The sequence below is a fragment of the Ammospiza nelsoni genome, unplaced genomic scaffold (assembly GCF_027579445.1).
Source record: "Ammospiza nelsoni isolate bAmmNel1 unplaced genomic scaffold, bAmmNel1.pri scaffold_51, whole genome shotgun sequence".
Classification (NCBI taxonomy): Eukaryota; Metazoa; Chordata; class Aves; order Passeriformes; family Passerellidae; genus Ammospiza; species Ammospiza nelsoni.
This window is the reverse complement of record NW_026683190.1, coordinates 2,117,880-2,259,717: the sequence shown is the minus strand read 5'-3', so window position 1 is coordinate 2,259,717 and position 141,838 is coordinate 2,117,880.

Below are 141,838 nucleotides of genomic sequence, written 5' to 3'. Positions count from 1 at the left end.
CTGTTTCACGGCTTTTTCCTTGGCAAGAAGCCTAACACCAGGCTGATTTACTTTCCCAGGGTTACTGTTAGGCTTAGGCCTAGGGCTAGGATTTTTGAAACTAGGAAGCCCTTAGCTCCAGGCACACTGCAGCTGTTCAAGGCATCCCAAGGGGAGTACAAAAGTGCAACAACATGGCAGCTTTCACAGCTTTTTCCTTGGCAAGAAGCCTAACACCAGGCTGATTTACTTTCCCAGGGTTACTGTTAGGCTTAGGCCTAGGGCTAGGATTTTTGAAACAAGGAAGCCCTTAGCTCCAGGCACACTGCAGCTGTTCAAGGCATCCGAAGGGGAGTACAAAAGTGCAACAACATGGCAGCTTTCACAGCTTTTTCCTTGGCACCATCCCTATACCTAGGCTGATTTATCTGCCTAGGGTTAGGGTTAGGGTTCAGCCTAGGGCTTGGATTTCTTTAACCAGGAAGCCCTGAGTTCCAGGCTTACTTCATCTGCCAAAGGCATCCCAAAGGGAGTGCAGAAGTGCCACAACATGGCTGCTTTCACGGCTTTTTCCTTGGCAAGAAGCCTAACATCAGGCTGATTTACCTTCCCAGGGTTACTGTTAGGCTTAGGCCTAGGGCTAGGATTTTTGAAACTAGGAAGCCCTTGGCTCCAGGCACACTGCAGCTGTTCAAGGCATCCCAAGGTGAGTACAAAAGTGCAACAACATGGCAGCTTTCACAGCTTTTTCCTTGGCACCATCCCTATACCTAGGCTGATTTATCTGCCTAGGGTTAGGGTTAGGGTTCAGCCTAGGGCTTGAATTTTTTTAACCAGGAAGCCCTGAGTTCCAGGCTTACTTCATCTGCCAAAGGCATCCCAAAGGGAGTGCAGAAGTGCCACAACATGGCTGCTTTCACGGCTTTTCCCTTAGGAAGAACCCTAATACCTGGCTGATTTACCTTCCTAGGGTTACTGTTAGGCTTAGGCCTAGGACTTTTAAAACCAGGAAGCCCTGGGCTCCAGGCACACTGCAGCTGCAAAAGGCATCCCAAGGGGAGCGCAAAAGTGACGCAACTTGGCTGCCACCACTGATATTTCCATGAGACCATCCCGAACCATAGGTTGATTTTCCTTCCTAGGGTTAAGGTTTGAGTTACGCCTAGGGTAAGGGTTCTATTAACCAGAAAGCCCTGAGTTCCAAGAACACAGCAGCTGCGAAGGACTAGCCAAGAAGAGCGCAAAAGTACCACAACATGCCTGCCTCCACAGCTTTTTCCTTGGGGACATGCCTAATTCCTGGCTGATTTGCCTTTCTCGTCATAGGGTTGGGGTTCGGCCTAGGGCTAGGATTTTTAAAATCAGGAAGCCCTGAGTTCCAGGCACACTGGAGCTGTGAAAGGCATCCAAAAGGGAGTGCAAAAGTGCCACAACATGGCTGCTTTCACGGCTTTTTCCTTGGCAAGACGCCTAACACCAGGCTGATTTACCTTCCCAGGGTTACTGTTAGGCTTAGGCCTAGGGCTAGGATTTTTAAAACTAGGAAGCCCTTAGCTCCAGGCACACTGCAGCTGTTCAAGGCATCCCTAGGGGAGTACAAAAGTGCAACAACATGGCAGCTTTCACAGCTTTTTCCTTGGCACCATCCCTATACCTAGGCTGATTTATCTGCCTAGGGTTAGGGTTAGGGTTCAGCCTAGGGCTTGAATTTCTTTAACCAGGAAGCCCTGAGTTCCAGGCTTACTTCATCTGCCAAAGGCATCCCAAAGGGAGTGCAGAAGTGCCACAACATGGCTGCTTTCACGGCTTTTCCCTTAGGAAGAACCCTAATACCCGGCTGATTTACCTTCCTAGGGTTACTGTTAGGCTTAGGCCTAGGGCTAGGATTTTTGAAACTAGGAAGCCCTTAGCTCCAGGCACACTGCAGCTGTTCAAGGCATCCAAGGGGAGTACAAAAGTGCAACAACATGGCAGCTTTCACAGCTTTTTCCTTGGCACCATCCCTATACCTAGGCTGATTTATCTGCCTAGGGTTAGGGTTAGGGTTCAGCCTAGGGCTTGGATTTCTTTAACCAGGAAGCCCTGAGTTCCAGGCTTACTTCATCTGCCAAAGGCATCCCAAAGGGAGTGCAAAAGTGCCACAACATGGCTGCTTTCACGGCTTTTTCCTTGGCAAGAAGCCTAACATCAGGCTGATTTACTTTCCCAGGGTTACTGTTAGGCTTAGGCCTAGGGCTAGGATTTTTGAAACTAGGAAGCCCTTAGCTCCAGGCACACTGCAGCTGTTCAAGGCATCCCAAGGGGAGTACAAAAGTGCAACAACATGGCAGCTTTCACAGCTTTTTCCTTGGCACCATCCCTATACCTAGGCTGATTTATCTGCCTAGGGTTAGGGTTAGGGTTCAGCCTAGGGCTTGGATTTCTTTAACCAGGAAGCCCTGAGTTCCAGGCTTACTTCATCTGCCAAAGGCATCCCAAAGGGAGTGCAGAAGTGCCACAACATGGCTGCTTTCACGGCTTTTCCCTTAGGAAGAACCCTAATACCCGGCTGATTTACCTTCCTAGGGTTACTGTTAGGCTTAGGCCTAGGACTTTTAAAACCAGGAAGCCCTGGGCTCCAGGCACACTGCAGCTGCAAAAGGCATCCCAAGGGGAGCGCAAAAGTGACGCAACTTGGCTGCCACCACTGATATTTCCATGAGACCATCCCGAACCATAGGTTGATTTTCCTTCCTAGGGTTAAGGTTTGAGTTACGCCTAGGGTAAGGGTTCTATTAACCAGAAAGCCCTGAGTTCCAAGAACACAGCAGCTGCGAAGGACTAGCCAAGAAGAGCGCAAAAGTACCACAACATGCCTGCCTCCACAGCTTTTTCCTTGGGGACATGCCTAATACCTGGCTGATTTGCCTTTCTCGTCATAGGGTTGCGGTTCGGCCTAGGGCTAGGATTTTTAAAAGCAGGAAGCCCTGAGTTCCAGGCACACTGGAGCTGTGAAAGGCATCCAAAAGGGAGTGCAAAAGTGCCACAACATGGCTGCTTTCACGGCTTTTTCCTTGGCAAGAAGCCTAACACCAGGCTGATTTACTTTCCCAGGGTTACTGTTAGGCTTAGGCCTAGGGCTAGGATTTTTGAAACTAGGAAGCCCTTAGCTCCAGGCACACTGCAGCTGTTCAAGGCATCCCAAGGGGAGTACAAAAGTGCAACAACATGGCAGCTTTCACGGCTTTTTCCTTGGCAAGAAGCCTAACACCAGGCTGATTTACTTTCCCAGGGTTACTGTTAGGCTTAGGCCTAGGGCTAGTATTTTTGAAACTAGGAAGCCCTTAGCTCCAGGCACACTGCAGCTGTTCAAGGCATCCGAAGGGGAGTACAAAAGTGCAACAACATGGCAGCTTTCACAGCTTTTTCCTTGGCACCATCCCTATAGCTAGGCTGATTTATCTGCCTAGGGTTAGGGTTAGGGTTCAGCCTAGGGCTTGGATTTCTTTAACCAGGAAGCCCTGAGTTCCAGGCTTACTTCATCTGCCAAAGGCATCCCAAAGGGAGTGCAGAAGTGCCACAACATGGCTGCTTTCACGGCTTTTTCCTTGGCAAGAAGCCTAACATCAGGCTGATTTACCTTCCCAGGGTTACTGTTAGGCTTAGGCCTAGGGCTAGGATTTTTGAAACTAGGAAGCCCTTGGCTCCAGGCACACTGCAGCTGTTCAAGGCATCCCAAGGGGAGTACAAAAGTGCAACAACATGGCAGCTTTCACAGCTTTTTCCTTGGCACCATCCCTATACCTAGGCTGATTTATCTGCCTAGGGTTAGGGTTAGGGTTCAGCCTAGGGCTTGAATTTTTTTAACCAGGAAGCCCTGAGTTCCAGGCTTACTTCATCTGCCAAAGGCATCCCAAAGGGAGTGCAGAAGTGCCACAACATGGCTGCTTTCACGGCTTTTCCCTTAGGAAGAACCCTAATACCTGGCTGATTTACCTTCCTAGGGTTACTGTTAGGCTTAGGCCTAGGACTTTTAAAACCAGGAAGCCCTGGGCTCCAGGCACACTGCAGCTGCGAAAGGCATCCCAAGGGGAGCGCAAAAGTGACGCAACTTGGCTGCCACCACTGATATTTCCATGAGACCATCCCGAACCATAGGTTGATTTTCCTTCCTAGGGTTAAGGTTTGAGTTACGCCTAGGGTAAGGGTTCTATTAACCAGAAAGCCCTGAGTTCCAAGAACACAGCAGCTGCGAAGGACTAGCCAAGAAGAGCGCAAAAGTACCACAACATGCCTGCCTCCACAGCTTTTTCCTTGGGGACATGCCTAATTCCTGGCTGATTTGCCTTTCTCGTCTTAGGGTTGGGGTTCGGCCTAGGGCTAGGATTTTTAAAAGCAGGAAGCCCTGAGTTCCAGGCACACTGGAGCTGTGAAAGGCATCCAAAAGGGAGTGCAAAAGTGCCACAACATGGCTGCTTTCACGGCTTTTTCCTTGGCAAGACGCCTAACACCAGGCTGATTTACCTTCCCAGGGTTACTGTTAGGCTTAGGCCTAGGGCTAGGATTTTTAAAACTAGGAAGCCCTTAGCTCCAGGCACACTGCAGCTGTTCAAGGCATCCCAAGGGGAGTACAAAAGTGCAACAACATGGCAGCTTTCACAGCTTTTTCCTTGGCACCATCCCTATACCTAGGCTGATTTATCTGCCTAGGGTTAGGGTTAGGGTTCAGCCTAGGGCTTGAATTTCTTTAACCAGGAAGCCCTGAGTTCCAGGCTTACTTCATCTGCCAAAGGCATCCCAAAGGGAGTGCAGAAGTGCCACAACATGGCTGCTTTCACGGCTTTTCCCTTAGGAAGAACCCTAATACCCGGCTGATTTACCTTCCTAGGGTTACTGTTAGGCTTAGGCCTAGGACTTTTAAAACCAGGAAGCCCTGGGCTCCAGGCACACTGCAGCTGCAAAAGGCATCCCAAGGGGAGCGCAAAAGTGACGCAACTTGGCTGCCACCACTGATATTTCCATGAGACCATCCCGAACCATAGGCTGATTTCCCTTCCTAGGGTTAAGGTTTGAGTTACGCCTAGGGTAAGGGTACTATTAACCAGAAAGCCCTAAGTTCCAAGAACACAGCAGCTGCGAAGGACTAGCCAAGAAGAGCGCAAAAGTAGCACAACATGCCTGCCTCCACAGCTTTTTCCTTGGGGACATGCCTAATTCCTGGCTGATTTGCCTTTCTCGTCTTAGGGTTGGGGTTCGGCCTAGGGCTAGGATTTTTAAAATCAGGAAGCCCTGAGTTCCAGGCACACTGGAGCTGTGAAAGGCATCCAAAAGGGAGTGCAAAAGTGCCACAACATGGCTGTTTCACGGCTTTTTCCTTAGCAAGAAACCTAACATCAGGCTGATTTACTTTCCCAGGGTTACTGTTAGGCTTAGGCCTAGGGCTAGGATTTTTAAAACTAGGAAGCCCTTAGCTCCAGGCACACTGCAGCTGTTCAAGGCATCCCAAGGGGAGTACAAAAGTGCAACAACATGGCAGCTTTCACAGCTTTTTCCTTGGCACCATCCCTATACCTAGGCTGATTTATCTGCCTAGGGTTAGGGTTAGGGTTCAGCCTAGGGCTTGGATTTCTTTAACCAGGAAGCCCTGAGTTCCAGGCTTACTTCATCTGCCAAAGGCATCCCAAAGGGAGTGCAGAAGTGCCACAACATGGCTGCTTTCACGGCTTTTTCCTTGGCAAGAAGCCTAACATCAGGCTGATTTACTTTCCCAGGGTTACTGTTAGGCTTAGGCCTAGGGCTAGGATTTTTGAAACTAGGAAGCCCTTAGCTCCAGGCACACTGCAGCTGTTCAAGGCATCCAAGGGGAGTACAAAAGTGCAACAATATGGCAGCTTTCACAGCTTTTTCCTTGGCACCATCCCTATACCTAGGCTGATTTATCTGCCTAGGGTTAGGGTTAGGGTTCAGCCTAGGGCTTGGATTTCTTTAACCAGGAAGCCCTGAGTTCCAGGCTTACTTCATCTGCCAAAGGCATCCCAAAGGGAGTGCAAAAGTGCCACAACATGGCTGCTTTCACGGCTTTTTCCTTGGCAAGAAGCCTAACATCAGGCTGATTTACTTTCCCAGGGTTACTGTTAGGCTTAGGCCTAGGGCTAGGATTTTTGAAACTAGGAAGCCCTTAGCTCCAGGCACACTGCAGCTCTTCAAGGCATCCCAAGGGGAGTACAAAAGTGCAACAACATGGCAGCTTTCACAGCTTTTTTCTTGGCACCATCCCTATACCTAGGCTGATTTATCTGCCTAGGGTTAGGGTTAGGGTTCAGCCTAGGGCTTGAATTTTTTTAACCAGGAAGCCCTGAGTTCCAGGCTTACTTCATCTGCCAAAGGCATCCCAAAGGGAGTGCAGAAGTGCCACAACATGGCTGCTTTCACGGCTTTTCCCTTAGGAAGAACCCTAATACCCGGCTGATTTACCTTCCTAGGGTTACTGTTAGGCTTAGGCCTAGGACTTTTAAAACCAGGAAGCCCTGGGCTCCAGGCACACTGCAGCTGCAAAAGGCATCCCAAGGGGAGCGCAAAAGTGACGCAACTTGGCTGCCACCACTGATATTTCCATGAGACCATCCCGAACCATAGGTTGATTTTCCTTCCTAGGGTTAAGGTTTGAGTTACGCCTAGGGTAAGGGTTCTATTAACCAGAAAGCCCTGAGTTCCAAGAACACAGCAGCTGCGAAGGACTAGCCAAGAAGAGCGCAAAAGTACCACAACATGCCTGCCTCCACAGCTTTTTCCTTGGGGACATGCCTAATTCCTGGCTGATCTGCCTTTCTCGTCTTAGGGTTGGGGTTCGGCCTAGGGCTAGGATTTTTAAAATCAGGAAGCCCTGAGTTCCAGGCACACTGGAGCTGTGAAAGGCATCCAAAAGGGAGTGCAAAAGTGCCACAACATGGCTGCTTTCACGGCTTTTTCCTTGGCAAGAAACCTAACATCAGGCTGATTTACTTTCCCAGGGTTACTGTTAGGCTTAGGCCTAGGGCTAGGATTTTTGAAACTAGGAAGCCCTGGGCTCCAGGCACACTGCAGCTGTTCAAGGCATCCCAAGGGGAGTACAAAAGTGCAACAACATGGCAGCTTTCACAGCTTTTTCCTTGGCACCATCCCTATACCTAGGCTGATTTATCTGCCTAGGGTTAGGGTTAGGGTTCAGCCTAGGGCTTGGATTTCTTTAACCAGGAAGCCCTGAGTTCCAGGCTTACTTCATCTGCCAAAGGCATCCCAAAGGGAGTGCAGAAGTGCCACAACATGGCTGCTTTCACGGCTTTTCCCTTAGGAAGAACCCTAATACCCGGCTGATTTACCTTCCTAGGGTTACTGTTAGGCTTAGGCCTAGGACTTTTAAAACCAGGAAGCCCTGGGCTCCAGGCACACTGCAGCTGCGAAAGGCATCCCACGGGGAGCGCAAAAGTGACGCAACTTGGCTGCCACCACTGATATTTCCATGAGACCATCCCGAACCATAGGCTGATTTTCCTTCCTAGGGTTAAGGTTTGAGTTACGCCTAGGGTAAGGGTTCTATTAACCAGAAAGCCCTGAGTTCCAAGAACACAGCAGCTGCGAAGGACTAGCCAAGAAGAGCGCAAAAGTACCACAACATGCCTGCCTCCACAGCTTTTTCCTTGGGGACATGCCTAATTCCTGGCTGATTTGCCTTTCTCGTCTTAGGGTTGGGGTTCGGCCTAGGGCTAGGATTTTTAAAAGCAGGAAGCCCTGAGTTCCAGGCACACTGGAGCTGTGAAAGGCATCCAAAAGGGAGTGCAAAAGTGCCACAACATGGCTGCTTTCACGGCTTTTTCCTTGGCAAGAAGCCTAACATCAGGCTGATTTACTTTCCCAGGGTTACTGTTAGGCTTAGGCCTAGGGCTAGGATTTTTGAAACTAGGAAGCCCTTAGCTCCAGGCACACTGCAGCTGTTCAAGGCATCCCAAGGGGAGTACAAAAGTGCAACAACATGGCAGCTTTCACAGCTTTTTCCTTGGCACCATCCCTATACCTAGGCTGATTTATCTGCCTAGGGTTAGGGTTAGGGTTCAGCCTAGGGCTTGGATTTCTTTAACCAGGAAGCCCTGAGTTCCAGGCTTACTTCATCTGCCAAAGGCATCCCAAAGCGAGTGCAGAAGTGCCACAACATGGCTGCTTTCACGCCTTTTTCCTTGGCAAGACGCCTAACACCAGGCTGACTTACCTTCCCAGGGTTACTATTAGGCTTAGGCCTAGGGCTAGGATTTTTAAAACTAGGAAGCCCTTAGCTCCAGGCACACTGCAGCTGTTCAAGGCATCCCAAGGGGAGTACAAAAGTGCAACAACATGGCAGCTTTCACAGCTTTTTCCTTGGCACCATCCCTATACCTAGGCTGATTTATCTGCCTAGGGTTAGGGTTAGGGTTCAGCCTAGGGCTTGAATTTCTTTAACCAGGAAGCCCTGAGTTCCAGGCTTACTTCATCTGCCAAAGGCATCCCAAAGGGAGTGCAGAAGTGCCACAACATGGCTGCTTTCATGTTGTTGTTATCTTATTGTATTTCATATTTCTGGAGTCCCATCTTAAAGTCCATACCTTCTTGCTGGTCCTATTATGCAGCTCCTCTCTGCAGCACAGTTCCTCATGGCTTCCATAGGGGCTCCTCCTGGGCTCTCGACCCAACCCCCTTTTATCCCAGAGGCCTTCATGAGCTACAGCTGCTACCCAACCAAGGATCCCACAGCTGTAGCTCATCCAGAGCAACAGGACCCACCTATCTAATACATAGGACTCTCACTACATATATATATTCACAAGGACTCCTTTATAACAATACATATATTCAGGCCCCTACATTTCCCTCCTTTTCTTTTAACAATTTCTCAATTACACAGTTACAATATCCATATCTGTCCCAGCTCCCAGGCTGCCACAGCTCTCGGCTGTCCTATCTTCCACTGTCCCAGCTCTCCGGCTGCCACAGCTCTCGGCTGTCCGGGGGATTCCATACCTAATACATATATTCAGGCCCCTACATTTCCCCCCTTTTCTTTTAACAATTTCTCCATTACACAGTTACAATATCCATATCTGTCCCAGCTCTCAGGCTGCCACAGCTCTCAGCTGTCCTATCTTCATCTGTCCCAGCTCTCAGGCTGCCACAGCTCTCGGCTGTCCTATATTCCACTGTCCCAGCTCTCCGGCTGCCACAGCTCTCGGCTGTCCGGGGGATTCCATACCTAATACATATATTCAGGCCCCTACATTATTGTTGTTGTTATCTTATTGTATTTCATATTTCTGGAGTCCCATCTTAAAGTCCATACCTTCTTGCTGGTCCTATTATGCAGCTCCTCTCTGCAGCACAGTTCCTCATGGCTTCCATAGGGGCTCCTTCTGGGCTCTCGACCCAACCCCCTTTTATCCCAGAGGCCTTCATGAGCTACAGCTGCTACCCAACCAAGGATCCCACAGCTGTAGCTCATCCACAGCAACAGGACCCACCTATCTAATACATAGGGCTCTCACTACATATATATATATTCACAAGGACTCCTTTATAACAATACATATATTCAGGCCCCTACACTTTCACGGCTTTTCCCTTAGGAAGAACCCTAATACCCGGCTGATTTACCTTCCTAGGGTTACTGTTAGGCTTAGGCCTAGGACTTTTAAAACCAGGAAGCCCTGGGCTCCAGGCACACTGCAGCTGCGAAAGGCATCCCAAGGGGAGCGCAAAAGTGACGCAACTTGGCTGCCACCACTGATATTTCCATAAGACCATCCCGAAACATAGGTTGATTTTCCTTCCTAGGGTTAAGGTTTGAGTTACGCCTAGGGTAAGGGTCTATTAACCAGAAAGCCCTGAGTTCCAAGAACACAGCAGCTGCGAAGGACTAGCCAAGAAGAGCGCAAAAGTACCACAACATGCCTGCCTCCACAGCTTTTTCCTTGGGGACATGCCTAATTCCTGGCTGATTTGCCTTTCTCGTCTTAGGGTTGGGGTTCGGCCTAGGGCTAGGATTTTTAAAATCAGGAAGCCCTGAGTTCCAGGCACACTGCAGCTGTGAAAGGCATCCAAAAGGGAGTGCAAAAGTGCCACAACATGGCTGCTTTCACGGCTTTTTCCTTGGCAAGACGCCTAACACCAGGCTGATTTACCTTCCCAGGGTTACTGTTAGGCTTAGGCCTAGGGCTAGGATTTTTAAAACTAGGAAGCCCTTAGCTCCAGGCACACTGCAGCTGTTCAAGGCATCCCTAGGGGAGTACAAAAGTGCAACAACATGGCAGCTTTCACAGCTTTTTCCTTGGCACCATCCCTATACCTAGGCTGATTTATCTGCCTAGGGTTAGGGTTAGGTTTCAGCCTAGGGCTTGAATTTCTTTAACCAGGAAGCCCTGAGTTCCAGGCTTACTTCATCTGCCAAAGGCATCCCAAAGGGAGTGCAGAAGTGCCACAACATGGCTGCTTTCACGGCTTTTCCCTTAGGAAGAACCCTAATACCCGGCTGATTTACCTTCCTAGGGTTACTGTTAGGCTTAGGCCTAGGGCTAGGATTTTTGAAACTAGGAAGCCCTTAGCTCCAGGCACACTGCAGCTGTTCAAGGCATCCAAGGGGAGTACAAAAGTGCAACAACATGGCAGCTTTCACAGCTTTTTCCTTGGCACCATCCCTATACCTAGGCTGATTTATCTGCCTAGGGTTAGGGTTAGGGTTCAGCCTAGGGCTTGGATTTCTTTAACCAGGAAGCCCTGAGTTCCAGGCTTACTTCATCTGCCAAAGGCATCCCAAAGGGAGTGCAAAAGTGCCACAACATGGCTGCTTTCACGGCTTTTTCCTTGGCAAGAAGCCTAACATCAGGCTGATTTACTTTCCCAGGGTTACTGTTAGGCTTAGGCCTAGGGCTAGGATTTTTGAAACTAGGAAGCCCTTAGCTCCAGGCACACTGCAGCTGTTCAAGGCATCCCAAGGGGAGTACAAAAGTGCAACAACATGGCAGCTTTCACAGCTTTTTTCTTGGCACCATCCCTATACCTAGGCTGATTTATCTGCCTAGGGTTAGGGTTAGGGTTCAGCCTAGGGCTTGAATTTTTTTAACCAGGAAGCCCTGAGTTCCAGGCTTACTTCATCTGCCAAAGGCATCCCAAAGGGAGTGCAGAAGTGCCACAACATGGCTGCTTTCACGGCTTTTCCCTTAGGAAGAACCCTAATACCCGGCTGATTTACCTTCCTAGGGTTACTGTTAGGCTTAGGCCTAGGACTTTTAAAACCAGGAAGCCCTGGGCTCCAGGCACACTGCAGCTGCAAAAGGCATCCCAAGGGGAGCGCAAAAGTGACGCAACTTGGCTGCCACCACTGATATTTCCATGAGACCATCCCGAACCATAGGTTGATTTTCCTTCCTAGGGTTAAGGTTTGAGTTACGCCTAGGGTAAGGGTTCTATTAACCAGAAAGCCCTGAGTTCCAAGAACACAGCAGCTGCGAAGGACTAGCCAAGAAGAGCGCAAAAGTACCACAACATGCCTGCCTCCACAGCTTTTTCCTTGGGGACATGCCTAATTCCTGGCTGATTTGCCTTTCTCGTCTTAGGGTTGGGGTTCGGCCTAGGGCTAGGATTTTTAAAAGCAGGAAGCCCTGAGTTCCAGGCACACTGGAGCTGTGAAAGGCATCCAAAAGGGAGTGCAAAAGTGCCACAACATGGCTGCTTTCACGGCTTTTTCCTTGGCAAGACGCCTAACACCAGGCTGATTTACCTTCCCAGGGTTACTGTTAGGCTTAGGCCTAGGGCTAGGATTTTTAAAACTAGGAAGCCCTTAGCTCCAGGCACACTGCAGCTGTTCAAGGCATCCCAAGGGGAGTACAAAAGTGCAACAACATGGCAGCTTTCACAGCTTTTTCCTTGGCACCATCCCTATACCTAGGCTGATTTATCTGCCTAGGGTTAGGGTTAGGGTTCAGCCTAGGGCTTGAATTTCTTTAACCAGGAAGCCCTGAGTTCCAGGCTTACTTCATCTGCCAAAGGCATCCCAAAGGGAGTGCAGAAGTGCCACAACATGGCTGCTTTCACGGCTTTTCCCTTAGGAAGAACCCTAATACCCGGCTGATTTACCTTCCTAGGGTTACTGTTAGGCTTAGGCCTAGGACTTTTAAAACCAGGAAGCCCTGGGCTCCAGGCACACTGCAGCTGCAAAAGGCATCCCAAGGGGAGCGCAAAAGTGACGCAACTTGGCTGCCACCACTGATATTTCCATGAGAGCATCCCGAACCATAGGCTGATTTCCCTTCCTAGGGTTAAGGTTTGAGTTACGCCTAGGGTAAGGGTACTATTAACCAGAAAGCCCTAAGTTCCAAGAACACAGCAGCTGCGAAGGACTAGCCAAGAAGAGCGCAAAAGTAGCACAACATGCCTGCCTCCACAGCTTTTTCCTTGGGGACATGCCTAATTCCTGGCTGATTTGCCTTTCTCGTCTTAGGGTTGGGGTTCGGCCTAGGGCTAGGATTTTTAAAATCAGGAAGCCCTGAGTTCCAGGCACACTGGAGCTGTGAAAGGCATCCAAAAGGGAGTGCAAAAGTGCCACAACATGGCTGTTTCACGGCTTTTTCCTTGGCAAGAAACCTAACATCAGGCTGATTTACTTTCCCAGGGTTACTGTTAGGCTTAGGCCTAGGGCTAGGATTTTTAAAACTAGGAAGCCCTTAGCTCCAGGCACACTGCAGCTGTTCAAGGCATCCCAAGGGGAGTACAAAAGTGCAACAACATGGCAGCTTTCACAGCTTTTTCCTTGGCACCATCCCTATACCTAGGCTGATTTATCTGCCTAGGGTTAGGGTTAGGGTTCAGCCTAGGGCTTGGATTTCTTTAACCAGGAAGCCCTGAGTTCCAGGCTTACTTCATCTGCCAAAGGCATCCCAAAGGGAGTGCAGAAGTGCCACAACATGGCTGCTTTCACGGCTTTTTCCTTGGCAAGAAGCCTAACATCAGGCTGATTTACTATCCCAGGGTTACTGTTAGGCTTAGGCCTAGGGCTAGGATTTTTGAAACTAGGAAGCCCTTAGCTCCAGGCACACTGCAGCTCTTCAAGGCATCCCAAGGGGAGTACAAAAGTGCAACAACATGGCAGCTTTCACAGCTTTTTTCTTGGCACCATCCCTATACCTAGGCTGATTTATCTGCCTAGGGTTAGGGTTAGGGTTCAGCCTAGGGCTTGAATTTTTTTAACCAGGAAGCCCTGAGTTCCAGGCTTACTTCATCTGCCAAAGGCATCCCAAAGGGAGTGCAGAAGTGCCACAACATGGCTGCTTTCACGGCTTTTCCCTTAGGAAGAACCCTAATACCCGGCTGATTTACCTTCCTAGGGTTACTGTTAGGCTTAGGCCTAGGACTTTTAAAACCAGGAAGCCCTGGGCTCCAGGCACACTGCAGCTGCGAAAGGCATCCCAAGGGGAGCGCAAAAGTGACGCAACTTGGCTGCCACCACTGATATTTCCATGAGACCATCCCGAACCATAGGTTGATTTTCCTTCCTAGGGTTAAGGTTTGAGTTACGCCTAGGGTAAGGGTTCTATTAACCAGAAAGCCCTGAGTTCCAAGAACACAGCAGCTGCGAAGGACTAGCCAAGAAGAGCGCAAAAGTAGCACAACATGCCTGCCTCCACAGCTTTTTCCTTGGGGACATGCCTAATTCCTGGCTGATCTGCCTTTCTCGTCTTAGGGTTGGGGTTCGGCCTAGGGCTAGGATTTTTAAAAGCAGGAAGCCCTGAGTTCCAGGCACACTGGAGCTGTGAAAGGCATCCAAAAGGGAGTGCAAAAGTGCCACAACATGGCTGCTTTCACGGCTTTTTCCTTGGCAAGAAACCTAACATCAGGCTGATTTACTTTCCCAGGGTTACTGTTAGGCTTAGGCCTAGGGCTAGGATTTTTGAAACTAGGAAGCCCTGGGCTCCAGGCACACTGCAGCTGTTCAAGGCATCCCAAGGGGAGTACAAAAGTGCAACAACATGGCAGCTTTCACAGCTTTTTCCTTGGCACCATCCCTATAGCTAGGCTGATTTATCTGCCTAGGGTTAGGGTTAGGGTTCAGCCTAGGGCTTGGATTTCTTTAACCAGGAAGCCCTGAGTTCCAGGCTTACTTCATCTGCCAAAGGCATCCCAAAGGGAGTGCAGAAGTGCCACAACATGGCTGCTTTCACGGCTTTTCCCTTAGGAAGAACCCTAATACCCGGCTGATTTACCTTCCTAGGGTTACTGTTAGGCTTAGGCCTAGGACTTTTAAAACCAGGAAGCCCTGGGCTCCAGGCACACTGCAGCTGCGAAAGGCATCCCACGGGGAGCGCAAAAGTGACGCAACTTGGCTGCCACCACTGATATTTCCATGAGACCATCCCGAACCATAGGCTGATTTTCCTTCCTAGGGTTAAGGTTTGAGTTACGCCTAGGGTAAGGGTTCTATTAACCAGAAAGCCCTGAGTTCCAAGAACACAGCAGCTGCGAAGGACTAGCCAAGAAGAGCGCAAAAGTACCACAACATGCCTGCCTCCACAGCTTTTTCCTTGGGGACATGCCTAATTCCTGGCTGATTTGCCTTTCTCGTCTTAGGGTTGGGGTTCGGCCTAGGGCTAGGATTTTTAAAAGCAGGAAGCCCTGAGTTCCAGGCACACTGGAGCTGTGAAAGGCATCCAAAAGGGAGTGCAAAAGTGCCACAACATGGCTGCTTTCACGGCTTTTTCCTTGGCAAGAAGCCTAACATCAGGCTGATTTACTTTCCCAGGGTTACTGTTAGGCTTAGGCCTAGGGCTAGGATTTTTGAAACTAGGAAGCCCTTAGCTCCAGGCACACTGCAGCTGTTCAAGGCATCCCAAGGGGAGTACAAAAGTGCAACAACATGGCAGCTTTCACAGCTTTTTCCTTGGCACCATCCCTATACCTAGGCTGATTTATCTGCCTAGGGTTAGGGTTAGGGTTCAGCCTAGGGCTTGGATTTCTTTAACCAGGAAGCCCTGAGTTCCAGGCTTACTTCATCTGCCAAAGGCATCCCAAAGGGAGTGCAGAAGTGCCACAACATGGCTGCTTTCACGCCTTTTTCCTTGGCAAGACGCCTAACACCAGGCTGACTTACCTTCCCAGGGTTACTATTAGGCTTAGGCCTAGGGCTAGGATTTTTAAAACTAGGAAGCCCTTAGCTCCAGGCACACTGCAGCTGTTCAAGGCATCCCAAGGGGAGTACAAAAGTGCAACAACATGGCAGCTTTCACAGCTTTTTCCTTGGCACCATCCCTATACCTAGGCTGATTTATCTGCCTAGGGTTAGGGTTAGGGTTCAGCCTAGGGCTTGAATTTTTTTAACCAGGAAGCCCTGAGTTCCAGGCTTACTTCATCTGCCAAAGGCATCCCAAAGGGAGTGCAGAAGTGCCACAACATGGCTGCTTTCACGGCTTTTCCCTTAGGAAGAACCCTAATACCCGGCTGATTTACCTTCCTAGGGTTACTGTTAGGCTTAGGCCTAGGACTTTTAAAACCAGGAAGCCCTGGGCTCCAGGCACACTGCAGCTGCGAAAGGCATCCCAAGGGGAGCGCAAAAGTGACGCAACTTGGCTGCCACCACTGATATTTCCATGAGACCATCCCGAACCATAGGTTGATTTTCCTTCCTAGGGTTAAGGTTTGAGTTACGCCTAGGGTAAGGGTTCTATTAACCAGAAAGCCCTGAGTTCCAAGAACACAGCAGCTGCGAAGGACTAGCCAAGAAGAGCGCAAAAGTACCACAACATGCCTGCCTCCACAGCTTTTTCCTTGGGGACATGCCTAATTCCTGGCTGATTTGCCTTTCTCGTCTTAGGGTTGGGGTTCGGCCTAGGGCTAGGATTTTTAAAATCAGGAAGCCCTGAGTTCCAGGCACACTGGAGCTGTGAAAGGCATCCAAAAGGGAGTGCAAAAGTGCCACAACATGGCTGCTTTCACGGCTTTTTCCTTGGCAAGAAGCCTAACATCAGGCTGATTTACTTTCCCAGGGTTACTGTTAGGCTTAGGCCTAGGGCTAGGATTTTTGAAACTAGGAAGCCCTTAGCTCCAGGCACACTGCAGCTGTTCAAGGCATCCCAAGGGGAGTACAAAAGTGCAACAACATGGCAGCTTTCACAGCTTTTTCCTTGGCACCATCCCTATACCTAGGCTGATTTATCTGCCTAGGGTTAGGGTTAGGGTTCAGCCTAGGGCTTGGATTTCTTTAACCAGGAAGCCCTGAGTTCCAGGCTTACTTCATCTGCCAAAGGCATCCCAAAGCGAGTGCAGAAGTGCCACAACATGGCTGCTTTCACGCCTTTTTCCTTGGCAAGACGCCTAACACCAGGCTGACTTACCTTCCCAGGGTTACTATTAGGCTTAGGCCTAGGGCTAGGATTTTTAAAACTAGGAAGCCCTTAGCTCCAGGCACACTGCAGCTGTTCAAGGCATCCCAAGGGGAGTACAAAAGTGCAACAACATGGCAGCTTTCACAGCTTTTTCCTTGGCACCATCCCTATACCTAGGCTGATTTATCTGCCTAGGGTTAGGGTTAGGGTTCAGCCTAGGGCTTGAATTTCTTTAACCAGGAAGCCCTGAGTTCCAGGCTTACTTCATCTGCCAAAGGCATCCCAAAGGGAGTGCAGAAGTGCCACAACATGGCTGCTTTCATGTTGTTGTTATCTTATTGTATTTCATATTTCTGGAGTCCCATCTTAAAGTCCATACCTTCTTGCTGGTCCTATTATGCAGCTCCTCTCTGCAGCACAGTTCCTCATGGCTTCCATAGGGGCTCCTTCTGGGCTCTCGACCCAACCCCCTTTTATCCCAGAGGCCTTCATGAGCTACAGCTGCTACCCAACCAAGGATCCCACAGCTGTAGCTCATCCACAGCAACAGGACCCACCTATCTAATACATAGGGCTCTCACTACATATATATATATTCACAAGGACTCCTTTATAACAATACATATATTCAGGCCCCTACACTTTCACGGCTTTTCCCTTAGGAAGAACCCTAATACCCGGCTGATTTACCTTCCTAGGGTTACTGTTAGGCTTAGGCCTAGGACTTTTAAAACCAGGAAGCCCTGGGCTCCAGGCACACTGCAGCTGCGAAAGGCATCCCAAGGGGAGCGCAAAAGTGACGCAACTTGGCTGCCACCACTGATATTTCCATAAGACCATCCCGAAACATAGGTTGATTTTCCTTCCTAGGGTTAAGGTTTGAGTTACGCCTAGGGTAAGGGTCTATTAACCAGAAAGCCCTGAGTTCCAAGAACACAGCAGCTGCGAAGGACTAGCCAAGAAGAGCGCAAAAGTACCACAACATGCCTGCCTCCACAGCTTTTTCCTTGGGGACATGCCTAATTCCTGGCTGATTTGCCTTTCTCGTCTTAGGGTTGGGGTTCGGCCTAGGGCTAGGATTTTTAAAAGCAGGAAGCCCTGAGTTCCAGGCACACTGCAGCTGTGAAAGGCATCCAAAAGGGAGTGCAAAAGTGCCACAACATGGCTGCTTTCACGGCTTTTTCCTTGGCAAGACGCCTAACACCAGGCTGATTTACCTTCCCAGGGTTACTGTTAGGCTTAGGCCTAGGGCTAGGATTTTTAAAACTAGGAAGCCCTTAGCTCCAGGCACACTGCAGCTGTTCAAGGCATCCCAAGGGGAGTACAAAAGTGCAACAACATGGCAGCTTTCACAGCTTTTTCCTTGGCACCATCCCTATACCTAGGCTGATTTATCTGCCTAGGGTTAGGGTTAGGGTTCAGCCTAGGGCTTGAATTTCTTTAACCAGGAAGCCCTGAGTTCCAGGCTTACTTCATCTGCCAAAGGCATCCCAAAGGGAGTGCAGAAGTGCCACAACATGGCTGCTTTCACGGCTTTTCCCTTAGGAAGAACCCTAATACCCGGCTGATTTACCTTCCTAGGGTTACTGTTAGGCTTAGGCCTAGGACTTTTAAAACCAGGAAGCCCTGGGCTCCAGGCACACTGCAGCTGCAAAAGGCATCCCAAGGGGAGCGCAAAAGTGACGCAACTTGGCTGCCACCACTGATATTTCCATGAGAGCATCCCGAACCATAGGCTGATTTCCCTTCCTAGGGTTAAGGTTTGAGTTACGCCTAGGGTAAGGGTACTATTAACCAGAAAGCCCTAAGTTCCAAGAACACAGCAGCTGCGAAGGACTAGCCAAGAAGAGCGCAAAAGTAGCACAACATGCCTGCCTCCACAGCTTTTTCCTTGGGGACATGCCTAATTCCTGGCTGATTTGCCTTTCTCGTCTTAGGGTTGGGGTTCGGCCTAGGGCTAGGATTTTTAAAATCAGGAAGCCCTGAGTTCCAGGCACACTGGAGCTGTGAAAGGCATCCAAAAGGGAGTGCAAAAGTGCCACAACATGGCTGTTTCACGGCTTTTTCCTTGGCAAGAAACCTAACATCAGGCTGATTTACTTTCCCAGGGTTACTGTTAGGCTTAGGCCTAGGGCTAGGATTTTTAAAACTAGGAAGCCCTTAGCTCCAGGCACACTGCAGCTGTTCAAGGCATCCCAAGGGGAGTACAAAAGTGCAACAACATGGCAGCTTTCACAGCTTTTTCCTTGGCACCATCCCTATACCTAGGCTGATTTATCTGCCTAGGGTTAGGGTTAGGGTTCAGCCTAGGGCTTGGATTTCTTTAACCAGGAAGCCCTGAGTTCCAGGCTTACTTCATCTGCCAAAGGCATCCCAAAGGGAGTGCAGAAGTGCCACAACATGGCTGCTTTCACGGCTTTTTCCTTGGCAAGAAGCCTAACATCAGGCTGATTTACTTTCCCAGGGTTACTGTTAGGCTTAGGCCTAGGGCTAGGATTTTTGAAACTAGGAAGCCCTTAGCTCCAGGCACACTGCAGCTCTTCAAGGCATCCCAAGGGGAGTACAAAAGTGCAACAACATGGCAGCTTTCACAGCTTTTTTCTTGGCACCATCCCTATACCTAGGCTGATTTATCTGCCTAGGGTTAGGGTTAGGGTTCAGCCTAGGGCTTGAATTTTTTTAACCAGGAAGCCCTGAGTTCCAGGCTTACTTCATCTGCCAAAGGCATCCCAAAGGGAGTGCAGAAGTGCCACAACATGGCTGCTTTCACGGCTTTTCCCTTAGGAAGAACCCTAATACCCGGCTGATTTACCTTCCTAGGGTTACTGTTAGGCTTAGGCCTAGGACTTTTAAAACCAGGAAGCCCTGGGCTCCAGGCACACTGCAGCTGCGAAAGGCATCCCAAGGGGAGCGCAAAAGTGACGCAACTTGGCTGCCACCACTGATATTTCCATGAGACCATCCCGAACCATAGGTTGATTTTCCTTCCTAGGGTTAAGGTTTGAGTTACGCCTAGGGTAAGGGTTCTATTAACCAGAAAGCCCTGAGTTCCAAGAACACAGCAGCTGCGAAGGACTAGCCAAGAAGAGCGCAAAAGTAGCACAACATGCCTGCCTCCACAGCTTTTTCCTTGGGGACATGCCTAATTCCTGGCTGATCTGCCTTTCTCGTCTTAGGGTTGGGGTTCGGCCTAGGGCTAGGATTTTTAAAAGCAGGAAGCCCTGAGTTCCAGGCACACTGGAGCTGTGAAAGGCATCCAAAAGGGAGTGCAAAAGTGCCACAACATGGCTGCTTTCACGGCTTTTTCCTTGGCAAGAAACCTAACATCAGGCTGATTTACTTTCCCAGGGTTACTGTTAGGCTTAGGCCTAGGGCTAGGATTTTTGAAACTAGGAAGCCCTGGGCTCCAGGCACACTGCAGCTGTTCAAGGCATCCCAAGGGGAGTACAAAAGTGCAACAACATGGCAGCTTTCACAGCTTTTTCCTTGGCACCATCCCTATAGCTAGGCTGATTTATCTGCCTAGGGTTAGGGTTAGGGTTCAGCCTAGGGCTTGGATTTCTTTAACCAGGAAGCCCTGAGTTCCAGGCTTACTTCATCTGCCAAAGGCATCCCAAAGGGAGTGCAGAAGTGCCACAACATGGCTGCTTTCACGGCTTTTCCCTTAGGAAGAACCCTAATACCCGGCTGATTTACCTTCCTAGGGTTACTGTTAGGCTTAGGCCTAGGACTTTTAAAACCAGGAAGCCCTGGGCTCCAGGCACACTGCAGCTGCGAAAGGCATCCCACGGGGAGCGCAAAAGTGACGCAACTTGGCTGCCACCACTGATATTTCCATGAGACCATCCCGAACCATAGGCTGATTTTCCTTCCTAGGGTTAAGGTTTGAGTTACGCCTAGGGTAAGGGTTCTATTAACCAGAAAGCCCTGAGTTCCAAGAACACAGCAGCTGCGAAGGACTAGCCAAGAAGAGCGCAAAAGTACCACAACATGCCTGCCTCCACAGCTTTTTCCTTGGGGACATGCCTAATTCCTGGCTGATTTGCCTTTCTCGTCTTAGGGTTGGGGTTCGGCCTAGGGCTAGGATTTTTAAAAGCAGGAAGCCCTGAGTTCCAGGCACACTGGAGCTGTGAAAGGCATCCAAAAGGGAGTGCAAAAGTGCCACAACATGGCTGCTTTCACGGCTTTTTCCTTGGCAAGAAGCCTAACATCAGGCTGATTTACTTTCCCAGGGTTACTGTTAGGCTTAGGCCTAGGGCTAGGATTTTTGAAACTAGGAAGCCCTTAGCTCCAGGCACACTGCAGCTGTTCAAGGCATCCCAAGGGGAGTACAAAAGTGCAACAACATGGCAGCTTTCACAGCTTTTTCCTTGGCACCATCCCTATACCTAGGCTGATTTATCTGCCTAGGGTTAGGGTTAGGGTTCAGCCTAGGGCTTGGATTTCTTTAACCAGGAAGCCCTGAGTTCCAGGCTTACTTCATCTGCCAAAGGCATCCCAAAGGGAGTGCAGAAGTGCCACAACATGGCTGCTTTCACGCCTTTTTCCTTGGCAAGACGCCTAACACCAGGCTGACTTACCTTCCCAGGGTTACTATTAGGCTTAGGCCTAGGGCTAGGATTTTTAAAACTAGGAAGCCCTTAGCTCCAGGCACACTGCAGCTGTTCAAGGCATCCCAAGGGGAGTACAAAAGTGCAACAACATGGCAGCTTTCACAGCTTTTTCCTTGGCACCATCCCTATACCTAGGCTGATTTATCTGCCTAGGGTTAGGGTTAGGGTTCAGCCTAGGGCTTGAATTTTTTTAACCAGGAAGCCCTGAGTTCCAGGCTTACTTCATCTGCCAAAGGCATCCCAAAGGGAGTGCAGAAGTGCCACAACATGGCTGCTTTCACGGCTTTTCCCTTAGGAAGAACCCTAATACCCGGCTGATTTACCTTCCTAGGGTTACTGTTAGGCTTAGGCCTAGGACTTTTAAAACCAGGAAGCCCTGGGCTCCAGGCACACTGCAGCTGCGAAAGGCATCCCAAGGGGAGCGCAAAAGTGACGCAACTTGGCTGCCACCACTGATATTTCCATGAGACCATCCCGAACCATAGGTTGATTTTCCTTCCTAGGGTTAAGGTTTGAGTTACGCCTAGGGTAAGGGTTCTATTAACCAGAAAGCCCTGAGTTCCAAGAACACAGCAGCTGCGAAGGACTAGCCAAGAAGAGCGCAAAAGTAGCACAACATGCCTGCCTCCACAGCTTTTTCCTTGGGGACATGCCTAATTCCTGGCTGATCTGCCTTTCTCGTCTTAGGGTTGGGGTTCGGCCTAGGGCTAGGATTTTTAAAAGCAGGAAGCCCTGAGTTCCAGGCACACTGGAGCTGTGAAAGGCATCCAAAAGGGAGTGCAAAAGTGCCACAACATGGCTGCTTTCACGGCTTTTTCCTTGGCAAGAAACCTAACATCAGGCTGATTTACTTTCCCAGGGTTACTGTTAGGCTTAGGCCTAGGGCTAGGATTTTTGAAACTAGGAAGCCCTGGGCTCCAGGCACACTGCAGCTGTTCAAGGCATCCCAAGGGGAGTACAAAAGTGCAACAACATGGCAGCTTTCACAGCTTTTTCCTTGGCACCATCCCTATAGCTAGGCTGATTTATCTGCCTAGGGTTAGGGTTAGGGTTCAGCCTAGGGCTTGGATTTCTTTAACCAGGAAGCCCTGAGTTCCAGGCTTACTTCATCTGCCAAAGGCATCCCAAAGGGAGTGCAGAAGTGCCACAACATGGCTGCTTTCACGGCTTTTCCCTTAGGAAGAACCCTAATACCCGGCTGATTTACCTTCCTAGGGTTACTGTTAGGCTTAGGCCTAGGACTTTTAAAACCAGGAAGCCCTGGGCTCCAGGCACACTGCAGCTGCGAAAGGCATCCCACGGGGAGCGCAAAAGTGACGCAACTTGGCTGCCACCACTGATATTTCCATGAGACCATCCCGAACCATAGGCTGATTTTCCTTCCTAGGGTTAAGGTTTGAGTTACGCCTAGGGTAAGGGTTCTATTAACCAGAAAGCCCTGAGTTCCAAGAACACAGCAGCTGCGAAGGACTAGCCAAGAAGAGCGCAAAAGTACCACAACATGCCTGCCTCCACAGCTTTTTCCTTGGGGACATGCCTAATTCCTGGCTGATTTGCCTTTCTCGTCTTAGGGTTGGGGTTCGGCCTAGGGCTAGGATTTTTAAAAGCAGGAAGCCCTGAGTTCCAGGCACACTGGAGCTGTGAAAGGCATCCAAAAGGGAGTGCAAAAGTGCCACAACATGGCTGCTTTCACGGCTTTTTCCTTGGCAAGAAGCCTAACATCAGGCTGATTTACTTTCCCAGGGTTACTGTTAGGCTTAGGCCTAGGGCTAGGATTTTTGAAACTAGGAAGCCCTTAGCTCCAGGCACACTGCAGCTGTTCAAGGCATCCCAAGGGGAGTACAAAAGTGCAACAACATGGCAGCTTTCACAGCTTTTTCCTTGGCACCATCCCTATACCTAGGCTGATTTATCTGCCTAGGGTTAGGGTTAGGGTTCAGCCTAGGGCTTGAATTTCTTTAACCAGGAAGCCCTGAGTTCCAGGCTTACTTCATCTGCCAAAGGCATCCCAAAGGGAGTGCAGAAGTGCCACAACATGGCTGCTTTCACGCCTTTTTCCTTGGCAAGACGCCTAACACCAGGCTGACTTACCTTCCCAGGGTTACTATTAGGCTTAGGCCTAGGGCTAGGATTTTTAAAACTAGGAAGCCCTTAGCTCCAGGCACACTGCAGCTGTTCAAGGCATCCCAAGGGGAGTACAAAAGTGCAACAACATGGCAGCTTTCACAGCTTTTTCCTTGGCACCATCCCTATACCTAGGCTGATTTATCTGCCTAGGGTTAGGGTTAGGGTTCAGCCTAGGGCTTGAATTTCTTTAACCAGGAAGCCCTGAGTTCCAGGCTTACTTCATCTGCCAAAGGCATCCCAAAGGGAGTGCAGAAGTGCCACAACATGGCTGCTTTCATGTTGTTGTTATCTTATTGTATTTCATATTTCTGGAGTCCCATCTTAAAGTCCATACCTTCTTGCTGGTCCTATTATGCAGCTCCTCTCTGCAGCACAGTTCCTCATGGCTTCCATAGGGGCTCCTCCTGGGCTCTCGACCCAACCCCCTTTTATCCCAGAGGCCTTCATGAGCTACAGCTGCTACCCAACCAAGGATCCCACAGCTGTAGCTCATCCAGAGCAACAGGACCCACCTATCTAATACATAGGACTCTCACTACATATATATATTCACAAGGACTCCTTTATAACAATACATATATTCAGGCCCCTACATTTCCCTCCTTTTCTTTTAACAATTTCTCAATTACACAGTTACAATATCCATATCTGTCCCAGCTCCCAGGCTGCCACAGCTCTCGGCTGTCCTATCTTCCACTGTCCCAGCTCTCCGGCTGCCACAGCTCTCGGCTGTCCGGGGGATTCCATACCTAATACATATATTCAGGCCCCTACATTTCCCCCCTTTTCTTTTAACAATTTCTCCATTACACAGTTACAATATCCATATCTGTCCCAGCTCTCAGGCTGCCACAGCTCTCAGCTGTCCTATCTTCATCTGTCCCAGCTCTCAGGCTGCCACAGCTCTCGGCTGTCCTATATTCCACTGTCCCAGCTCTCCGGCTGCCACAGCTCTCGGCTGTCCGGGGGATTCCATACCTAATACATATATTCAGGCCCCTACATTATTGTTGTTGTTATCTTATTGTATTTCATATTTCTGGAGTCCCATCTTAAAGTCCATACCTTCTTGCTGGTCCTATTATGCAGCTCCTCTCTGCAGCACAGTTCCTCATGGCTTCCATAGGGGCTCCTTCTGGGCTCTCGACCCAACCCCCTTTTATCCCAGAGGCCTTCATGAGCTACAGCTGCTACCCAACCAAGGATCCCACAGCTGTAGCTCATCCACAGCAACAGGACCCACCTATCTAATACATAGGGCTCTCACTACATATATATATATTCACAAGGACTCCTTTATAACAATACATATATTCAGGCCCCTACACTTTCACGGCTTTTCCCTTAGGAAGAACCCTAATACCCGGCTGATTTACCTTCCTAGGGTTACTGTTAGGCTTAGGCCTAGGACTTTTAAAACCAGGAAGCCCTGGGCTCCAGGCACACTGCAGCTGCGAAAGGCATCCCAAGGGGAGCGCAAAAGTGACGCAACTTGGCTGCCACCACTGATATTTCCATAAGACCATCCCGAACCATAGGTTGATTTTCCTTCCTAGGGTTAAGGTTTGAGTTACGCCTAGGGTAAAGGTTCTATTAACCAGAAAGCCCTGAGTTCCAAGAACACAGCAGCTGCGAAGGACTAGCCAAGAAGAGCGCAAAAGTACCACAACATGCCTGCCTCCACAGCTTTTTCCTTGGGGACATGCCTAATTCCTGGCTGATTTGCCTTTCTCGTCTTAGGGTTGGGGTTCGGCCTAGGGCTAGGATTTTTAAAAGCAGGAAGCCCTGAGTTCCAGGCACACTGGAGCTGTGAAAGGCATCCAAAAGGGAGTGCAAAAGTGCCAAAACATGGCTGTTTCACGGCTTTTTCCTTGGCAAGACGCCTAACACCAGGCTGATTTACCTTCCCAGGGTTACTGTTAGGCTTAGGCCTAGGGCTAGGATTTTTAAAACTAGGAAGCCCTTAGCTCCAGGCACACTGCAGCTGTTCAAGGCATCCCAAGGGGAGTACAAAAGTGCAACAACATGGCAGCTTTCACAGCTTTTTCCTTGGCACCATCCCTATACCTAGGCTGATTTATCTGCCTAGGGTTAGGGTTAGGGTTCAGCCTAGGGCTTGAATTTCTTTAACCAGGAAGCCCTGAGTTCCAGGCTTACTTCATCTGCCAAAGGCATCCCAAAGGGAGTGCAGAAGTGCCACAACATGGCTGCTTTCACGGCTTTTCCCTTAGGAAGAACCCTAATACCCGGCTGATTTACCTTCCTAGGGTTACTGTTAGGCTTAGGCCTAGGACTTTTAAAACCAGGAAGCCCTGGGCTCCAGGCACACTGCAGCTGCAAAAGGCATCCCAAGGGGAGCGCAAAAGTGACGCAACTTGGCTGCCACCACTGATATTTCCATGAGACCATCCCGAACCATAGGCTGATTTTCCTTCCTAGGGTTAAGGTTTGAGTTACGCCTAGGGTAAGGGTTCTATTAACCAGAAAGCCCTGAGTTCCAAGAACACAGCAGCTGCGAAGGACTAGCCAAGAAGAGCGCAAAAGTACCACAACATGCCTGCCTCCACAGCTTTTTCCTTGGGGACATGCCTAATTCCTGGCTGATTTGCCTTTCTCGTCTTAGGGTTGGGGTTCGGCCTAGGGCTAGGATTTTTAAAAGCAGGAAGCCCTGAGTTCCAGGCACACTGCAGCTGTGAAAGGCATCCAAAAGGGAGTGCAAAAGTGCCACAACATGGCTGTTTCACGGCTTTTTCCTTGGCAAGAAACCTAACATCAGGCTGATTTACTTTCCCAGGGTTACTGTTAGGCTTAGGCCTAGGGCTAGGATTTTTAAAACTAGGAAGCCCTTAGCTCCAGGCACACTGCAGCTGTTCAAGGCATCCCAAGGGGAGTACAAAAGGGCAACAACATGGCAGCTTTCACAGCTTTTTCCTTGGCACCATCCCTATACCTAGGCTGATTTATCTGCCTAGGGTTAGGGTTAGGGTTAGGGTTCAGCCTAGGGCTTGGATTTCTTTAACCAGGAAGCCCTGAGTTCCAGGCTTACTTCATCTGCCAAAGGCATCCCAAAGGGAGCGCAGAAGTGCCACAACATGGCTGCTTTCACGGCTTTTTCCTTGGCAAGAAGCCTAACATCAGGCTGATTTACTTTCCCAGGGTTACTGTTAGGCTTAGGCCTAGGGCTAGGATTTTTGAAACTAGGAAGCCCTTAGCTCCAGGCACACTGCAGCTGTTCAAGGCATCCCAAGGGGAGTACAAAAGTGCAACAACATGGCAGCTTTCACAGCTTTTTCCTTGGCACCATCCCTATACCTAGGCTGATTTATCTGCCTAGGGTTAGGGTTAGGGTTCAGCCTAGGGCTTGGATTTCTTTAACCAGGAAGCCCTGAGTTCCAGGCACACTGGAGCTGTGAAAGGCATCCAAAAGGGAGTGCAAAAGTGCCACAACATGGCTGCTTTCACGGCTTTTTCCTTGGCAAGACGCCTAACACCAGGCTGATTTACCTTCCCAGGGTTACTGTTAGGCTTAGGCCTAGGGCTAGGATTTTTGAAATTAGGAAGCCCTTAGCTCCAGGCACACTGCAGCTGTTCAAGGCATCCCAAGGGGAGTACAAAAGTGCAACAACATGGCAGCTTTCACAGCTTTTTCCTTGGCACCATCCCTATACCTAGGCTGATTTATCTGCCTAGGGTTAGGGTTAGGGTTCAGCCTAGGGCTTGGATTTCTTTAACCAGGAAGCCCTGAATTCCAGGCTCACTTCATCTGCCAAAGGCATCCCAAAGGGAGTGCAGAAGTGCCACAACATGGCTGCTTTCACGGCTTTTTCCTTGGCAAGAAGCCTAACATCAGGCTGATTTACTTTCCCAGGGTTACTGTTATCCTTAGGCGTAGGGCTAGGATTTTTGAAACTAGGAAGCCCTTAGCTCCAGGCACACTGCAGCTGTTCAAGGCATCCCAAGGGGAGTACAAAAGTGCAACAACATGGCAGCTTTCACAGCTTTTTCCTTGGCACCATCCCTATACCTAGGCTGATTTATCTGCCTAGGGTTAGGGTTAGGGTTCAGCCTAGGGCTTGAATTTTTTTAACCAGGAAGCCCTGAGTTCCAGGCTTACTTCATCTGCCAAAGGCATCCCAAAGGGAGTGCAGAAGTGCCACAACATGGCTGCTTTCACGGCTTTTCCCTTAGGAAGAACCCTAATACCCGGCTGATTTACCTTCCTAGGGTTACTGTTAGGCTTAGGCCTAGGACTTTTAAAACCAGGAAGCCCTGGTCTCCAGGCACACTGCAGCTGCAAAAGGCATCCCAAGGGGAGCGCAAAAGTGACGCAACTTGGCTGCCACCACTGATATTTCCATGAGACCATCCCGAACCATAGGTTGATTTTCCTTCCTAGGGTTAAGGTTTGAGTTACGCCTAGGGTAAGGGTTCTATTAACCAGAAAGCCCTGAGTTCCAAGAACACAGCAGCTGCGAAGGACTAGCCAAGAAGAGCACAAAAGTACCACAACATGCCTGCCTCCACAGCTTTTTCCTTGGGGACATGCCTAATTCCTGGCTGATTTGCCTTTCTCGTCATAGGGTTGGGGTTCGGCCTAGGGCTAGGATTTTTAAAAGCAGGAAGCCCTGAGTTCCAGGCACACTGGAGCTGTGAAAGGCATCCAAAAGGGAGTGCAAAAGTGCCACAACATGGCTGCTTTCACGGCTTTTTCCTTGGCAAGAAGCCTAACACCAGGCTGACATACTTTCCCAGGGTTACTATTAGGCTTAGGCCTAGGGCTAGGATTTTTGAAACTAGGAAGCCCTGGGCTCCAGGCACACTGCAGCTGTTCAAGGCATCCCAAGGGGAGTACAAAAGTGCAACAACATGGCAGCTTTCACAGCTTTTTCCTTGGCACCATCCCTATACCTAGGCTGATTTATATGCCTAGGGTTAGGGTTAGGGTTCAGCCTAGGGCTTGGATTTCTTTAACCAGGAAGCCCTGAGTTCCAGGCTTACTTCATCTGCCAAAGGCATCCCAAAGGGAGTGCAGAAGTGCCACAACATGGCTGCTTTCACGGCTTTTCCCTTAGGAAGAACCCTAATACCCGGCTGATTTACCTTCCTAGGGTTACTGTTAGGCTTAGGCCTAGGACTTTTAAAACCAGGAAGCCCTGGGCTCCAGGCACACTGCAGCTGCAAAAGGCATCCCAAGGGGAGCGCAAAAGTGACGCAACTTGGCTGCCACCACTGATATTTCCATGAGACCATCCCGAACCATAGGTTGATTTTCCTTCCTAGGGTTAAGGTTTGAGTTACGCCTAGGGTAAGGGTTCTATTAACCAGAAAGCCCTGAGTTCCAAGAACACAGCAGCTGCGAAGGACTAGCCAAGAAGAGCGCAAAAGTACCACAACATGCCTGCCTCCACAGCTTTTTCCTTGGGGACATGCCTAATTCCTGGCTGATTTGCCTTTCTCGTCTTAGGGTTGGGGTTCGGCCTAGGGCTAGGATTTTTAAAAGCAGGAAGCCCTGAGTTCCAGGCACACTGGAGCTGTGAAAGGCATCCAAAAGGGAGTGCAAAAGTGCCACAACATGTCTGTTTCACGGCTTTTTCCTTGGCAAGAAGCCTAACATCAGGCTGATTTACTTTCCCAGGGTTACTGTTAGGCTTAGGCCTAGGGCTAGGATTTTTGAAACTAGGAAGCCCTGGGCTCCAGGCACACTGCAGCTGTTCAAGGCATCCCAAGGGGAGTACAAAAGTGCAACAACATGGCAGCTTTCACAGCTTTTTCCTTGGCACCATCCCTATACCTAGGCTGATTTATCTGCCTAGGGTTAGGGTTAGGGTTCAGCCTAGGGCTTGGATTTCGTTAACCAGGAAGCCCTGAGTTCCAGGCTTACTTCATCTGCCAAAGGCATCCCAAAGGGAGTGCAGAAGTGCCACAACATGGCTGCTTTCACGGCTTTTCCCTTAGGAAGAACCCTAATACCCGGCTGATTTACCTTCCTAGGGTTACTGTTAGGCTTAGGCCTAGGACTTTTAAAACCAGGAAGCCCTGGGCTCCAGGCACACTGCAGCTGCAAAAGGCATCCCAAGGGGAGCGCAAAAGTGACGCAACTTGGCTGCCACCACTGATATTTCCATGAGACCATCCCGAACCATAGGCTGATTTTCCTTCCTAGGGTTAAGGTTTGAGTTACGCCTAGGGTAAGGGTCTATTAACCAGAAAGCCCTGAGTTCCAAGAACACAGCAGGTGCGAAGGACTAGCCAAGAAGAGCGCAAAAGTACCACAACATGCCTGCCTCCACAGCTTTTTCCTTGGGGACATGCCTAATTCCTGGCTGATTTGCCTTTCTCGTCTTAGGGTTGGGGTTCGGCCTAGGGCTAGGATTTTTAAAATCAGGAAGCCCTGAGTTCCAGGCACACTGGAGCTGTGAAAGGCATCCAAAAGGGAGTGCAAAAGTGCCACAACATGGCTGTTTCACGGCTTTTTCCTTGGCAAGAAACCTAACATCAGGCTGATTTACTTTCCCAGGGTTACTGTTAGGCTTAGGCCTAGGGCTAGGATTTTTAAAACTAGGAAGCCCTTAGCTCCAGGCACACTGCAGCTGTTCAAGGCATCCCAAGGGGAGTACAAAAGTGCAACAACATGGCAGCTTTCACAGCTTTTTCCTTGGCACCATCCCTATACCTAGGCTGATTTATCTGCCTAGGGTTAGGGTTAGGGTTCAGCCTAGGGCTTGGATTTCTTTAACCAGGAAGCCCTGAGTTCCAGGCTTACTTCATCTGCCAAAGGCATCCCAAAGGGAGTGCAGAAGTGCCACAACATGGCTGCTTTCACGGCTTTTTCCTTGGCAAGAAGCCTAACATCAGGCTGATTTACTTTCCCAGGGTTACTGTTAGGCTTAGGCCTAGGGCTAGGATTTTTGAAACTAGGAAGCCCTTAGCTCCAGGCACACTGCAGCTGTTCAAGGCATCCAAGGGGAGTACAAAAGTGCAACAATATGGCAGCTTTCACAGCTTTTTCCTTGGCACCATCCCTATACCTAGGCTGATTTATCTGCCTAGGGTTAGGGTTAGGGTTCAGCCTAGGGCTTGGATTTCTTTAACCAGGAAGCCCTGAGTTCCAGGCTTACTTCATCTGCCAAAGGCATCCCAAAGGGAGTGCAAAAGTGCCACAACATGGCTGCTTTCACGGCTTTTTCCTTGGCAAGAAGCCTAACATCAGGCTGATTTACTTTCCCAGGGTTACTGTTAGGCTTAGGCCTAGGGCTAGGATTTTTGAAACTAGGAAGCCCTTAGCTCCAGGCACACTGCAGCTCTTCAAGGCATCCCAAGGGGAGTACAAAAGTGCAACAACATGGCAGCTTTCACAGCTTTTTTCTTGGCACCATCCCTATACCTAGGCTGATTTATCTGCCTAGGGTTAGGGTTAGGGTTCAGCCTAGGGCTTGAATTTTTTTAACCAGGAAGCCCTGAGTTCCAGGCTTACTTCATCTGCCAAAGGCATCCCAAAGGGAGTGCAGAAGTGCCACAACATGGCTGCTTTCACGGCTTTTCCCTTAGGAAGAACCCTAATACCCGGCTGATTTACCTTCCTAGGGTTACTGTTAGGCTTAGGCCTAGGACTTTTAAAACCAGGAAGCCCTGGGCTCCAGGCACACTGCAGCTGCAAAAGGCATCCCAAGGGGAGCGCAAAAGTGACGCAACTTGGCTGCCACCACTGATATTTCCATGAGACCATCCCGAACCATAGGCTGATTTTCCTTCCTAGGGTTAAGGTTTGAGTTACGCCTAGGGTAAGGGTTCTATTAACCAGAAAGCCCTGAGTTCCAAGAACACAGCAGCTGCGAAGGACTAGCCAAGAAGAGCGCAAAAGTACCACAACATGCCTGCCTCCACAGCTTTTTCCTTGGGGACATGCCTAATTCCTGGCTGATCTGCCTTTCTCGTCTTAGGGTTGGGGTTCGGCCTAGGGCTAGGATTTTTAAAAGCAGGAAGCCCTGAGTTCCAGGCACACTGGAGCTGTGAAAGGCATCCAAAAGGGAGTGCAAAAGTGCCACAACATGGCTGCTTTCACGGCTTTTTCCTTGGCAAGAAACCTAACATCAGGCTGATTTACTTTCCCAGGGTTACTGTTAGGCTTAGGCCTAGGGCTAGGATTTTTGAAACTAGGAAGCCCTGGGCTCCAGGCACACTGCAGCTGTTCAAGGCATCCCAAGGGGAGTACAAAAGTGCAACAACATGGCAGCTTTCACAGCTTTTTCCTTGGCACCATCCCTATACCTAGGCTGATTTATCTGCCTAGGGTTAGGGTTAGGGTTCAGCCTAGGGCTTGGATTTCTTTAACCAGGAAGCCCTGAGTTCCAGGCTTACTTCATCTGCCAAAGGCATCCCAAAGGGAGTGCAGAAGTGCCACAACATGGCTGCTTTCACGGCTTTTCCCTTAGGAAGAACCCTAATACCCGGCTGATTTACCTTCCTAGGGTTACTGTTAGGCTTAGGCCTAGGACTTTTAAAACCAGGAAGCCCTGGGCTCCAGGCACACTGCAGCTGCGAAAGGCATCCCACGGGGAGCGCAAAAGTGACGCAACTTGGCTGCCACCACTGATATTTCCATGAGACCATCCCGAACCATAGGCTGATTTTCCTTCCTAGGGTTAAGGTTTGAGTTACGCCTAGGGTAAGGGTTCTATTAACCAGAAAGCCCTGAGTTCCAAGAACACAGCAGCTGCGAAGGACTAGCCAAGAAGAGCGCAAAAGTACCACAACATGCCTGCCTCCACAGCTTTTTCCTTGGGGACATGCCTAATTCCTGGCTGATTTGCCTTTCTCGTCTTAGGGTTGGGGTTCGGCCTAGGGCTAGGATTTTTAAAAGCAGGAAGCCCTGAGTTCCAGGCACACTGGAGCTGTGAAAGGCATCCAAAAGGGAGTGCAAAAGTGCCACAACATGGCTGTTTCACGGCTTTTTCCTTGGCAAGAAGCCTAACATCAGGCTGATTTACTTTCCCAGGGTTACTGTTAGGCTTAGGCCTAGGGCTAGGAGTTTTGAAACTAGGAAGCCCTGGGCTCCAGGCACACTGCAGCTGTTCAAGGCATCCCAAGGGGAGTACAAAAGTGCAACAACATGGCAGCTTTCACAGCTTTTTCCTTGGCACCATCCCTATACCTAGGCTGATTTATCTGCCTAGGGTTAGGGTTAGGGTTCAGCCTAGGGCTTGGATTTCTTTAACCAGGAAGCCCTGAGTTCCAGGCTTACTTCATCTGCCAAAGGCATCCCAAAGCGAGTGCAGAAGTGCCACAACATGGCTGCTTTCACGCCTTTTTCCTTGGCAAGACGCCTAACACCAGGCTGACTTACCTTCCCAGGGTTACTATTAGGCTTAGGCCTAGGGCTAGGATTTTTAAAACTAGGAAGCCCTTAGCTCCAGGCACACTGCAGCTGTTCAAGGCATCCCAAGGGGAGTACAAAAGTGCAACAACATGGCAGCTTTCACAGCTTTTTCCTTGGCACCATCCCTATACCTAGGCTGATTTATCTGCCTAGGGTTAGGGTTAGGGTTCAGCCTAGGGCTTGAATTTCTTTAACCAGGAAGCCCTGAGTTCCAGGCTTACTTCATCTGCCAAAGGCATCCCAAAGGGAGTGCAGAAGTGCCACAACATGGCTGCTTTCATGTTGTTGTTATCTTATTGTATTTCATATTTCTGGAGTCCCATCTTAAAGTCCATACCTTCTTGCTGGTCCTATTATGCAGCTCCTCTCTGCAGCACAGTTCCTCATGGCTTCCATAGGGGCTCCTCCTGGGCTCTCGACCCAACCCCCTTTTATCCCAGAGGCCTTCATGAGCTACAGCTGCTACCCAACCAAGGATCCCACAGCTGTAGCTCATCCAGAGCAACAGGACCCACCTATCTAATACATAGGACTCTCACTACATATATATATTCACAAGGACTCCTTTATAACAATACATATATTCAGGCCCCTACATTTCCCTCCTTTTCTTTTAACAATTTCTCAATTACACAGTTACAATATCCATATCTGTCCCAGCTCCCAGGCTGCCACAGCTCTCGGCTGTCCTATCTTCCACTGTCCCAGCTCTCCGGCTGCCACAGCTCTCGGCTGTCCGGGGGATTCCATACCTAATACATATATTCAGGCCCCTACATTTCCCCCCTTTTCTTTTAACAATTTCTCCATTACACAGTTACAATATCCATATCTGTCCCAGCTCTCAGGCTGCCACAGCTCTCAGCTGTCCTATCTTCATCTGTCCCAGCTCTCAGGCTGCCACAGCTCTCGGCTGTCCTATATTCCACTGTCCCAGCTCTCCGGCTGCCACAGCTCTCGGCTGTCCGGGGGATTCCATACCTAATACATATATTCAGGCCCCTACATTATTGTTGTTGTTATCTTATTGTATTTCATATTTCTGGAGTCCCATCTTAAAGTCCATACCTTCTTGCTGGTCCTATTATGCAGCTCCTCTCTGCAGCACAGTTCCTCATGGCTTCCATAGGGGCTCCTTCTGGGCTCTCGACCCAACCCCCTTTTATCCCAGAGGCCTTCATGAGCTACAGCTGCTACCCAACCAAGGATCCCACAGCTGTAGCTCATCCACAGCAACAGGACCCACCTATCTAATACATAGGGCTCTCACTACATATATATATATTCACAAGGACTCCTTTATAACAATACATATATTCAGGCCCCTACACTTTCACGGCTTTTCCCTTAGGAAGAACCCTAATACCCGGCTGATTTACCTTCCTAGGGTTACTGTTAGGCTTAGGCCTAGGACTTTTAAAACCAGGAAGCCCTGGGCTCCAGGCACACTGCAGCTGCGAAAGGCATCCCAAGGGGAGCGCAAAAGTGACGCAACTTGGCTGCCACCACTGATATTTCCATAAGACCATCCCGAAACATAGGTTGATTTTCCTTCCTAGGGTTAAGGTTTGAGTTACGCCTAGGGTAAGGGTTTATTAACCAGAAAGCCCTGAGTTCCAAGAACACAGCAGCTGCGAAGGACTAGCCAAGAAGAGCGCAAAAGTACCACAACATGCCTGCCTCCACAGCTTTTTCCTTGGGGACATGCCTAATTCCTGGCTGATTTGCCTTTCTCGTCTTAGGGTTGGGGTTCGGCCTAGGGCTAGGATTTTTAAAATCAGGAAGCCCTGAGTTCCAGGCACACTGCAGCTGTGAAAGGCATCCAAAAGGGAGTGCAAAAGTGCCACAACATGGCTGCTTTCACGGCTTTTTCCTTGGCAAGACGCCTAACACCAGGCTGATTTACCTTCCCAGGGTTACTGTTAGGCTTAGGCCTAGGGCTAGGATTTTTGAAACTAGGAAGCCCTTAGCTCCAGGCACACTGCAGCTGTTCAAGGCATCCCAAGGGGAGTACAAAAGTGCAACAACATGGCAGCTTTCACAGCTTTTTCCTTGGCACCATCCCTATACCTAGGCTGATTTATCTGCCTAGGGTTAGGGTTAGGGTTCAGCCTAGGGCTTGAATTTCTTTAACCAGGAAGCCCTGAGTTCCAGGCTTACTTCATCTGCCAAAGGCATCCCAAAGGGAGTGCAGAAGTGCCACAACATGGCTGCTTTCACGGCTTTTCCCTTAGGAAGAACCCTAATACCCGGCTGATTTACCTTCCTAGGGTTACTGTTAGGCTTAGGCCTAGGGCTAGGATTTTTGAAACTAGCAAGCCCTTAGCTCCAGGCACACTGCAGCTGTTCAAGGCATCCAAGGGGAGTACAAAAGTGCAACAACATGGCAGCTTTCACAGCTTTTTCCTTGGCACCATCCCTATACCTAGGCTGATTTATCTGCCTAGGGTTAGGGTTAGGGTTCAGCCTAGGGCTTGGATTTCTTTAACCAGGAAGCCCTGAGTTCCAGGCTTACTTCATCTGCCAAAGGCATCCCAAAGGGAGTGCAAAAGTGCCACAACATGGCTGCTTTCACGGCTTTTTCCTTGGCAAGAATCCTAACATCAGGCTGATTTACTTTCCCAGGGTTACTGTTAGGCTTAGGCCTAGGGCTAGGATTTTTGAAACTAGGAAGCCCTTAGCTCCAGGCACACTGCAGCTGTTCAAGGCATCCCAAGGGGAGTACAAAAGTGCAACAACATGGCAGCTTTCACAGCTTTTTTCTTGGCACCATCCCTATACCTAGGCTGATTTATCTGCCTAGGGTTAGGGTTAGGGTTCAGCCTAGGGCTTGAATTTTTTTAACCAGGAAGCCCTGAGTTCCAGGCTTACTTCATCTGCCAAAGGCATCCCAAAGGGAGTGCAGAAGTGCCACAACATGGCTGCTTTCACGGCTTTTCCCTTAGGAAGAACCCTAATACCCGGCTGATTTACCTTCCTAGGGTTACTGTTAGGCTTAGGCCTAGGACTTTTAAAACCAGGAAGCCCTGGGCTCCAGGCACACTGCAGCTGCAAAAGGCATCCCAAGGGGAGCGCAAAAGTGACGCAACTTGGCTGCCACCACTGATATTTCCATGAGACCATCCCGAACCATAGGTTGATTTTCCTTCCTAGGGTTAAGGTTTGAGTTACGCCTAGGGTAAGGGTTCTATTAACCAGAAAGCCCTGAGTTCCAAGAACACAGCAGCTGCGAAGGACTAGCCAAGAAGAGCGCAAAAGTAGCACAACATGCCTGCCTCCACAGCTTTTTCCTTGGGGACATGCCTAATTCCTGGCTGATTTGCCTTTCTCGTCATAGGGTTGGGGTTCGGCCTAGGGCTAGGATTTTTAAAAGCAGGAAGCCCTGAGTTCCAGGCACACTGGAGCTGTGAAAGGCATCCAAAAGGGAGTGCAAAAGTGCCACAACATGGCTGCTTTCACGGCTTTTTCCTTGGCAAGAAGCCTAACACCAGGCTGACATACTTTCCCAGGGTTACTATTAGGCTTAGGCCTAGGGCTAGGATTTTTGAAACTAGGAAGCCCTGGGCTCCAGGCACACTGCAGCTGTTCAAGGCATCCCAAGGGGAGTACAAAAGTGCAACAACATGGCAGCTTTCACAGCTTTTTCCTTGGCACCATCCCTATACCTAGGCTGATTTATCTGCCTAGGGTTAGGGTTAGGGTTCAGCCTAGGGCTTGGATTTCTTTAACCAGGAAGCCCTGAGTTCCAGGCTTACTTCATCTGCCAAAGGCATCCCAAAGGGAGTGCAGAAGTGCCACAACATGGCTGCTTTCACGGCTTTTCCCTTAGGAAGAACCCTAATACCCGGCTGATTTACCTTCCTAGGGTTACTGTTAGGCTTAGGCCTAGGACTTTTAAAACCAGGAAGCCCTGGGCTCCAGGCACACTGCAGCTGCAAAAGGCATCCCAAGGGGAGCGCAAAAGTGACGCAACTTGGCTGCCACCACTGATATTTCCATGAGACCATCCCGAACCATAGGTTGATTTTCCTTCCTAGGGTTAAGGTTTGAGTTACGCCTAGGGTAAGGGTTCTATTAACCAGAAAGCCCTGAGTTCCAAGAACACAGCAGCTGCGAAGGACTAGCCAAGAAGAGCGCAAAAGTAGCACAACATGCCTGCCTCCACAGCTTTTTCCTTGGGGACATGCCTAATTCCTGGCTGATTTGCCTTTCTCGTCATAGGGTTGGGGTTCGGCCTAGGGCTAGGATTTTTAAAAGCAGGAAGCCCTGAGTTCCAGGCACACTGGAGCTGTGAAAGGCATCCAAAAGGGAACGCAAAAGTGCCACAACATGGCTGCTTTCACGGCTTTTTCCTTGGCAAGAAGCCTAACACCAGGCTGACATACTTTCCCAGGGTTACTATTAGGCTTAGGCCTAGGGCTAGGATTTTTGAAACTAGGAAGCCCTGGGCTCCAGGCACACTGCAGCTGTTCAAGGCATCCCAAGGGGAGTACAAAAGTGCAACAACATGGCAGCTTTCACAGCTTTTTCCTTGGCACCATCCCTATACCTAGGCTGATTTATCTGCCTAGGGTTAGGGTTAGGGTTCAGCCTAGGGCTTGGATTTCTTTAACCAGGAAGCCCTGAGTTCCAGGCTTACTTCATCTGCCAAAGGCATCCCAAAGGGAGTGCAGAAGTGCCACAACATGGCTGCTTTCACGGCTTTTCCCTTAGGAAGAACCCTAATACCCGGCTGATTTACCTTCCTAGGGTTACTGTTAGGCTTAGGCCTAGGACTTTTAAAACCAGGAAGCCCTGGGCTCCAGGCACACTGCAGCTGCAAAAGGCATCCCAAGGGGAGCGCAAAAGTGACGCAACTTGGCTGCCACCACTGATATTTCCATGAGACCATCCCGAACCATAGGTTGATTTTCCTTCCTAGGGTTAAGGTTTGAGTTACGCCTAGGGTAAGGGTTCTATTAACCAGAAAGCCCTGAGTTCCAAGAACACAGCAGCTGCGAAGGACTAGCCAAGAAGAGCGCAAAAGTAGCACAACATGCCTGCCTCCACAGCTTTTTCCTTGGGGACATGCCTAATTCCTGGCTGATTTGCCTTTCTCGTCATAGGGTTGGGGTTCGGCCTAGGGCTAGGATTTTTAAAAGCAGGAAGCCCTGAGTTCCAGGCACACTGGAGCTGTGAAAGGCATCCAAAAGGGAACGCAAAAGTGCCACAACATGGCTGCTTTCACGGCTTTTTCCTTGGCAAGAAGCCTAACACCAGGCTGACATACTTTCCCAGGGTTACTATTAGGCTTAGGCCTAGGGCTAGGATTTTTGAAACTAGGAAGCCCTGGGCTCCAGGCACACTGCAGCTGTTCAAGGCATCCCAAGGGGAGTACAAAAGTGCAACAACATGGCAGCTTTCACAGCTTTTTCCTTGGCACCATCCCTATACCTAGGCTGATTTATCTGCCTAGGGTTAGGGTTAGGGTTCAGCCTAGGGCTTGGATTTCTTTAACCAGGAAGCCCTGAGTTCCAGGCTTACTTCATCTGCCAAAGGCATCCCAAAGGGAGTGCAGAAGTGCCACAACATGGCTGCTTTCACGGCTTTTCCCTTAGGAAGAACCCTAATACCCGGCTGATTTACCTTCCTAGGGTTACTGTTAGGCTTAGGCCTAGGACTTTTAAAACCAGGAAGCCCTGGGCTCCAGGCACACTGCAGCTGCAAAAGGCATCCCAAGGGGAGCGCAAAAGTGACGCAACTTGGCTGCCACCACTGATATTTCCATGAGACCATCCCGAACCATAGGCTGATTTTCCTTCCTAGGGTTAAGGTTTGAGTTACGCCTAGGGTAAGGGTTCTATTAACCAGAAAGCCCTGAGTTCCAAGAACACAGCAGCTGCGAAGGACTAGCCAAGAAGAGCGCAAAAGTACCACAACATGCCTGCCTCCACAGCTTTTTCCTTGGGGACATGCCTAATTCCTGGCTGATTTGCCTTTCTCGTCTTAGGGTTGGGGTTCGGCCTAGGGCTAGGATTTTTAAAAGCAGGAAGCCCTGAGTTCCAGGCACACTGGAGCTGTGAAAGGCATCCAAAAGGGAGTGCAAAAGTGCCACAACATGTCTGTTTCACGGCTTTTTCCTTGGCAAGAAGCCTAACATCAGGCTGATTTACTTTCCCAGGGTTACTGTTAGGCTTAGGCCTAGGGCTAGGATTTTTGAAACTAGGAAGCCCTGGGCTCCAGGCACACTGCAGCTGTTCAAGGCATCCCAAGGGGAGTACAAAAGTGCAACAACATGGCAGCTTTCACAGCTTTTTCCTTGGCACCATCCCTATACCTAGGCTGATTTATCTGCCTAGGGTTAGGGTTAGGGTTCAGCCTAGGGCTTGGATTTCGTTAACCAGGAAGCCCTGAGTTCCAGGCTTACTTCATCTGCCAAAGGCATCCCAAAGGGAGTGCAGAAGTGCCACAACATGGCTGCTTTCACGGCTTTTCCCTTAGGAAGAACCCTAATACCCGGCTGATTTACCTTCCTAGGGTTACTGTTAGGCTTAGGCCTAGGACTTTTAAAACCAGGAAGCCCTGGGCTCCAGGCACACTGCAGCTGTGAAAGGCATCCCAAGGGGAGTGCAAAAGTGACGCAACTTGGCTGCCACCACTGATATTTCCATGAGACCATCCCGAACCATAGGCTGATTTTCCTTCCTAGGGTTAAGGTTTGAGTTACGCCTAGGGTAAGGGTCTATTAACCAGAAAGCCCTGAGTTCCAAGAACACAGCAGCTGCGAAGGACTAGCCAAGAAGAGCGCAAAAGTACCACAACATGCCTGCCTCCACAGCTTTTTCCTTGGGGACATGCCTAATTCCTGGCTGATTTGCCTTTCTCGTCTTAGGGTTGGGGTTCGGCCTAGGGCTAGGATTTTTAAAAGCAGGAAGCCCTGAGTTCCAGGCACACTGGAGCTGTGAAAGGCATCCAAAAGGGAGTGCAAAAGTGCCACAACATGGCTGTTTCACGGCTTTTTCCTTGGCAAGAAACCTAACATCAGGCTGATTTACTTTCCCAGGGTTACTGTTAGGCTTAGGCCTAGGGCTAGGATTTTTAAAACTAGGAAGCCCTGGGCTCCAGGCACACTGCAGCTGTTCAAGGCATCCCAAGGGGAGTACAAAAGTGCAACAACATGGCAGCTTTCACAGCTTTTTCCTTGGCACCATCCCTATACCTAGGCTGATTTATCTGCCTAGGGTTAGGGTTAGGGTTCAGCCTAGGGCTTGGATTTCTTTAACCAGGAAGCCCTGAGTTCCAGGCTTACTTCATCTGCCAAAGGCATCCCAAAGGGAGTGCAGAAGTGCCACAACATGGCTGCTTTCACGGCTTTTTCCTTGGCAAGAAGCCTAACATCAGGCTGATTTACTTTCCCAGGGTTACTGTTAGGCTTAGGCCTAGGGCTAGGATTTTTGAAACTAGGAAGCCCTTAGCTCCAGGCACACTGCAGCTGTTCAAGGCATCCAAGGGGAGTACAAAAGTGCAACAATATGGCAGCTTTCACAGCTTTTTCCTTGGCACCATCCCTATACCTAGGCTGATTTATCTGCCTAGGGTTAGGGTTAGGGTTCAGCCTAGGGCTTGGATTTCTTTAACCAGGAAGCCCTGAGTTCCAGGCTTACTTCATCTGCCAAAGGCATCCCAAAGGGAGTGCAAAAGTGCCACAACATGGCTGCTTTCACGGCTTTTTCCTTGGCAAGAAGCCTAACATCAGGCTGATTTACTTTCCCAGGGTTACTGTTAGGCTTAGGCCTAGGGCTAGGATTTTTGAAACTAGGAAGCCCTTAGCTCCAGGCACACTGCAGCTGTTCAAGGCATCCCAAGGGGAGTACAAAAGTGCAACAACATGGCAGCTTTCACAGCTTTTTCCTTGGCACCATCCCTATACCTAGGCTGATTTATCTGCCTAGGGTTAGGGTTAGGGTTCAGCCTAGGGCTTGAATTTCTTTAACCAGGAAGCCCTGAGTTCCAGGCTTACTTCATCTGCCAAAGGCATCCCAAAGGGAGTGCAGAAGTGCCACAACATGGCTGCTTTCATGTTGTTGTTATCTTATTGTATTTCATATTTCTGGAGTCCCATCTTAAAGTCCATACCTTCTTGCTGGTCCTATTATGCAGCTCCTCTCTGCAGCACAGTTCCTCATGGCTTCCATAGGGGCTCCTCCTGGGCTCTCGACCCAACCCCCTTTTATCCCAGAGGCCTTCATGAGCTACAGCTGCTACCCAACCAAGGATCCCACAGCTGTAGCTCATCCAGAGCAACAGGACCCACCTATCTAATACATAGGACTCTCACTACATATATATATTCACAAGGACTCCTTTATAACAATACATATATTCAGGCCCCTACATTTCCCTCCTTTTCTTTTAACAATTTCTCAATTACACAGTTACAATATCCATATCTGTCCCAGCTCCCAGGCTGCCACAGCTCTCGGCTGTCCTATCTTCCACTGTCCCAGCTCTCCGGCTGCCACAGCTCTCGGCTGTCCGGGGGATTCCATACCTAATACATATATTCAGGCCCCTACATTTCCCCCCTTTTCTTTTAACAATTTCTCCATTACACAGTTACAATATCCATATCTGTCCCAGCTCTCAGGCTGCCACAGCTCTCAGCTGTCCTATCTTCATCTGTCCCAGCTCTCAGGCTGCCACAGCTCTCGGCTGTCCTATATTCCACTGTCCCAGCTCTCCGGCTGCCACAGCTCTCGGCTGTCCGGGGGATTCCATACCTAATACATATATTCAGGCCCCTACATTATTGTTGTTGTTATCTTATTGTATTTCATATTTCTGGAGTCCCATCTTAAAGTCCATACCTTCTTGCTGGTCCTATTATGCAGCTCCTCTCTGCAGCACAGTTCCTCATGGCTTCCATAGGGGCTCCTTCTGGGCTCTCGACCCAACCCCCTTTTATCCCAGAGGCCTTCATGAGCTACAGCTGCTACCCAACCAAGGATCCCACAGCTGTAGCTCATCCACAGCAACAGGACCCACCTATCTAATACATAGGGCTCTCACTACATATATATATATTCACAAGGACTCCTTTATAACAATACATATATTCAGGCCCCTACACTTTCACGGCTTTTCCCTTAGGAAGAACCCTAATACCCGGCTGATTTACCTTCCTAGGGTTACTGTTAGGCTTAGGCCTAGGACTTTTAAAACCAGGAAGCCCTGGGCTCCAGGCACACTGCAGCTGCGAAAGGCATCCCAAGGGGAGCGCAAAAGTGACGCAACTTGGCTGCCACCACTGATATTTCCATAAGACCATCCCGAAACATAGGTTGATTTTCCTTCCTAGGGTTAAGGTTTGAGTTACGCCTAGGGTAAGGGTCTATTAACCAGAAAGCCCTGAGTTCCAAGAACACAGCAGCTGCGAAGGACTAGCCAAGAAGAGCGCAAAAGTACCACAACATGCCTGCCTCCACAGCTTTTTCCTTGGGGACATGCCTAATTCCTGGCTGATTTGCCTTTCTCGTCTTAGGGTTGGGGTTCGGCCTAGGGCTAGGATTTTTAAAATCAGGAAGCCCTGAGTTCCAGGCACACTGCAGCTGTGAAAGGCATCCAAAAGGGAGTGCAAAAGTGCCACAACATGGCTGCTTTCACGGCTTTTTCCTTGGCAAGAAGCCTAACACCAGGCTGACATACTTTCCCAGGGTTACTGTTAGGCTTAGGCCTAGGGCTAGGATTTTTGAAACTAGGAAGCCCTGGGCTCCAGGCACACTGCAGCTGTTCAAGGCATCCCAAGGGGAGTACAAAAGTGCAACAACATGGCAGCTTTCACAGCTTTTTCCTTGGCAAGAAGCCTAACACCAGGCTGATTTACTTTCCCAGGGTTACTGTTAGGCTTAGGCCTAGGGCTAGGATTTTTGAAACTAGGAAGCCCTTAGCTCCAGGCACACTGCAGCTGTTCAAGGCATCCCAAGGGGAGTACAAAAGTGCAACAACATGGCAGCTTTCACAGCTTTTTCCTTGGCACCATCCCTATACCTAGGCTGATTTATCTGCCTAGGGTTAGGGTTAGGGTTCAGCCTAGGGCTTGGATTTCTTTAACCAGGAAGCCCTGAGTTCCAGGCTTACTTCATCTGCCAAAGGCATCCCAAAGGGAGTGCAGAAGTGCCACAACATGGCTGCTTTCACGGCTTTTTCCTTGGCAAGAAGCCTAACATCAGGCTGATTTACCTTCCCAGGGTTACTGTTAGGCTTAGGCCTAGGGCTAGGATTTTTGAAACTAGGAAGCCCTGGGCTCCAGGCACACTGCAGCTGTTCAAGGCATCCCAAGGGGAGTACAAAAGTGCAACAACATGGCAGCTTTCACAGCTTTTTCCTTGGCACCATCCCTATACCTAGGCTGATTTATCTGCCTAGGGTTAGGGTTAGGGTTCAGCCTAGGGCTTGAATTTTTTTAACCAGGAAGCCCTGAGTTCCAGGCTTACTTCATCTGCCAAAGGCATCCCAAAGGGAGTGCAGAAGTGCCACAACATGGCTGCTTTCACGGCTTTTCCCTTAGGAAGAACCCTAATACCCGGCTGATTTACCTTCCTAGGGTTACTGTTAGGCTTAGGCCTAGGACTTTTAAAACCAGGAAGCCCTGGGCTCCAGGCACACTGCAGCTGCAAAAGGCATCCCAAGGGGAGCGCAAAAGTGACGCAACTTGGCTGCCACCACTGATATTTCCATGAGACCATCCCGAACCATAGGTTGATTTTCCTTCCTAGGGTTAAGGTTTGAGTTACGCCTAGGGTAAGGGTTCTATTAACCAGAAAGCCCTGAGTTCCAAGAACACAGCAGCTGCGAAGGACTAGCCAAGAAGAGCGCAAAAGTACCACAACATGCCTGCCTCCACAGCTTTTTCCTTGGGGACATGCCTAATTCCTGGCTGATTTGCCTTTCTCGTCTTAGGGTTGGGGTTCGGCCTAGGGCTAGGATTTTTAAAAGCAGGAAGCCCTGAGTTCCAGGCACACTGGAGCTGTGAAAGGCATCCAAAAGGGAGTGCAAAAGTGCCAAAACATGGCTGTTTCACGGCTTTTTCCTTGGCAAGACGCCTAACACCAGGCTGATTTACCTTCCCAGGGTTACTGTTAGGCTTAGGCCTAGGGCTAGGATTTTTAAAACTAGGAAGCCCTTAGCTCCAGGCACACTGCAGCTGTTCAAGGCATCCCAAGGGGAGTACAAAAGTGCAACAACATGGCAGCTTTCACAGCTTTTTCCTTGGCACCATCCCTATACCTAGGCTGATTTATCTGCCTAGGGTTAGGGTTAGGGTTCAGCCTAGGGCTTGAATTTCTTTAACCAGGAAGCCCTGAGTTCCAGGCTTACTTCATCTGCCAAAGGCATCCCAAAGGGAGTGCAGAAGTGCCACAACATGGCTGCTTTCACGGCTTTTCCCTTAGGAAGAACCCTAATACCCGGCTGATTTACCTTCCTAGGGTTACTGTTAGGCTTAGGCCTAGGACTTTTAAAACCAGGAAGCCCTGGGCTCCAGGCACACTGCAGCTGCAAAAGGCATCCCAAGGGGAGCGCAAAAGTGACGCAACTTGGCTGCCACCACTGATATTTCCATGAGACCATCCCGAACCATAGGCTGATTTTCCTTCCTAGGGTTAAGGTTTGAGTTACGCCTAGGGTAAGGGTTCTATTAACCAGAAAGCCCTGAGTTCCAAGAACACAGCAGCTGCGAAGGACTAGCCAAGAAGAGCGCAAAAGTACCACAACATGCCTGCCTCCACAGCTTTTTCCTTGGGGACATGCCTAATTCCTGGCTGATTTGCCTTTCTCGTCTTAGGGTTGGGGTTCGGCCTAGGGCTAGGATTTTTAAAATCAGGAAGCCCTGAGTTCCAGGCACACTGCAGCTGTGAAAGGCATCCAAAAGGGAGTGCAAAAGTGCCACAACATGGCTGTTTCACGGCTTTTTCCTTGGCAAGACGCCTAACACCAGGCTGATTTGCCTTCCCAGGGTTACTGTTAGGCTTAGGCCTAGGGCTAGGATTTTTGAAACTAGGAAGCCCTTAGCTCCAGGCACACTGCAGCTGTTCAAGGCATCCCAAGGGGAGTACAAAAGGGCAACAACATGGCAGCTTTCACAGCTTTTTCCTTGGCACCATCCCTATACCTAGGCTGATTTATCTGCCTAGGGTTAGGGTTAGGGTTAGGGTTCAGCCTAGGGCTTGGATTTCTTTAACCAGGAAGCCCTGAGTTCCAGGCTTACTTCATCTGCCAAAGGCATCCCAAAGGGAGTGCAAAAGTGCCACAACATGGCTGCTTTCACGGCTTTTTCCTTGGCAAGAAGCCTAACATCAGGCTGATTTACTTTCCCAGGGTTACTGTTAGGCTTAGGCCTAGGGCTAGGATTTTTGAAACTAGGAAGCCCTTAGCTCCAGGCACACTGCAGCTGTTCAAGGCATCCCAAGGGGAGTACAAAAGTGCAACAACATGGCAGCTTTCACAGCTTTTTCCTTGGCACCATCCCTATACCTAGGCTGATTTATCTGCCTAGGGTTAGGGTTAGGGTTCAGCCTAGGGCTTGGATTTCTTTAACCAGGAAGCCCTGAGTTCCAGGCACACTGGAGCTGTGAAAGGCATCCAAAAGGGAGTGCAAAAGTGCCACAACATGGCTGCTTTCACGGCTTTTTCCTTGGCAAGACGCCTAACACCAGGCTGATTTACCTTCCCAGGGTTACTGTTAGGCTTAGGCCTAGTGCTAGGATTTTTAAAACTAGGAAGCCCTTAGCTCCAGGCACACTGCAGCTGTTCAAGGCATCCCAAGGGGAGTACAAAAGTGCAACAACATGGCAGCTTTCACAGCTTTTTCCTTGGCACCATCCCTATACCTAGGCTGATTTATCTGCCTAGGGTTAGGGTTAGGGTTCAGCCTAGGGCTTGAATTTCTTTAACCAGGAAGCCCTGAGTTCCAGGCTTACTTCATCTGCCAAAGGCATCCCAAAGGGAGTGCAGAAGTGCCACAACATGGCTGCTTTCACGGCTTTTCCCTTAGGAAGAACCCTAATACCCGGCTGATTTACCTTCCTAGGGTTACTGTTAGGCTTAGGCCTAGGACTTTTAAAACCAGGAAGCCCTGGGCTCCAGGCACACTGCAGCTGCAAAAGGCATCCCAAGGGGAGCGCAAAAGTGACGCAACTTGGCTGCCACCACTGATATTTCCATGAGACCATCCCGAACCATAGGCTGATTTTCCTTCCTAGGCTTAAGGTTTGAGTTACGCCTAGGGTAAGGGTTCTATTAACCAGAAAGCCCTGAGTTCCAAGAACACAGCAGCTGCGAAGGACTAGCCAAGAAGAGCGCAAAAGTACCACAACATGCCTGCCTCCACAGCTTTTTCCTTGGGGACATGCCTAATTCCTGGCTGATTTGCCTTTCTCGTCTTAGGGTTGGGGTTCGGCCTAGGGCTAGGATTTTTAAAATCAGGAAGCCCTGAGTTCCAGGCACACTGCAGCTGTGAAAGGCATCCAAAAGGGAGTGCAAAAGTGCCACAACATGGCTGTTTCACGGTTTTTTCCTTGGCAAGAAACCTAACATCAGGCTGATTTACTTTCCCAGGGTTACTGTTAGGCTTAGGCCTAGGGCTAGGATTTTTAAAACTAGGAAGCCCTTAGCTCCAGGCACACTGCAGCTGTTCAAGGCATCCCAAGGGGAGTACAAAAGTGCAACAACATGGCAGCTTTCACAGCTTTTTCCTTGGCACCATCCCTATACCTAGGCTGATTTATCTGCCTAGGGTTAGGGTTAGGGTTCAGCCTAGGGCTTGGATTTCTTTAACCAGGAAGCCCTGAGTTCCAGGCTTACTTCATCTGCCAAAGGCATCCCAAAGGGAGTGCAGAAGTGCCACAACATGGCTGCTTTCACGGCTTTTTCCTTGGCAAGAAGCCTAACATCAGGCTGATTTACTTTCCCAGGGTTACTGTTAGGCTTAGGCCTAGGGCTAGGATTTTTGAAACTAGGAAGCCCTTAGCTCCAGGCACACTGCAGCTGTTCAAGGCACCCAAGGGGAGTACAAAAGTGACGCAACATGGCAGCTTTCACAGCTTTTTCCTTGGCACCATCCCTATACCTAGGCTGATTTATCTGCCTAGGGTTAGGGTTAGGGTTCAGCCTAGGGCTTGGATTTCTTTAACCAGGAAGCCCTGAGTTCCAGGCTTACTTCATCTGCCAAAGGCATCCCAAAGGGAGTGCAGAAGTGCCACAACATGGCTGCTTTCACGGCTTTTTCCTTGGCAAGAAGCCTAACATCAGGCTGATTTACTTTCCCAGGGTTACTGTTAGGCTTAGGCCTAGGGCTAGGATTTTTGAAACTAGGAAGCCCTTAGCTCCAGGCACACTGCAGCTGTTCAAGGCATCCCAAGGGGAGTACAAAAGTGCAACAACATGGCAGCTTTCACAGCTTTTTTCTTGGCACCATCCCTATACCTAGGCTGATTTATCTGCCTAGGGTTAGGGTTAGGGTTCAGCCTAGGGCTTGAATTTTTTTAACCAGAAAGCCCTGAGTTCCAGGCTTACTTCATCTGCCAAAGGCATCCCAAAGGGAGTGCAGAAGTGCCACAACATGGCTGCTTTCACGGCTTTTCCCTTAGGAAGAACCCTAATACCCGGCTGATTTACCTTCCTAGGGTTACTGTTAGGCTTAGGCCTAGGACTTTTAAAACCAGGAAGCCCTGGTCTCCAGGCACACTGCAGCTGCAAAAGGCATCCCAAGGGGAGCGCAAAAGTGACGCAACTTGGCTGCCACCACTGATATTTCCATGAGACCATCCCGAACCATAGGTTGATTTTCCTTCCTAGGGTTAAGGTTTGAGTTACGCCTAGGGTAAGGGTTCTATTAACCAGAAAGCCCTGAGTTCCAAGAACACAGCAGCTGCGAAGGACTAGCCAAGAAGAGCGCAAAAGTACCACAACATGCCTGCCTCCACAGCTTTTTCCTTGGGGACATGCCTAATTCCTGGCTGATTTGCCTTTCTCGTCTTAGGGTTGGGGTTCGGCCTAGGGCTAGGATTTTTAAAAGCAGGAAGCCCTGAGTTCCAGGCACACTGGAGCTGTGAAAGGCATCCAAAAGGGAGTGCAAAAGTGCCACAACATGGCTGCTTTCACGGCTTTTTCCTTGGCAAGACGCCTAACACCAGGCTGACTTACCTTCCCAGGGTTACTATTAGGCTTAGGCCTAGGGCTAGGATTTTTAAAACTAGGAAGCCCTTAGCTCCAGGCACACTGCAGCTGTTCAAGGCATCCCAAGGGGAGTACAAAAGTGCAACAACATGGCAGCTTTCACAGCTTTTTCCTTGGCACCATCCCTATACCTAGGCTGATTTATATGCCTAGGGTTAGGGTTAGGGTTCAGCCTAGGGCTTGAATTTCTTTAACCAGGAAGCCCTGAGTTCCAGGCTTACTTCATCTGCCAAAGGCATCCCAAAGGGAGTGCAGAAGTGCCACAACATGGCTGCTTTCACGGCTTTTTCCTTAGGAAGAACCCTAATACCCGGCTGATTTACCTTCCTAGGGTTACTGTTAGGCTTAGGCCTAGGACTTTTAAAACCAGGAAGCCCTGGGCTCCAGGCACACTGCAGCTGCAAAAGGCATCCCAAGGGGAGCGCAAAAGTGACGCAACTTGGCTGCCACCACTGATATTTCCATGAGACCATCCCGAACCATAGGCTGATTTTCCTTCCTAGGGTTAAGGTTTGAGTTACGCCTAGGGTAAGGGTTCTATTAACCAGAAAGCCCTGAGTTCCAAGAACACAGCAGCTGCGAAGGACTAGCCAAGAAGAGCGCAAAAGTACCACAACATGCCTGCCTCCACAGCTTTTTCCTTGGGGACATGCCTAATTCCTGGCTGATTTGCCTTTCTCGTCTTAGGGTTGGGGTTCGGCCTAGGGCTAGGATTTTTAAAAGCAGGAAGCCCTGAGTTCCAGGCACACTGGAGCTGTGAAAGGCATCCAAAAGGGAGTGCAAAAGTGCCACAACATGGCTGTTTCACGGCTTTTTCCTTGGCAAGACGCCTAACACCAGGCTGATTTACCTTCCCAGGGTTACTATTAGGCTTAGGCCTAGGGCTAGGATTTTTAAAACTAGGAAGCCCTTAGCTCCAGGCACACTGCAGCTGTTCAAGGCATCCCAAGGGGAGTACAAAAGTGCAACAACATGGCAGCTTTCACAGCTTTTTCCTTGGCACCATCCCTATACCTAGGCTGATTTATCTGCCTAGGGTTAGGGTTAGGGTTCAGCCTAGGGCTTGGATTTCTTTAACCAGGAAGCCCTGAGTTCCAGGCTTACTTCATCTGCCAAAGGCATCCCAAAGGGAGTGCAGAAGTGCCACAACATGGCTGCTTTCACGGCTTTTTCCTTAGGAAGAACCCTAATACCCGGCTGATTTACCTTCCTAGGGTTACTGTTAGGCTTAGGCCTAGGACTTTTAAAACCAGGAAGCCCTGGGCTCCAGGCACACTGCAGCTGCAAAAGGCATCCCAAGGGGAGCGCAAAAGTGACGCAACTTGGCTGCCACCACTGATATTTCCATGAGACCATCCCGAACCATAGGTTGATTTTCCTTCCTAGGGTTAAGGTTTGAGTTACGCCTAGGGTAAGGGTTCTATTAACCAGAAAGCCCTGAGTTCCAAGAACACAGCAGCTGCGAAGGACTAGCCAAGAAGAGCGCAAAAGTAGCACAACATGCCTGCCTCCACAGCTTTTTCCTTGGGGACATGCCTAATTCCTGGCTGATTTGCCTTTCTCGTCATAGGGTTGGGGTTCGGCCGAGGGCTAGGATTTTTAAAATCAGGAAGCCCTGAGTTCCAGGCACACTGGAGCTGTGAAAGGCATCCAAAAGGGAGTGCAAAAGTGCCACAACATGGCTGCTTTCACGGCTTTTTCCTTGGCAAGACGCCTAACACCAGGCTGACTTACCTTCCTAGGGTTACTATTAGGCTTAGGCCTAGGGCTAGGATTTTTAAAACTAGGAAGCCCTTAGCTCCAGGCACACTGCAGCTGTTCAAGGCATCCCAAGGGGAGTACAAAAGTGCAACAACATGGCAGCTTTCACAGCTTTTTCCTTGGCACCATCCCTATACCTAGGCTGATTTATCTGCCTAGGGTTAGGGTTAGGGTTCAGCCTAGGGCTTGGATTTCTTTAACCAGGAAGCCCTGAGTTCCAGGCTTACTTCATCTGCCAAAGGCATCCCAAAGGGAGTGCAGAAGTGCCACAACATGGCTGCTTTCACGGCTTTTCCCTTAGGAAGAACCCTAATACCCGGCTGATTTACCTTCCTAGGGTTACTGTTAGGCTTAGGCCTAGGACTTTTAAAACCAGGAAGCCCTGGGCTCCAGGCACACTGCAGCTGCAAAAGGCATCCCAAGGGGAGCGCAAAAGTGACGCAACTTGGCTGCCACCACTGATATTTCCATGAGACCATCCCGAACCATAGGCTGATTTTCCTTCCTAGGGTTAAGGTTTGAGTTACGCCTAGGGTAAGGGTTCTATTAACCAGAAAGCCCTGAGTTCCAAGAACACAGCAGCTGCGAAGGACTAGCCAAGAAGAGCGCAAAAGTACCACAACATGCCTGCCTCCACAGCTTTTTCCTTGGGGACATGCCTAATTCCTGGCTGATTTGCCTTTCTCGTCTTAGGGTTGGGGTTCGGCCTAGGGCTAGGATTTTTAAAAGCAGGAAGCCCTGAGTTCCAGGCACACTGGAGCTGTGAAAGGCATCCAAAAGGGAGTGCAAAAGTGCCACAACATGGCTGCTTTCACGGCTTTTTCCTTGGCAAGAAGCCTAACATCAGGCTGATTTACTTTCCCAGGGTTACTGTTAGGCTTAGGCCTAGGGCTAGGATTTTTGAAACTAGGAAGCCCTTAGCTCCAGGCACACTGCAGCTGTTCAAGGCATCCCAAGGGGAGTACAAAAGTGCAACAACATGGCAGCTTTCACAGCTTTTTCCTTGGCACCATCCCTATACCTAGGCTGATTTATCTGCCTAGGGTTAGGGTTAGGGTTCAGCCTAGGGCTTGAATTTTTTTAACCAGGAAGCCCTGAGTTCCAGGCTTACTTCATCTGCCAAAGGCATCCCAAAGGGAGTGCAGAAGTGCCACAACATGGCTGCTTTCACGGCTTTTCCCTTAGGAAGAACCCTAATACCCGGCTGATTTACCTTCCTAGGGTTACTGTTAGGCTTAGGCCTAGGACTTTTAAAACCAGGAAGCCCTGGGCTCCAGGCACACTGCAGCTGCAAAAGGCATCCCAAGGGGAGCGCAAAAGTGACGCAACTTGGCTGCCACCACTGATATTTCCATGAGACCATCCCGAACCATAGGCTGATTTTCCTTCCTAGGGTTAAGGTTTGAGTTACGCCTAGGGTAAGGGTTCTATTAACCAGAAAGCCCTGAGTTCCAAGAACACAGCAGCTGCGAAGGACTAGCCAAGAAGAGCGCAAAAGTACCACAACATGCCTGCCTCCACAGCTTTTTCCTTGGGGACATGCCTAATTCCTGGCTGATTTGCCTTTCTCGTCTTAGGGTTGGGGTTCGGCCTAGGGCTAGGATTTTTAAAAGCAGGAAGCCCTGAGTTCCAGGCACACTGGAGCTGTGAAAGGCATCCAAAAGGGAGTGCAAAAGTGCCACAACATGGCTGTTTCACGGCTTTTTCCTTGGCAAGACGCCTAACACCAGGCTGATTTACCTTCCCAGGGTTACTATTAGGCTTAGGCCTAGGGCTAGGATTTTTAAAACTAGGAAGCCCTTAGCTCCAGGCACACTGCAGCTGTTCAAGGCATCCCAAGGGGAGTACAAAAGTGCAACAACATGGCAGCTTTCACAGCTTTTTCCTTGGCACCATCCCTATACCTAGGCTGATTTATCTGCCTAGGGTTAGGGTTAGGGTTCAGCCTAGGGCTTGGATTTCTTTAACCAGGAAGCCCTGAGTTCCAGGCTTACTTCATCTGCCAAAGGCATCCCAAAGGGAGTGCAGAAGTGCCACAACATGGCTGCTTTCACGGCTTTTTCCTTAGGAAGAACCCTAATACCCGGCTGATTTACCTTCCTAGGGTTACTGTTAGGCTTAGGCCTAGGACTTTTAAAACCAGGAAGCCCTGGGCTCCAGGCACACTGCAGCTGCAAAAGGCATCCCAAGGGGAGCGCAAAAGTGACGCAACTTGGCTGCCACCACTGATATTTCCATGAGACCATCCCGAACCATAGGTTGATTTTCCTTCCTAGGGTTAAGGTTTGAGTTACGCCTAGGGTAAGGGTTCTATTAACCAGAAAGCCCTGAGTTCCAAGAACACAGCAGCTGCGAAGGACTAGCCAAGAAGAGCGCAAAAGTACCACAACATGCCTGCCTCCACAGCTTTTTCCTTGGGGACATGCCTAATTCCTGGCTGATTTGCCTTTCTCGTCATAGGGTTGGGGTTCGGCCGAGGGCTAGGATTTTTAAAATCAGGAAGCCCTGAGTTCCAGGCACACTGGAGCTGTGAAAGGCATCCAAAAGGGAGTGCAAAAGTGCCACAACATGGCTGCTTTCACGGCTTTTTCCTTGGCAAGACGCCTAACACCAGGCTGACTTACCTTCCTAGGGTTACTATTAGGCTTAGGCCTAGGGCTAGGATTTTTAAAACTAGGAAGCCCTTAGCTCCAGGCACACTGCAGCTGTTCAAGGCATCCCAAGGGGAGTACAAAAGTGCAACAACATGGCAGCTTTCACAGCTTTTTCCTTGGCACCATCCCTATACCTAGGCTGATTTATCTGCCTAGGGTTAGGGTTAGGGTTCAGCCTAGGGCTTGGATTTCTTTAACCAGGAAGCCCTGAGTTCCAGGCTTACTTCATCTGCCAAAGGCATCCCAAAGGGAGTGCAGAAGTGCCACAACATGGCTGCTTTCACGGCTTTTCCCTTAGGAAGAACCCTAATACCCGGCTGATTTACCTTCCTAGGGTTACTGTTAGGCTTAGGCCTAGGACTTTTAAAACCAGGAAGCCCTGGGCTCCAGGCACACTGCAGCTGCAAAAGGCATCCCAAGGGGAGCGCAAAAGTGACGCAACTTGGCTGCCACCACTGATATTTCCATGAGACCATCCCGAACCATAGGCTGATTTTCCTTCCTAGGGTTAAGGTTTGAGTTACGCCTAGGGTAAGGGTTCTATTAACCAGAAAGCCCTGAGTTCCAAGAACACAGCAGCTGCGAAGGACTAGCCAAGAAGAGCGCAAAAGTACCACAACATGCCTGCCTCCACAGCTTTTTCCTTGGGGACATGCCTAATTCCTGGCTGATTTGCCTTTCTCGTCTTAGGGTTGGGGTTCGGCCTAGGGCTAGGATTTTTAAAAGCAGGAAGCCCTGAGTTCCAGGCACACTGGAGCTGTGAAAGGCATCCAAAAGGGAGTGCAAAAGTGCCACAACATGGCTGCTTTCACGGCTTTTTCCTTGGCAAGAAGCCTAACATCAGGCTGATTTACTTTCCCAGGGTTACTGTTAGGCTTAGGCCTAGGGCTAGGATTTTTGAAACTAGGAAGCCCTTAGCTCCAGGCACACTGCAGCTGTTCAAGGCATCCCAAGGGGAGTACAAAAGTGCAACAACATGGCAGCTTTCACAGCTTTTTCCTTGGCACCATCCCTATACCTAGGCTGATTTATCTGCCTAGGGTTAGGGTTAGGGTTCAGCCTAGGGCTTGAATTTTTTTAACCAGGAAGCCCTGAGTTCCAGGCTTACTTCATCTGCCAAAGGCATCCCAAAGGGAGTGCAGAAGTGCCACAACATGGCTGCTTTCACGGCTTTTCCCTTAGGAAGAACCCTAATACCCGGCTGATTTACCTTCCTAGGGTTACTGTTAGGCTTAGGCCTAGGACTTTTAAAACCAGGAAGCCCTGGGCTCCAGGCACACTGCAGCTGCAAAAGGCATCCCAAGGGGAGCGCAAAAGTGACGCAACTTGGCTGCCACCACTGATATTTCCATGAGACCATCCCGAACCATAGGCTGATTTTCCTTCCTAGGGTTAAGGTTTGAGTTACGCCTAGGGTAAGGGTTCTATTAACCAGAAAGCCCTGAGTTCCAAGAACACAGCAGCTGCGAAGGACTAGCCAAGAAGAGCGCAAAAGTACCACAACATGCCTGCCTCCACAGCTTTTTCCTTGGGGACATGCCTAATTCCTGGCTGATTTGCCTTTCTCGTCTTAGGGTTGGGGTTCGGCCTAGGGCTAGGATTTTTAAAATCAGGAAGCCCTGAGTTCCAGGCACACTGGAGCTGTGAAAGGCATCCAAAAGGGAGTGCAAAAGTGCCACAACATGGCTGTTTCACGGCTTTTTCCTTGGCAAGAAACCTAACATCAGGCTGATTTACTTTCCCAGGGTTACTGTTAGGCTTAGGCCTAGGGCTAGGATTTTTAAAACTAGGAAGCCCTTAGCTCCAGGCACACTGCAGCTGTTCAAGGCATCCCAAGGGGAGTACAAAAGGGCAACAACATGGCAGCTTTCACAGCTTTTTCCTTGGCACCATCCCTATACCTAGGCTGATTTATCTGCCTAGGGTTAGGGTTAGGGTTAGGGTTCAGCCTAGGGCTTGGATTTCTTTAACCAGGAAGCCCTGAGTTCCAGGCTTACTTCATCTGCCAAAGGCATCCCAAAGGGAGTGCAAAAGTGCCACAACATGGCTGCTTTCACGGCTTTTTCCTTGGCAAGAAGCCTAACATCAGGCTGATTTACTTTCCCAGGGTTACTGTTAGGCTTAGGCCTAGGGCTAGGATTTTTGAAACTAGGAAGCCCTTAGCTCCAGGCACACTGCAGCTGTTCAAGGCATCCCAAGGGGAGTACAAAAGTGCAACAACATGGCAGCTTTCACAGCTTTTTCCTTGGCACCATCCCTATACCTAGGCTGATTTATCTGCCTAGGGTTAGGGTTAGGGTTCAGCCTAGGGCTTGGATTTCTTTAACCAGGAAGCCCTGAGTTCCAGGCACACTGGAGCTGTGAAAGGCATCCAAAAGGGAGTGCAAAAGTGCCACAACATGGCTGCTTTCACGGCTTTTTCCTTGGCAAGACGCCTAACACCAGGCTGATTTACCTTCCCAGGGTTACTGTTAGGCTTAGGCCTAGTGCTAGGATTTTTAAAACTAGGAAGCCCTTAGCTCCAGGCACACTGCAGCTGTTCAAGGCATCCCAAGGGGAGTACAAAAGTGCAACAACATGGCAGCTTTCACAGCTTTTTCCTTGGCACCATCCCTATACCTAGGCTGATTTATCTGCCTAGGGTTAGGGTTAGGGTTCAGCCTAGGGCTTGAATTTCTTTAACCAGGAAGCCCTGAGTTCCAGGCTTACTTCATCTGCCAAAGGCATCCCAAAGGGAGTGCAGAAGTGCCACAACATGGCTGCTTTCACGGCTTTTCCCTTAGGAAGAACCCTAATACCCGGCTGATTTACCTTCCTAGGGTTACTGTTAGGCTTAGGCCTAGGACTTTTAAAACCAGGAAGCCCTGGGCTCCAGGCACACTGCAGCTGCAAAAGGCATCCCAAGGGGAGCGCAAAAGTGACGCAACTTGGCTGCCACCACTGATATTTCCATGAGACCATCCCGAACCATAGGCTGATTTTCCTTCCTAGGCTTAAGGTTTGAGTTACGCCTAGGGTAAGGGTTCTATTAACCAGAAAGCCCTGAGTTCCAAGAACACAGCAGCTGCGAAGGACTAGCCAAGAAGAGCGCAAAAGTACCACAACATGCCTGCCTCCACAGCTTTTTCCTTGGGGACATGCCTAATTCCTGGCTGATTTGCCTTTCTCGTCTTAGGGTTGGGGTTCGGCCTAGGGCTAGGATTTTTAAAATCAGGAAGCCCTGAGTTCCAGGCACACTGCAGCTGTGAAAGGCATCCAAAAGGGAGTGCAAAAGTGCCACAACATGGCTGTTTCACGGTTTTTTCCTTGGCAAGAAACCTAACATCAGGCTGATTTACTTTCCCAGGGTTACTGTTAGGCTTAGGCCTAGGGCTAGGATTTTTAAAACTAGGAAGCCCTTAGCTCCAGGCACACTGCAGCTGTTCAAGGCATCCCAAGGGGAGTACAAAAGTGCAACAACATGGCAGCTTTCACAGCTTTTTCCTTGGCACCATCCCTATACCTAGGCTGATTTATCTGCCTAGGGTTAGGGTTAGGGTTCAGCCTAGGGCTTGGATTTCTTTAACCAGGAAGCCCTGAGTTCCAGGCTTACTTCATCTGCCAAAGGCATCCCAAAGGGAGTGCAGAAGTGCCACAACATGGCTGCTTTCACGGCTTTTTCCTTGGCAAGAAGCCTAACATCAGGCTGATTTACTTTCCCAGGGTTACTGTTAGGCTTAGGCCTAGGGCTAGGATTTTTGAAACTAGGAAGCCCTTAGCTCCAGGCACACTGCAGCTGTTCAAGGCACCCAAGGGGAGTACAAAAGTGACGCAACATGGCAGCTTTCACAGCTTTTTCCTTGGCACCATCCCTATACCTAGGCTGATTTATCTGCCTAGGGTTAGGGTTAGGGTTCAGCCTAGGGCTTGGATTTCTTTAACCAGGAAGCCCTGAGTTCCAGGCTTACTTCATCTGCCAAAGGCATCCCAAAGGGAGTGCAGAAGTGCCACAACATGGCTGCTTTCACGGCTTTTTCCTTGGCAAGAAGCCTAACATCAGGCTGATTTACTTTCCCAGGGTTACTGTTAGGCTTAGGCCTAGGGCTAGGATTTTTGAAACTAGGAAGCCCTTAGCTCCAGGCACACTGCAGCTGTTCAAGGCATCCCAAGGGGAGTACAAAAGTGCAACAACATGGCAGCTTTCACAGCTTTTTTCTTGGCACCATCCCTATACCTAGGCTGATTTATCTGCCTAGGGTTAGGGTTAGGGTTCAGCCTAGGGCTTGAATTTTTTTAACCAGAAAGCCCTGAGTTCCAGGCTTACTTCATCTGCCAAAGGCATCCCAAAGGGAGTGCAGAAGTGCCACAACATGGCTGCTTTCACGGCTTTTCCCTTAGGAAGAACCCTAATACCCGGCTGATTTACCTTCCTAGGGTTACTGTTAGGCTTAGGCCTAGGACTTTTAAAACCAGGAAGCCCTGGGCTCCAGGCACACTGCAGCTGCGAAAGGCATCCCAAGGGGAGCGCAAAAGTGACGCAACTTGGCTGCAACCACTGATATTTCCATGAGACCATCCCGAACCATAGGTTGATTTTCCTTCCTAGGGTTAAGGTTTGAGTTACGCCTAGGGTAAGGGTTCTATTAACCAGAAAGCCCTGAGTTCCAAGAACACAGCAGCTGCGAAGGACTAGCCAAGAAGAGCGCAAAAGTACCACAACATGCCTGCCTCCACAGCTTTTTCCTTGGGGACATGCCTAATTCCTGGCTGATTTGCCTTTCTCGTCTTAGGGTTGGGGTTCGGCCTAGGGCTAGGATTTTTAAAAGCAGGAAGCCCTGAGTTCCAGGCACACTGGAGCTGTGAAAGGCATCCAAAAGGGAGTGCAAAAGTGCCACAACATGGCTGCTTTCACGGCTTTTTCCTTGGCAAGACGCCTAACACCAGGCTGACTTACCTTCCCAGGGTTACTATTAGGCTTAGGCCTAGGGCTAGGATTTTTAAAACTAGGAAGCCCTTAGCTCCAGGCACACTGCAGCTGTTCAAGGCATCCCAAGGGGAGTACAAAAGTGCAACAACATGGCAGCTTTCACAGCTTTTTCCTTGGCACCATCCCTATACCTAGGCTGATTTATCTGCCTAGGGTTAGGGTTAGGGTTCAGCCTAGGGCTTGAATTTCTTTAACCAGGAAGCCCTGAGTTCCAGGCTTACTTCATCTGCCAAAGGCATCCCAAAGGGAGTGCAGAAGTGCCACAACATGGCTGCTTTCACGGCTTTTTCCTTAGGAAGAACCCTAATACCCGGCTGATTTACCTTCCTAGGGTTACTGTTAGGCTTAGGCCTAGGACTTTTAAAACCAGGAAGCCCTGGGCTCCAGGCACACTGCAGCTGCAAAAGGCATCCCAAGGGGAGCGCAAAAGTGACGCAACTTGGCTGCCACCACTGATATTTCCATGAGACCATCCCGAACCATAGGCTGATTTTCCTTCCTAGGGTTAAGGTTTGAGTTACGCCTAGGGTAAGGGTTCTATTAACCAGAAAGCCCTGAGTTCCAAGAACACAGCAGCTGCGAAGGACTAGCCAAGAAGAGCGCAAAAGTACCACAACATGCCTGCCTCCACAGCTTTTTCCTTGGGGACATGCCTAATTCCTGGCTGATTTGCCTTTCTCGTCTTAGGGTTGGGGTTCGGCCTAGGGCTAGGATTTTTAAAAGCAGGAAGCCCTGAGTTCCAGGCACACTGGAGCTGTGAAAGGCATCCAAAAGGGAGTGCAAAAGTGCCACAACATGGCTGTTTCACGGCTTTTTCCTTGGCAAGACGCCTAACACCAGGCTGATTTACCTTCCCAGGGTTACTATTAGGCTTAGGCCTAGGGCTAGGATTTTTAAAACTAGGAAGCCCTTAGCTCCAGGCACACTGCAGCTGTTCAAGGCATCCCAAGGGGAGTACAAAAGTGCAACAACATGGCAGCTTTCACAGCTTTTTCCTTGGCACCATCCCTATACCTAGGCTGATTTATCTGCCTAGGGTTAGGGTTAGGGTTCAGCCTAGGGCTTGGATTTCTTTAACCAGGAAGCCCTGAGTTCCAGGCTTACTTCATCTGCCAAAGGCATCCCAAAGGGAGTGCAGAAGTGCCACAACATGGCTGCTTTCACGGCTTTTTCCTTAGGAAGAACCCTAATACCCGGCTGATTTACCTTCCTAGGGTTACTGTTAGGCTTAGGCCTAGGACTTTTAAAACCAGGAAGCCCTGGGCTCCAGGCACACTGCAGCTGCAAAAGGCATCCCAAGGGGAGCGCAAAAGTGACGCAACTTGGCTGCCACCACTGATATTTCCATGAGACCATCCCGAACCATAGGTTGATTTTCCTTCCTAGGGTTAAGGTTTGAGTTACGCCTAGGGTAAGGGTTCTATTAACCAGAAAGCCCTGAGTTCCAAGAACACAGCAGCTGCGAAGGACTAGCCAAGAAGAGCGCAAAAGTACCACAACATGCCTGCCTCCACAGCTTTTTCCTTGGGGACATGCCTAATTCCTGGCTGATTTGCCTTTCTCGTCATAGGGTTGGGGTTCGGCCGAGGGCTAGGATTTTTAAAATCAGGAAGCCCTGAGTTCCAGGCACACTGGAGCTGTGAAAGGCATCCAAAAGGGAGTGCAAAAGTGCCACAACATGGCTGCTTTCACGGCTTTTTCCTTGGCAAGACGCCTAACACCAGGCTGACTTACCTTCCTAGGGTTACTATTAGGCTTAGGCCTAGGGCTAGGATTTTTAAAACTAGGAAGCCCTTAGCTCCAGGCACACTGCAGCTGTTCAAGGCATCCCAAGGGGAGTACAAAAGTGCAACAACATGGCAGCTTTCACAGCTTTTTCCTTGGCACCATCCCTATACCTAGGCTGATTTATCTGCCTAGGGTTAGGGTTAGGGTTCAGCCTAGGGCTTGGATTTCTTTAACCAGGAAGCCCTGAGTTCCAGGCTTACTTCATCTGCCAAAGGCATCCCAAAGGGAGTGCAGAAGTGCCACAACATGGCTGCTTTCACGGCTTTTCCCTTAGGAAGAACCCTAATACCCGGCTGATTTACCTTCCTAGGGTTACTGTTAGGCTTAGGCCTAGGACTTTTAAAACCAGGAAGCCCTGGGCTCCAGGCACACTGCAGCTGCAAAAGGCATCCCAAGGGGAGCGCAAAAGTGACGCAACTTGGCTGCCACCACTGATATTTCCATGAGACCATCCCGAACCATAGGCTGATTTTCCTTCCTAGGGTTAAGGTTTGAGTTACGCCTAGGGTAAGGGTTCTATTAACCAGAAAGCCCTGAGTTCCAAGAACACAGCAGCTGCGAAGGACTAGCCAAGAAGAGCGCAAAAGTACCACAACATGCCTGCCTCCACAGCTTTTTCCTTGGGGACATGCCTAATTCCTGGCTGATTTGCCTTTCTCGTCTTAGGGTTGGGGTTCGGCCTAGGGCTAGGATTTTTAAAAGCAGGAAGCCCTGAGTTCCAGGCACACTGGAGCTGTGAAAGGCATCCAAAAGGGAGTGCAAAAGTGCCACAACATGGCTGTTTCACGGCTTTTTCCTTGGCAAGACGCCTAACACCAGGCTGATTTACCTTCCCAGGGTTACTATTAGGCTTAGGCCTAGGGCTAGGATTTTTAAAACTAGGAAGCCCTTAGCTCCAGGCACACTGCAGCTGTTCAAGGCATCCCAAGGGGAGTACAAAAGTGCAACAACATGGCAGCTTTCACAGCTTTTTCCTTGGCACCATCCCTATACCTAGGCTGATTTATCTGCCTAGGGTTAGGGTTAGGGTTCAGCCTAGGGCTTGGATTTCTTTAACCAGGAAGCCCTGAGTTCCAGGCTTACTTCATCTGCCAAAGGCATCCCAAAGGGAGTGCAGAAGTGCCACAACATGGCTGCTTTCACGGCTTTTTCCTTAGGAAGAACCCTAATACCCGGCTGATTTACCTTCCTAGGGTTACTGTTAGGCTTAGGCCTAGGACTTTTAAAACCAGGAAGCCCTGGGCTCCAGGCACACTGCAGCTGCAAAAGGCATCCCAAGGGGAGCGCAAAAGTGACGCAACTTGGCTGCCACCACTGATATTTCCATGAGACCATCCCGAACCATAGGTTGATTTTCCTTCCTAGGGTTAAGGTTTGAGTTACGCCTAGGGTAAGGGTTCTATTAACCAGAAAGCCCTGAGTTCCAAGAACACAGCAGCTGCGAAGGACTAGCCAAGAAGAGCGCAAAAGTACCACAACATGCCTGCCTCCACAGCTTTTTCCTTGGGGACATGCCTAATTCCTGGCTGATTTGCCTTTCTCGTCATAGGGTTGGGGTTCGGCCGAGGGCTAGGATTTTTAAAATCAGGAAGCCCTGAGTTCCAGGCACACTGGAGCTGTGAAAGGCATCCAAAAGGGAGTGCAAAAGTGCCACAACATGGCTGCTTTCACGGCTTTTTCCTTGGCAAGACGCCTAACACCAGGCTGACTTACCTTCCTAGGGTTACTATTAGGCTTAGGCCTAGGGCTAGGATTTTTAAAACTAGGAAGCCCTTAGCTCCAGGCACACTGCAGCTGTTCAAGGCATCCCAAGGGGAGTACAAAAGTGCAACAACATGGCAGCTTTCACAGCTTTTTCCTTGGCACCATCCCTATACCTAGGCTGATTTATCTGCCTAGGGTTAGGGTTAGGGTTCAGCCTAGGGCTTGGATTTCTTTAACCAGGAAGCCCTGAGTTCCAGGCTTACTTCATCTGCCAAAGGCATCCCAAAGGGAGTGCAGAAGTGCCACAACATGGCTGCTTTCACGGCTTTTCCCTTAGGAAGAACCCTAATACCCGGCTGATTTACCTTCCTAGGGTTACTGTTAGGCTTAGGCCTAGGACTTTTAAAACCAGGAAGCCCTGGGCTCCAGGCACACTGCAGCTGCAAAAGGCATCCCAAGGGGAGCGCAAAAGTGACGCAACTTGGCTGCCACCACTGATATTTCCATGAGACCATCCCGAACCATAGGCTGATTTTCCTTCCTAGGGTTAAGGTTTGAGTTACGCCTAGGGTAAGGGTTCTATTAACCAGAAAGCCCTGAGTTCCAAGAACACAGCAGCTGCGAAGGACTAGCCAAGAAGAGCGCAAAAGTACCACAACATGCCTGCCTCCACAGCTTTTTCCTTGGGGACATGCCTAATTCCTGGCTGATTTGCCTTTCTCGTCTTAGGGTTGGGGTTCGGCCTAGGGCTAGGATTTTTAAAAGCAGGAAGCCCTGAGTTCCAGGCACACTGGAGCTGTGAAAGGCATCCAAAAGGGAGTGCAAAAGTGCCACAACATGGCTGCTTTCACGGCTTTTTCCTTGGCAAGAAGCCTAACATCAGGCTGATTTACTTTCCCAGGGTTACTGTTAGGCTTAGGCCTAGGGCTAGGATTTTTGAAACTAGGAAGCCCTTAGCTCCAGGCACACTGCAGCTGTTCAAGGCATCCCAAGGGGAGTACAAAAGTGCAACAACATGGCAGCTTTCACAGCTTTTTCCTTGGCACCATCCCTATACCTAGGCTGATTTATCTGCCTAGGGTTAGGGTTAGGGTTCAGCCTAGGGCTTGAATTTTTTTAACCAGGAAGCCCTGAGTTCCAGGCTTACTTCATCTGCCAAAGGCATCCCAAAGGGAGTGCAGAAGTGCCACAACATGGCTGCTTTCACGGCTTTTCCCTTAGGAAGAACCCTAATACCCGGCTGATTTACCTTCCTAGGGTTACTGTTAGGCTTAGGCCTAGGACTTTTAAAACCAGGAAGCCCTGGGCTCCAGGCACACTGCAGCTGCAAAAGGCATCCCAAGGGGAGCGCAAAAGTGACGCAACTTGGCTGCCACCACTGATATTTCCATGAGACCATCCCGAACCATAGGCTGATTTTCCTTCCTAGGGTTAAGGTTTGAGTTACGCCTAGGGTAAGGGTTCTATTAACCAGAAAGCCCTGAGTTCCAAGAACACAGCAGCTGCGAAGGACTAGCCAAGAAGAGCGCAAAAGTACCACAACATGCCTGCCTCCACAGCTTTTTCCTTGGGGACATGCCTAATTCCTGGCTGATTTGCCTTTCTCGTCTTAGGGTTGGGGTTCGGCCTAGGGCTAGGATTTTTAAAAGCAGGAAGCCCTGAGTTCCAGGCACACTGGAGCTGTGAAAGGCATCCAAAAGGGAGTGCAAAAGTGCCACAACATGGCTGTTTCACGGCTTTTTCCTTGGCAAGAAGCCTAACATCAGGCTGATTTACTTTCCCAGGGTTACTGTTAGGCTTAGGCCTAGGGCTAGGAGTTTTGAAACTAGGAAGCCCTGGGCTCCAGGCACACTGCAGCTGTTCAAGGCATCCCAAGGGGAGTACAAAAGTGCAACAACATGGCAGCTTTCACAGCTTTTTCCTTGGCACCATCCCTATACCTAGGCTGATTTATCTGCCTAGGGTTAGGGTTAGGGTTCAGCCTAGGGCTTGGATTTCTTTAACCAGGAAGCCCTGAGTTCCAGGCTTACTTCATCTGCCAAAGGCATCCAAAAGGGAGTGCAGAAGTGCCACAACATGGCTGCTTTCACGGCTTTTTCCTTGGCAAGAAGCCTAACATAAGGCTGATTTACCTTCCTAGGGTTACTGTTAGGCTTAGGCCTAGGACTTTTAAAACCAGGAAGCCCTGGGCTCCAGGCACACTGCAGCTGCAAAAGGCATCCCAAGGGGAGCGCAAAAGTGACGCAACTTGGCTGCCACCACTGATATTTCCATGAGACCATCCCGAACCATAGGCTGATTTTCCTTCCTAGGGTTAAGGTTTGAGTTACGCCTAGGGTAAGGGTTCTATTAACCAGAAAGCCCTGAGTTCCAAGAACACAGCAGCTGCGAAGGACTAGCCAAGAAGAGCGCAAAAGTACCACAACATGCCTGCCTCCACAGCTTTTTCCTTGGGGACATGCCTAATTCCTGGCTGATTTGCCTTTCTCGTCTTAGGGTTGGGGTTCGGCCTAGGGCTAGGATTTTTAAAAGCAGGAAGCCCTGAGTTCCAGGCACACTGGAGCTGTGAAAGGCATCCAAAAGGGAGTGCAAAAGTGCCACAACATGGCTGTTTCACGGCTTTTTCCTTGGCAAGAAGCCTAACATCAGGCTGATTTACTTTCCCAGGGTTACTGTTAGGCTTAGGCCTAGGGCTAGGAGTTTTGAAACTAGGAAGCCCTGGGCTCCAGGCACACTGCAGCTGTTCAAGGCATCCCAAGGGGAGTACAAAAGTGCAACAACATGGCAGCTTTCACAGCTTTTTCCTTGGCACCATCCCTATACCTAGGCTGATTTATCTGCCTAGGGTTAGGGTTAGGGTTCAGCCTAGGGCTTGGATTTCTTTAACCAGGAAGCCCTGAGTTCCAGGCTTACTTCATCTGCCAAAGGCATCCAAAAGGGAGTGCAGAAGTGCCACAACATGGCTGCTTTCACGGCTTTTTCCTTGGCAAGAAGCCTAACATAAGGCTGATTTACTTTCCCAGGGTTACTGTTAGGCTTAGGCCTAGGGCTAGGATTTTTGAAATTAGGAAGCCCTTAGCTCCAGGCACACTGCAGCTGTTCAAGGCATCCCAAGGGGAGTACAAAAGTGCAACAACATGGCAGCTTTCACAGCTTTTTCCTTGGCACCATCCCTATACCTAGGCTGATTTATCTGCCTAGGGTTAGGGTTAGGGTTCAGCCTAGGGCTTGGATTTCTTTAACCAGGAAGCCCTGAATTCCAGGCTTACTTCATCTGCCAAAGGCATCCCAAAGGGAGTGCAGAAGTGCCACAACATGGCTGCTTTCACGGCTTTTTCCTTGGCAAGAAGCCTAACATCAGGCTGATTTACTTTCCCAGGGTTACTGTTATCCTTAGGCGTAGGGCTAGGATTTTTGAAACTAGGAAGCCCTTAGCTCCAGGCACACTGCAGCTGTTCAAGGCATCCCAAGGGGAGTACAAAAGTGCAACAACATGGCAGCTTTCACAGCTTTTTCCTTGGCACCATCCCTATACCTAGGCTGATTTATCTGCCTAGGGTTAGGGTTAGGGTTCAGCCTAGGGCTTGAATTTTTTTAACCAGGAAGCCCTGAGTTCCAGGCTTACTTCATCTGCCAAAGGCATCCCAAAGGGAGTGCAGAAGTGCCACAACATGGCTGCTTTCACGGCTTTTCCCTTAGGAAGAACCCTAATACCCGGCTGATTTACCTTCCTAGGGTTACTGTTAGGCTTAGGCCTAGGACTTTTAAAACCAGGAAGCCCTGGGCTCCAGGCACACTGCAGCTGCAAAAGGCATCCCAAGGGGAGCGCAAAAGTGACGCAACTTGGCTGCCACCACTGATATTTCCATGAGACCATCCCGAACCATAGGTTGATTTTCCTTCCTAGGGTTAAGGTTTGAGTTACGCCTAGGGTAAGGGTTCTATTAACCAGAAAGCCCTGAGTTCCAAGAACACAGCAGCTGCGAAGGACTAGCCAAGAAGAGCGCAAAAGTAGCACAACATGCCTGCCTCCACAGCTTTTTCCTTGGGGACATGCCTAATTCCTGGCTGATTTGCCTTTCTCGTCATAGGGTTGGGGTTCGGCCTAGGGCTAGGATTTTTAAAAGCAGGAAGCCCTGAGTTCCAGGCACACTGGAGCTGTGAAAGGCATCCAAAAGGGAGTGCAAAAGTGCCACAACATGCCTGCTTTCACGGCTTTTTCCTTGGCAAGAAGCCTAACACCAGGCTGACATACTTTCCCAGGGTTACTATTAGGCTTAGGCCTAGGGCTAGGATTTTTGAAACTAGGAAGCCCTGGGCTCCAGGCACACTGCAGCTGTTCAAGGCATCCCAAGGGGAGTACAAAAGTGCAACAACATGGCAGCTTTCACAGCTTTTTCCTTGGCACCATCCCTATACCTAGGCTGATTTATCTGCCTAGGGTTAGGGTTAGGGTTCAGCCTAGGGCTTGGATTTCTTTAACCAGGAAGCCCTGAGTTCCAGGCTTACTTCATCTGCCAAAGGCATCCCAAAGGGAGTGCAGAAGTGCCACAACATGGCTGCTTTCACGGCTTTTCCCTTAGGAAGAACCCTAATACCCGGCTGATTTACCTTCCTAGAGTTACTGTTAGGCTTAGGCCTAGGACTTTTAAAACCAGGAAGCCCTGGGCTCCAGGCACACTGCAGCTGCAAAAGGCATCCCAAGGGGAGCGCAAAAGTGACGCAACTTGGCTGCCACCACTGATATTTCCATGAGACCATCCCGAACCATAGGCTGATTTTCCTTCCTAGGGTTAAGGTTTGAGTTACGCCTAGGGTAAGGGTTCTATTAACCAGAAAGCCCTGAGTTCCAAGAACACAGCAGCTGCGAAGGACTAGCCAAGAAGAGCGCAAAAGTACCACAACATGCCTGCCTCCACAGCTTTTTCCTTGGGGACATGCCTAATTCCTGGCTGATTTGCCTTTCTCGTCTTAGGGTTGGGGTTCGGCCTAGGGCTAGGATTTTTAAAAGCAGGAAGCCCTGAGTTCCAGGCACACTGGAGCTGTGAAAGGCATCCAAAAGGGAGTGCAAAAGTGCCACAACATGGCTGTTTCACGGCTTTTTCCTTGGCAAGAAGCCTAACATCAGGCTGATTTACTTTCCCAGGGTTACTGTTAGGCTTAGGCCTAGGGCTAGGATTTTTGAAACTAGGAAGCCCTGGGCTCCAGGCACACTGCAGCTGTTCAAGGCATCCCAAGGGGAGTACAAAAGTGCAACAACATGGCAGCTTTCACAGCTTTTTCCTTGGCACCATCCCTATACCTAGGCTGATTTATCTGCCTAGGGTTAGGGTTAGGGTTCAGCCTAGGGCTTGGATTTCGTTAACCAGGAAGCCCTGAGTTCCAGGCTTACTTCATCTGCCAAAGGCATCCCAAAGGGAGTGCAGAAGTGCCACAACATGGCTGCTTTCACGGCTTTTCCCTTAGGAAGAACCCTAATACCCGGCTGATTTACCTTCCTAGGGTTACTGTTAGGCTTAGGCCTAGGACTTTTAAAACCAGGAAGCCCTGGGCTCCAGGCACACTGCAGCTGCAAAAGGCATCCCAAGGGGAGTGCAAAAGTGACGCAACTTGGCTGCCACCACTGATATTTCCATGAGACCATCCCGAACCATAGGCTGATTTTCCTTCCTAGGGTTAAGGTTTGAGTTACGCCTAGGGTAAGGGTCTATTAACCAGAAAGCCCTGAGTTCCAAGAACACAGCAGCTGCGAAGGACTAGCCAAGAAGAGCGCAAAAGTACCACAACATGCCTGCCTCCACAGCTTTTTCCTTGGGGACATGCCTAATTCCTGGCTGATTTGCCTTTCTCGTCTTAGGGTTGGGGTTCGGCCTAGGGCTAGGATTTTTAAAAGCAGGAAGCCCTGAGTTCCAGGCACACTGGAGCTGTGAAAGGCATCCAAAAGGGAGTGCAAAAGTGCCACAACATGGCTGTTTCACGGCTTTTTCCTTGGCAAGAAACCTAACATCAGGCTGATTTACTTTCCCAGGGTTACTGTTAGGCTTAGGCCTAGGGCTAGGATTTTTAAAACTAGGAAGCCCTTAGCTCCAGGCACACTGCAGCTGTTCAAGGCATCCCAAGGGGAGTACAAAAGTGCAACAACATGGCAGCTTTCACAGCTTTTTCCTTGGCACCATCCCTATACCTAGGCTGATTTATCTGCCTAGGGTTAGGGTTAGGGTTCAGCCTAGGGCTTGGATTTCTTTAACCAGGAAGCCCTGAGTTCCAGGCTTACTTCATCTGCCAAAGGCATCCCAAAGGGAGTGCAGAAGTGCCACAACATGGCTGCTTTCACGGCTTTTTCCTTGGCAAGAAGCCTAACATCAGGCTGATTTACTTTCCCAGGGTTACTGTTAGGCTTAGGCCTAGGGCTAGGATTTTTGAAACTAGGAAGCCCTTAGCTCCAGGCACACTGCAGCTGTTCAAGGCATCCAAGGGGAGTACAAAAGTGCAACAATATGGCAGCTTTCACAGCTTTTTCCTTGGCACCATCCCTATACCTAGGCTGATTTATCTGCCTAGGGTTAGGGTTAGGGTTCAGCCTAGGGCTTGGATTTCTTTAACCAGGAAGCCCTGAGTTCCAGGCTTACTTCATCTGCCAAAGGCATCCCAAAGGGAGTGCAAAAGTGCCACAACATGGCTGCTTTCACGGCTTTTTCCTTGGCAAGAAGCCTAACATCAGGCTGATTTACTTTCCCAGGGTTACTGTTAGGCTTAGGCCTAGGGCTAGGATTTTTGAAACTAGGAAGCCCTTAGCTCCAGGCACACTGCAGCTGTTCAAGGCATCCCAAGGGGAGTACAAAAGTGCAACAACATGGCAGCTTTCACAGCTTTTTTCTTGGCACCATCCCTATACCTAGGCTGATTTATCTGCCTAGGGTTAGGGTTAGGGTTCAGCCTAGGGCTTGAATTTTTTTAACCAGGAAGCCCTGAGTTCCAGGCTTACTTCATCTGCCAAAGGCATCCCAAAGGGAGTGCAGAAGTGCCACAACATGGCTGCTTTCACGGCTTTTCCCTTAGGAAGAACCCTAATACCCGGCTGATTTACCTTCCTAGGGTTACTGTTAGGCTTAGGCCTAGGACTTTTAAAACCAGGAAGCCCTGGGCTCCAGGCACACTGCAGCTGCGAAAGGCATCCCAAGGGGAGCGCAAAAGTGACGCAACTTGGCTGCCACCACTGATATTTCCATGAGACCATCCCGAACCATAGGTTGATTTTCCTTCCTAGGGTTAAGGTTTGAGTTACGCCTAGGGTAAGGGTTCTATTAACCAGAAAGCCCTGAGTTCCAAGAACACAGCAGCTGCGAAGGACTAGCCAAGAAGAGCGCAAAAGTAGCACAACATGCCTGCCTCCACAGCTTTTTCCTTGGGGACATGCCTAATTCCTGGCTGATCTGCCTTTCTCGTCTTAGGGTTGGGGTTCGGCCTAGGGCTAGGATTTTTAAAAGCAGGAAGCCCTGAGTTCCAGGCACACTGGAGCTGTGAAAGGCATCCAAAAGGGAGTGCAAAAGTGCCACAACATGGCTGCTTTCACGGCTTTTTCCTTGGCAAGAAACCTAACATCAGGCTGATTTACTTTCCCAGGGTTACTGTTAGGCTTAGGCCTAGGGCTAGGATTTTTGAAACTAGGAAGCCCTGGGCTCCAGGCACACTGCAGCTGTTCAAGGCATCCCAAGGGGAGTACAAAAGTGCAACAACATGGCAGCTTTCACAGCTTTTTCCTTGGCACCATCCCTATACCTAGGCTGATTTATCTGCCTAGGGTTAGGGTTAGGGTTCAGCCTAGGGCTTGGATTTCTTTAACCAGGAAGCCCTGAGTTCCAGGCTTACTTCATCTGCCAAAGGCATCCCAAAGGGAGTGCAGAAGTGCCACAACATGGCTGCTTTCACGGCTTTTCCCTTAGGAAGAACCCTAATACCCGGCTGATTTACCTTCCTAGGGTTACTGTTAGGCTTAGGCCTAGGACTTTTAAAACCAGGAAGCCCTGGGCTCCAGGCACACTGCAGCTGCGAAAGGCATCCCACGGGGAGCGCAAAAGTGACGCAACTTGGCTGCCACCACTGATATTTCCATGAGACCATCCCGAACCATAGGCTGATTTTCCTTCCTAGGGTTAAGGTTTGAGTTACGCCTAGGGTAAGGGTTCTATTAACCAGAAAGCCCTGAGTTCCAAGAACACAGCAGCTGCGAAGGACTAGCCAAGAAGAGCGCAAAAGTACCACAACATGCCTGCCTCCACAGCTTTTTCCTTGGGGACATGCCTAATTCCTGGCTGATTTGCCTTTCTCGTCTTAGGGTTGGGGTTCGGCCTAGGGCTAGGATTTTTAAAAGCAGGAAGCCCTGAGTTCCAGGCACACTGGAGCTGTGAAAGGCATCCAAAAGGGAGTGCAAAAGTGCCACAACATGGCTGCTTTCACGGCTTTTTCCTTGGCAAGAAGCCTAACATCAGGCTGATTTACTTTCCCAGGGTTACTGTTAGGCTTAGGCCTAGGGCTAGGATTTTTGAAACTAGGAAGCCCTTAGCTCCAGGCACACTGCAGCTGTTCAAGGCATCCCAAGGGGAGTACAAAAGTGCAACAACATGGCAGCTTTCACAGCTTTTTCCTTGGCACTATCCCTATACCTAGGCTGATTTATCTGCCTAGGGTTAGGGTTAGGGTTCAGCCTAGGGCTTGGATTTCTTTAACCAGGAAGCCCTGAGTTCCAGGCTTACTTCATCTGCCAAAGGCATCCCAAAGCGAGTGCAGAAGTGCCACAACATGGCTGCTTTCACGCCTTTTTCCTTGGCAAGACGCCTAACACCAGGCTGACTTACCTTCCCAGGGTTACTATTAGGCTTAGGCCTAGGGCTAGGATTTTTAAAACTAGGAAGCCCTTAGCTCCAGGCACACTGCAGCTGTTCAAGGCATCCCAAGGGGAGTACAAAAGTGCAACAACATGGCAGCTTTCACAGCTTTTTCCTTGGCACCATCCCTATACCTAGGCTGATTTATCTGCCTAGGGTTAGGGTTAGGGTTCAGCCTAGGGCTTGAATTTCTTTAACCAGGAAGCCCTGAGTTCCAGGCTTACTTCATCTGCCAAAGGCATCCCAAAGGGAGTGCAGAAGTGCCACAACATGGCTGCTTTCATGTTGTTGTTATCTTATTGTATTTCATATTTCTGGAGTCCCATCTTAAAGTCCATACCTTCTTGCTGGTCCTATTATGCAGCTCCTCTCTGCAGCACAGTTCCTCATGGCTTCCATAGGGGCTCCTTCTGGGCTCTCGACCCAACCCCCTTTTATCCCAGAGGCCTTCATGAGCTACAGCTGCTACCCAACCAAGGATCCCACAGCTGTAGCTCATCCACAGCAACAGGACCCACCTATCTAATACATAGGGCTCTCACTACATATATATATATTCACAAGGACTCCTTTATAACAATACATATATTCAGGCCCCTACACTTTCACGGCTTTTCCCTTAGGAAGAACCCTAATACCCGGCTGATTTACCTTCCTAGGGTTACTGTTAGGCTTAGGCCTAGGACTTTTAAAACCAGGAAGCCCTGGGCTCCAGGCACACTGCAGCTGCGAAAGGCATCCCAAGGGGAGCGCAAAAGTGACGCAACTTGGCTGCCACCACTGATATTTCCATAAGACCATCCCGAAACATAGGTTGATTTTCCTTCCTAGGGTTAAGGTTTGAGTTACGCCTAGGGTAAGGGTCTATTAACCAGAAAGCCCTGAGTTCCAAGAACACAGCAGCTGCGAAGGACTAGGCAAGAAGAGCGCAAAAGTACCACAACATGCCTGCCTCCACAGCTTTTTCCTTGGGGACATGCCTAATTCCTGGCTGATTTGCCTTTCTCGTCTTAGGGTTGGGGTTCGGCCTAGGGCTAGGATTTTTAAAATCAGGAAGCCCTGAGTTCCAGGCACACTGGAGCTGTGAAAGGCATCCAAAAGGGAGTGCAAAAGTGCCACAACATGGCTGCTTTCACGGCTTTTTCCTTGGCAAGAAGCCTAACACCAGGCTGACATACTTTCCCAGGGTTACTGTTAGGCTTAGGCCTAGGGCTAGGATTTTTGAAACTAGGAAGCCCTGGGCTCCAGGCACACTGCAGCTGTTCAAGGCATCCCAAGGGGAGTACAAAAGTGCAACAACATGGCAGCTTTCACAGCTTTTTCCTTGGCAAGAAGCCTAACACCAGGCTGATTTACTTTCCCAGGGTTACTGTTAGGCTTAGGCCTAGGGCTAGGATTTTTGAAACTAGGAAGCCCTTAGCTCCAGGCACACTGCAGCTGTTCAAGGCATCCCAAGGGGAGTACAAAAGTGCAACAACATGGCAGCTTTCACAGCTTTTTCCTTGGCACCATCCCTATACCTAGGCTGATTTATCTGCCTAGGGTTAGGGTTAGGGTTCAGCCTAGGGCTTGGATTTCTTTAACCAGGAAGCCCTGAGTTCCAGGCTTACTTCATCTGCCAAAGGCATCCCAAAGGGAGTGCAGAAGTGCCACAACATGGCTGCTTTCACGGCTTTTTCCTTGGCAAGAAGCCTAACATCAGGCTGATTTACCTTCCCAGGGTTACTGTTAGGCTTAGGCCTAGGGCTAGGATTTTTGAAACTAGGAAGCCCTGGGCTCCAGGCACACTGCAGCTGTTCAAGGCATCCCAAGGGGAGTACAAAAGTGCAACAACATGGCAGCTTTCACAGCTTTTTCCTTGGCACCATCCCTATACCTAGGCTGATTTATCTGCCTAGGGTTAGGGTTAGGGTTCAGCCTAGGGCTTGAATTTTTTTAACCAGGAAGCCCTGAGTTCCAGGCTTACTTCATCTGCCAAAGGCATCCCAAAGGGAGTGCAGAAGTGCCACAACATGGCTGCTTTCACGGCTTTTCCCTTAGGAAGAACCCTAATACCCGGCTGATTTACCTTCCTAGGGTTACTGTTAGGCTTAGGCCTAGGACTTTTAAAACCAGGAAGCCCTGGGCTCCAGGCACACTGCAGCTGCGAAAGGCATCCCAAGGGGAGCGCAAAAGTGACGCAACTTGGCTGCCACCACTGATATTTCCATGAGACCATCCCGAACCATAGGTTGATTTTCCTTCCTAGGGTTAAGGTTTGAGTTACGCCTAGGGTAAGGGTTCTATTAACCAGAAAGCCCTGAGTTCCAAGAACACAGCAGCTGCGAAGGACTAGCCAAGAAGAGCGCAAAAGTACCACAACATGCCTGCCTCCACAGCTTTTTCCTTGGGGACATGCCTAATTCCTGGCTGATTTGCCTTTCTCGTCTTAGGGTTGGGGTTCGGCCTAGGGCTAGGATTTTTAAAAGCAGGAAGCCCTGAGTTCCAGGCACACTGGAGCTGTGAAAGGCATCCAAAAGGGAGTGCAAAAGTGCCAAAACATGGCTGTTTCACGGCTTTTTCCTTGGCAAGACGCCTAACACCAGGCTGATTTACCTTCCCAAGGTTACTGTTAGGCTTAGGCCTAGGGCTAGGATTTTTAAAACTAGGAAGCCCTTAGCTCCAGGCACACTGCAGCTGTTCAAGGCATCCCAAGGGGAGTACAAAAGTGCAACAACATGGCAGCTTTCACAGCTTTTTCCTTGGCACCATCCCTATACCTAGGCTGATTTATCTGCCTAGGGTTAGGGTTAGGGTTCAGCCTAGGGCTTGGATTTCTTTAACCAGGAAGCCCTGAGTTCCAGGCTTACTTCATCTGCCAAAGGCATCCCAAAGGGAGTGCAGAAGTGCCACAACATGGCTGCTTTCACGGCTTTTCCCTTAGGAAGAACCCTAATACCCGGCTGATTTACCTTCCTAGGGTTACTGTTAGGCTTAGGCCTAGGACTTTTAAAACCAGGAAGCCCTGGGCTCCAGGCACACTGCAGCTGCAAAAGGCATCCCAAGGGGAGCGCAAAAGTGACGCAACTTGGCTGCCACCACTGATATTTCCATGAGACCATCCCGAACCATAGGCTGATTTTCCTTCCTAGGGTTAAGGTTTGAGTTACGCCTAGGGTAAGGGTTCTATTAACCAGAAAGCCCTGAGTTCCAAGAACACAGCAGCTGCGAAGGACTAGCCAAGAAGAGCGCAAAAGTACCACAACATGCCTGCCTCCACAGCTTTTTCCTTGGGGACATGCCTAATTCCTGGCTGATTTGCCTTTCTCGTCTTAGGGTTGGGGTTCGGCCTAGGGCTAGGATTTTTAAAATCAGGAAGCCCTGAGTTCCAGGCACACTGCAGCTGTGAAAGGCATCCAAAAGGGAGTGCAAAAGTGCCACAACATGGCTGTTTCACGGCTTTTTCCTTGGCAAGAAACCTAACATCAGGCTGATTTACTTTCCCAGGGTTACTGTTAGGCTTAGGCCTAGGGCTAGGATTTTTAAAACTAGGAAGCCCTTAGCTCCAGGCACACTGCAGCTGTTCAAGGCATCCCAAGGGGAGTACAAAAGGGCAACAACATGGCAGCTTTCACAGCTTTTTCCTTGGCACCATCCCTATACCTAGGCTGATTTATCTGCCTAGGGTTAGGGTTAGGGTTAGGGTTCAGCCTAGGGCTTGGATTTCTTTAACCAGGAAGCCCTGAGTTCCAGGCTTACTTCATCTGCCAAAGGCATCCCAAAGGGAGTGCAGAAGTGCCACAACATGGCTGCTTTCACGGCTTTTTCCTTGGCAAGAAGCCTAACATCAGGCTGATTTACTTTCCCAGGGTTACTGTTAGGCTTAGGCCTAGGGCTAGGATTTTTGAAACTAGGAAGCCCTTAGCTCCAGGCACACTGCAGCTGTTCAAGGCATCCCAAGGGGACTACAAAAGTGCAACAACATGGCAGCTTTCACAGCTTTTTCCTTGGCACCATCCCTATACCTAAGCTGATTTATCTGCCTAGGGTTAGGGTTAGGGTTCAGCCTAGGGCTTGGATTTCTTTAACCAGGAAGCCCTGAGTTCCAGGCACACTGGAGCTGTGAAAGGCATCCAAAAGGGAGTGCAAAAGTGCCACAACATGGCTGCTTTCACGGCTTTTTCCTTGGCAAGACGCCTAACACCAGGCTGATTTACCTTCCCAGGGTTACTGTTAGGCTTAGGCCTAGTGCTAGGATTTTTAAAACTAGGAAGCCCTTAGCTCCAGGCACACTGCAGCTGTTCAAGGCATCCCAAGGGGAGTACAAAAGTGCAACAACATGGCAGCTTTCACAGCTTTTTCCTTGGCACCATCCCTATACCTAGGCTGATTTATCTGCCTAGGGTTAGGGTTAGGGTTCAGCCTAGGGCTTGAATTTCTTTAACCAGGAAGCCCTGAGTTCCAGGCTTACTTCATCTGCCAAAGGCATCCCAAAGGGAGTGCAGAAGTGCCACAACATGGCTGCTTTCACGGCTTTTCCCTTAGGAAGAACCCTAATACCCGGCTGATTTACCTTCCTAGGGTTACTGTTAGGCTTAGGCCTAGGACTTTTAAAACCAGGAAGCCCTGGGCTCCAGGCACACTGCAGCTGCAAAAGGCATCCCAAGGGGAGCGCAAAAGTGACGCAACTTGGCTGCCACCACTGATATTTCCATGAGACCATCCCGAACCATAGGCTGATTTTCCTTCCTAGGCTTAAGGTTTGAGTTACGCCTAGGGTAAGGGTTCTATTAACCAGAAAGCCCTGAGTTCCAAGAACACAGCAGCTGCGAAGGACTAGCCAAGAAGAGCGCAAAAGTACCACAACATGCCTGCCTCCACAGCTTTTTCCTTGGGGACATGCCTAATTCCTGGCTGATTTGCCTTTCTCGTCATAGGGTTGGGGTTCGGCCTAGGGCTAGGATTTTTAAAAGCAGGAAGCCCTGAGTTCCAGGCACACTGGAGCTGTGAAAGGCATCCAAAAGGGAGTGCAAAAGTGCCACAACATGGCTGCTTTCACGGCTTTTTCCTTGGCAAGAAGCCTAACACCAGGCTGACATACTTTCCCAGGGTTACTATTAGGCTTAGGCCTAGGGCTAGGATTTTTGAAACTAGGAAGCCCTGGGCTCCAGGCACACTGCAGCTGTTCAAGGCATCCCAAGGGGAGTACAAAAGTGCAACAACATGGCAGCTTTCACAGCTTTTTCCTTGGCACCATCCCTATACCTAGGCTGATTTATCTGCCTAGGGTTAGGGTTAGGGTTCAGCCTAGGGCTTGGATTTCTTTAACCAGGAAGCCCTGAGTTCCAGGCTTACTTCATCTGCCAAAGGCATCCCAAAGGGAGTGCAGAAGTGCCACAACATGGCTGCTTTCACGGCTTTTCCCTTAGGAAGAACCCTAATACCCGGCTGATTTACCTTCCTAGGGTTACTGTTAGGCTTAGGCCTAGGACTTTTAAAACCAGGAAGCCCTGGGCTCCAGGCACACTGCAGCTGCAAAAGGCATCCCAAGGGGAGCGCAAAAGTGACGCAACTTGGCTGCCACCACTGATATTTCCATGAGACCATCCCGAACCATAGGTTGATTTTCCTTCCTAGGGTTAAGGTTTGAGTTACGCCTAGGGTAAGGGTTCTATTAACCAGAAAGCCCTGAGTTCCAAGAACACAGCAGCTGCGAAGGACTAGCCAAGAAGAGCGCAAAAGTACCACAACATGCCTGCCTCCACAGCTTTTTCCTTGGGGACATGCCTAATTCCTGGCTGATTTGCCTTTCTCGTCTTAGGGTTGGGGTTCGGCCGAGGGCTAGGATTTTTAAAAGCAGGAAGCCCTGAGTTCCAGGCACACTGGAGCTGTGAAAGGCATCCAAAAGGGAGTGCAAAAGTGCCACAACATGTCTGTTTCACGGCTTTTTCCTTGGCAAGAAGCCTAACATCAGGCTGATTTACTTTCCCAGGGTTACTGTTAGGCTTAGGCCTAGGGCTAGGATTTTTGAAATTAGGAAGCCCGTAGCTCCAGGCACACTGCAGCTGTTCAAGGCATCCCAAGGGGAGTACAAAAGTGCAACAACATGGCAGCTTTCACAGCTTTTTCCTTGGCACCATCCCTATACCTAGGCTGATTTATCTGCCTAGGGTTAGGGTTAGGGTTCAGCCTAGGGCTTGGATTTCTTTAACCAGGAAGCCCTGAGTTCCAGGCTTACTTCATCTGCCAAAGGCATCCCAAAGGGAGTGCAGAAGTGCCACAACATGGCTGCTTTCACGGCTTTTCCCTTAGGAAGAACCCTAATACCCGGCTGATTTACCTTCCTAGGGTTACTGTTAGGCTTAGGCCTAGGACTTTTAAAACCAGGAAGCCCTGGGCTCCAGGCACACTGCAGCTGCAAAAGGCATCCCAAGGGGAGCGCAAAAGTGACGCAACTTGGCTGCCACCACTGATATTTCCATGAGACCATCCCGAACCATAGGCTGATTTTCCTTCCTAGGGTTAAGGTTTGAGTTACGCCTAGGGTAAGGGTCTATTAACCAGAAAGCCCTGAGTTCCAAGAACACAGCAGCTGCGAAGGACTAGCCAAGAAGAGCGCAAAAGTACCACAACATGCCTGCCTCCACAGCTTTTTCCTTGGGGACATGCCTAATTCCTGGCTGATTTGCCTTTCTCGTCTTAGGGTTGGGGTTCGGCCTAGGGCTAGGATTTTTAAAAGCAGGAAGCCCTGAGTTCCAGGCACACTGGAGCTGTGAAAGGCATCCAAAAGGGAGTGCAAAAGTGCCACAACATGGCTGCTTTCACGGCTTTTTCCTTGGCAAGAAACCTAACATCAGGCTGATTTACTTTCCCAGGGTTACTGTTAGGCTTAGGCCTAGGGCTAGGATTTTTGAAACTAGGAAGCCCTGGGCTCCAGGCACACTGCAGCTGTTCAAGGCATCCCAAGGGGAGTACAAAAGTGCAACAACATGGCAGCTTTCACAGCTTTTTCCTTGGCACCATCCCTATACCTAGGCTGATTTATCTGCCTAGGGTTAGGGTTAGGGTTCAGCCTAGGGCTTGGATTTCTTTAACCAGGAAGCCCTGAGTTCCAGGCTTACTTCATCTGCCAAAGGCATCCCAAAGGGAGTGCAGAAGTGCCACAACATGGCTGCTTTCACGGCTTTTCCCTTAGGAAGAACCCTAATACCCGGCTGATTTACCTTCCTAGGGTTACTGTTAGGCTTAGGCCTAGGACTTTTAAAACCAGGAAGCCCTGGGCTCCAGGCACACTGCAGCTGCAAAAGGCATCCCAAGGGGAGCGCAAAAGTGACGCAACTTGGCTGCCACCACTGATATTTCCATGAGACCATCCCGAACCATAGGCTGATTTTCCTTCCTAGGGTTAAGGTTTGAGTTACGCCTAGGGTAAGGGTTCTATTAACCAGAAAGCCCTGAGTTCCAAGAACACAGCAGCTGCGAAGGACTAGCCAAGAAGAGCGCAAAAGTACCACAACATGCCTGCCTCCACAGCTTTTTCCTTGGGGACATGCCTAATTCCTGGCTGATTTGCCTTTCTCGTCTTAGGGTTGGGGTTCGGCCTAGGGCTAGGATTTTTAAAAGCAGGAAGCCCTGAGTTCCAGGCACACTGGAGCTGTGAAAGGCATCCAAAAGGGAGTGCAAAAGTGCCACAACATGGCTGTTTCACGGCTTTTTCCTTGGCAAGAAGCCTAACATCAGGCTGATTTACTTTCCCAGGGTTACTGTTAGGCTTAGGCCTAGGGCTAGGAGTTTTGAAACTAGGAAGCCCTTAGCTCCAGGCACACTGCAGCTGTTCAAGGCATCCCAAGGGGAGTACAAAAGTGCAACAACATGGCAGCTTTCACAGCTTTTTCCTTGGCACCATCCCTATACCTAGGCTGATTTATCTGCCTAGGGTTAGGGTTAGGGTTCAGCCTAGGGCTTGGATTTCTTTAACCAGGAAGCCCTGAGTTCCAGGCTTACTTCATCTGCCAAAGGCATCCCAAAGGGAGTGCAGAAGTGCCACAACATGGCTGCTTTCACGGCTTTTTCCTTGGCAAGAAGCCTAACATCAGGCTGATTTACTTTCCCAGGGTTACTGTTAGGCTTAGGCCTAGGGCTAGGATTTTTGAAACTAGGAAGCCCTTAGCTCCAGGCACACTGCAGCTGTTCAAGGCATCCCAAGGGGAGTACAAAAGTGCAACAACATGGCAGCTTTCACAGCTTTTTCCTTGGCACCATCCCTATACCTCGGTTGATTTATCTGCCTAGGGTTAGGGTTAGGGTTCAGCCTAGGGCTTGGATTTCGTTAACCAGGAAGCCCTGAGTTCCAGGCTTACTTCATCTGCCAAAGGCATCCCAAAGGGAGTGCAGAAGTGCCACAACATGGCTGCTTTCACGGCTTTTCCCTTAGGAAGAACCCTAATACCCGGCTGATTTACCTTCCTAGGGTTACTGTTAGGCTTAGGCCTAGGACTTTTAAAACCAGGAAGCCCTGGGCTCCAGGCACACTGCAGCTGCAAAAGGCATCCCAAGGGGAGTGCAAAAGTGACGCAACTTGGCTGCCACCACTGATATTTCCATGAGACCATCCCGAACCATAGGCTGATTTTCCTTCCTAGGGTTAAGGTTTGAGTTACGCCTAGGGTAAGGGTCTATTAACCAGAAAGCCCTGAGTTCCAAGAACACAGCAGCTGCGAAGGACTAGCCAAGAAGAGCGCAAAAGTACCACAACATGCCTGCCTCCACAGCTTTTTCCTTGGGGACATGCCTAATTCCTGGCTGATTTGCCTTTCTCGTCTTAGGGTTGGGGTTCGGCCTAGGGCTAGGATTTTTAAAAGCAGGAAGCCCTGAGTTCCAGGCACACTGGAGCTGTGAAAGGCATCCAAAAGGGAGTGCAAAAGTGCCACAACATGGCTGCTTTCACGGCTTTTTCCTTGGCAAGAAACCTAACATCAGGCTGATTTACTTTCCCAGGGTTACTGTTAGGCTTAGGCCTAGGGCTAGGATTTTTGAAACTAGGAAGCCCTGGGCTCCAGGCACACTGCAGCTGTTCAAGGCATCCCAAGGGGAGTACAAAAGTGCAACAACATGGCAGCTTTCACAGCTTTTTCCTTGGCACCATCCCTATACCTAGGCTGATTTATCTGCCTAGGGTTAGGGTTAGGGTTCAGCCTAGGGCTTGGATTTCTTTAACCAGGAAGCCCTGAGTTCCAGGCTTACTTCATCTGCCAAAGGCATCCCAAAGGGAGTGCAGAAGTGCCACAACATGGCTGCTTTCACGGCTTTTCCCTTAGGAAGAACCCTAATACCCGGCTGATTTACCTTCCTAGGGTTACTGTTAGGCTTAGGCCTAGGACTTTTAAAACCAGGAAGCCCTGGGCTCCAGGCACACTGCAGCTGCAAAAGGCATCCCAAGGGGAGCGCAAAAGTGACGCAACTTGGCTGCCACCACTGATATTTCCATGAGACCATCCCGAACCATAGGCTGATTTTCCTTCCTAGGCTTAAGGTTTGAGTTACGCCTAGGGTAAGGGTTCTATTAACCAGAAAGCCCTGAGTTCCAAGAACACAGCAGCTGCGAAGGACTAGCCAAGAAGAGCGGAAAAGTAGCACAACATGCCTGCCTCCACAGCTTTTTCCTTGGGGACATGCCTAATTCCTGGCTGATTTGCCTTTCTCGTCTTAGGGTTGGGGTTCGGCCTAGGGCTAGGATTTTTAAAAGCAGGAAGCCCTGAGTTCCAGGCACACTGGAGCTGTGAAAGGCATCCAAAAGGGAGTGCAAAAGTGCCACAACATGGCTGTTTCACGGCTTTTTCCTTGGCAAGAAGCCTAACATCAGGCTGATTTACTTTCCCAGGGTTACTGTTAGGCTTAGGCCTAGGGCTAGGATTTTTGAAACTAGGAAGCCCTTAGCTCCAGGCACACTGCAGCTGATCAAGGCATCCCAAGGGGAGTACAAAAGTGCAACAACATGGCAGCTTTCACAGCTTTTTCCTTGGCACCATCCCTATACCTAGGCTGATTTATCTGCCTAGGGTTAGGGTTAGGGTTCAGCCTAGGGCTTGGATTTCTTTAACCAGGAAGCCCTGAGTTCCAGGCTTACTTCATCTGCCAAAGGCATCCCAAAGGGAGTGCAGAAGTGCCACAACATGGCTGCTTTCACGGCTTTTTCCTTGGCAAGAAGCCTAACATCAGGCTGATTTACTTTCCCAGGGTTACTGTTATCCTTAGGCCTAGGGCTTGGATTTTTGAAACTAGGAAGCCCTTAGCTCCAGGCACACTGCAGCTGTTCAAGGCATCCCAAGGGGAGTACAAAAGTGCAACAACATGGCAGCTTTCACAGCTTTTTCCTTGGCACCATCCCTATACCTAGGCTGATTTATCTGCCTAGGGTTAGGGTTAGGGTTCAGCCTAGGGCTTGAATTTTTTTAACCAGGAAGCCCTGAGTTCCAGGCTTACTTCATCTGCCAAAGGCATCCCAAAGGGAGTGCAGAAGTACCACAACATGGCTGCTTTCACGGCTTTTCCCTTAGGAAGAACCCTAATACCCGGCTGATTTACCTTCCTAGGGTTACTGTTAGGCTTAGGCCTAGGACTTTTAAAACCAGGAAGCCCTGGGCTCCAGGCACACTGCAGCTGCGAAAGGCATCCCAAGGGGAGCGCAAAAGTGACGCAACTTGGCTGCCACCACTGATATTTCCATGAGACCATCCCGAACCATAGGCTGATTTTCCTTCCTAGGGTTAAGGTTTGAGTTACGCCTAGGGTAAGGGCTCTATTAACCAGAAAGCCCTGAGTTCCAAGAACACAGCAGCTGCGAAGGACTAGCCAAGAAGAGCGCAAAAGTACCACAACATGCCTGCCTCCACAGCTTTTTCCTTGGGGACATGCCTAATTCCTGGCTGATTTGCCTTTCTCGTCTTAGGGTTGGGGTTCGGCCTAGGGCTAGGATTTTTGAAACTAGGAAGCCCTGGGCTCCAGGCACACTGCAGCTGTTCAAGGCATCCCAAGGGGAGTACAAAAGTGCAACAACATGGCAGCTTTCACAGCTTTTTCCTTGGCACCATCCCTATACCTAGGCTGATTTATCTGCCTAGGGTTAGGGTTAGGGTTCAGCCTAGGGCTTGGATTTCTTTAACCAGGAAGCCCTGAGTTCCAGGCTTACTTCATCTGCCAAAGGCATCCCAAAGGGAGTGCAGAAGTGCCACAACATGGCTGCTTTCACGGCTTTTCCCTTAGGAAGAACCCTAATACCCGGCTGATTTACCTTCCTAGGGTTACTGTTAGGCTTAGGCCTAGGACTTTTAAAACCAGGAAGCCCTGGGCTCCAGGCACACTGCAGCTGCAAAAGGCATCCCAAGGGGAGCGCAAAAGTGACGCAACTTGGCTGCCACCACTGATATTTCCATGAGACCATCCCGAACCATAGGCTGATTTTCCTTCCTAGGGTTAAGGTTTGAGTTACGCCTAGGGTAAGGGTCTATTAACCAGAAAGCCCTGAGTTCCAAGAACACAGCAGCTGCGAAGGACTAGCCAAGAAGAGCGCAAAAGTACCACAACATGCCTGCCTCCACAGCTTTTTCCTTGGGGACATGCCTAATTCCTGGCTGATTTGCCTTTCTCGTCTTAGGGTTGGGGTTCGGCCTAGGGCTAGGATTTTTAAAAGCAGGAAGCCCTGAGTTCCAGGCACACTGGAGCTGTGAAAGGCATCCAAAAGGGAGTGCAAAAGTGCCACAACATGGCTGCTTTCACGGCTTTTTCCTTGGCAAGAAACCTAACATCAGGCTGATTTACTTTCCCAGGGTTACTGTTAGGCTTAGGCCTAGGGCTAGGATTTTTGAAACTAGGAAGCCCTGGGCTCCAGGCACACTGCAGCTGTTCAAGGCATCCCAAGGGGAGTACAAAAGTGCAACAACATGGCAGCTTTCACAGCTTTTTCCTTGGCACCATCCCTATACCTAGGCTGATTTATCTGCCTAGGGTTAGGGTTAGGGTTCAGCCTAGGGCTTGGATTTCTTTAACCAGGAAGCCCTGAGTTCCAGGCTTACTTCATCTGCCAAAGGCATCCCAAAGGGAGTGCAGAAGTGCCACAACATGGCTGCTTTCACGGCTTTTCCCTTAGGAAGAACCCTAATACCCGGCTGATTTACCTTCCTAGGGTTACTGTTAGGCTTAGGCCTAGGACTTTTAAAACCAGGAAGCCCTGGGCTCCAGGCACACTGCAGCTGCAAAAGGCATCCCAAGGGGAGCGCAAAAGTGACGCAACTTGGCTGCCACCACTGATATTTCCATGAGACCATCCCGAACCATAGGCTGATTTTCCTTCCTAGGGTTAAGGTTTGAGTTACGCCTAGGGTAAGGGTTCTATTAACCAGAAAGCCCTGAGTTCCAAGAACACAGCAGCTGCGAAGGACTAGCCAAGAAGAGCGCAAAAGTACCACAACATGCCTGCCTCCACAGCTTTTTCCTTGGGGACATGCCTAATTCCTGGCTGATTTGCCTTTCTCGTCTTAGGGTTGGGGTTCGGCCTAGGGCTAGGATTTTTAAAAGCAGGAAGCCCTGAGTTCCAGGCACACTGGAGCTGTGAAAGGCATCCAAAAGGGAGTGCAAAAGTGCCACAACATGGCTGTTTCACGGCTTTTTCCTTGGCAAGAAGCCTAACATCAGGCTGATTTACTTTCCCAGGGTTACTGTTAGGCTTAGGCCTAGGGCTAGGATTTTTGAAACTAGGAAGCCCTTAGCTCCAGGCACACTGCAGCTGTTCAAGGCATCCCAAGGGGAGTACAAAAGTGCAACAACATGGCAGCTTTCACAGCTTTTTCCTTGGCACCATCCCTATACCTAGGCTGATTTATCTGCCTAGGGTTAGGGTTAGGGTTCAGCCTAGGGCTTGAATTTTTTTAACCAGGAAGCCCTGAGTTCCAGGCTTACTTCATCTGCCAAAGGCATCCCAAAGGGAGTGCAGAAGTGCCACAACATGGCTGCTTTCACGGCTTTTCCCTTAGGAAGAACCCTAATACCCGGCTGATTTACCTTCCTAGGGTTACTGTTAGGCTTAGGCCTAGGACTTTTAAAACCAGGAAGCCCTGGGCTCCAGGCACACTGCAGCTGCAAAAGGCATCCCAAGGGGAGCGCAAAAGTGACGCAACTTGGCTGCCACCACTGATATTTCCATGAGACCATCCCGAACCATAGGCTGATTTTCCTTCCTAGGGTTAAGGTTTGAGTTACGCCTAGGGTAAGGGTTCTATTAACCAGAAAGCCCTGAGTTCCAAGAACACAGCAGCTGCGAAGGACTAGCCAAGAAGAGCGCAAAAGTACCACAACATGCCTGCCTCCACAGTTTTTTCCTTGGGGACATGCCTAATTCCTGGCTGATTTGCCTTTCTCGTCTTAGGGTTGGGGTTCGGCCTAGGGCTAGGATTTTTAAAAGCAGGAAGCCCTGAGTTCCAGGCACACTGGAGCTGTGAAAGGCATCCAAAAGGGAGTGCAAAAGTGCCACAACATGGCTGCTTTCACGGCTTTTTCCTTGGCAAGAAGCCTAACACCAGGCTGACATACTTTCCCAGGGTTACTGTTAGGCTTAGGCCTAGGGCTAGGATTTTTGAAACTAGGAAGCCCTGGGCTCCAGGCACACTGCAGCTGTTCAAGGCATCCCAAGGGGAGTACAAAAGTGCAACAACATGGCAGCTTTCACAGCTTTTTCCTTGGCACCATCCCTATACCTAGGCTGATTTATCTGCCTAGGGTTAGGGTTAGGGTTCAGCCTAGGGCTTGGATTTCTTTAACCAGGAAGCCCTGAGTTCCAGGCTTACTTCATCTGCCAAAGGCATCCCAAAGGGAGTGCAGAAGTGCCACAACATGGCTGCTTTCACGGCTTTTCCCTTAGGAAGAACCCTAATACCCGGCTGATTTACCTTCCTAGGGTTACTGTTAGGCTTAGGCCTAGGACTTTTAAAACCAGGAAGCCCTGGGCTCCAGGCACACTGCAGCTGCAAAAGGCATCCCAAGGGGAGCGCAAAAGTGACGCAACTTGGCTGCCACCACTGATATTTCCATGAGACCATCCCGAACCATAGGCTGATTTTCCTTCCTAGGGTTAAGGTTTGAGTTACGCCTAGGGTAAGGGTTCTATTAACCAGAAAGCCCTGAGTTCCAAGAACACAGCAGCTGCGAAGGACTAGCCAAGAAGAGCGCAAAAGTACCACAACATGCCTGCCTCCACAGCTTTTTCCTTGGGGACATGCCTAATTCCTGGCTGATTTGCCTTTCTCGTCTTAGGGTTGGGGTTCGGCCTAGGGCTAGGATTTTTAAAAGCAGGAAGCCCTGAGTTCCAGGCACACTGGAGCTGTGAAAGGCATCCAAAAGGGAGTGCAAAAGTGCCACAACATGGCTGTTTCACGGCTTTTTCCTTGGCAAGAAGCCTAACATCAGGCTGATTTACTTTCCCAGGGTTACTGTTAGGCTTAGGCCTAGGGCTAGGAGTTTTGAAACTAGGAAGCCCTGGGCTCCAGGCACACTGCAGCTGTTCAAGGCATCCCAAGGGGAGTACAAAAGTGCAACAACATGGCAGCTTTCACAGCTTTTTCCTTGGCACCATCCCTATACCTAGGCTGATTTATCTGCCTAGGGTTAGGGTTAGGGTTCAGCCTAGGGCTTGGATTTCTTTAACCAGGAAGCCCTGAGTTCCAGGCTTACTTCATCTGCCAAAGGCATCCAAAAGGGAGTGCAGAAGTGCCACAACATGGCTGCTTTCACGGCTTTTTCCTTGGCAAGAAGCCTAACATAAGGCTGATTTACTTTCCCAGGGTTACTGTTAGGCTTAGGCCTAGGGCTAGGATTTTTGAAATTAGGAAGCCCTTAGCTCCAGGCACACTGCAGCTGTTCAAGGCATCCCAAGGGGAGTACAAAAGTGCAACAACATGGCAGCTTTCACAGCTTTTTCCTTGGCACCATCCCTATACCTAGGCTGATTTATCTGCCTAGGGTTAGGGTTAGGGTTCAGCCTAGGGCTTGGATTTCTTTAACCAGGAAGCCCTGAATTCCAGGCTTACTTCATCTGCCAAAGGCATCCCAAAGGGAGTGCAGAAGTGCCACAACATGGCTGCTTTCACGGCTTTTTCCTTGGCAAGAAGCCTAACATCAGGCTGATTTACTTTCCTAGGGTTACTGTTAGGCTTAGGCCTAGGACTTTTAAAACCAGGAAGCCCTGGGCTCCAGGCACACTGCAGCTGCAAAAGGCATCCCAAGGGGAGCGCAAAAGTGACGCAACTTGGCTGCCACCACTGATATTTCCATGAGACCATCCCGAACCATAGGTTGATTTTCCTTCCTAGGGTTAAGGTTTGAGTTACGCCTAGGGTAAGGGTTCTATTAACCAGAAAGCCCTGAGTTCCAAGAACACAGCAGCTGCGAAGGACTAGCCAAGAAGAGCGCAAAAGTAGCACAACATGCCTGCCTCCACAGCTTTTTCCTTGGGGACATGCCTAATTCCTGGCTGATTTGCCTTTCTCGTCATAGGGTTGGGGTTCGGCCTAGGGCTAGGATTTTTAAAAGCAGGAAGCCCTGAGTTCCAGGCACACTGGAGCTGTGAAAGGCATCCAAAAGGGAGTGCAAAAGTGCCACAACATGGCTGCTTTCACGGCTTTTTCCTTGGCAAGAAGCCTAACACCAGGCTGACATACTTTCCCAGGGTTACTATTAGGCTTAGGCCTAGGGCTAGGATTTTTGAAACTAGGAAGCCCTGGGCTCCAGGCACACTGCAGCTGTTCAAGGCATCCCAAGGGGAGTACAAAAGTGCAACAACATGGCAGCTTTCACAGCTTTTTCCTTGGCACCATCCCTATACCTAGGCTGATTTATCTGCCTAGGGTTAGGGTTAGGGTTCAGCCTAGGGCTTGGATTTCTTTAACCAGGAAGCCCTGAGTTCCAGGCTTACTTCATCTGCCAAAGGCATCCCAAAGGGAGTGCAGAAGTGCCACAACATGGCTGCTTTCACGGCTTTTCCCTTAGGAAGAACCCTAATACCCGGCTGATTTACCTTCCTAGGGTTACTGTTAGGCTTAGGCCTAGGACTTTTAAAACCAGGAAGCCCTGGGCTCCAGGCACACTGCAGCTGCAAAAGGCATCCCAAGGGGAGCGCAAAAGTGACGCAACTTGGCTGCCACCACTGATATTTCCATGAGACCATCCCGAACCATAGGTTGATTTTCCTTCCTAGGGTTAAGGTTTGAGTTACGCCTAGGGTAAGGGTTCTATTAACCAGAAAGCCCTGAGTTCCAAGAACACAGCAGCTGCGAAGGACTAGCCAAGAAGAGCGCAAAAGTACCACAACATGCCTGCCTCCACAGCTTTTTCCTTGGGGACATGCCTAATTCCTGGCTGATTTGCCTTTCTCGTCTTAGGGTTGGGGTTCGGCCTAGGGCTAGGATTTTTAAAAGCAGGAAGCCCTGAGTTCCAGGCACACTGGAGCTGTGAAAGGCATCCAAAAGGGAGTGCAAAAGTGCCACAACATGTCTGTTTCACGGCTTTTTCCTTGGCAAGAAGCCTAACATCAGGCTGATTTACTTTCCCAGGGTTACTGTTAGGCTTAGGCCTAGGGCTAGGATTTTTGAAATTAGGAAGCCCGTAGCTCCAGGCACACTGCAGCTGTTCAAGGCATCCCAAGGGGAGTACAAAAGTGCAACAACATGGCAGCTTTCACAGCTTTTTCCTTGGCACCATCCCTATACCTAGGCTGATTTATCTGCCTAGGGTTAGGGTTAGGGTTCAGCCTAGGGCTTGGATTTCTTTAACCAGGAAGCCCTGAGTTCCAGGCTTACTTCATCTGCCAAAGGCATCCCAAAGGGAGTGCAGAAGTGCCACAACATGGCTGCTTTCACGGCTTTTCCCTTAGGAAGAACCCTAATACCCGGCTGATTTACCTTCCTAGGGTTACTGTTAGGCTTAGGCCTAGGACTTTTAAAACCAGGAAGCCCTGGGCTCCAGGCACACTGCAGCTGCAAAAGGCATCCCAAGGGGAGCGCAAAAGTGACGCAACTTGGCTGCCACCACTGATATTTCCATGAGACCATCCCGAACCATAGGCTGATTTTCCTTCCTAGGGTTAAGGTTTGAGTTACGCCTAGGGTAAGGGTCTATTAACCAGAAAGCCCTGAGTTCCAAGAACACAGCAGCTGCGAAGGACTAGCCAAGAAGAGCGCAAAAGTACCACAACATGCCTGCCTCCACAGCTTTTTCCTTGGGGACATGCCTAATTCCTGGCTGATTTGCCTTTCTCGTCTTAGGGTTGGGGTTCGGCCTAGGGCTAGGATTTTTAAAAGCAGGAAGCCCTGAGTTCCAGGCACACTGGAGCTGTGAAAGGCATCCAAAAGGGAGTGCAAAAGTGCCACAACATGGCTGCTTTCACGGCTTTTTCCTTGGCAAGAAACCTAACATCAGGCTGATTTACTTTCCCAGGGTTACTGTTAGGCTTAGGCCTAGGGCTAGGATTTTTGAAACTAGGAAGCCCTGGGCTCCAGGCACACTGCAGCTGTTCAAGGCATCCCAAGGGGAGTACAAAAGTGCAACAACATGGCAGCTTTCACAGCTTTTTCCTTGGCACCATCCCTATACCTAGGCTGATTTATCTGCCTAGGGTTAGGGTTAGGGTTCAGCCTAGGGCTTGGATTTCTTTAACCAGGAAGCCCTGAGTTCCAGGCTTACTTCATCTGCCAAAGGCATCCCAAAGGGAGTGCAGAAGTGCCACAACATGGCTGCTTTCACGGCTTTTCCCTTAGGAAGAACCCTAATACCCGGCTGATTTACCTTCCTAGGGTTACTGTTAGGCTTAGGCCTAGGACTTTTAAAACCAGGAAGCCCTGGGCTCCAGGCACACTGCAGCTGCAAAAGGCATCCCAAGGGGAGCGCAAAAGTGACGCAACTTGGCTGCCACCACTGATATTTCCATGAGACCATCCCGAACCATAGGCTGATTTTCCTTCCTAGGGTTAAGGTTTGAGTTACGCCTAGGGTAAGGGTTCTATTAACCAGAAAGCCCTGAGTTCCAAGAACACAGCAGCTGCGAAGGACTAGCCAAGAAGAGCGCAAAAGTACCACAACATGCCTGCCTCCACAGCTTTTTCCTTGGGGACATGCCTAATTCCTGGCTGATTTGCCTTTCTCGTCTTAGGGTTGGGGTTCGGCCTAGGGCTAGGATTTTTAAAAGCAGGAAGCCCTGAGTTCCAGGCACACTGGAGCTGTGAAAGGCATCCAAAAGGGAGTGCAAAAGTGCCACAACATGGCTGTTTCACGGCTTTTTCCTTGGCAAGAAGCCTAACATCAGGCTGATTTACTTTCCCAGGGTTACTGTTAGGCTTAGGCCTAGGGCTAGGAGTTTTGAAACTAGGAAGCCCTTAGCTCCAGGCACACTGCAGCTGTTCAAGGCATCCCAAGGGGAGTACAAAAGTGCAACAACATGGCAGCTTTCACAGCTTTTTCCTTGGCACCATCCCTATACCTAGGCTGATTTATCTGCCTAGGGTTAGGGTTAGGGTTCAGCCTAGGGCTTGGATTTCTTTAACCAGGAAGCCCTGAGTTCCAGGCTTACTTCATCTGCCAAAGGCATCCCAAAGGGAGTGCAGAAGTGCCACAACATGGCTGCTTTCACGGCTTTTTCCTTGGCAAGAAGCCTAACATCAGGCTGATTTACTTTCCCAGGGTTACTGTTAGGCTTAGGCCTAGGGCTAGGATTTTTGAAACTAGGAAGCCCTTAGCTCCAGGCACACTGCAGCTGTTCAAGGCATCCCAAGGGGAGTACAAAAGTGCAACAACATGGCAGCTTTCACAGCTTTTTCCTTGGCACCATCCCTATACCTCGGTTGATTTATCTGCCTAGGGTTAGGGTTAGGGTTCAGCCTAGGGCTTGGATTTCGTTAACCAGGAAGCCCTGAGTTCCAGGCTTACTTCATCTGCCAAAGGCATCCCAAAGGGAGTGCAGAAGTGCCACAACATGGCTGCTTTCACGGCTTTTCCCTTAGGAAGAACCCTAATACCCGGCTGATTTACCTTCCTAGGGTTACTGTTAGGCTTAGGCCTAGGACTTTTAAAACCAGGAAGCCCTGGGCTCCAGGCACACTGCAGCTGCAAAAGGCATCCCAAGGGGAGTGCAAAAGTGACGCAACTTGGCTGCCACCACTGATATTTCCATGAGACCATCCCGAACCATAGGCTGATTTTCCTTCCTAGGGTTAAGGTTTGAGTTACGCCTAGGGTAAGGGTCTATTAACCAGAAAGCCCTGAGTTCCAAGAACACAGCAGCTGCGAAGGACTAGCCAAGAAGAGCGCAAAAGTACCACAACATGCCTGCCTCCACAGCTTTTTCCTTGGGGACATGCCTAATTCCTGGCTGATTTGCCTTTCTCGTCTTAGGGTTGGGGTTCGGCCTAGGGCTAGGATTTTTAAAAGCAGGAAGCCCTGAGTTCCAGGCACACTGGAGCTGTGAAAGGCATCCAAAAGGGAGTGCAAAAGTGCCACAACATGGCTGCTTTCACGGCTTTTTCCTTGGCAAGAAACCTAACATCAGGCTGATTTACTTTCCCAGGGTTACTGTTAGGCTTAGGCCTAGGGCTAGGATTTTTGAAACTAGGAAGCCCTGGGCTCCAGGCACACTGCAGCTGTTCAAGGCATCCCAAGGGGAGTACAAAAGTGCAACAACATGGCAGCTTTCACAGCTTTTTCCTTGGCACCATCCCTATACCTAGGCTGATTTATCTGCCTAGGGTTAGGGTTAGGGTTCAGCCTAGGGCTTGGATTTCTTTAACCAGGAAGCCCTGAGTTCCAGGCTTACTTCATCTGCCAAAGGCATCCCAAAGGGAGTGCAGAAGTGCCACAACATGGCTGCTTTCACGGCTTTTCCCTTAGGAAGAACCCTAATACCCGGCTGATTTACCTTCCTAGGGTTACTGTTAGGCTTAGGCCTAGGACTTTTAAAACCAGGAAGCCCTGGGCTCCAGGCACACTGCAGCTGCAAAAGGCATCCCAAGGGGAGCGCAAAAGTGACGCAACTTGGCTGCCACCACTGATATTTCCATGAGACCATCCCGAACCATAGGCTGATTTTCCTTCCTAGGGTTAAGGTTTGAGTTACGCCTAGGGTAAGGGTTCTATTAACCAGAAAGCCCTGAGTTCCAAGAACACAGCAGCTGCGAAGGACTAGCCAAGAAGAGCGCAAAAGTACCACAACATGCCTGCCTCCACAGCTTTTTCCTTGGGGACATGCCTAATTCCTGGCTGATTTGCCTTTCTCGTCTTAGGGTTGGGGTTCGGCCTAGGGCTAGGATTTTTAAAAGCAGGAAGCCCTGAGTTCCAGGCACACTGGAGCTGTGAAAGGCATCCAAAAGGGAGTGCAAAAGTGCCACAACATGGCTGTTTCACGGCTTTTTCCTTGGCAAGAAGCCTAACATCAGGCTGATTTACTTTCCCAGGGTTACTGTTAGGCTTAGGCCTAGGGCTAGGATTTTTGAAACTAGGAAGCCCTTAGCTCCAGGCACACTGCAGCTGATCAAGGCATCCCAAGGGGAGTACAAAAGTGCAACAACATGGCAGCTTTCACAGCTTTTTCCTTGGCACCATCCCTATACCTAGGCTGATTTATCTGCCTAGGGTTAGGGTTAGGGTTCAGCCTAGGGCTTGGATTTCTTTAACCAGGAAGCCCTGAGTTCCAGGCTTACTTCATCTGCCAAAGGCATCCCAAAGGGAGTGCAGAAGTGCCACAACATGGCTGCTTTCACGGCTTTTTCCTTGGCAAGAAGCCTAACATCAGGCTGATTTACTTTCCCAGGGTTACTGTTATCCTTAGGCCTAGGGCTTGGATTTTTGAAACTAGGAAGCCCTTAGCTCCAGGCACACTGCAGCTGTTCAAGGCATCCCAAGGGGAGTACAAAAGTGCAACAACATGGCAGCTTTCACAGCTTTTTCCTTGGCACCATCCCTATACCTAGGCTGATTTATCTGCCTAGGGTTAGGGTTAGGGTTCAGCCTAGGGCTTGAATTTTTTTAACCAGGAAGCCCTGAGTTCCAGGCTTACTTCATCTGCCAAAGGCATCCCAAAGGGAGTGCAGAAGTACCACAACATGGCTGCTTTCACGGCTTTTCCCTTAGGAAGAACCCTAATACCCGGCTGATTTACCTTCCTAGGGTTACTGTTAGGCTTAGGCCTAGGACTTTTAAAACCAGGAAGCCCTGGGCTCCAGGCACACTGCAGCTGCGAAAGGCATCCCAAGGGGAGCGCAAAAGTGACGCAACTTGGCTGCCACCACTGATATTTCCATGAGACCATCCCGAACCATAGGCTGATTTTCCTTCCTAGGGTTAAGGTTTGAGTTACGCCTAGGGTAAGGGCTCTATTAACCAGAAAGCCCTGAGTTCCAAGAACACAGCAGCTGCGAAGGACTAGCCAAGAAGAGCGCAAAAGTACCACAACATGCCTGCCTCCACAGCTTTTTCCTTGGGGACATGCCTAATTCCTGGCTGATTTGCCTTTCTCGTCTTAGGGTTGGGGTTCGGCCTAGGGCTAGGATTTTTGAAACTAGGAAGCCCTGGGCTCCAGGCACACTGCAGCTGTTCAAGGCATCCCAAGGGGAGTACAAAAGTGCAACAACATGGCAGCTTTCACAGCTTTTTCCTTGGCACCATCCCTATACCTAGGCTGATTTATCTGCCTAGGGTTAGGGTTAGGGTTCAGCCTAGGGCTTGGATTTCTTTAACCAGGAAGCCCTGAGTTCCAGGCTTACTTCATCTGCCAAAGGCATCCCAAAGGGAGTGCAGAAGTGCCACAACATGGCTGCTTTCACGGCTTTTCCCTTAGGAAGAACCCTAATACCCGGCTGATTTACCTTCCTAGGGTTACTGTTAGGCTTAGGCCTAGGACTTTTAAAACCAGGAAGCCCTGGGCTCCAGGCACACTGCAGCTGCAAAAGGCATCCCAAGGGGAGTGCAAAAGTGACGCAACTTGGCTGCCACCACTGATATTTCCATGAGACCATCCCGAACCATAGGCTGATTTTCCTTCCTAGGGTTAAGGTTTGAGTTACGCCTAGGGTAAGGGTCTATTAACCAGAAAGCCCTGAGTTCCAAGAACACAGCAGCTGCGAAGGACTAGCCAAGAAGAGCGCAAAAGTACCACAACATGCCTGCCTCCACAGCTTTTTCCTTGGGGACATGCCTAATTCCTGGCTGATTTGCCTTTCTCGTCTTAGGGTTGGGGTTCGGCCTAGGGCTAGGATTTTTAAAAGCAGGAAGCCCTGAGTTCCAGGCACACTGGAGCTGTGAAAGGCATCCAAAAGGGAGTGCAAAAGTGCCACAACATGGCTGCTTTCACGGCTTTTTCCTTGGCAAGAAACCTAACATCAGGCTGATTTACTTTCCCAGGGTTACTGTTAGGCTTAGGCCTAGGGCTAGGATTTTTGAAACTAGGAAGCCCTGGGCTCCAGGCACACTGCAGCTGTTCAAGGCATCCCAAGGGGAGTACAAAAGTGCAACAACATGGCAGCTTTCACAGCTTTTTCCTTGGCACCATCCCTATACCTAGGCTGATTTATCTGCCTAGGGTTAGGGTTAGGGTTCAGCCTAGGGCTTGGATTTCTTTAACCAGGAAGCCCTGAGTTCCAGGCTTACTTCATCTGCCAAAGGCATCCCAAAGGGAGTGCAGAAGTGCCACAACATGGCTGCTTTCACGGCTTTTCCCTTAGGAAGAACCCTAATACCCGGCTGATTTACCTTCCTAGGGTTACTGTTAGGCTTAGGCCTAGGACTTTTAAAACCAGGAAGCCCTGGCCTCCAGGCACACTGCAGCTGCAAAAGGCATCCCAAGGGGAGCGCAAAAGTGACGCAACTTGGCTGCCACCACTGATATTTCCATGAGACCATCCCGAACCATAGGCTGATTTTCCTTCCTAGGGTTAAGGTTTGAGTTACGCCTAGGGTAAGGGTTCTATTAACCAGAAAGCCCTGAGTTCCAAGAACACAGCAGCTGCGAAGGACTAGCCAAGAAGAGCGCAAAAGTACCACAACATGCCTGCCTCCACAGCTTTTTCCTTGGGGACATGCCTAATTCCTGGCTGATTTGCCTTTCTCGTCTTAGGGTTGGGGTTCGGCCTAGGGCTAGGATTTTTAAAAGCAGGAAGCCCTGAGTTCCAGGCACACTGGAGCTGTGAAAGGCATCCAAAAGGGAGTGCAAAAGTGCCACAACATGGCTGTTTCACGGCTTTTTCCTTGGCAAGAAGCCTAACATCAGGCTGATTTACTTTCCCAGGGTTACTGTTAGGCTTAGGCCTAGGGCTAGGAGTTTTGAAACTAGGAAGCCCTTAGCTCCAGGCACACTGCAGCTGTTCAAGGCATCCCAAGGGGAGTACAAAAGTGCAACAACATGGCAGCTTTCACAGCTTTTTCCTTGGCACCATCCCTATACCTAGGCTGATTTATCTGCCTAGGGTTAGGGTTAGGGTTCAGCCTAGGGCTTGGATTTCTTTAACCAGGAAGCCCTGAGTTCCAGGCTTACTTCATCTGCCAAAGGCATCCCAAAGGGAGTGCAGAAGTGCCACAACATGGCTGCTTTCACGGCTTTTTCCTTGGCAAGAAACCTAACATCAGGCTGATTTACTTTCCCAGGGTTACTGTTAGGCTTAGGCCTAGGGCTAGGATTTTTGAAACTAGGAAGCCCTGGGCTCCAGGCACACTGCAGCTGTTCAAGGCATCCCAAGGGGAGTACAAAAGTGCAACAACATGGCAGCTTTCACAGCTTTTTCCTTGGCACCATCCCTATACCTAGGCTGATTTATCTGCCTAGGGTTAGGGTTAGGGTTCAGCCTAGGGCTTGGATTTCTTTAACCAGGAAGCCCTGAGTTCCAGGCTTACTTCATCTGCCAAAGGCATCCCAAAGGGAGTGCAGAAGTGCCACAACATGGCTGCTTTCACGGCTTTTCCCTTAGGAAGAACCCTAATACCCGGCTGATTTACCTTCCTAGGGTTACTGTTAGGCTTAGGCCTAGGACTTTTAAAACCAGGAAGCCCTGGGCTCCAGGCACACTGCAGCTGCAAAAGGCATCCCAAGGGGAGCGCAAAAGTGACGCAACTTGGCTGCCACCACTGATATTTCCATGAGACTATCCCGAACCATAGGCTGATTTTCCTTCCTAGGGTTAAGGTTTGAGTTACGCCTAGGGTAAGGGTTCTATTAACCAGAAAGCCCTGAGTTCCAAGAACACAGCAGCTGCGAAGGACTAGCCAAGAAGAGCGCAAAAGTACCACAACATGCCTGCCTCCACAGCTTTTTCCTTGGGGACATGCCTAATTCCTGGCTGATTTGCCTTTCTCGTCTTAGGGTTGGGGTTCGGCCTAGGGCTAGGATTTTTAAAAGCAGGAAGCCCTGAGTTCCAGGCACACTGCAGCTGTGAAAGGCATCCAAAAGGGAGTGCAAAAGTGCCACAACATGGCTGCTTTCACGGCTTTTTCCTTGGCAAGAAGCCTAACATCAGGCTGATTTACTTTCCCAGGGTTACTGTTAGGCTTAGGCCTAGGGCTAGGATTTTTGAAACTAGGAAGCCCTTAGCTCCAGGCACACTGCAGCTGTTCAAGGCATCCCAAGGGGAGTACAAAAGTGCAACAACATGGCAGCTTTCACAGCTTTTTCCTTGGCACCATCCCTATACCTAGGCTGATTTATCTGCCTAGGGTTAGGGTTAGGGTTCAGCCTAGGGCTTGAATTTTTTTTACCAGGAAGCCCTGAGTTCCAGGCTTACTTCATCTGCCAAAGGCATCCCAAAGGGAGTGCAGAAGTGCCACAACATGGCTGCTTTCACGGCTTTTCCCTTAGGAAGAACCCTAATACCCGGCTGATTTACCTTCCTAGGGTTACTGTTAGGCTTAGGCCTAGGACTTTTAAAACCAGGAAGCCCTGGGCTCCAGGCACACTGCAGCTGCAAAAGGCATCCCAAGGGGAGCGCAAAAGTGACGCAACTTGGCTGCCACCACTGATATTTCCATGAGACCATCCCGAATCATAGGCTGATTTTCCTTCCTAGGGTTAAGGTTTGAGTTACGCCTAGGGTAAGGGTCTATTAACCAGAAAGCCCTGAGTTCCAAGAACACAGCAGCTGCGAAGGACTAGCCAAGAAGAGCGCAAAAGTACCACAACATGCCTGCCTCCACAGCTTTTTCCTTGGGGACATGCCTAATTCCTGGCTGATTTGCCTTTCTCGTCTTAGGGTTGGGGTTCGGCCTAGGGCTAGGATTTTTAAAAGCAGGAAGCCCTGAGTTCCAGGCACACTGGAGCTGTGAAAGGCATCCAAAAGGGAGTGCAAAAGTGCCACAACATGGCTGCTTTCACGGCTTTTTCCTTGGCAAGAAGCCTAACACCAGGCTGACATACTTTCCCAGGGTTACTATTAGGCTTAGGCCTAGGGCTAGGATTTTTGAAACTAGGAAGCCCTGGGCTCCAGGCACACTGCAGCTGTTCAAGGCATCCCAAGGGGAGTACAAAAGTGCAACAACATGGCAGCTTTCACAGCTTTTTCCTTGGCACCATCCCTATACCTAGGCTGATTTATCTGCCTAGGGTTAGGGTTAGGGTTCAGCCTAGGGCTTGGATTTCTTTAACCAGGAAGCCCTGAGTTCCAGGCTTACTTCATCTGCCAAAGGCATCCCAAAGGGAGTGCAGAAGTGCCACAACATGGCTGCTTTCACGGATTTTCCCTTAGGAAGAACCCTAATACCCGGCTGATTTACCTTCCTAGGGTTACTGTTAGGCTTAGGCCTAGGACTTTTAAAACCAGGAAGCCCTGGCCTCCAGGCACACTGCAGCTGCAAAAGGCATCCCAAGGGGAGCGCAAAAGTGACGCAACTTGGCTGCCACCACTGATATTTCCATGAGACCATCCCGAACCATAGGTTGATTTTCCTTCCTAGGGTTAAGGTTTGAGTTACGCCTAGGGTAAGGGCTCTATTAACCAGAAAGCCCTGAGTTCCAAGAACACAGCAGCTGCGAAGGACTAGCCAAGAAGAGCGCAAAAGTACCACAACATGCCTGCCTCCACAGCTTTTTCCTTGGGGACATGCCTAATTCCTGGCTGATTTGCCTTTCTCGTCTTAGGGTTGGGGTTCGGCCTAGGGCTAGGATTTTTAAAAGCAGGAAGCCCTGAGTTCCAGGCACACTGGAGCTGTGAAAGGCATCCAAAAGGGAGTGCAAAAGTGCCACAACATGGCTGCTTTCACGGCTTTTTCCTTGGCAAGAAGCCTAACATCAGGCTGATTTACTTTCCCAGGGTTACTGTTAGGCTTAGGCCTAGGGCTAGGAGTTTTGAAACTAGTAAGCCCTTAGCTCCAGGCACACTGCAGCTGTTCAAGGCATCCCAAGGGGAGTACAAAAGTGCAACAACATGGCAGCTTTCACAGCTTTTTCCTTGGCACCATCCCTATACCTAGGCTGATTTATCTGCCTAGGGTTAGGGTTAGGGTTCAGCCTAGGGCTTGGATTTCTTTAACCAGGAAGCCCTGAGTTCCAGGCTTACTTCATCTGCCAAAGGCATCCCAAAGGGAGTGCAGAAGTGCCACAACATGGCTGCTTTCACGGCTTTTTCCTTGGCAAGAAGCCTAACATCAGGCTGATTTACTTTCCCAGGGTTACTGTTAGGCTTAGGCCTAGGGCTAGGATTTTTGAAATTAGGAAGCCCGTAGCTCCAGGCACACTGCAGCTGTTCAAGGCATCCCAAGGGGAGTACAAAAGTGCAACAACATGGCAGCTTTCACAGCTTTTTCCTTGGCACCATCCCTATACCTAGGCTGATTTATCTGCCTAGGGTTAGGGTTAGGGTTCAGCCTAGGGCTTGGATTTCTTTAACCAGGAAGCCCTGAATTCCAGGCTTACTTCATCTGCCAAAGGCATCCCAAAGGGAGTGCAGAAGTGCCACAACATGGCTGCTTTCACGGCTTTTTCCTTGGCAAGAAGCCTAACATCAGGCTGATTTACTTTCCCAGGGTTACTGTTATCCTTAGGCCTAGGGCTAGGATTTTTGAAACTAGGAAGCCCTTAGCTCCAGGCACACTGCAGCTGTTCAAGGCATCCCAAGGGGAGTACAAAAGTGCAACAACATGGCAGCTTTCACAGCTTTTTCCTTGGCACCATCCCTATACCTAGGCTGATTTATCTGCCTAGGGTTAGGGTTAGGGTTCAGCCTAGGGCTTGAATTTTTTTAACCAGGAAGCCCTGAGTTCCAGGCTTACTTCATCTGCCAAAGGCATCCCAAAGGGAGTGCAGAAGTGCCACAACATGGCTGCTTTCACGGCTTTTTCCTTGGCAAGAAGCCTAACATCAGGCTGATTTACTTTCCCAGGGTTACTGTTAGGCTTAGGCCTAGGGCTAGGATTTTTGAAACTAGGAAGCCCTTAGCTCCAGGCACACTGCAGCTGTTCAAGGCATCCCAAGGGGAGTACAAAAGTGCAACAACATGGCAGCTTTCACAGCTTTTTCCTTGGCACCATCCCTATACCTCGGTTGATTCATCTGCCTAGGGTCAGGGTTAGGGTTCAGCCTAGGGCTTGGATTTCGTTAACCAGGAAGCCCTGAGTTCCAGGCTTACTTCATCTGCCAAAGGCATCCCAAAGGGAGTGCAGAAGTGCCACAACATGGCTGCTTTCACGGCTTTTCCCTTAGGAAGAACCCTAATACCCGGCTGATTTACCTTCCTAGGGTTACTGTTAGGCTTAGGCCTAGGACTTTTAAAACCAGGAAGCCCTGGGCTCCAGGCACACTGCAGCTGCAAAAGGCATCCCAAGGGGAGTGCAAAAGTGACGCAACTTGGCTGCCACCACTGATATTTCCATGAGACCATCCCGAACCATAGGCTGATTTTCCTTCCTAGGGTTAAGGTTTGAGTTACGCCTAGGGTAAGGGTCTATTAACCAGAAAGCCCTGAGTTCCAAGAACACAGCAGCTGCGAAGGACTAGCCAAGAAGAGCGCAAAAGTACCACAACATGCCTGCCTCCACAGCTTTTTCCTTGGGGACATGCCTAATTCCTGGCTGATTTGCCTTTCTCGTCTTAGGGTTGGGGTTCGGCCTAGGGCTAGGATTTTTAAAAGCAGGAAGCCCTGAGTTCCAGGCACACTGGAGCTGTGAAAGGCATCCAAAAGGGAGTGCAAAAGTGCCACAACATGGCTGCTTTCACGGCTTTTTCCTTGGCAAGAAACCTAACATCAGGCTGATTTACTTTCCCAGGGTTACTGTTAGGCTTAGGCCTAGGGCTAGGATTTTTGAAACTAGGAAGCCCTGGGCTCCAGGCACACTGCAGCTGTTCAAGGCATCCCAAGGGGAGTACAAAAGTGCAACAACATGGCAGCTTTCACAGCTTTTTCCTTGGCACCATCCCTATACCTAGGCTGATTTATCTGCCTAGGGTTAGGGTTAGGGTTCAGCCTAGGGCTTGGATTTCTTTAACCAGGAAGCCCTGAGTTCCAGGCTTACTTCATCTGCCAAAGGCATCCCAAAGGGAGTGCAGAAGTGCCACAACATGGCTGCTTTCACGGCTTTTCCCTTAGGAAGAACCCTAATACCCGGCTGATTTACCTTCCTAGGGTTACTGTTAGGCTTAGGCCTAGGACTTTTAAAACCAGGAAGCCCTGGGCTCCAGGCACACTGCAGCTGCAAAAGGCATCCCAAGGGGAGCGCAAAAGTGACGCAACTTGGCTGCCACCACTGATATTTCCATGAGACCATCCCGAACCATAGGCTGATTTTCCTTCCTAGGGTTAAGGTTTGAGTTACGCCTAGGGTAAGGGTTCTATTAACCAGAAAGCCCTGAGTTCCAAGAACACAGCAGCTGCGAAGGACTAGCCAAGAAGAGCGCAAAAGTACCACAACATGCCTGCCTCCACAGCTTTTTCCTTGGGGACATGCCTAATTCCTGGCTGATTTGCCTTTCTCGTCTTAGGGTTGGGGTTCGGCCTAGGGCTAGGATTTTTAAAAGCAGGAAGCCCTGAGTTCCAGGCACACTGGAGCTGTGAAAGGCATCCAAAAGGGAGTGCAAAAGTGCCACAACATGGCTGTTTCACGGCTTTTTCCTTGGCAAGAAGCCTAACATCAGGCTGATTTACTTTCCCAGGGTTACTGTTAGGCTTAGGCCTAGGGCTAGGATTTTTGAAACTAGGAAGCCCTTAGCTCCAGGCACACTGCAGCTGATCAAGGCATCCCAAGGGGAGTACAAAAGTGCAACAACATGGCAGCTTTCACAGCTTTTTCCTTGGCACCATCCCTATACCTAGGCTGATTTATCTGCCTAGGGTTAGGGTTAGGGTTCAGCCTAGGGCTTGGATTTCTTTAACCAGGAAGCCCTGAGTTCCAGGCTTACTTCATCTGCCAAAGGCATCCCAAAGGGAGTGCAGAAGTGCCACAACATGGCTGCTTTCACGGCTTTTTCCTTGGCAAGAAGCCTAACATCAGGCTGATTTACTTTCCCAGGGTTACTGTTATCCTTAGGCCTAGGGCTAGGATTTTTGAAACTAGGAAGCCCTTAGCTCCAGGCACACTGCAGCTGTTCAAGGCATCCCAAGGGGAGTACAAAAGTGCAACAACATGGCAGCTTTCACAGCTTTTTCCTTGGCACCATCCCTATACCTAGGCTGATTTATCTGCCTAGGGTTAGGGTTAGGGTTCAGCCTAGGGCTTGAATTTTTTTAACCAGGAAGCCCTGAGTTCCAGGCTTACTTCATCTGCCAAAGGCATCCCAAAGGGAGTGCAGAAGTACCACAACATGGCTGCTTTCACGGCTTTTCCCTTAGGAAGAACCCTAATACCCGGCTGATTTACCTTCCTAGGGTTACTGTTAGGCTTAGGCCTAGGACTTTTAAAACCAGGAAGCCCTGGGCTCCAGGCACACTGCAGCTGCGAAAGGCATCCCAAGGGGAGCGCAAAAGTGACGCAACTTGGCTGCCACCACTGATATTTCCATGAGACCATCCCGAACCATAGGCTGATTTTCCTTCCTAGGGTTAAGGTTTGAGTTACGCCTAGGGTAAGGGCTCTATTAACCAGAAAGCCCTGAGTTCCAAGAACACAGCAGCTGCGAAGGACTAGCCAAGAAGAGCGCAAAAGTACCACAACATGCCTGCCTCCACAGCTTTTTCCTTGGGGACATGCCTAATTCCTGGCTGATTTGCCTTTCTCGTCTTAGGGTTGGGGTTCGGCCTAGGGCTAGGATTTTTAAAATCAGGAATCCCTGAGTTCCAGGCACACTGGAGCTGTGAAAGGCATCCAAAAGGGAGTGCAAAAGTGCCACAACATGGCTGCTTTCACGGCTTTTTCCTTGGCAAGAAACCTAACATCAGGCTGATTTACTTTCCCAGGGTTACTGTTAGGCTTAGGCCTAGGGCTAGGATTTTTGAAACTAGGAAGCCCTGGGCTCCAGGCACACTGCAGCTGTTCAAGGCATCCCAAGGGGAGTACAAAAGTGCAACAACATGGCAGCTTTCACAGCTTTTTCCTTGGCACCATCCCTATACCTAGGCTGATTTATCTGCCTAGGGTTAGGGTTAGGGTTCAGCCTAGGGCTTGGATTTCTTTAACCAGGAAGCCCTGAGTTCCAGGCTTACTTCATCTGCCAAAGGCATCCCAAAGGGAGTGCAGAAGTGCCACAACATGGCTGCTTTCACGGCTTTTCCCTTAGGAAGAACCCTAATACCCGGCTGATTTACCTTCCTAGGGTTACTGTTAGGCTTAGGCCTAGGACTTTTAAAACCAGGAAGCCCTGGGCTCCAGGCACACTGCAGCTGCAAAAGGCATCCCAAGGGGAGCGCAAAAGTGACGCAACTTGGCTGCCACCACTGATATTTCCATGAGACCATCCCGAACCATAGGCTGATTTTCCTTCCTAGGGTTAAGGTTTGAGTTACGCCTAGGGTAAGGGTTCTATTAACCAGAAAGCCCTGAGTTCCAAGAACACAGCAGCTGCGAAGGACTAGCCAAGAAGAGCGCAAAAGTACCACAACATGCCTGCCTCCACAGCTTTTTCCTTGGGGACATGCCTAATTCCTGGCTGATTTGCCTTTCTCGTCTTAGGGTTGGGGTTCGGCCTAGGGCTAGGATTTTTAAAAGCAGGAAGCCCTGAGTTCCAGGCACACTGGAGCTGTGAAAGGCATCCAAAAGGGAGTGCAAAAGTGCCACAACATGGCTGTTTCACGGCTTTTTCCTTGGCAAGAAGCCTAACATCAGGCTGATTTACTTTCCCAGGGTTACTGTTAGGCTTAGGCCTAGGGCTAGGATTTTTGAAACTAGGAAGCCCTTAGCTCCAGGCACACTGCAGCTGATCAAGGCATCCCAAGGGGAGTACAAAAGTGCAACAACATGGCAGCTTTCACAGCTTTTTCCTTGGCACCATCCCTATACCTAGGCTGATTTATCTGCCTAGGGTTAGGGTTAGGGTTCAGCCTAGGGCTTGGATTTCTTTAACCAGGAAGCCCTGAGTTCCAGGCTTACTTCATCTGCCAAAGGCATCCCAAAGGGAGTGCAGAAGTGCCACAACATGGCTGCTTTCACGGCTTTTTCCTTGGCAAGAAGCCTAACATCAGGCTGATTTACTTTCCCAGGGTTACTGTTATCCTTAGGCCTAGGGCTAGGATTTTTGAAACTAGGAAGCCCTTAGCTCCAGGCACACTGCAGCTGTTCAAGGCATCCCAAGGGGAGTACAAAAGTGCAACAACATGGCAGCTTTCACAGCTTTTTCCTTGGCACCATCCCTATACCTAGGCTGATTTATCTGCCTAGGGTTAGGGTTAGGGTTCAGCCTAGGGCTTGAATTTTTTTAACCAGGAAGCCCTGAGTTCCAGGCTTACTTCATCTGCCAAAGGCATCCCAAAGGGAGTGCAGAAGTACCACAACATGGCTGCTTTCACGGCTTTTCCCTTAGGAAGAACCCTAATACCCGGCTGATTTACCTTCCTAGGGTTACTGTTAGGCTTAGGCCTAGGACTTTTAAAACCAGGAAGCCCTGGGCTCCAGGCACACTGCAGCTGCGAAAGGCATCCCAAGGGGAGCGCAAAAGTGACGCAACTTGGCTGCCACCACTGATATTTCCATGAGACCATCCCGAACCATAGGCTGATTTTCCTTCCTAGGGTTAAGGTTTGAGTTACGCCTAGGGTAAGGGCTCTATTAACCAGAAAGCCCTGAGTTCCAAGAACACAGCAGCTGCGAAGGACTAGCCAAGAAGAGCGCAAAAGTACCACAACATGCCTGCCTCCACAGCTTTTTCCTTGGGGACATGCCTAATTCCTGGCTGATTTGCCTTTCTCGTCTTAGGGTTGGGGTTCGGCCTAGGGCTAGGATTTTTAAAATCAGGAATCCCTGAGTTCCAGGCACACTGGAGCTGTGAAAGGCATCCAAAAGGGAGTGCAAAAGTGCCACAACATGGCTGCTTTCACGGCTTTTTCCTTGGCAAGAAACCTAACATCAGGCTGATTTACTTTCCCAGGGTTACTGTTAGGCTTAGGCCTAGGGCTAGGATTTTTGAAACTAGGAAGCCCTGGGCTCCAGGCACACTGCAGCTGTTCAAGGCATCCCAAGGGGAGTACAAAAGTGCAACAACATGGCAGCTTTCACAGCTTTTTCCTTGGCACCATCCCTATACCTAGGCTGATTTATCTGCCTAGGGTTAGGGTTAGGGTTCAGCCTAGGGCTTGGATTTCTTTAACCAGGAAGCCCTGAGTTCCAGGCTTACTTCATCTGCCAAAGGCATCCCAAAGGGAGTGCAGAAGTGCCACAACATGGCTGCTTTCACGGCTTTTCCCTTAGGAAGAACCCTAATACCCGGCTGATTTACCTTCCTAGGGTTACTGTTAGGCTTAGGCCTAGGACTTTTAAAACCAGGAAGCCCTGGGCTCCAGGCACACTGCAGCTGCAAAAGGCATCCCAAGGGGAGTGCAAAAGTGACGCAACTTGGCTGCCACCACTGATATTTCCATGAGACCATCCCGAACCATAGGCTGATTTTCCTTCCTAGGGTTAAGGTTTGAGTTACGCCTAGGGTAAGGGTCTATTAACCAGAAAGCCCTGAGTTCCAAGAACACAGCAGCTGCGAAGGACTAGCCAAGAAGAGCGCAAAAGTACCACAACATGCCTGCCTCCACAGCTTTTTCCTTGGGGACATGCCTAATTCCTGGCTGATTTGCCTTTCTCGTCTTAGGGTTGGGGTTCGGCCTAGGGCTAGGATTTTTAAAAGCAGGAAGCCCTGAGTTCCAGGCACACTGGAGCTGTGAAAGGCATCCAAAAGGGAGTGCAAAAGTGCCACAACATGGCTGCTTTCACGGCTTTTTCCTTGGCAAGAAACCTAACATCAGGCTGATTTACTTTCCCAGGGTTACTGTTAGGCTTAGGCCTAGGGCTAGGATTTTTGAAACTAGGAAGCCCTGGGCTCCAGGCACACTGCAGCTGTTCAAGGCATCCCAAGGGGAGTACAAAAGTGCAACAACATGGCAGCTTTCACAGCTTTTTCCTTGGCACCATCCCTATACCTAGGCTGATTTATCTGCCTAGGGTTAGGGTTAGGGTTCAGCCTAGGGCTTGGATTTCTTTAACCAGGAAGCCCTGAGTTCCAGGCTTACTTCATCTGCCAAAGGCATCCCAAAGGGAGTGCAGAAGTGCCACAACATGGCTGCTTTCACGGCTTTTCCCTTAGGAAGAACCCTAATACCCGGCTGATTTACCTTCCTAGGGTTACTGTTAGGCTTAGGCCTAGGACTTTTAAAACCAGGAAGCCCTGGGCTCCAGGCACACTGCAGCTGCAAAAGGCATCCCAAGGGGAGCGCAAAAGTGACGCAACTTGGCTGCCACCACTGATATTTCCATGAGACCATCCCGAACCATAGGCTGATTTTCCTTCCTAGGGTTAAGGTTTGAGTTACGCCTAGGGTAAGGGTTCTATTAACCAGAAAGCCCTGAGTTCCAAGAACACAGCAGCTGCGAAGGACTAGCCAAGAAGAGCGCAAAAGTACCACAACATGCCTGCCTCCACAGCTTTTTCCTTGGGGACATGCCTAATTCCTGGCTGATTTGCCTTTCTCGTCTTAGGGTTGGGGTTCGGCCTAGGGCTAGGATTTTTAAAAGCAGGAAGCCCTGAGTTCCAGGCACACTGGAGCTGTGAAAGGCATCCAAAAGGGAGTGCAAAAGTGCCACAACATGGCTGCTTTCACGGCTTTTTCCTTGGCAAGAAGCCTAACATCAGGCTGATTTACTTTCCCAGGGTTACTGTTAGGCTTAGGCCTAGGGCTAGGAGTTTTGAAACTAGGAAGCCCTTAGCTCCAGGCACACTGCAGCTGTTCAAGGCATCCCAAGGGGAGTACAAAAGTGCAACAACATGGCAGCTTTCACAGCTTTTTCCTTGGCACCATCCCTATACCTAGGCTGATTTATCTGCCTAGGGTTAGGGTTAGGGTTCAGCCTAGGGCTTGAATTTTTTTAACCAGGAAGCCCTGAGTTCCAGGCTTACTTCATCTGCCAAAGGCATCCCAAAGGGAGTGCAGAAGTACCACAACATGGCTGCTTTCACGGCTTTTCCCTTAGGAAGAACCCTAATACCCGGCTGATTTACCTTCCTAGGGTTACTGTTAGGCTTAGGCCTAGGACTTTTAAAACCAGGAAGCCCTGGGCTCCAGGCACACTGCAGCTGCGAAAGGCATCCCAAGGGGAGCGCAAAAGTGACGCAACTTGGCTGCCACCACTGATATTTCCATGAGACCATCCCGAACCATAGGCTGATTTTCCTTCCTAGGGTTAAGGTTTGAGTTACGCCTAGGGTAAGGGCTCTATTAACCAGAAAGCCCTGAGTTCCAAGAACACAGCAGCTGCGAAGGACTAGCCAAGAAGAGCGCAAAAGTACCACAACATGCCTGCCTCCACAGCTTTTTCCTTGGGGACATGCCTAATTCCTGGCTGATTTGCCTTTCTCGTCTTAGGGTTGGGGTTCGGCCTAGGGCTAGGATTTTTAAAATCAGGAATCCCTGAGTTCCAGGCACACTGGAGCTGTGAAAGGCATCCAAAAGGGAGTGCAAAAGTGCCACAACATGGCTGCTTTCACGGCTTTTTCCTTGGCAAGAAACCTAACATCAGGCTGATTTACTTTCCCAGGGTTACTGTTAGGCTTAGGCCTAGGGCTAGGATTTTTGAAACTAGGAAGCCCTGGGCTCCAGGCACACTGCAGCTGTTCAAGGCATCCCAAGGGGAGTACAAAAGTGCAACAACATGGCAGCTTTCACAGCTTTTTCCTTGGCACCATCCCTATACCTAGGCTGATTTATCTGCCTAGGGTTAGGGTTAGGGTTCAGCCTAGGGCTTGGATTTCTTTAACCAGGAAGCCCTGAGTTCCAGGCTTACTTCATCTGCCAAAGGCATCCCAAAGGGAGTGCAGAAGTGCCACAACATGGCTGCTTTCACGGCTTTTCCCTTAGGAAGAACCCTAATACCCGGCTGATTTACCTTCCTAGGGTTACTGTTAGGCTTAGGCCTAGGACTTTTAAAACCAGGAAGCCCTGGGCTCCAGGCACACTGCAGCTGCAAAAGGCATCCCAAGGGGAGCGCAAAAGTGACGCAACTTGGCTGCCACCACTGATATTTCCATGAGACTATCCCGAACCATAGGCTGATTTTCCTTCCTAGGGTTAAGGTTTGAGTTACGCCTAGGGTAAGGGTTCTATTAACCAGAAAGCCCTGAGTTCCAAGAACACAGCAGCTGCGAAGGACTAGCCAAGAAGAGCGCAAAAGTACCACAACATGCCTGCCTCCACAGCTTTTTCCTTGGGGACATGCCTAATTCCTGGCTGATTTGCCTTTCTCGTCTTAGGGTTGGGGTTCGGCCTAGGGCTAGGATTTTTAAAAGCAGGAAGCCCTGAGTTCCAGGCACACTGGAGCTGTGAAAGGCATCCAAAAGGGAGTGCAAAAGTGCCACAACATGGCTGCTTTCACGGCTTTTTCCTTGGCAAGAAGCCTAACATCAGGCTGATTTACTTTCCCAGGGTTACTGTTAGGCTTAGGCCTAGGGCTAGGATTTTTGAAACTAGGAAGCCCTTAGCTCCAGGCACACTGCAGCTGTTCAAGGCATCCCAAGGGGAGTACAAAAGTGCAACAACATGGCAGCTTTCACAGCTTTTTCCTTGGCACCATCCCTATACCTAGGCTGATTTATCTGCCTAGGGTTAGGGTTAGGGTTCAGCCTAGGGCTTGAATTTTTTTTACCAGGAAGCCCTGAGTTCCAGGCTTACTTCATCTGCCAAAGGCATCCCAAAGGGAGTGCAGAAGTGCCACAACATGGCTGCTTTCACGGCTTTTCCCTTAGGAAGAACCCTAATACCCGGCTGATTTACCTTCCTAGGGTTACTGTTAGGCTTAGGCCTAGGACTTTTAAAACCAGGAAGCCCTGGGCTCCAGGCACACTGCAGCTGCAAAAGGCATCCCAAGGGGAGCGCAAAAGTGACGCAACTTGGCTGCCACCACTGATATTTCCATGAGACCATCCCGAATCATAGGCTGATTTTCCTTCCTAGGGTTAAGGTTTGAGTTACGCCTAGGGTAAGGGTCTATTAACCAGAAAGCCCTGAGTTCCAAGAACACAGCAGCTGCGAAGGACTAGCCAAGAAGAGCGCAAAAGTACCACAACATGCCTGCCTCCACAGCTTTTTCCTTGGGGACATGCCTAATTCCTGGCTGATTTGCCTTTCTCGTCTTAGGGTTGGGGTTCGGCCTAGGGCTAGGATTTTTAAAAGCAGGAAGCCCTGAGTTCCAGGCACACTGGAGCTGTGAAAGGCATCCAAAAGGGAGTGCAAAAGTGCCACAACATGGCTGCTTTCACGGCTTTTTCCTTGGCAAGAAGCCTAACACCAGGCTGACATACTTTCCCAGGGTTACTATTAGGCTTAGGCCTAGGGCTAGGATTTTTGAAACTAGGAAGCCCTGGGCTCCAGGCACACTGCAGCTGTTCAAGGCATCCCAAGGGGAGTACAAAAGTGCAACAACATGGCAGCTTTCACAGCTTTTTCCTTGGCACCATCCCTATACCTAGGCTGATTTATCTGCCTAGGGTTAGGGTTAGGGTTCAGCCTAGGGCTTGGATTTCTTTAACCAGGAAGCCCTGAGTTCCAGGCTTACTTCATCTGCCAAAGGCATCCCAAAGGGAGTGCAGAAGTGCCACAACATGGCTGCTTTCACGGATTTTCCCTTAGGAAGAACCCTAATACCCGGCTGATTTACCTTCCTAGGGTTACTGTTAGGCTTAGGCCTAGGACTTTTAAAACCAGGAAGCCCTGGGCTCCAGGCACACTGCAGCTGCAAAAGGCATCCCAAGGGGAGCGCAAAAGTGACGCAACTTGGCTGCCACCACTGATATTTCCATGAGACCATCCCGAACCATAGGTTGATTTTCCTTCCTAGGGTTAAGGTTTGAGTTACGCCTAGGGTAAGGGCTCTATTAACCAGAAAGCCCTGAGTTCCAAGAACACAGCAGCTGCGAAGGACTAGCCAAGAAGAGCGCAAAAGTACCACAACATGCCTGCCTCCACAGCTTTTTCCTTGGGGACATGCCTAATTCCTGGCTGATTTGCCTTTCTCGTCTTAGGGTTGGGGTTCGGCCTAGGGCTAGGATTTTTAAAAGCAGGAAGCCCTGAGTTCCAGGCACACTGGAGCTGTGAAAGGCATCCAAAAGGGAGTGCAAAAGTGCCACAACATGGCTGCTTTCACGGCTTTTTCCTTGGCAAGAAGCCTAACATCAGGCTGATTTACTTTCCCAGGGTTACTGTTAGGCTTAGGCCTAGGGCTAGGAGTTTTGAAACTAGGAAGCCCTTAGCTCCAGGCACACTGCAGCTGTTCAAGGCATCCCAAGGGGAGTACAAAAGTGCAACAACATGGCAGCTTTCACAGCTTTTTCCTTGGCACCATCCCTATACCTAGGCTGATTTATCTGCCTAGGGTTAGGGTTAGGGTTCAGCCTAGGGCTTGGATTTCTTTAACCAGGAAGCCCTGAGTTCCAGGCTTACTTCATCTGCCAAAGGCATCCAAAAGGGAGTGCAGAAGTGCCACAACATGGCTGCTTTCACGGCTTTTTCCTTGGCAAGAAGCCTAACATAAGGCTGATTTACTTTCCCAGGGTTACTGTTAGGCTTAGGCCTAGGATTTTTGAAATTAGGAAGCCCGTAGCTCCAGGCACACTGCAGCTGTTCAAGGCATCCCAAGGGGAGTACAAAAGTGCAACAACATGGCAGCTTTCACAGCTTTTTCCTTGGCACCATCCCTATACCTAGGCTGATTTATCTGCCTAGGGTTAGGGTTAGGGTTCAGCCTAGGGCTTGGATTTCTTTAACCAGGAAGCCCTGAGTTCCAGGCTTACTTCATCTGCCAAAGGCATCCCAAAGGGAGTGCAGAAGTGCCACAACATGGCTGCTTTCACGGCTTTTTCCTTGGCAAGAAGCCTAACATCAGGCTGATTTACTTTCCCAGGGTTACTGTTATCCTTAGGCCTAGGGCTAGGATTTTTGAAACTAGGAAGCCCTTAGCTCCAGGCACACTGCAGCTGTTCAAGGCATCCCAAGGGGAGTACAAAAGTGCAACAACATGGCAGCTTTCACAGCTTTTTCCTTGGCACCATCCCTATACCTAGGCTGATTTATCTGCCTAGGGTTAGGGTTAGGGTTCAGCCTAGGGCTTGAATTTCTTTAACCAGGAAGCCCTGAGTTCCAGGCTTACTTCATCTGCCAAAGGCATCCCAAAGGGAGTGCAGAAGTGCCACAACATGGCTGCTTTCACGGCTTTTCCCTTAGGAAGAACCCTAATACCCGGCTGATTTACCTTCCTAGGGTTACTGTTAGGCTTAGGCCTAGGACTTTTAAAACCAGGAAGCCCTGGGCTCCAGGCACACTGCAGCTGCAAAAGGCATCCCAAGGGGAGCGCAAAAGTGACGCAACTTGGCTGCCACCACTGATATTTCCATGAGACCATCCCGAACCATAGGTTGATTTTCCTTCCTAGGGTTAAGGTTTGAGTTACGCCTAGGGTAAGGGTTCTATTAACCAGAAAGCCCTGAGTTCCAAGAACACAGCAGCTGCGAAGGACTAGCCAAGAAGAGCGGAAAAGTAGCACAACATGCCTGCCTCCACAGCTTTTTCCTTGGGGACATGCCTAATTCCTGGCTGATTTGCCTTTCTCGTCATAGGGTTGGGGTTCGGCCTAGGGCTAGGATTTTTAAAAGCAGGAAGCCCTGAGTTCCAGGCACACTGGAGCTGTGAAAGGCATCCAAAAGGGAGTGCAAAAGTGCCACAACATGGCTGTTTCACGGCTTTTTCCTTGGCAAGAAGCCTAACAACAGGCTGACATACTTTCCCAGGGTTACTGTTAGGCTTAGGCCTAGGGCTAGGATTTTTGAAACTAGGAAGCCCTGGGCTCCAGGCACACTGCAGCTGTTCAAGGCATCCCAAGGGGAGTACAAAAGTGCAACAACATGGCAGCTTTCACAGCTTTTTCCTTGGCACCATCCCTATACCTAGGCTGATTTATCTGCCTAGGGTTAGGGTTAGGGTTCAGCCTAGGGCTTGGATTTCTTTAACCAGGAAGCCCTGAGTTCCAGGCTTACTTCATCTGCCAAAGGCATCCCAAAGGGAGTGCAGAAGTGCCACAACATGGCTGCTTTCACGGCTTTTCCCTTAGGAAGAACCCTAATACCCGGCTGATTTACCTTCCTAGGGTTACTGTTAGGCTTAGGCCTAGGACTTTTAAAACCAGGAAGCCCTGGGCTCCAGGCACACTGCAGCTGCAAAAGGCATCCCAAGGGGAGCGCAAAAGTGACGCAACTTGGCTGCCACCACTGATATTTCCATGAGACCATCCCGAACCATAGGCTGATTTTCCTTCCTAGGGTTAAGGTTTGAGTTACGCCTAGGGTAAGGGTTCTATTAACCAGAAAGCCCTGAGTTCCAAGAACACAGCAGCTGCGAAGGACTAGCCAAGAAGAGCGCAAAAGTACCACAACATGCCTGCCTCCACAGCTTTTTCCTTGGGGACATGCCTAATTCCTGGCTGATTTGCCTTTCTCGTCTTAGGGTTGGGGTTCGGCCTAGGGCTAGGATTTTTAAAAGCAGGAAGCCCTGAGTTCCAGGCACACTGGAGCTGTGAAAGGCATCCAAAAGGGAGTGCAAAAGTGCCACAACATGGCTGCTTTCACGGCTTTTTCCTTGGCAAGAAGCCTAACATCAGGCTGATTTACTTTCCCAGGGTTACTGTTAGGCTTAGGCCTAGGGCTAGGAGTTTTGAAACTAGGAAGCCCTTAGCTCCAGGCACACTGCAGCTGTTCAAGGCATCCCAAGGGGAGTACAAAAGTGCAACAACATGGCAGCTTTCACAGCTTTTTCCTTGGCACCATCCCTATACCTAGGCTGATTTATCTGCCTAGGGTTAGGGTTAGGGTTCAGCCTAGGGCTTGAATTTTTTTAACCAGGAAGCCCTGAGTTCCAGGCTTACTTCATCTGCCAAAGGCATCCCAAAGGGAGTGCAGAAGTACCACAACATGGCTGCTTTCACGGCTTTTCCCTTAGGAAGAACCCTAATACCCGGCTGATTTACCTTCCTAGGGTTACTGTTAGGCTTAGGCCTAGGACTTTTAAAACCAGGAAGCCCTGGGCTCCAGGCACACTGCAGCTGCGAAAGGCATCCCAAGGGGAGCGCAAAAGTGACGCAACTTGGCTGCCACCACTGATATTTCCATGAGACCATCCCGAACCATAGGCTGATTTTCCTTCCTAGGGTTAAGGTTTGAGTTACGCCTAGGGTAAGGGCTCTATTAACCAGAAAGCCCTGAGTTCCAAGAACACAGCAGCTGCGAAGGACTAGCCAAGAAGAGCGCAAAAGTACCACAACATGCCTGCCTCCACAGCTTTTTCCTTGGGGACATGCCTAATTCCTGGCTGATTTGCCTTTCTCGTCTTAGGGTTGGGGTTCGGCCTAGGGCTAGGATTTTTAAAATCAGGAATCCCTGAGTTCCAGGCACACTGGAGCTGTGAAAGGCATCCAAAAGGGAGTGCAAAAGTGCCACAACATGGCTGCTTTCACGGCTTTTTCCTTGGCAAGAAACCTAACATCAGGCTGATTTACTTTCCCAGGGTTACTGTTAGGCTTAGGCCTAGGGCTAGGATTTTTGAAACTAGGAAGCCCTGGGCTCCAGGCACACTGCAGCTGTTCAAGGCATCCCAAGGGGAGTACAAAAGTGCAACAACATGGCAGCTTTCACAGCTTTTTCCTTGGCACCATCCCTATACCTAGGCTGATTTATCTGCCTAGGGTTAGGGTTAGGGTTCAGCCTAGGGCTTGGATTTCTTTAACCAGGAAGCCCTGAGTTCCAGGCTTACTTCATCTGCCAAAGGCATCCCAAAGGGAGTGCAGAAGTGCCACAACATGGCTGCTTTCACGGCTTTTCCCTTAGGAAGAACCCTAATACCCGGCTGATTTACCTTCCTAGGGTTACTGTTAGGCTTAGGCCTAGGACTTTTAAAACCAGGAAGCCCTGGGCTCCAGGCACACTGCAGCTGCAAAAGGCATCCCAAGGGGAGCGCAAAAGTGACGCAACTTGGCTGCCACCACTGATATTTCCATGAGACTATCCCGAACCATAGGCTGATTTTCCTTCCTAGGGTTAAGGTTTGAGTTACGCCTAGGGTAAGGGTTCTATTAACCAGAAAGCCCTGAGTTCCAAGAACACAGCAGCTGCGAAGGACTAGCCAAGAAGAGCGCAAAAGTACCACAACATGCCTGCCTCCACAGCTTTTTCCTTGGGGACATGCCTAATTCCTGGCTGATTTGCCTTTCTCGTCTTAGGGTTGGGGTTCGGCCTAGGGCTAGGATTTTTAAAAGCAGGAAGCCCTGAGTTCCAGGCACACTGGAGCTGTGAAAGGCATCCAAAAGGGAGTGCAAAAGTGCCACAACATGGCTGCTTTCACGGCTTTTTCCTTGGCAAGAAGCCTAACATCAGGCTGATTTACTTTCCCAGGGTTACTGTTAGGCTTAGGCCTAGGGCTAGGATTTTTGAAACTAGGAAGCCCTTAGCTCCAGGCACACTGCAGCTGTTCAAGGCATCCCAAGGGGAGTACAAAAGTGCAACAACATGGCAGCTTTCACAGCTTTTTCCTTGGCACCATCCCTATACCTAGGCTGATTTATCTGCCTAGGGTTAGGGTTAGGGTTCAGCCTAGGGCTTGAATTTTTTTTACCAGGAAGCCCTGAGTTCCAGGCTTACTTCATCTGCCAAAGGCATCCCAAAGGGAGTGCAGAAGTGCCACAACATGGCTGCTTTCACGGCTTTTCCCTTAGGAAGAACCCTAATACCCGGCTGATTTACCTTCCTAGGGTTACTGTTAGGCTTAGGCCTAGGACTTTTAAAACCAGGAAGCCCTGGGCTCCAGGCACACTGCAGCTGCAAAAGGCATCCCAAGGGGAGCGCAAAAGTGACGCAACTTGGCTGCCACCACTGATATTTCCATGAGACCATCCCGAATCATAGGCTGATTTTCCTTCCTAGGGTTAAGGTTTGAGTTACGCCTAGGGTAAGGGTCTATTAACCAGAAAGCCCTGAGTTCCAAGAACACAGCAGCTGCGAAGGACTAGCCAAGAAGAGCGCAAAAGTACCACAACATGCCTGCCTCCACAGCTTTTTCCTTGGGGACATGCCTAATTCCTGGCTGATTTGCCTTTCTCGTCTTAGGGTTGGGGTTCGGCCTAGGGCTAGGATTTTTAAAAGCAGGAAGCCCTGAGTTCCAGGCACACTGGAGCTGTGAAAGGCATCCAAAAGGGAGTGCAAAAGTGCCACAACATGGCTGCTTTCACGGCTTTTTCCTTGGCAAGAAGCCTAACACCAGGCTGACATACTTTCCCAGGGTTACTATTAGGCTTAGGCCTAGGGCTAGGATTTTTGAAACTAGGAAGCCCTGGGCTCCAGGCACACTGCAGCTGTTCAAGGCATCCCAAGGGGAGTACAAAAGTGCAACAACATGGCAGCTTTCACAGCTTTTTCCTTGGCACCATCCCTATACCTAGGCTGATTTATCTGCCTAGGGTTAGGGTTAGGGTTCAGCCTAGGGCTTGGATTTCTTTAACCAGGAAGCCCTGAGTTCCAGGCTTACTTCATCTGCCAAAGGCATCCCAAAGGGAGTGCAGAAGTGCCACAACATGGCTGCTTTCACGGATTTTCCCTTAGGAAGAACCCTAATACCCGGCTGATTTACCTTCCTAGGGTTACTGTTAGGCTTAGGCCTAGGACTTTTAAAACCAGGAAGCCCTGGGCTCCAGGCACACTGCAGCTGCAAAAGGCATCCCAAGGGGAGCGCAAAAGTGACGCAACTTGGCTGCCACCACTGATATTTCCATGAGACCATCCCGAACCATAGGTTGATTTTCCTTCCTAGGGTTAAGGTTTGAGTTACGCCTAGGGTAAGGGCTCTATTAACCAGAAAGCCCTGAGTTCCAAGAACACAGCAGCTGCGAAGGACTAGCCAAGAAGAGCGCAAAAGTACCACAACATGCCTGCCTCCACAGCTTTTTCCTTGGGGACATGCCTAATTCCTGGCTGATTTGCCTTTCTCGTCTTAGGGTTGGGGTTCGGCCTAGGGCTAGGATTTTTAAAAGCAGGAAGCCCTGAGTTCCAGGCACACTGGAGCTGTGAAAGGCATCCAAAAGGGAGTGCAAAAGTGCCACAACATGGCTGCTTTCACGGCTTTTTCCTTGGCAAGAAGCCTAACATCAGGCTGATTTACTTTCCCAGGGTTACTGTTAGGCTTAGGCCTAGGGCTAGGAGTTTTGAAACTAGGAAGCCCTTAGCTCCAGGCACACTGCAGCTGTTCAAGGCATCCCAAGGGGAGTACAAAAGTGCAACAACATGGCAGCTTTCACAGCTTTTTCCTTGGCACCATCCCTATACCTAGGCTGATTTATCTGCCTAGGGTTAGGGTTAGGGTTCAGCCTAGGGCTTGGATTTCTTTAACCAGGAAGCCCTGAGTTCCAGGCTTACTTCATCTGCCAAAGGCATCCAAAAGGGAGTGCAGAAGTGCCACAACATGGCTGCTTTCACGGCTTTTTCCTTGGCAAGAAGCCTAACATAAGGCTGATTTACTTTCCCAGGGTTACTGTTAGGCTTAGGCCTAGGATTTTTGAAATTAGGAAGCCCGTAGCTCCAGGCACACTGCAGCTGTTCAAGGCATCCCAAGGGGAGTACAAAAGTGCAACAACATGGCAGCTTTCACAGCTTTTTCCTTGGCACCATCCCTATACCTAGGCTGATTTATCTGCCTAGGGTTAGGGTTAGGGTTCAGCCTAGGGCTTGGATTTCTTTAACCAGGAAGCCCTGAGTTCCAGGCTTACTTCATCTGCCAAAGGCATCCCAAAGGGAGTGCAGAAGTGCCACAACATGGCTGCTTTCACGGCTTTTTCCTTGGCAAGAAGCCTAACATCAGGCTGATTTACTTTCCCAGGGTTACTGTTATCCTTAGGCCTAGGGCTAGGATTTTTGAAACTAGGAAGCCCTTAGCTCCAGGCACACTGCAGCTGTTCAAGGCATCCCAAGGGGAGTACAAAAGTGCAACAACATGGCAGCTTTCACAGCTTTTTCCTTGGCACCATCCCTATACCTAGGCTGATTTATCTGCCTAGGGTTAGGGTTAGGGTTCAGCCTAGGGCTTGAATTTCTTTAACCAGGAAGCCCTGAGTTCCAGGCTTACTTCATCTGCCAAAGGCATCCCAAAGGGAGTGCAGAAGTGCCACAACATGGCTGCTTTCACGGCTTTTCCCTTAGGAAGAACCCTAATACCCGGCTGATTTACCTTCCTAGGGTTACTGTTAGGCTTAGGCCTAGGACTTTTAAAACCAGGAAGCCCTGGGCTCCAGGCACACTGCAGCTGCAAAAGGCATCCCAAGGGGAGCGCAAAAGTGACGCAACTTGGCTGCCACCACTGATATTTCCATGAGACCATCCCGAACCATAGGTTGATTTTCCTTCCTAGGGTTAAGGTTTGAGTTACGCCTAGGGTAAGGGTTCTATTAACCAGAAAGCCCTGAGTTCCAAGAACACAGCAGCTGCGAAGGACTAGCCAAGAAGAGCGGAAAAGTAGCACAACATGCCTGCCTCCACAGCTTTTTCCTTGGGGACATGCCTAATTCCTGGCTGATTTGCCTTTCTCGTCATAGGGTTGGGGTTCGGCCTAGGGCTAGGATTTTTAAAAGCAGGAAGCCCTGAGTTCCAGGCACACTGGAGCTGTGAAAGGCATCCAAAAGGGAGTGCAAAAGTGCCACAACATGGCTGTTTCACGGCTTTTTCCTTGGCAAGAAGCCTAACAACAGGCTGACATACTTTCCCAGGGTTACTGTTAGGCTTAGGCCTAGGGCTAGGATTTTTGAAACTAGGAAGCCCTGGGCTCCAGGCACACTGCAGCTGTTCAAGGCATCCCAAGGGGAGTACAAAAGTGCAACAACATGGCAGCTTTCACAGCTTTTTCCTTGGCACCATCCCTATACCTAGGCTGATTTATCTGCCTAGGGTTAGGGTTAGGGTTCAGCCTAGGGCTTGGATTTCTTTAACCAGGAAGCCCTGAGTTCCAGGCTTACTTCATCTGCCAAAGGCATCCCAAAGGGAGTGCAGAAGTGCCACAACATGGCTGCTTTCACGGCTTTTCCCTTAGGAAGAACCCTAATACCCGGCTGATTTACCTTCCTAGGGTTACTGTTAGGCTTAGGCCTAGGACTTTTAAAACCAGGAAGCCCTGGGCTCCAGGCACACTGCAGCTGCAAAAGGCATCCCAAGGGGAGCGCAAAAGTGACGCAACTTGGCTGCCACCACTGATATTTCCATGAGACCATCCCAAACCATAGGTTGATTTTCCTTCCTAGGGTTAAGGTTTGAGTTACGCCTAGGGTAAGGGTTCTATTAACCAGAAAGCCCTGAGTTCCAAGAACACAGCAGCTGCGAAGGACTAGCCAAGAAGAGCGCAAAAGTACCACAACATGCCTGCCTCCACAGCTTTTTCCTTGGGGACATGCCTAATTCCTGGCTGATTTGCCTTTCTCGTCTTAGGGTTGCGGTTCGGCCTAGGGCTAGGATTTTTAAAAGCAGGAAGCCCTGAGTTCCAGGCACACTGGAGCTGCCAAAGGCATCCCAAAGGGAGTGCAAAAGTGCCACAACATGGCTGCTTTCACGGCTTTTTCCTTGGCAAGAAGCCTAACATCAGGCTGATTTACTTTCCCAGGGTTACTGTTAGGCTTAGGCCTAGGGCTAGGATTTTTGAAACTAGGAGGCCCTTAGCTCCAGGCACACTGCAGCTGTTCAAGGCATCCCAAGGGGAGTACAAAAGTGCAACAACATGGCAGCTTTCACAGCTTTTTCCTTGGCACCATCCCTATACCTAGGCTGATTTATCTGCCTAGGGTTAGGGTTAGGGTTCAGCCTAGGGCTTGAATTTTTTTTACCAGGAAGCCCTGAGTTCCAGGCTTACTTCATCTGCCAAAGGCATCCCAAAGGGAGTGCAGAAGTGCCACAACATGGCTGCTTTCACGGCTTTTCCCTTAGGAAGAACCCTAATACCCGGCTGATTTACCTTCCTAGGGTTACTGTTAGGCTTAGGCCTAGGACTTTTAAAACCAGGAAGCCCTGGGCTCCAGGCACACTGCAGCTGCAAAAGGCATCCCAAGGGGAGCGCAAAAGTGATGCAACTTGGCTGCCACCACTGATATTTCCATGAGACCATCCCGAACCATAGGCTGATTTTCCTTCCTAGGGTTAAGGTTTGAGTTACGCCTAGGGTAAGGGTCTATTAACCAGAAAGCCCTGAGTTCCAAGAACACAGCAGCTGCGAAGGACTAGCCAAGAAGAGCGCAAAAGTACCACAACATGCCTGCCTCCACAGCTTTTTCCTTGGGGACATGCCTAATTCCTGGCTGATTTGCCTTTCTCGTCTTAGGGTTGCGGTTCGGCCTAGGGCTAGGATTTTTAAAAGCAGGAAGCCCTGAGTTCCAGGCACACTGGAGCTGTGAAAGGCATCCAAAAGGGAGTGCAAAAGTGCCACAACATGGCTGTTTCACGGCTTTTTCCTTGGCAAGAAACCTAACATCAGGCTGATTTACTTTCCCAGGGTTACTGTTAGGCTTAGGCCTAGGGCTAGGATTTTTGAAACTAGGAAGCCCTGGGCTCCAGGCACACTGCAGCTGTTCAAGGCATCCCAAGGGGAGTACAAAAGTGCAACAACATGGCAGCTTTCACAGCTTTTTCCTTGGCACCATCCCTATACCTAGGCTGATTTATCTGCCTAGGGTTAGGGTTAGGGTTCAGCCTAGGGCTTGGATTTCTTTAACCAGGAAGCCCTGAGTTCCAGGCTTACTTCATCTGCCAAAGGCATCCCAAAGGGAGTGCAGAAGTGCCACAACATGGCTGCTTTCACGGCTTTTCCCTTAGGAAGAACCCTAATACCCGGCTGATTTACCTTCCTAGGGTTACTGTTAGGCTTAGGCCTAGGACTTTTAAAACCAGGAAGCCCTGGGCTCCAGGCACACTGCAGCTGCAAAAGGCATCCCAAGGGGAGCGCAAAAGTGACGCAACTTGGCTGCCACCACTGATATTTCCATGAGACCATCCCGAACCATAGGCTGATTTTCCTTCCTAGGGTTAAGGTTTGAGTTACGCCTAGGGTAAGGGTTCTATTAACCAGAAAGCCCTGAGTTCCAAGAACACAGCAGCTGCGAAGGACTAGCCAAGAAGAGCGCAAAAGTACCACAACATGCCTGCCTCCACAGCTTTTTCCTTGGGGACATGCCTAATTCCTGGCTGATTTGCCTTTCTCGTCTTAGGGTTGGGGTTCGGCCTAGGGCTAGGATTTTTAAAAGCAGGAAGCCCTGAGTTCCAGGCACACTGGAGCTGTGAAAGGCATCCAAAAGGGAGTGCAAAAGTGCCACAACATGGCTGCTTTCACGGCTTTTTCCTTGGCAAGAAGCCTAACATCAGGCTGATTTACTTTCCCAGGGTTACTGTTAGGCTTAGGCCTAGGGCTAGGATTTTTGAAACTAGGAGGCCCTTAGCTCCAGGCACACTGCAGCTGTTCAAGGCATCCCAAGGGGAGTACAAAAGTGCAACAACATGGCAGCTTTCACAGCTTTTTCCTTGGCACCATCCCTATACCTAGGCTGATTTATCTGCCTAGGGTTAGGGTTAGGGTTCAGCCTAGGGCTTGAATTTTTTTTACCAGGAAGCCCTGAGTTCCAGGCTTACTTCATCTGCCAAAGGCATCCCAAAGGGAGTGCAGAAGTGCCACAACATGGCTGCTTTCACGGCTTTTCCCTTAGGAAGAACCCTAATACCCGGCTGATTTACCTTCCTAGGGTTACTGTTAGGCTTAGGCCTAGGACTTTTAAAACCAGGAAGCCCTGGGCTCCAGGCACACTGCAGCTGCAAAAGGCATCCCAAGGGGAGCGCAAAAGTGATGCAACTTGGCTGCCACCACTGATATTTCCATGAGACCATCCCGAACCATAGGCTGATTTTCCTTCCTAGGGTTAAGGTTTGAGTTACGCCTAGGGTAAGGGTCTATTAACCAGAAACCCCTGAGTTCCAAGAACACAGCAGCTGCGAAGGACTAGCCAAGAAGAGCGCAAAAGTACCACAACATGCCTGCCTCCACAGCTTTTTCCTTGGGGACATGCCTAATTCCTGGCTGATTTGCCTTTCTCGTCTTAGGGTTGCGGTTCGGCCTAGGGCTAGGATTTTTAAAAGCAGGAAGCCCTGAGTTCCAGGCACACTGGAGCTGTGAAAGGCATCCAAAAGGGAGTGCAAAAGTGCCACAACATGGCTGCTTTCACGGCTTTTTCCTTGGCAAGAAACCTAACATCAGGCTGATTTACTTTCCCAGGGTTACTGTTAGGCTTAGGCCTAGGGCTAGGATTTTTGAAACTAGGAAGCCCTGGGCTCCAGGCACACTGCAGCTGTTCAAGGCATCCCAAGGGGAGTACAAAAGTGCAACAACATGGCAGCTTTCACAGCTTTTTCCTTGGCACCATCCCTATACCTAGGCTGATTTATCTGCCTAGGGTTAGGGTTAGGGTTCAGCCTAGGGCTTGGATTTCTTTAACCAGGAAGCCCTGAGTTCCAGGCTTACTTCATCTGCCAAAGGCATCCCAAAGGGAGTGCAGAAGTGCCACAACATGGCTGCTTTCACGGCTTTTCCCTTAGGAAGAACCCTAATACCCGGCTGATTTACCTTCCTAGGGTTACTGTTAGGCTTAGGCCTAGGACTTTTAAAACCAGGAAGCCCTGGGCTCCAGGCACACTGCAGCTGCAAAAGGCATCCCAAGGGGAGCGCAAAAGTGACGCAACTTGGCTGCCACCACTGATATTTCCATGAGACCATCCCGAACCATAGGCTGATTTTCCTTCCTAGGGTTAAGGTTTGAGTTACGCCTAGGGTAAGGGTTCTATTAACCAGAAAGCCCTGAGTTCCAAGAACACAGCAGCTGCGAAGGACTAGCCAAGAAGAGCGCAAAAGTACCACAACATGCCTGCCTCCACAGCTTTTTCCTTGGGGACATGCCTAATTCCTGGCTGATTTGCCTTTCTCGTCTTAGGGTTGGGGTTCGGCCTAGGGCTAGGATTTTTAAAAGCAGGAAGCCCTGAGTTCCAGGCACACTGGAGCTGTGAAAGGCATCCAAAAGGGAGTGCAAAAGTGCCACAACATGGCTGCTTTCACGGCTTTTTCCTTGGCAAGAAGCCTAACATCAGGCTGATTTACTTTCCCAGGGTTACTGTTAGGCTTAGGCCTAGGGCTAGGATTTTTGAAACTAGGAGGCCCTTAGCTCCAGGCACACTGCAGCTGTTCAAGGCATCCCAAGGGGAGTACAAAAGTGCAACAACATGGCAGCTTTCACAGCTTTTTCCTTGGCACCATCCCTATACCTAGGCTGATTTATCTGCCTAGGGTTAGGGTTAGGGTTCAGCCTAGGGCTTGAATTTTTTTTACCAGGAAGCCCTGAGTTCCAGGCTTACTTCATCTGCCAAAGGCATCCCAAAGGGAGTGCAGAAGTGCCACAACATGGCTGCTTTCACGGCTTTTCCCTTAGGAAGAACCCTAATACCCGGCTGATTTACCTTCCTAGGGTTACTGTTAGGCTTAGGCCTAGGACTTTTAAAACCAGGAAGCCCTGGGCTCCAGGCACACTGCAGCTGCAAAAGGCATCCCAAGGGGAGCGCAAAAGTGACGCAACTTGGCTGCCACCACTGATATTTCCATGAGACCATCCCGAACCATAGGCTGATTTTCCTTCCTAGGGTTAAGGTTTGAGTTACGCCTAGGGTAAGGGTTCTATTAACCAGAAAGCCCTGAGTTCCAAGAACACAGCAGCTGCGAAGGACTAGCCAAGAAGAGCGCAAAAGTACCACAACATGCCTGCCTCCACAGCTTTTTCCTTGGGGACATGCCTAATTCCTGGCTGATTTGCCTTTCTCGTCTTAGGGTTGGGGTTCGGCCTAGGGCTAGGATTTTTAAAAGCAGGAAGCCCTGAGTTCCAGGCACACTGGAGCTGTGAAAGGCATCCAAAAGGGAGTGCAAAAGTGCCACAACATGGCTGCTTTCACGGCTTTTTCCTTGGCAAGAAGCCTAACATCAGGCTGATTTACTTTCCCAGGGTTACTGTTAGGCTTAGGCCTAGGGCTAGGATTTTTGAAACTAGGAGGCCCTTAGCTCCAGGCACACTGCAGCTGTTCAAGGCATCCCAAGGGGAGTACAAAAGTGCAACAACATGGCAGCTTTCACAGCTTTTTCCTTGGCACCATCCCTATACCTAGGCTGATTTATCTGCCTAGGGTTAGGGTTAGGGTTCAGCCTAGGGCTTGAATTTTTTTTACCAGGAAGCCCTGAGTTCCAGGCTTACTTCATCTGCCAAAGGCATCCCAAAGGGAGTGCAGAAGTGCCACAACATGGCTGCTTTCACGGCTTTTCCCTTAGGAAGAACCCTAATACCCGGCTGATTTACCTTCCTAGGGTTACTGTTAGGCTTAGGCCTAGGACTTTTAAAACCAGGAAGCCCTGGGCTCCAGGCACACTGCAGCTGCAAAAGGCATCCCAAGGGGAGCGCAAAAGTGACGCAACTTGGCTGCCACCACTGATATTTCCATGAGACCATCCCGAACCATAGGCTGATTTTCCTTCCTAGGGTTAAGGTTTGAGTTACGCCTAGGGTAAGGGTTCTATTAACCAGAAAGCCCTGAGTTCCAAGAACACAGCAGCTGCGAAGGACTAGCCAAGAAGAGCGCAAAAGTACCACAACATGCCTGCCTCCACAGCTTTTTCCTTGGGGACATGCCTAATTCCTGGCTGATTTGCCTTTCTCGTCATAGGGTTGGGGTTCGGCCTAGGGCTAGGATTTTTAAAAGCAGGAAGCCCTGAGTTCCAGGCACACTGGAGCTGTGAAAGGCATCCAAAAGGGAGTGCAAAAGTGCCACAACATGGCTGCTTTCACGGCTTTTTCCTTGGCAAGAAGCCTAACACCAGGCTGACATACTTTCCCAGGGTTACTGTTAGGCTTAGGCCTAGGGCTAGGATTTTTGAAACTAGTAAGCCCTGGGCTCCAGGCACACTGCAGCTGTTCAAGGCATCCCAAGGGGAGTACAAAAGTGCAACAACATGGCAGCTTTCACAGCTTTTTCCTTGGCACCATCCCTATACCTAGGCTGATTTATCTGCCTAGGGTTAGGGTTAGGGTTCAGCCTAGGGCTTGGATTTCTTTAACCAGGAAGCCCTGAGTTCCAGGCTTACTTCATCTGCCAAAGGCATCCCAAAGGGAGTGCAGAAGTGCCACAACATGGCTGCTTTCACGGCTTTTCCCTTAGGAAGAACCCTAATACCCGGCTGATTTACCTTCCTAGGGTTACTGTTAGGCTTAGGCCTAGGACTTTTAAAACCAGGAAGCCCTGGGCTCCAGGCACACTGCAGCTGCAAAAGGCATCCCAAGGGGAGCGCAAAAGTGACGCAACTTGGCTGCCACCACTGATATTTCCATGAGACCATCCCGAACCATAGGCTGATTTTCCTTCCTAGGGTTAAGGTTTGAGTTACGCCTAGGGTAAGGGTTCTATTAACCAGAAAGCCCTGAGTTCCAAGAACACAGCAGCTGCGAAGGACTAGCCAAGAAGAGCGCAAAAGTACCACAACATGCCTGCCTCCACAGCTTTTTCCTTGGGGACATGCCTAATTCCTGGCTGATTTGCCTTTCTCGTCTTAGGGTTGCGGTTCGGCCTAGGGCTAGGATTTTTAAAAGCAGGAAGCCCTGAGTTCCAGGCACACTGGAGCTGTGAAAGGCATCCAAAAGGGAGTGCAAAAGTGCCACAACATGGCTGCTTTCACGGCTTTTTCCTTGGCAAGAAGCCTAACATCAGGCTGATTTACTTTCCCAGGGTTACTGTTAGGCTTAGGCCTAGGGCTAGGATTTTTGAAACTAGGAGGCCCTTAGCTCCAGGCACACTGCAGCTGTTCAAGGCATCCCAAGGGGAGTACAAAAGTGCAACAACATGGCAGCTTTCACAGCTTTTTCCTTGGCACCATCCCTATACCTAGGCTGATTTATCTGCCTAGGGTTAGGGTTAGGGTTCAGCCTAGGGCTTGAATTTTTTTTACCAGGAAGCCCTGAGTTCCAGGCTTACTTCATCTGCCAAAGGCATCCCAAAGGGAGTGCAGAAGTGCCACAACATGGCTGCTTTCACGGCTTTTCCCTTAGGAAGAACCCTAATACCCGGCTGATTTACCTTCCTAGGGTTACTGTTAGGCTTAGGCCTAGGACTTTTAAAACCAGGAAGCCCTGGGCTCCAGGCACACTGCAGCTGCAAAAGGCATCCCAAGGGGAGCGCAAAAGTGACGCAACTTGGCTGCCACCACTGATATTTCCATGAGACCATCCCGAACCATAGGCTGATTTTCCTTCCTAGGGTTAAGGTTTGAGTTACGCCTAGGGTAAGGGTTCTATTAACCAGAAAGCCCTGAGTTCCAAGAACACAGCAGCTGCGAAGGACTAGCCAAGAAGAGCGCAAAAGTACCACAACATGCCTGCCTCCACAGCTTTTTCCTTGGGGACATGCCTAATTCCTGGCTGATTTGCCTTTCTCGTCTTAGGGTTGGGGTTCGGCCTAGGGCTAGGATTTTTAAAAGCAGGAAGCCCTGAGTTCCAGGCACACTGGAGCTGTGAAAGGCATCCAAAAGGGAGTGCAAAAGTGCCACAACATGGCTGCTTTCACGGCTTTTTCCTTGGCAAGAAACCTAACATCAGGCTGATTTACTTTCCCAGGGTTACTGTTAGGCTTAGGCCTAGGGCTAGGATTTTTGAAACTAGGAGGCCCTTAGCTCCAGGCACACTGCAGCTGTTCAAGGCATCCCAAGGGGAGTACAAAAGTGCAACAACATGGCAGCTTTCACAGCTTTTTCCTTGGCACCATCCCTATACCTAGGCTGATTTATCTGCCTAGGGTTAGGGTTAGGGTTCAGCCTAGGGCTTGAATTTTTTTTACCAGGAAGCCCTGAGTTCCAGGCTTACTTCATCTGCCAAAGGCATCCCAAAGGGAGTGCAGAAGTGCCACAACATGGCTGCTTTCACGGCTTTTCCCTTAGGAAGAACCCTAATACCCGGCTGATTTACCTTCCTAGGGTTACTGTTAGGCTTAGGCCTAGGACTTTTAAAACCAGGAAGCCCTGGGCTCCAGGCACACTGCAGCTGCAAAAGGCATCCCAAGGGGAGCGCAAAAGTGACGCAACTTGGCTGCCACCACTGATATTTCCATGAGACCATCCCGAACCATAGGCTGATTTTCCTTCCTAGGGTTAAGGTTTGAGTTACGCCTAGCGTAAGGGTCTATTAACCAGAAAGCCCTGAGTTCCAAGAACACAGCAGCTGCGAAGGACTAGCCAAGAAGAGCGCAAAAGTACCACAACATGCCTGCCTCCACAGCTTTTTCCTTGGGGACATGCCTAATTCCTGGCTGATTTGCCTTTCTCGTCTTAGGGTTGCGGTTCGGCCTAGGGCTAGGATTTTTAAAAGCAGGAAGCCCTGAGTTCCAGGCACACTGGAGCTGTGAAAGGCATCCAAAAGGGAGTGCAAAAGTGCCACAACATGGCTGCTTTCACGGCTTTTTCCTTGGCAAGAAACCTAACATCAGGCTGATTTACTTTCCCAGGGTTACTGTTAGGCTTAGGCCTAGGGCTAGGATTTTTGAAACTAGGAAGCCCTGGGCTCCAGGCACACTGCAGCTGTTCAAGACATCCCAAGGGGAGTACAAAAGTGCAACAACATGGCAGCTTTCACAGCTTTTTCCTTGGCACCATCCCTATACCTAGGCTGATTTATCTGCCTAGGGTTAGGGTTAGGGTTCAGCCTAGGGCTTGGATTTCTTTAACCAGGAAGCCCTGAGTTCCAGGCTTACTTCATCTGCCAAAGGCATCCCAAAGGGAGTGCAGAAGTGCCACAACATGGCTGCTTTCACGGCTTTTCCCTTAGGAAGAACCCTAATACCCGGCTGATTTACCTTCCTAGGGTTACTGTTAGGCTTAGGCCTAGGACTTTTAAAACCAGGAAGCCCTGGGCTCCAGGCACACTGCAGCTGCAAAAGGCATCCCAAGGGGAGCGCAAAAGTGACGCAACTTGGCTGCCACCACTGATATTTCCATGAGACCATCCCGAACCATAGGCTGATTTTCCTTCCTAGGGTTAAGGTTTGAGTTACGCCTAGGGTAAGGGTTCTATTAACCAGAAAGCCCTGAGTTCCAAGAACACAGCAGCTGCGAAGGACTAGCCAAGAAGAGCGCAAAAGTACCACAACATGCCTGCCTCCACAGCTTTTTCCTTGGGGACATGCCTAATTCCTGGCTGATTTGCCTTTCTCGTCTTAGGGTTGCGGTTCGGCCTAGGGCTAGGATTTTTAAAAGCAGGAAGCCCTGAGTTCCAGGCACACTGGAGCTGTGAAAGGCATCCAAAAGGGAGTGCAAAAGTGCCACAACATGGCTGCTTTCACGGCTTTTTCCTTGGCAAGAAGCCTAACATCAGGCTGATTTACTTTCCCAGGGTTACTGTTAGGCTTAGGCCTAGGGCTAGGATTTTTGAAACTAGGAGGCCCTTAGCTCAAGGCACACTGCAGCTGTTCAAGGCATCCCAAGGGGAGTACAAAAGTGCAACAACATGGCAGCTTTCACAGCTTTTTCCTTGGCACCATCCCTATACCTAGGCTGATTTATCTGCCTAGGGTTAGGGTTAGGGTTCAGCCTAGGGCTTGGATTTCGTTAACCAGGAAGCCCTGAGTTCCAGGCTTACTTCATCTGCCAAAGGCATCCCAAAGGGAGTGCAGAAGTGCCACAACATGGCTGCTTTCACGGCTTTTCCCTTAGGAAGAACCCTAATACCCGGCTGATTTACCTTCCTAGGGTTACTGTTAGGCTTAGGCCTAGGACTTTTAAAACCAGGAAGCCCTGGGCTCCAGGCACACTGCAGCTGCAAAAGGCATCCCAAGGGGAGCGCAAAAGTGACGCAACTTGGCTGCCACCACTGATATTTCCATGAGACCATCCCGAACCATAGGCTGATTTTCCTTCCTAGGGTTAAGGTTTGAGTTACGCCTAGCGTAAGGGTCTATTAACCAGAAAGCCCTGAGTTCCAAGAACACAGCAGCTGCGAAGGACTAGCCAAGAAGAGCGCAAAAGTACCACAACATGCCTGCCTCCACAGCTTTTTCCTTGGGGACATGCCTAATTCCTGGCTGATTTGCCTTTCTCGTCTTAGGGTTGGGGTTCGGCCTAGGGCTAGGATTTTTAAAATCAGGAAGCCCTGAGTTCCAGGCACACTGGAGCTGTGAAAGGCATCCAAAAGGGAGTGCAAAAGTGCCACAACATGGCTGCTTTCACGGCTTTTTCCTTGGCAAGAAGCCTAACACCAGGCTGACATACTTTCCCAGGGTTACTGTTAGGCTTAGGCCTAGGGCTAGGATTTTTAAAACTAGGAAGCCCTGGGCTCCAGGCACACTGCAGCTGTTCAAGGCATCCCAAGGGGAGTACAAAAGTGCAACAACATGGCAGCTTTCACAGCTTTTTCCTTGGCACCATCCCTATACCTAGGCTGATTTATCTGCCTAGGGTTAGGGTTAGGGTTCAGCCTAGGGCTTGGATTTCTTTAACCAGGAAGCCCTGAGTTCCAGGCTTACTTCATCTGCCAAAGGCATCCCAAAGGGAGTGCAGAAGTGCCACAACATGGCTGCTTTCACGGCTTTTCCCTTAGGAAGAACCCTAATACCCGGCTGATTTACCTTCCTAGGGTTACTGTTAGGCTTAGGCCTAGGACTTTTAAAACCAGGAAGCCCTGGGCTCCAGGCACACTGCAGCTGCGAAAGGCATCCCAAGGGGAGCGCAAAAGTGACGCAACTTGGCTGCCACCACTGATATTTCCATGAGACCATCCCGAACCATAGGCTGATTTTCCTTCCTAGGGTTAAGGTTTGAGTTACGCCTAGGGTAAGGGTTCTATTAACCAGAAAGCCCTGAGTTCCAAGAACATAGCAGCTGCGAAGGACTAGCCAAGAAGAGCGCAAAAGTACCACAACATGCCTGCCTCCACAGCTTTTTCCTTGGGGACATGCCTAATTCCTGGCTGATTTGCCTTTCTCGTCTTAGGGTTGGGGTTCGGCCTAGGGCTAGGATTTTTAAAATCAGGAAGCCCTGAGTTCCAGGCACACTGGAGCTGTGAAAGGCATCCTAAAGGGAGTGCAAAAGTGCCACAACATGGCTGCTTTCACGGCTTTTTCCTTGGCAAGAAGCCTAACATCAGGCTGATTTACTTTCCCAGGGTTACTGTTAGGCTTAGGCCTAGGGCTAGGATTTTTGAAACTAGGAAGCCCTGGGCTCCAGGCACACTGCAGCTGTTCAAGGCATCCCAAGGGGAGTACAAAAGTGCAACAACATGGCAGCTTTCACAGCTTTTTCCTTGGCACCATCCCTATACCTAGGCTGATTTATCTGCCTAGGGTTAGGGTTAGGGTTCAGCCTAGGGCTTGGATTTCTTTAACCAGGAAGCCCTGAGTTCCAGGCTTACTTCATCTGCCAAAGGCATCCCAAAGGGAGTGCAGAAGTGCCACAACATGGCTGCTTTCACGGCTTTTCCCTTAGGAAGAACCCTAATACCCGGCTGATTTACCTTCCTAGGGTTACTGTTAGGCTTAGGCCTAGGACTTTTAAAACCAGGAAGCCCTGGGCTCCAGGCACACTGCAGCTGCAAAAGGCATCCCAAGGGGAGCGCAAAAGTGACGCAACTTGGCTGCCACCACTGATATTTCCATGAGACCATCCCGAACCATAGGCTGATTTTCCTTCCTAGGGTTAAGGTTTGAGTTACGCCTAGGGTAAGGGTTCTATTAACCAGAAAGCCCTGAGTTCCAAGAACACAGCAGCTGCGAAGGACTAGCCAAGAAGAGCGCAAAAGTACCACAACATGCCTGCCTCCACAGCTTTTTCCTTGGGGACATGCCTAATTCCTGGCTGATTTGCCTTTCTCGTCTTAGGGTTGCGGTTCGGCCTAGGGCTAGGATTTTTAAAAGCAGGAAGCCCTGAGTTCCAGGCACACTGGAGCTGTGAAAGGCATCCAAAAGGGAGTGCAAAAGTGCCACAACATGGCTGTTTCACGGCTTTTTCCTTGGCAAGAAGCCTAACATCAGGCTGATTTACTTTCCCAGGGTTACTGTTAGGCTTAGGCCTAGGGCTAGGATTTTTAAAACTAGGAAGCCCTGGGCTCCAGGCACACTGCAGCTGTTCAAGGCATCCCAAGGGGAGTACAAAAGTGCAACAACATGGCAGCTTTCACAGCTTTTTCCTTGGCACCATCCCTATACCTAGGCTGATTTATCTGCCTAGGGTTAGGGTTAGGGTTCAGCCTAGGGCTTGGATTTCTTTAACCAGGAAGCCCTGAGTTCCAGGCTTACTTCATCTGCCAAAGGCATCCCAAAGGGAGTGCAGAAGTGCCACAACATGGCTGCTTTCACGGCTTTTCCCTTAGGAAGAACCCTAATACCCGGCTGATTTACCTTCCTAGGGTTACTGTTAGGCTTAGGCCTAGGACTTTTAAAACCAGGAAGCCCTGGGCTCCAGGCACACTGCAGCTGCAAAAGGCATCCCAAGGGGAGCGCAAAAGTGACGCAACTTGGCTGCCACCACTGATATTTCCATGAGACCATCCCGAACCATAGGCTGATTTTCCTTCCTAGGGTTAAGGTTTGAGTTACGCCTAGGGTAAGGGTTCTATTAACCAGAAAGCCCTGAGTTCCAAGAACACAGCAGCTGCGAAGGACTAGCCAAGAAGAGCGCAAAAGTACCACAACATGCCTGCCTCCACAGCTTTTTCCTTGGGGACATGCCTAATTCCTGGCTGATTTGCCTTTCTCGTCTTAGGGTTGGGGTTCGGCCTAGGGCTAGGATTTTTAAAAGCAGGAAGCCCTGAGTTCCAGGCACACTGGAGCTGTGAAAGGCATCCAAAAGGGAGTGCAAAAGTGCCACAACATGGCTGCTTTCACGGCTTTTTCCTTGGCAAGAAGCCTAACATCAGGCTGATTTACTTTCCCAGGGTTACTGTTAGGCTTAGGCCTAGGGCTAGGATTTTTGAAACTAGGAAGCCCTTAGCTCCAGGCACACTGCAGCTGTTCAAGGCATCCCAAGGGGAGTACAAAAGTGCAACAACATGGCAGCTTTCACAGCTTTTTCCTTGGCACCATCCCTATACCTAGGCTGATTTATCTGCCTAGGGTTAGGGTTAGGGTTCAGCCTAGGGCTTGGATTTCTTTAACCAGGAAGCCCTGAGTTCCAGGCTTACTTCATCTGCCAAAGGCATCCCAAAGGGAGTGCAGAAGTGCCACAACATGGCTGCTTTCACGGCTTTTTCCTTGGCAAGAAGCCTAACATCAGGCTGATTTACTTTCCCAGGGTTACTGTTAGGCTTAGGCCTAGGGCTAGGATTTTTGAAACTAGGAAGCCCTTAGCTCCAGGCACACTGCAGCTGTTCAAGGCATCCCAAGGGGAGTACAAAAGTGCAACAACATGGCAGCTTTCACAGCTTTTTCCTTGGCACCATCCCTATACCTAGGCTGATTTATCTGCCTAGGGTTAGGGTTAGGGTTCAGCCTAGGGCTTGAATTTTTTTAACCAGGAAGCCCTGAGTTCCAGGCTTACTTCATCTGCCAAAGGCATCCCAAAGGGAGTGCAGAAGTGCCACAACATGGCTGCTTTCACGGCTTTTCCCTTAGGAAGAACCCTAATACCCGGCTGATTTACCTTCCTAGGGTTACTGTTAGGCTTAGGCCTAGGACTTTTAAAACCAGGAAGCCCTGGGCTCCAGGCACACTGCAGCTGCGAAAGGCATCCCAAGGGGAGCGCAAAAGTGACGCAACTTGGCTGCCACCACTGATATTTCCATGAGACCATCCGGAACCATAGGCTGATTTTCCTTCCTAGGGTTAAGGTTTGAGTTACGCCTAGGGTAAGGGTTCTATTAACCAGAAAGCCCTGAGTTCCAAGAACACAGCAGCTGCGAAGGACTAGCCAAGAAGAGCGCAAAAGTACCACAACATGCCTGCCTCCACAGCTTTTTCCTTGGGGACATGCCTAATTCCTGGCTGATTTGCCTTTCTCGTCTTAGGGTTGGGGTTCGGCCTAGGGCTAGGATTTTTAAAAGCAGGAAGCCCTGAGTTCCAGGCACACTGGAGCTGTGAAAGGCATCCAAAAGGGAGTGCAAAAGTGCCAAAACATGGCTGTTTCACGGCTTTTTCCTTGGCAAGACGCCTAACACCAGGCTGACTTACCTTCCCAGGGTTACTATTAGGCTTAGGCCTAGGGCTATGATTTTTAAAACTAGGAAGCCCTTAGCTCCAGGCACACTGCAGCTGTTCAAGGCATCCCAAGGGGAGTACAAAAGTGCAACAACATGGCAGCTTTCACAGCTTTTTCCTTGGCACCATCCCTATACCTAGGCTGATTTATCTGCCTAGGGTTAGGGTTAGGGTTCAGCCTAGGGCTTGGATTTCTTTAACCAGGAAGCCCTGAGTTCCAGGCTTACTTCATCTGCCAAAGGCATCCCAAAGGGAGTGCAGAAGTGCCACAACATGGCTGCTTTCACGGTTTTTCCCTTAGGAAGAACCCTAATACCCGGCTGATTTACCTTCCTAGGGTTACTGTTAGGCTTAGGCCTAGGACTTTTAAAACCAGGAAGCCCTGGGCTCCAGGCACACTGCAGCTGCAAAAGGCATCCCAAGGGGAGCGCAAAAGTGACGCAACTTGGCTGCCACCACTGATATTTCCATGAGACCATCCCGAACCATAGGCTGATTTTCCTTCCTAGGGTTAAGGTTTGAGTTACGCCTAGGGTAAGGGTTCTATTAACCAGAAAGCCCTGAGTTCCAAGAACACAGCAGCTGCAAAGGACTAGCCAAGAAGAGCGCAAAAGTACCACAACATGCCTGCCTCCACAGCTTTTTCCTTGGGGACATGCCTAATTCCTGGCTGATTTGCCTTTCTCGTCTTAGGGTTGGGGTTCGGCCTAGGGCTAGGATTTTTAAAAGCAGGAAGCCCTGAGTTCCAGGCACACTGGAGCTGTGAAAGGCATCCAAAAGGGAGGGCAAAAGTGCCACAACATGGCTGCTTTCACGGCTTTTTCCTTGGCAAGAAGCCTAACATCAGGCTGATTTACTTTCCCAGGGTTACTGTTAGGCTTAGGCCTAGGGCTAGGATTTTTGAAACTAGGAAGCCCTTAGCTCCAGGCACACTGCAGCTGTTCAAGGCATCCCAAGGGGAGTACAAAAGTGCAAAAACATGGCAGCTTTCACAGCTTTTTCCTTGGCACCATCCCTATACCTAGGCTGATTTATCTGCCTAGGGTTAGGGTTAGGGTTCAGCCTAGGGCTTGGATTTCTTTAACCAGGAAGCCCTGAGTTCCAGGCTTACTTCATCTGCCAAAGGCATCCCAAAGGGAGTGCAGAAGTGCCACAACATGGCTGCTTTCACGGCTTTTTCCTTGGCAAGAAGCCTAACATCAGGCTGATTTACTTTCCCAGGGTTACTGTTAGGCTTAGGCCTAGGGCTAGGATTTTTGAAACTAGGAAGCCCTTAGCTCCAGGCACACTGCAGCTGTTCAAGGCATCCCAAGGGGAGTACAAAAGTGCAACAACATGGCAGCTTTCACAGCTTTTTCCTTGGCACCATCCCTATACCTAGGCTGATTTATCTGCCTAGGGTTAGGGTTAGGGTTCAGCCTAGGGCTTGGATTTCTTTAACCAGGAAGCCCTGAGTTCCAGGCTTACTTCATCTGCCAAAGGCATCCCAAAGGGAGTGCAGAAGTGCCACAACATGGCTGCTTTCACGGCTTTTCCCTTAGGAAGAACCCTAATACCCGGCTGATTTACCTTCCTAGGGTTACTGTTAGGCTTAGGCCTAGGACTTTTAAAACCAGGAAGCCCTGGGCTCCAGGCACACTGCAGCTGCAAAAGGCATCCCAAGGGGAGCGCAAAAGTGACGCAACTTGGCTGCCACCACTGATATTTCCATGAGACCATCCCGAACCATAGGCTGATTTTCCTTCCTAGGGTTAAGGTTTGAGTTACGCCTAGGGTAAGGGTTCTATTAACCAGAAAGCCCTGAGTTCCAAGAACACAGCAGCTGCGAAGGACTAGCCAAGAAGAGCGCAAAAGTACCACAACATGCCTGCCTCCACAGCTTTTTCCTTGGGGACATGCCTAATTCCTGGCTGATTTGCCTTTCTCGTCTTAGGGTTGGGGTTCGGCCTAGGGCTAGGATTTTTAAAAGCAGGAAGCCCTGAGTTCCAGGCACACTGGAGCTGTGAAAGGCATCCAAAAGGGAGTGCAAAAGTGCCACAACATGGCTGCTTTCACGGCTTTTTCCTTGGCAAGAAGCCTAACATCAGGCTGATTTACTTTCCCAGGGTTACTGTTAGGCTTAGGCCTAGGGCTAGGATTTTTGAAACTAGGAGGCCCTTAGCTCCAGGCACACTGCAGCTGTTCAAGGCATCCCAAGGGGAGTACAAAAGTGCAACAACATGGCAGCTTTCACAGCTTTTTCCTTGGCACCATCCCTATACCTAGGCTGATTTATCTGCCTAGGGTTAGGGTTAGGGTTCAGCCTAGGGCTTGGATTTCGTTAACCAGGAAGCCCTGAGTTCCAGGCTTACTTCATCTGCCAAAGGCATCCCAAAGGGAGTGCAGAAGTGCCACAACATGGCTGCTTTCACGGCTTTTCCCTTAGGAAGAACCCTAATACCCGGCTGATTTACCTTCCTAGGGTTACTGTTAGGCTTAGGCCTAGGACTTTTAAAACCAGGAAGCCCTGGGCTCCAGGCACACTGCAGCTGCAAAAGGCATCCCAAGGGGAGCGCAAAAGTGACGCAACTTGGCTGCCACCACTGATATTTCCATGAGACCATCCCGAACCATAGGCTGATTTTCCTTCCTAGGGTTAAGGTTTGAGTTACGCCTAGGGTAAGGGTTCTATTAACCAGAAAGCCCTGAGTTCCAAGAACACAGCAGCTGCGAAGGACTAGCCAAGAAGAGCGCAAAAGTACCACAACATGCCTGCCTCCACAGCTTTTTCCTTGGGGACATGCCTAATTCCTGGCTGATTTGCCTTTCTCGTCTTAGGGTTGGGGTTCGGCCTAGGGCTAGGATTTTTAAAAGCAGGAAGCCCTGAGTTCCAGGCACACTGGAGCTGTGAAAGGCATCCAAAAGGGAGTGCAAAAGTGCCACAACATGGCTGCTTTCACGGCTTTTTCCTTGGCAAGAAGCCTAACATCAGGCTGATTTACTTTCCCAGGGTTACTGTTAGGCTTAGGCCTAGGGCTAGGATTTTTGAAACTAGGAGGCCCTTAGCTCCAGGCACACTGCAGCTGTTCAAGGCATCCCAAGGGGAGTACAAAAGTGCAACAACATGGCAGCTTTCACAGCTTTTTCCTTGGCACCATCCCTATACCTAGGCTGATTTATCTGCCTAGGGTTAGGGTTAGGGTTCAGCCTAGGGCTTGAATTTTTTTTACCAGGAAGCCCTGAGTTCCAGGCTTACTTCATCTGCCAAAGGCATCCCAAAGGGAGTGCAGAAGTGCCACAACATGGCTGCTTTCACGGCTTTTCCCTTAGGAAGAACCCTAATACCCGGCTGATTTACCTTCCTAGGGTTACTGTTAGGCTTAGGCCTAGGACTTTTAAAACCAGGAAGCCCTGGGCTCCAGGCACACTGCAGCTGCAAAAGGCATCCCAAGGGGAGCGCAAAAGTGACGCAACTTGGCTGCCACCACTGATATTTCCATGAGACCATCCCGAACCATAGGCTGATTTTCCTTCCTAGGGTTAAGGTTTGAGTTACGCCTAGGGTAAGGGTTCTATTAACCAGAAAGCCCTGAGTTCCAAGAACACAGCAGCTGCGAAGGACTAGCCAAGAAGAGCGCAAAAGTACCACAACATGCCTGCCTCCACAGCTTTTTCCTTGGGGACATGCCTAATTCCTGGCTGATTTGCCTTTCTCGTCTTAGGGTTGGGGTTCGGCCTAGGGCTAGGATTTTTAAAAGCAGGAAGCCCTGAGTTCCAGGCACACTGGAGCTGTGAAAGGCATCCAAAAGGGAGTGCAAAAGTGCCACAACATGGCTGCTTTCACGGCTTTTTCCTTGGCAAGAAACCTAACATCAGGCTGATTTACTTTCCCAGGGTTACTGTTAGGCTTAGGCCTAGGGCTAGGATTTTTGAAACTAGGAGGCCCTTAGCTCCAGGCACACTGCAGCTGTTCAAGGCATCCCAAGGGGAGTACAAAAGTGCAACAACATGGCAGCTTTCACAGCTTTTTCCTTGGCACCATCCCTATACCTAGGCTGATTTATCTGCCTAGGGTTAGGGTTAGGGTTCAGCCTAGGGCTTGAATTTTTTTTACCAGGAAGCCCTGAGTTCCAGGCTTACTTCATCTGCCAAAGGCATCCCAAAGGGAGTGCAGAAGTGCCACAACATGGCTGCTTTCACGGCTTTTCCCTTAGGAAGAACCCTAATACCCGGCTGATTTACCTTCCTAGGGTTACTGTTAGGCTTAGGCCTAGGACTTTTAAAACCAGGAAGCCCTGGGCTCCAGGCACACTGCAGCTGCAAAAGGCATCCCAAGGGGAGCGCAAAAGTGACGCAACTTGGCTGCCACCACTGATATTTCCATGAGACCATCCCGAACCATAGGCTGATTTTCCTTCCTAGGGTTAAGGTTTGAGTTACGCCTAGGGTAAGGGTTCTATTAACCAGAAAGCCCTGAGTTCCAAGAACACAGCAGCTGCGAAGGACTAGCCAAGAAGAGCGCAAAAGTAGCACAACATGCCTGCCTCCACAGCTTTTTCCTTGGGGACATGCCTAATTCCTGGCTGATTTGCCTTTCTCGTCATAGGGTTGGGGTTCGGCCTAGGGCTAGGATTTTTAAAAGCAGGAAGCCCTGAGTTCCAGGCACACTGGAGCTGTGAAAGGCATCCAAAAGGGAGTGCAAAAGTGCCACAACATGGCTGTTTCACGGCTTTTTCCTTGGCAAGAAGCCTAACACCAGGCTGACATACTTTCCCAGGGTTACTGTTAGGCTTAGGCCTAGGGCTAGGATTTTTGAAACTAGTAAGCCCTGGGCTCCAGGCACACTGCAGCTGTTCAAGGCATCCCAAGGGGAGTACAAAAGTGCAACAACATGGCAGCTTTCACAGCTTTTTCCTTGGCACCATCCCTATACCTAGGCTGATTTATCTGCCTAGGGTTAGGGTTAGGGTTCAGCCTAGGGCTTGGATTTCTTTAACCAGGAAGCCCTGAGTTCCAGGCTTACTTCATCTGCCAAAGGCATCCCAAAGGGAGTGCAGAAGTGCCACAACATGGCTGCTTTCACGGCTTTTCCCTTAGGAAGAACCCTAATACCCGGCTGATTTACCTTCCTAGGGTTACTGTTAGGCTTAGGCCTAGGACTTTTAAAACCAGGAAGCCCTGGGCTCCAGGCACACTGCAGCTGCAAAAGGCATCCCAAGGGGAGCGCAAAAGTGACGCAACTTGGCTGCCACCACTGATATTTCCATGAGACCATCCCGAACCATAGGCTGATTTTCCTTCCTAGGGTTAAGGTTTGAGTTACGCCTAGGGTAAGGGTTCTATTAACCAGAAAGCCCTGAGTTCCAAGAACACAGCAGCTGCGAAGGACTAGCCAAGAAGAGCGCAAAAGTACCACAACATGCCTGCCTCCACAGCTTTTTCCTTGGGGACATGCCTAATTCCTGGCTGATTTGCCTTTCTCGTCTTAGGGTTGCGGTTCGGCCTAGGGCTAGGATTTTTAAAAGCAGGAAGCCCTGAGTTCCAGGCACACTGGAGCTGTGAAAGGCATCCAAAAGGGAGTGCAAAAGTGCCACAACATGGCTGCTTTCACGGCTTTTTCCTTGGCAAGAAGCCTAACATCAGGCTGATTTACTTTCCCAGGGTTACTGTTAGGCTTAGGCCTAGGGCTAGGATTTTTGAAACTAGGAGGCCCTTAGCTCCAGGCACACTGCAGCTGTTCAAGGCATCCCAAGGGGAGTACAAAAGTGCAACAACATGGCAGCTTTCACAGCTTTTTCCTTGGCACCATCCCTATACCTAGGCTGATTTATCTGCCTAGGGTTAGGGTTAGGGTTCAGCCTAGGGCTTGAATTTTTTTTACCAGGAAGCCCTGAGTTCCAGGCTTACTTCATCTGCCAAAGGCATCCCAAAGGGAGTGCAGAAGTGCCACAACATGGCTGCTTTCACGGCTTTTCCCTTAGGAAGAACCCTAATACCCGGCTGATTTACCTTCCTAGGGTTACTGTTAGGCTTAGGCCTAGGACTTTTAAAACCAGGAAGCCCTGGGCTCCAGGCACACTGCAGCTGCAAAAGGCATCCCAAGGGGAGCGCAAAAGTGACGCAACTTGGCTGCCACCACTGATATTTCCATGAGACCATCCCGAACCATAGGCTGATTTTCCTTCCTAGGGTTAAGGTTTGAGTTACGCCTAGGGTAAGGGTTCTATTAACCAGAAAGCCCTGAGTTCCAAGAACACAGCAGCTGCGAAGGACTAGCCAAGAAGAGCGCAAAAGTACCACAACATGCCTGCCTCCACAGCTTTTTCCTTGGGGACATGCCTAATTCCTGGATGATTTGCCTTTCTCGTCTTAGGGTTGCGGTTCGGCCTAGGGCTAGGATTTTTAAAAGCAGGAAGCCCTGAGTTCCAGGCACACTGGAGCTGTGAAAGGCATCCAAAAGGGAGTGCAAAAGTGCCACAACATGGCTGCTTTCACGGCTTTTTCCTTGGCAAGAAGCCTAACATCAGGCTGATTTACTTTCCCAGGGTTACTGTTAGGCTTAGGCCTAGGGCTAGGATTTTTGAAACTAGGAGGCCCTTAGCTCCAGGCACACTGCAGCTGTTCAAGGCATCCCAAGGGGAGTACAAAAGTGCAACAACATGGCAGCTTTCACAGCTTTTTCCTTGGCACCATCCCTATACCTAGGCTGATTTATCTGCCTAGGGTTAGGGTTAGGGTTCAGCCTAGGGCTTGAATTTTTTTTACCAGGAAGCCCTGAGTTCCAGGCTTACTTCATCTGCCAAAGGCATCCCAAAGGGAGTGCAGAAGTGCCACAACATGGCTGCTTTCACGGCTTTTCCCTTAGGAAGAACCCTAATACCCGGCTGATTTACCTTCCTAGGGTTACTGTTAGGCTTAGGCCTAGGACTTTTAAAACCAGGAAGCCCTGGGCTCCAGGCACACTGCAGCTGCAAAAGGCATCCCAAGGGGAGCGCAAAAGTGACGCAACTTGGCTGCCACCACTGATATTTCCATGAGACCATCCCGAACCATAGGCTGATTTTCCTTCCTAGGGTTAAGGTTTGAGTTACGCCTAGGGTAAGGGTCTATTAACCAGAAAGCCCTGAGTTCCAAGAACACAGCAGCTGCGAAGGACTAGCCAAGAAGAGCGCAAAAGTACCACAACATGCCTGCCTCCACAGCTTTTTCCTTGGGGACATGCCTAATTCCTGGCTGATTTGCCTTTCTCGTCTTAGGGTTGGGGTTCGGCCTAGGGCTAGGATTTTTAAAAGCAGGAAGCCCTGAGTTCCAGGCACACTGGAGCTGTGAAAGGCATCCAAAAGGGAGTGCAAAAGTGCCACAACATGGCTGCTTTCACGGCTTTTTCCTTGGCAAGAAACCTAACATCAGGCTGATTTACTTTCCCAGGGTTACTGTTAGGCTTAGGCCTAGGGCTAGGATTTTTGAAACTAGGAAGCCCTGGGCTCCAGGCACACTGCAGCTGTTCAAGGCATCCCAAGGGGAGTACAAAAGTGCAACAACATGGCAGCTTTCACAGCTTTTTCCTTGGCACCATCCCTATACCTAGGCTGATTTATCTGCCTAGGGTTAGGGTTAGGGTTCAGCCTAGGGCTTGGATTTCTTTAACCAGGAAGCCCTGAGTTCCAGGCTTACTTCATCTGCCAAAGGCATCCCAAAGGGAGTGCAGAAGTGCCACAACATGGCTGCTTTCACGGCTTTTCCCTTAGGAAGAACCCTAATACCCGGCTGATTTACCTTCCTAGGGTTACTGTTAGGCTTAGGCCTAGGACTTTTAAAACCAGGAAGCCCTGGGCTCCAGGCACACTGCAGCTGCAAAAGGCATCCCAAGGGGAGCGCAAAAGTGACGCAACTTGGCTGCCACCACTGATATTTCCATGAGACCATCCCGAACCATAGGCTGATTTTCCTTCCTAGGGTTAAGGTTTGAGTTACGCCTAGGGTAAGGGTTCTATTAACCAGAAAGCCCTGAGTTCCAAGAACACAGCAGCTGCGAAGGACTAGCCAAGAAGAGCGCAAAAGTACCACAACATGCCTGCCTCCACAGCTTTTTCCTTGGGGACATGCCTAATTCCTGGCTGATTTGCCTTTCTCGTCTTAGGGTTGCGGTTCGGCCTAGGGCTAGGATTTTTAAAAGCAGGAAGCCCTGAGTTCCAGGCACACTGGAGCTGTGAAAGGCATCCAAAAGGGAGTGCAAAAGTGCCACAACATGGCTGCTTTCACGGCTTTTTCCTTGGCAAGAAGCCTAACATCAGGCTGATTTACTTTCCCAGGGTTACTGTTAGGCTTAGGCCTAGGGCTAGGATTTTTGAAACTAGGAGGCCCTTAGCTCCAGGCACACTGCAGCTGTTCAAGGCATCCCAAGGGGAGTACAAAAGTGCAACAACATGGCAGCTTTCACAGCTTTTTCCTTGGCACCATCCCTATACCTAGGCTGATTTATCTGCCTAGGGTTAGGGTTAGGGTTCAGCCTAGGGCTTGGATTTCGTTAACCAGGAAGCCCTGAGTTCCAGGCTTACTTCATCTGCCAAAGGCATCCCAAAGGGAGTGCAGAAGTGCCACAACATGGCTGCTTTCACGGCTTTTCCCTTAGGAAGAACCCTAATACCCGGCTGATTTACCTTCCTAGGGTTACTGTTAGGCTTAGGCCTAGGACTTTTAAAACCAGGAAGCCCTGGGCTCCAGGCACACTGCAGCTGCAAAAGGCATCCCAAGGGGAGCGCAAAAGTGACGCAACTTGGCTGCCACCACTGATATTTCCATGAGACCATCCCGAACCATAGGCTGATTTTCCTTCCTAGGGTTAAGGTTTGAGTTACGCCTAGGGTAAGGGTTCTATTAACCAGAAAGCCCTGAGTTCCAAGAACACAGCAGCTGCGAAGGACTAGCCAAGAAGAGCGCAAAAGTACCACAACATGCCTGCCTCCACAGCTTTTTCCTTGGGGACATGCCTAATTCCTGGCTGATTTGCCTTTCTCGTCTTAGGGTTGCGGTTCGGCCTAGGGCTAGGATTTTTAAAAGCAGGAAGCCCTGAGTTCCAGGCACACTGGAGCTGTGAAAGGCATCCAAAAGGGAGTGCAAAAGTGCCACAACATGGCTGCTTTCACGGCTTTTTCCTTGGCAAGAAGCCTAACATCAGGCTGATTTACTTTCCCAGGGTTACTGTTAGGCTTAGGCCTAGGGCTAGGATTTTTGAAACTAGGAGGCCCTTAGCTCCAGGCACACTGCAGCTGTTCAAGGCATCCCAAGGGGAGTACAAAAGTGCAACAACATGGCAGCTTTCACAGCTTTTTCCTTGGCACCATCCCTATACCTAGGCTGATTTATCTGCCTAGGGTTAGGGTTAGGGTTCAGCCTAGGGCTTGGATTTCGTTAACCAGGAAGCCCTGAGTTCCAGGCTTACTTCATCTGCCAAAGGCATCCCAAAGGGAGTGCAGAAGTGCCACAACATGGCTGCTTTCACGGCTTTTCCCTTAGGAAGAACCCTAATACCCGGCTGATTTACCTTCCTAGGGTTACTGTTAGGCTTAGGCCTAGGACTTTTAAAACCAGGAAGCCCTGGGCTCCAGGCACACTGCAGCTGCAAAAGGCATCCCAAGGGGAGCGCAAAAGTGACGCAACTTGGCTGCCACCACTGATATTTCCATGAGACCATCCCGAACCATAGGCTGATTTTCCATCCTAGGGTTAAGGTTTGAGTTACGCCTAGGGTAAGGGTTCTATTAACCAGAAAGCCCTGAGTTCCAAGAACACAGCAGCTGCGAAGGACTAGCCAAGAAGAGCGCAAAAGTACCACAACATGCCTGCCTCCACAGCTTTTTCCTTGGGGACATGCCTAATTCCTGGCTGATTTGCCTTTCTCGTCTTAGGGTTGGGGTTCGGCCTAGGGCTAGGATTTTTAAAAGCAGGAAGCCCTGAGTTCCAGGCACACTGGAGCTGTGAAAGGCATCCAAAAGGGAGTGCAAAAGTGCCACAACATGGCTGCTTTCACGGCTTTTTCCTTGGCAAGAAGCCTAACATCAGGCTGATTTACTTTCCCAGGGTTACTGTTAGGCTTAGGCCTAGGGCTAGGATTTTTGAAACTAGGAGGCCCTTAGCTCCAGGCACACTGCAGCTGTTCAAGGCATCCCAAGGGGAGTACAAAAGTGCAACAACATGGCAGCTTTCACAGCTTTTTCCTTGGCACCATCCCTATACCTAGGCTGATTTATCTGCCTAGGGTTAGGGTTAGGGTTCAGCCTAGGGCTTGAATTTTTTTTACCAGGAAGCCCTGAGTTCCAGGCTTACTTCATCTGCCAAAGGCATCCCAAAGGGAGTGCAGAAGTGCCACAACATGGCTGCTTTCACGGCTTTTCCCTTAGGAAGAACCCTAATACCCGGCTGATTTACCTTCCTAGGGTTACTGTTAGGCTTAGGCCTAGGACTTTTAAAACCAGGAAGCCCTGGGCTCCAGGCACACTGCAGCTGCAAAAGGCATCCCAAGGGGAGCGCAAAAGTGACGCAACTTGGCTGCCACCACTGATATTTCCATGAGACCATCCCGAACCATAGGCTGATTTTCCTTCCTAGGGTTAAGGTTTGAGTTACGCCTAGGGTAAGGGTTCTATTAACCAGAAAGCCCTGAGTTCCAAGAACACAGCAGCTGCGAAGGACTAGCCAAGAAGAGCGCAAAAGTACCACAACATGCCTGCCTCCACAGCTTTTTCCTTGGGGACATGCCTAATTCCTGGCTGATTTGCCTTTCTCGTCTTAGGGTTGGGGTTCGGCCTAGGGCTAGGATTTTTAAAAGCAGGAAGCCCTGAGTTCCAGGCACACTGGAGCTGTGAAAGGCATCCAAAAGGGAGTGCAAAAGTGCCACAACATGGCTGCTTTCACGGCTTTTTCCTTGGCAAGAAGCCTAACATCAGGCTGATTTACTTTCCCAGGGTTACTGTTAGGCTTAGGCCTAGGGCTAGGATTTTTGAAACTAGGAGGCCCTTAGCTCCAGGCACACTGCAGCTGTTCAAGGCATCCCAAGGGGAGTACAAAAGTGCAACAACATGGCAGCTTTCACAGCTTTTTCCTTGGCACCATCCCTATACCTAGGCTGATTTATCTGCCTAGGGTTAGGGTTAGGGTTCAGCCTAGGGCTTGGATTTCTTTAACCAGGAAGCCCTGAGTTCCAGGCTTACTTCATCTGCCAAAGGCATCCCAAAGGGAGTGCAGAAGTGCCACAACATGGCTGCTTTCACGGCTTTTCCCTTAGGAAGAACCCTAATACCCGGCTGATTTACCTTCCTAGGGTTACTGTTAGGCTTAGGCCTAGGACTTTTAAAACCAGGAAGCCCTGGGCTCCAGGCACACTGCAGCTGCAAAAGGCATCCCAAGGGGAGCGCAAAAGTGACGCAACTTGGCTGCCACCACTGATATTTCCATGAGACCATCCCGAACCATAGGCTGATTTTCCTTCCTAGGGTTAAGGTTTGAGTTACGCCTAGGGTAAGGGTTCTATTAACCAGAAAGCCCTGAGTTCCAAGAACACAGCAGCTGCGAAGGACTAGCCAAGAAGAGCGCAAAAGTACCACAACATGCCTGCCTCCACAGCTTTTTCCTTGGGGACATGCCTAATTCCTGGCTGATTTGCCTTTCTCGTCTTAGGGTTGCGGTTCGGCCTAGGGCTAGGATTTTTAAAAGCAGGAAGCCCTGAGTTCCAGGCACACTGGAGCTGTGAAAGGCATCCAAAAGGGAGTGCAAAAGTGCCACAACATGGCTGCTTTCACGGCTTTTTCCTTGGCAAGAAGCCTAACATCAGGCTGATTTACTTTCCCAGGGTTACTGTTAGGCTTAGGCCTAGGGCTAGGATTTTTGAAACTAGGAGGCCCTTAGCTCCAGGCACACTGCAGCTGTTCAAGGCATCCCAAGGGGAGTACAAAAGTGCAACAACATGGCAGCTTTCACAGCTTTTTCCTTGGCACCATCCCTATACCTAGGCTGATTTATCTGCCTAGGGTTAGGGTTAGGGTTCAGCCTAGGGCTTGAATTTTTTTTACCAGGAAGCCCTGAGTTCCAGGCTTACTTCATCTGCCAAAGGCATCCCAAAGGGAGTGCAGAAGTGCCACAACATGGCTGCTTTCACGGCTTTTCCCTTAGGAAGAACCCTAATACCCGGCTGATTTACCTTCCTAGGGTTACTGTTAGGCTTAGGCCTTGGACTTTTAAAACCAGGAAGCCCTGGGCTCCAGGCACACTGCAGCTGCAAAAGGCATCCCAAGGGGAGCGCAAAAGTGACGCAACTTGGCTGCCACCACTGATATTTCCATGAGACCATCCCGAACCATAGGCTGATTTTCCTTCCTAGGGTTAAGGTTTGAGTTACGCCTAGGGTAAGGGTTCTATTAACCAGAAAGCCCTGAGTTCCAAGAACACAGCAGCTGCGAAGGACTAGCCAAGAAGAGCGCAAAAGTACCACAACATGCCTGCCTCCACAGCTTTTTCCTTGGGGACATGCCTAATTCCTG